Consider the following 144,179-nt stretch of genomic DNA (forward strand, 5'->3'; position numbering starts at 1 on the left):
GTTTAAAGGAAACTGTCTCAAGTGAGACAAAATTTGTTTTTAAGGGAAACGTTCTCAGAGATCGGTGTTTCATGGGAAAGTCTCAAATGAGATAAAATTTATTTCAAGGGAAACGATCTCAATGATGTTTGTTTTATTTTAAGGGAAACAGACTCAAAGATGGTAAATTTTGTTTCCAAAGAAACAAACTCAAAGATTTTTCTCAAAGAAACTATCTCGAGAAAAACAAAATTTTGTTTTTCAGAAAATTGTATCTAAGTGAGACAAAATTTTGTTTCCAAAGAATTAAATTCAAAGATTTTTCTTCAAAAGAAACTGTCTCAAGGGATAAAACCTTGTTTCCAGAGAAACAAACTCAAAGATGATCTTGTTTTAAGAGAAAATGTCTCAAGAGATAAAATTTGTTTTAATAGAAACGATCTCAAAGGTGGGTATTTTCAAAAGATATTATCTCGAGAGACAAAATTTTGTTTCAAAGGAAACAAACTCAAATATTTTTTTTCTCAAAAGAAATTGTCTTTAAGAGATAAAATTTGGTTCAAAAGAAACAGACTCAAAAATGGATTACATATTAAGTGAGACGAAATTTGATTCAAAGGAAACAGTCTCAAAGGTTGGTTTTTCATTAGAAACTGTCTCAAGAGATACAAAATTTGTTTTAATAGACTCAAAAATGATTTTATTAAAAGAAACAAACTCAAAGATTTTTTTTTACGAAAAACTGTCTCAAGAGAGACAAAACTTTGTTTCAAAAGAAAAATAATCAAAGATGGGTTTTGTTTCAAGGATACATGCTCACAGATGGTAAATGTTGTATCCAAAGAAACAGACTCAAAGATTTTTCAAAAGAAACTTTCTCAAAATAAACTTTCTCAAAAGAGACAAAAACAAAGAAACATACTCAAAGATCTTTTTTCATTTTGTTTCAAGTGAAACAGACTCAAAGATTTCTCAAGAAAATCTGTCTCAAGAGAGACAAAGTATTGTTTCAAAAGAAATAGACTCAAAAATCCTTTGTTTCAAAAGAAACAACTCAAAGATGATGGTTTGTTTCCAGTGAAACAAATTCATAATTTGGAAAATTGTCTCAAGTGAGACAACATTTGTAACATTTGTTTTTAGATAAATTGTCTCAAGAGAGACAAAATTCGTTTCAAGAGAAAAAGATTCAAAGATTGTCAATTTTGTTTCTAGGGAAACAATTTCAAAGGTGTTTGTGTTTAAAGGGGAAATTGTCTCACACGAGATGAATCAATTTTGAAAATCTCAAGTGAGATTAATTTTGTTGCAAGTACAACAAATTTTTATTTTTATTTCATAGAAAAAAATGTCTTAAGCGAGACGAAGGTTTTTTTTGAGAAAGCAATCTCAAATGAGATCAACATTGTTTAATGTGAAACAAATTCGAAATTTGTATTTCAAAGGAAAAATGTCTCAAGTGAGACTAAATTTGTTTTGAAAGAAATTGTCTCAAGCGAGACAAAAATTTGTTTTAAAATTCTCAAAATTTGTGGAAAAATATCTCAAGTGAGACAAAATTTTGTTTCAAGAAAAACACCCTCAAAGGTGATAGAAAGTCTGTTTGTTCCTACATGTTGAGGAAATGTCTTGATTGGTGACTTCAGGAAGTCAAATCATTGCTTCTTCAAGTTAGAGACATCTGGTTATTTCCAAGCTTTGATTTCCTGAGAGATCAAAATGATGCATTTTTGTCTGACTATCTTGGATGTTATGATGGATGTCAAGATAAAATTCATTTGTTTTGTCCTCAAGTGAGGCGAAAAATGTCTTTTAATACACATGATGATAAATGTTTGATGCAAATTTTATGTATCATGTATGCACGTGTATGTAAGTATGTATATATGTATGTATGCTTTTCTCGATCTGGAAGGAGAATGGTTGCGAGAGCAGTCTTCACTCTATCATTGATTCAGTTTTTCTGCATTTCCACTATGGTGTACTCTTGCAAACCTAAACCTGAGACAATTTGTTTTCTTTGCCCCATCAAATTTTTGCCCCAAAAATTTAGCTTCTCTTGCCCCAACTTCGATTATGAGCTTCGGAGAAATATTTGTTGAATTCCAAGATATGCCTCCAATATTCGATATTGAATCTCCAAAGATACCCCAACATTAATATTTATTTCTTCAGCATTGATTCTAAGCATGAGCTTTGTGTCTGAGAGCCACATGTCAACTATCAAGATCCACTCCAGAGAGATTGTCTTGTTTGAAAAACGTTTTTCTTCTTCTTTTATTTTCAAAAGTATGAAAATATCAATTAAAAGTGTTTTGAAAAATGTTTAATCAAAAGTTTTGAAAATATTGCTCCTTTCAAGGTTTCACAATTGAAAAATCATAAAACAAGAGTTCATTGGATATCAAAGAATTAATTACTCTGTTAATCCTTTAATAAATTATAGATATTTGACAAGTGTCAAGATCAATGCCTCTTTGGGGTATGGTTAAATAAGGAAATGATAAAAATATCTCAGGTTATTATTTTTTGTCAAAGGTATGGGGTTCTCATTTATTTATTGTTCATTGATCTGATGAAGTAGCTTTTTGTACTCACTTATTGGAATTGTTCTCCGACTCCCAGCTCTCATGATCTTATTCAGGTTGTGCAATGCCTTATTAAGTGATTTATGCGATTGCATTCTATACAATAGTTGCACCATCTTCGTATTCAAGCAGCCGTTTCAGGTTTTTAACTCGAATCTTCCTTTGGTTTCAAGATGTTATTCAAAATTTACGTCTTGAACCCCCTTTATTATTTTTCTCTATCATGCATTAAAGATTTTAGAAAACCCTTTTTTAAATAAAAGATTAATCTTGATGGGCGGGATGAAATCTGAAGATAGTCTTTTCTGTTTAGAAATCTATGTATGATTAGAATTGAATTTTAAGGAACGTAATGTAGGCCATGATTCACGGTTATGAAAGAAATGGATAAATAGGCCCAAACAAGTATTTAAGGGTGATTGAACCAATGATCAATTCGTTTCGATGCCTTTAATCTTGTCTTGCTCAATTTGGATCTGCTCATATGAGTTCTTTATTTTCTCTTGATGTTCCATGATCTTCGAGTGAAGTGATTTAGGAGTGATTGTGCTTGATCAATCTCACGGTTTGAAGCTCGATGCGTCATTTGAGTCGAGGGATTCATTGTCTTTGCTCTTTGTCATCTTTTTGTTCTTTGTTATTTTTCTTTATTTTTGCTTTTATTTTTTCTTTTTTTCTTTTCTCTTTGTTTTTTTCTTTGCTTTTTTTTCCTATTTTTTTTCGCTTTGATATGATCTTTGCACTCTGTATTTGGTTCACCTTTTGGCATCTTATCTGAATCAATGTCTTTACTCATGCGAGTAGATTTCCTCTAACTTGCCCCCAGTGTGGAGGGTGATCCTTGGTTAGGGCTGAATCAGAAGAAAACATGATTTCGACTCAAAAGGGACACAAGGGATATATATTTTCTCCTTTTGTGAAGGGATAAATGAAATAATGTCGTTCATCATTTCATACACAGAAGTCTATACAGAAGAGGTATCCCCAGGGGAATAAATACTCAGGAATAATTTTTATTCACATGAAAAAATGTAATTAATGCATGATAGAATTATTTTGAATTAATTTATTTTTTTCTGCTTGCTCCCATCATGTCTCAATTGCTCAGGCTCCTCTCCAGGAAAATGATGTGAGATGCCCCATGTTGTCCTTTTTAGGAAGGATCATGTTCAAGCGAACATCTTGTACTCAATGTCTGTAAGTCTTAATGGTAGAAAAAGTTAGTTTGACGTCTAAAAAGATGATGATATGAATTTATTGCTCAATGAAAGATAAGGGTATGGATTTTTGTTGTATCGAAAGGATAGATGCAATGTTTCAAGGTTGAAAAGAATATTTCAAGGTCTCAAAGAGAGTGAATGTCAAAAATTGATTCTTTGGTAGTGACCATGAATTATTTTGGGTAAAAAAATCAATAGATTTTATTTTGGGGTTTTAGACAGGATAAGAAAGGTCTAATCTTGCCATATGTCAAAAATCTATAATTCTTGAAGAATTAAGAGAATACATAATTCATTTGATATTCAAAGAACTAAAGATTAAAATTCATTCAATTATTTAACCTTAGAAGGTATCACAAGTTCAACCATTAAGATTTAAAAATATTTAAGCACATATTAAAAATATAACAAAATTAAGTTCAAATAAAATAAACTCTCTAGATGCAAATTATAGATGCAATGCCCCCATCATTATTCGATTGTCCATACCCCTGAATTCATCAGGTTCTGGATCTTGCACTTCAGTGCCTTAAAGTTTTCAGTGGTGTGCCCTGAGCTCCCAATGTGATAGTTTCATATGGTGTTTATATAATGGCCTTTAAGATATGGGGCCTCTCTTGGTTTGGATTGAACTGGAGTCACAAACTTCTTCTCAACTAGCGTTGGGAGTAAATCCTCATATGTCATTGGAATTGGATTTATGCGAGTCTCTTCATAGAATGATTTATGAGGTTTGGTCCACAGATTAACTAGATAAGATCCCTCAATGTTAATCTCAGCTTTTTCCTCATTGTCGGTATGGCTAGTGCCTCATATCTGGCCATTCTTGATTACTCTTTCGATCATTTCTCCACACATGACGATGTTAGAGAAACTCTTAGTGGCAGCTCCTATCATGTAGTTGATATATGGAGACTTCAACATATCAATGAATAGAGTGATGAACTCTCTTTCAGTCGTTGGTGGATGTACTTAAGATGCGACATCCCTCCATCATTGAGCATATTGTTGGAAGCTCTCACCATTCCTTATATCCATATTCTACAGTATTATTCGACCAGGGGCCATATCGATCATGTGCTTGTATTAACTCAGAAAGACACAAGCCAAATCCTTCCAAGAGCGGATTTGAGTACGACTCCGTTGATTGTTCCACCTTGAAGCGGGTCCAATCAAACTGGCTTAGAAGCAGTGAACCAACATCTGGTCATTATTAGTGTACCCAGTCATCCTTCGAACAAACATCATGAGATGGGCATTAGGGCAACTAGTTCCACTGTATTTTTCAAAGTCGAGCATCTTGAATTTCGGAGGAAGCACCAGGTCGAGAACTAACACTTGTTATGTTGCATCCATTTCATTGTGAGAGCTTTGTCCTCTCATTACTTTGAATGTTTCTCTGCACCACTGTTTCAAATTCTCAGGGATCTCATTCTTGGCTTTTCTTGTTACTTTAAGAGCGAATATATTATGATCAGTGACAGAGAAACCTAATGAGTGGCTTGGAAGCTTGTGGGGTGAAATGTGTATCGGTGGATTTGCCTGAACCATCACACATTTGGAGGCTCCTCTGGTCGAGGAAATCCTCTCTTTGCCTCTTTCTTGGTTGAGCCCAATCAATTGTACTACCATTTGGTCAACTAGATCTTTTTGGTTTTGCAAGATACGATCTATGGCAGCTTTTTGCTCTTATTCCATTTTGGCTTCTCTCTCTTCTTGCATCTTTTGCAAACTCTCTTCAAATTCTTTCTTCAGTTGCTGAAAATTTACATCAATTCTCAGTACTGTTTGAATGCAGCATCATAGTTAGAACCATTTCCGCAGAGTTCCCCACAAGATATAATATATGCATGTAAAATGTTTAAATGAATGCTATGTAAAATGAAATGATGCAAATGCAAATGTTGATCCCAACGATGAATATTGTAGAATAATTTCCACCAGAAATAAAAGCTTTCACATTACAAGACAGTCCATTTTACAGACATGCCACGCCAAACACATATAATAGTAATAAAAATATTTTATAATATTTTCATAAAAATTTGAAAGATATTACTAAACTTGTGATAAACCATATTATATATATGTATAACGATTAGCAGTTAAATAAACAAACGAATATTGAACCGCACAAAAACAAAACAAAACCATTATTTACAGATGTAATTAATCATACAATTTGGTATAAAAGAAATTATGAAAACAAAATAATCACACACCATATATAAATATACATATTAAATCAAAATTAATGAGGGACTAAAATGATTCAGAGCGTAAATTACCATTAAAACTCAGAAATTAACCAATAGACAGATCAACAACAAATAGGGACTAAAATACACTAAGCTAAAAGTTAATAATCACAATAAGAATTTATCTGAAAATAAATAACAAACACATAGTGACTAAAATAAATATACATAAATATCATGGCCAAATTAGAAAATTCACGCAATTTTACAAAACACAAAATCAGTGATTAAAATGAACTAAATCATAAATCAGAGTTTTAAACAAAGTATTTACCCAAAACACACTAGTGAACAAATAAGGATCAAAATGAAAAGTAAACAAATATTAAGTCCAAAATGAAATAAACGAAAATCATTAACTGATGACCAAAATTAAAACCACACAAAATTAACAGCTAGATATCTAAAAATTTAAACAGATATAAGACAGGACTAAAATGAAATAAAAATAATAAGGGGCTCGAAATGAAAGAATAAAACTCCATTAAATAACCAGATTACATCAATTACAAAGATAGAGGGGACCTAAAATGCTATTGTACCATATCCAAAAAATGCAGCCCCTCCTATTGGCAAAACGGCGTCGTTCAACGTCTGTGATATAACCAATTTAAGGGTTATTTATAAACCCTAAAAATCATTTCCACAACCCCTTTTCTCAGCCTCTCTTCTCGTTTCCTCTCTACTTTCATTCTCCCTCCTTTCTGCCTCCTCGCCCCCGAGAAGAATAGAGTACCTAGGGGCTCCCTGGCCACCGTAGAACGGTGGCCATAGGGAGAAGACAAACCCCCAAAGACCCCCAGTTCTCCTTACCCTCTGTTACCCATGGTTCAATCGAGCCTCATAAGGCTCGAAGAGCCCTACAACCACCTCCCTGGGCCATAAAACAACCCCAACTTAGACCCACCGGTTAGTGACTTCGATGAAGACCCAGGAAAGGTAAAATCTCAACCTCTCACCTCTATATTTTCTTTGTTTTGTTCAAAAGCTTCCTTTGGTTTTCTTTTGTTTTTTCGAACCCCCCTCTTTTTTCGAAATCTCCGAATGGCCTCCAATCTCTCCTTGCATGTCTTTTTAGGATAGGAAATGAAAGAGTCTTTGATAGGAAATAATTTCTCTATGTTTAGACTTAATAGACAACCCCGATTGCTTCGGGATTTCATTATCCTTGCTTTCCTATTTTATTTTTATTTCTTTGATTGATTGGATTTGGTGATGGATACACGTCAATGTGGACGAAACGGCGGCTCAATGAGAGGCTGTCGGAGAGGGAAGCTCGGCTTAAACGGCTCGACGACTGAGAAGTGTGGCTGACTTCATTTGGCGGCGACGGTTGGATGATAGGGTTGAAGGTGGCGGTAGTTAAATTTTGGTTTAAGGTTTAAAACCCTAATTTGTTTTAGGGTTTAGGTTATCTAATGGATTGGGCCAGTGATTTGGGTTCCAGTGGGCTTTTTGGTTTGGGCCTCGGGATTGGCCTGCAAAATGTTGTAATATGTAATTAATAATAATAATAATAATTAATAAACAAAATAATAATAATAATAATAATATCATTAATATTAATAATAAGATTAAAATTAAATAGAAAAGACCCGGACAAAAACGTGTGTCTACATATATCATCCTTGTTCTTTGCAAATTTAATCTTACAATGACTATACTACATTTTTTTTGGTCCCATTAGGAACCTTAACTACAACTAATTCCTGTCAATTAATTGATGTCTTCTTTTTATTTCTCCTTGTATATATGTTAACATCAATATCATCCAAAGACTTAGGGTCCTTAGGGATTGATTTTTCATGAGTAGTATCTTGAGTATTGAAAATTTTGATGAAGAACTAATACACGAAAAATGACCTTATTTTGAGTTATAAAAGTTACCTAAAAAATAAATCAATATTATTAGGTAACACTACATATAATAAACACGCTCTATAAAAAGCAATAATACATACGACTTAAACAAGATAACAAAGAATAATATACCACAAAGAAAGAGCTGAAAAGTATCTTCCTGAACTCTTTATTGCCTCTTCAAACCCTATTTTTAGAGACATTGTTAAAAAGAGTCGGATCTTATAGAAGGATACATAATATTAACATATGAGGAAAAAAAAGGGAAAAGAGACCTCTTTTACATACCTTTAGAAAATAAAAGTCGATGATTTGTGATGTCTAATGAAGTTGAACAATAAAATATTTTCAAGAGATGCAAGTATGAATGTCAAGAACCTAGAGCACCACATGGTGCAAAAATTCATTTGCAAGTTAAAATTAACATATACAAACAAGAGCAGTTCTAGCTTAACACCACACGTACATTTTAATAAAGAGACAAAATATGTAAATAGTTGAAATTAAAATCTTAAAATCAAATTCAAAAGGTTTTGAATTTTGGTTTATAAAAATAATAGGTGTCGGAGAGGAAGAACAAAGACTCTACATTAGATGCATTCCAAAATAATAACATCCATCTACATCTAACATATAGCTCAAATTGTAATAACTAAGATGTTCCAGGCAAGTAACAGCTAAGATGTTTCCAATACAGTCTCAGGAAAAACAATTTCCTAACCACGATTTCATTATCTAATACATGGAAAAATAAGTGAGGACTACGAATAATTATGACGTTTTCAATACTTTCCGAGGAATAAATATTTCTAAGTGTTATTTCATTATAACCAAAAATTTTGATAATGATGTTAAATGGGGTAAAAAATCTTACAAGCCTGACAGTGAAAACTCTAGTAAATACACCGACCGTGTAAAATTAGAGAGAAAATGGTAAAATTACACAATTGGTACTTAAACTTCTTAGGATTCATAGTTTAAAGACTTAATGGAAAAAGTAAGTGTCCAAATTACATTTAAAATTGACTTTTGGTGCCTACAGAATTTTTCGTTAAAAATATGTTGCTAATGTTTCTCTATTACACTTTTAGGTGTCTTGTCTACTGTTAAAAAACCATTAAATGACATGTGTCATTTTTTTTTCTGTTTTCTTTTATAAAAAAACAAGTCACTTATCGAGTTTTTTAACAGTAGCAACTAAAAGTGTAATGGATAAAACATTACCTATTCTTAATGAAAAAAAATTTAGTCACCAAAAGTCAATTTTGAGTATAGTTAGAGCACTTATTTTTATATTAAGCCTAGTTTAAAATCCAAAACTTTCCATGTATTTAATATAGTATGTACCTTCACTAATATTTAAAATATAAAAAATTTAAACGAGCTTGTTCATGAACATACAAACGAGCTTATAAACTAGCTTGTTCGTGAATATAAACGAACCAAACACATCTTTGTTCGTATTTTTCGTTTATTAAATGAACATAAAAATTTTGAGTAAAACAAACATAAAAGAATGTTAAACGAACGATTTACAAATAGTTCACTCAATGCCTTGTTCATTTACACCTTAATTAATAAGTTAAATATAAAAATATAAAATAATTTTAATTACTAAAATTTATTAATGTTTTACTAAATCAAACTATTTGTATTCTAATTTTGAGTAAAACATAAAGAATAAGAATTGAAAATGATCAATATGAAAATAATTTATTATTTTAGGGTTATTTTTGTCCAAAATTATAAGATTTGAATAATACCTAAAAAATTAGAAATGAGTACATTCCCACTATTTTAACCAAAAAAATAATATTGTTGGTAATAAGTTATTATTTGGTAATGGTATTTTGCAAACCAAACGTTAAAAAAAATCGAAAAAAATAATATTTCTCTAGTAATGAATTTTTCGCTAACAAATCACCCCTACGTCATAAAATGACAATTGAAAGTTTACTTAAATTAGTTGTAGAACTATTTTTTTTATCAAATTGGTCTTTAATCTTGTTCAATTTTGGTCGAATTAGCCATTAATTGTTTATAACGACTTATAAGTTTAGGAGTTATTTAAGTTTTTTGGAAAAAGTTGAAGGCATAATTGGATCAAATTTAAGAAGTATAAGGGTCAGTTTGATCTAAAAAAAGTTCATATATAATTTTAACTAAATTTATCAAATTTAAAAGTTAATTTAATTAAAAAAATATGAATCAATTTAACTAAATTTATAAAATTTAATGATGATTTTATGTTATAAACCAAACTAAAACAACTACTATAAAAGATTTTATTAGTCCATTAATTCATATGAAATTCGTACAAAATATTTAAAAGTTCTGATAAAAATATAAATAAAATATCTTAGGGTTATAACCACCTCAGTTTATGTCAACAGACATTATATTTAATTCTGAATCCAATTTAGTCCTCATTTTTATAACTTTGACACCAACATTTTGATTGTTCAACTTTAAACCCTTATCTTAGTGTGTAATAATTTCTCCTCTAAAAATATTTCGTCCTCAAAATTTATCAGACTATCAATAGATTCTCTGCACTTAATTATTGCAGGCTTATAAATTCATCGTAAAGATCTGACAGTCATGTCATTCTTACTTCCATGAAAGCACTCAAAATTGATTTGCTTCATCTAAAATTGAATTCAAAATAACTTCAAATTATCACACTTCCGGTGTGCACTCTAGCATACACCGTCTAAATCCATAATTCTTCACGTACTCATCCTTATGAAAATGCATGGATTGACGATAAGAACTTTATTGACAATAAAGAATAATTCATTAGCCTTGAACGATTACGGTGTTCAAGGTTTTTTCTATAGGGTTACATAGTTTATAAGGTAGAGTACTAGTATCTTAGTGTATAACGATCCATAACCATAAAGAGAAAAATAAAAAATCAAGTAACTAAATAACAAGGGTACCCTTTGACTCATTCTATGCATCTTCATTGTCACAAACTTTTAAAGGCACTTGAGCTGGAACTTAGTGGGAGCATAAGACTTATTACCAGGACGCAGACACTGTAAAATAATGATCCAAAGAGCCACATTGAAACAACATCCTAATTTCTTCCAACACTCTCCTCTATATTGTCTACCTCAATAAACACACTTAGATTGTAAGCTCCTTTACTCGATCTAGAAGAAATAAGTCGAATCTAGAGAGTCCACGTTGAAACTTGTCCCTCACAAAATCTGTGTTTGATTTAAAACTTAAAAAATTAACATTATAATTATAGAATCAATTCTCAAATTCGAACTTCATAATTTATTAAAATAAATGTGCGGGGAATTTTTTATATATAAATAATAATTATTCAAAAGACATGCATAAACAGTCCAAAAATATTTGTAATGTACAAAATCCCAAATTACATAAATAATAATGATAATCTTGAAATAATAATAAATATAAAAATATGAATAAAAACATGAAATAAAATTCCCTACCAAATATAATAATTTGATCAGAAAATGAAGTGTCTCTCCAAGTACCGGGTCGCCTAACTACGAGTATCCGAAAGAGAAACTATGAGGATGTAAATCTTTAAAGTGCATACAACACACAAGTCTCATACCACAAGTCATATTCACAATTCAAATCAATAATATTTTAAGGCATGAATGATATGAAAATATAAATCCCTTGATCATCGTCCGAAGAGTAGGTTCCCTAGAACTACTCTCTATTACACATCATTTGAAGTGGAATCCATCTCGAAGGGCGGAGTCACTGATAATCTGAAGTGAAATTCATCCTGAAGAGATGAATCTACTGATAATCCGAAGTGAAATCTCCCGTATACCTTTCCGTACACGAGATATAGATGTCACATCACTTTTAAAATATTTCTTCATTTAAAAACCCTTAAAATTTTGTTTCCAAATTCATTAAAACATAACATTTGTTTTATGTACAGCAAAACATTAATTTGAAATATGTTACGAGGTTCTACTTAAATACAATTCAGAATATTTTTTTGTACTTTAATTACATACCAATTAAGTTTTTCAAAATAACCTAGATTGTCCTATTGTTACTGACGAGTCAACCTTAGTTGATGATAGCTGCTGCTATTGCTGCACTACTTACTCGGCTAATCTATGTCTTCACCTACGCGTGAAATCAGCACACGTTAAATATTTACTTAGTGAGACATAATATTGTAAAGAAACATTAATGTATATTCTTAGTATGTCCAACATACCTTTCTTTATGTACATTTTTCCCATTATTCTTTAATAATTATTCATTATTTTCATTTATGGCATCCTTTCATGCCTTTAATGCACAGTTGTGCATTTCATTTATGGCATCCTTTCATTCCTTTCATGCATCGTTATGCATTTCATTTATGGCATCCTTTCATGCCTTTAATGCACAGTTATGCATTTCATATATGGCATCCTTTCATGTAACACCCCCAACCCGTACCCGACCCGAATACGAGTCTGAGGTGTCACATTGACCAGACAAAGCATATACTTTTATAAAAACCATAGAAAATTTAAAACTTCTATTCTATAAAGTAATTCTTTTACATAAACATGTTTAAAACCTTAACAGACTCCATCAGAGCGTACATATATAATGACTTAGTTACATGCAAACATACTAAATTATATGACAAGACATACTTTACAAAATATTTTTGATCTGAACTTTGCGCGGAGATATGCTGCTCTACGGATCCGAAGCTTGATCTTCTGACTTATCCACACCTACGTGTAAGACACTTACACACTAAGTCATAGACTTAGTGAGATATGTAAATACATAAAGTAAACTAACAAATGCATGAACATTTTATGTAATACACATTATAATTATATACCTATTGAACTCATCTCTAACATGTTTATCCTTACTAATTTCCTTGTCATTAATTCAATTCCATCACATGAGCATATATTGAACATAAATGTATAATATAATTTCAAAACACAACAATACATGAATAATTACTATGATCATATCATACATAACCATATAACATCTCATATCACCATTACACATATGCACCTGTTACCATTATTATCATATGATCCTAACTTATCACTTATACATATCCCATATCACATATACCATTTCACGAGAAACACACATATCATTATATCAAATTATGTTTTCTTTTCGAAGCCCATGTACACTATTGAGAACCTACGGTATGTGAGTACATAGAGGTTGTGCACAATGTTGTCACCAAAGCTCGTATAAACCCCACTAGGGGCGCGTAGAATTTGCCCCGTAGGACCACTATGTCCCGAAGGACCACTCCTTAAGAACCATATACATAATACAATGGACCAAATAAGTGTACCGAAGTACCACATATAAGTTCCACAGAATTACATATATGTCCCGAAGGACCACGTAGAACCCTCGACTCTTGGCATGCCAACTATACCTATAGCTCTCATAACACATGACATGGCCATTACTTGTTATATCTTTTCACATATTCACGTAGGCACATAGTTCACTTTCACATAGCATATTTCCATGTAATTCACATTCACTTATCACATAGCTTTTCACTTTTACTTGTATTCCTTTTCACATAGTTCATAGTCAAGATTATTATCTCATAACACATGTTCATATATACATGTTCTCATACAATCCATTCATTCAATTATAACATCTAATATATTTTATTATACTAACATGTATTCATATCATTCATTTCACATACATAACATATCATATAACATTCTAATAGAAACACATATGAGTCATATTACTTTCACATATATTTTATCATATATCTCATGATCACATGACCTATTATCATAAATACATACATTTACATAATTCACACATAAAGATGTACTCAACAATTAGACATATGCATTTACTCATATACCATACATCTAACACCATATCACTACATGTTTATGCTTTAGTACTTATATCATATAATATCAGAATTAGACTCATCGCAAGTCTTAATTCCTTAACATAACGTACACTTACTATCATGTACTCACCTGGTCTCAATGAACACTCTTAAGCTCTTATTTTCTTTGCGTATCTACTCTGCCGACCTATCTGAACTTTACTTTCGATCAATGTCTACACAATCATATATTTATACTATCAGTATCCCATTGATATACTATAATCTATAATTCTTAGACTGAAAGAAAGATTTATTCTATTTCCCATTGAAGTGCATCGGTACATTCTACAGTGTATTGATGAATTCTTTAACATGTGCATCGATGCACTATCCATGCATCGGTACACAAATCACCTTCGATGTTCTAATCTTAAGGGGGTGCATCAATGCACTCCTTATGCATCAATGCACTAATTGCATTCGATGTTCATTTATTTGAGAGTGCATCGATACACATTGAAGATGCATCGATGCACACAACCCAGAAATTACATTTTGAGCCCAAAAATTCTTACTTTGTCCTCAAAATCTACTTATTAACCCTTTCTTATTCCATAAAACTTATCTATACATATGTAAACCTTCTTATAACACTATAACACTTCACTATCCCTCATAATTCACCATAATTCTTGAATCAAAGAATTTTATCAAATTTTCCATGTGTTTTTAGTTTAATTCTATCACCTCTAACTTCTTAATTAACCCTTTGACAAGTCAAATCCATTCTTAGAACTTCAAAAACCTTTCTATAACAAAAGTTCATTTCTGAACTCTTAATAGAAATTCCTTTCTATTTCTCTCTTCTTGGTGTTTTAAGCTTACATAAGCTTTACTTAAGCTTATATAACACCCAAATAATCAAAACCTACTTAATATTCAAGTAAACAACCATAAAAATCCAACTTACCTTTTGTAGCTAAACTCCACGTGAAGAAGATAAAGCAAGAAGAAGAAAGAAAGCTTCCAGATATCTCTCTTCCCACGTGTTATTTCCCTAAATAAAGGAGATAAAAATATCCCCCAAGCCAAATTACCATAATAACCTTATAATCCTTTCATATTTACTCTTTATCCAATATTGAAATATTCTTATAAAAATCCTTAAACTTTTCAATTTCCTAAATTGATCCCCAAATTTAAAAAATTCTCATTTTAGTCAATGACCCGGATTTCAGGATGTTACAAATCTCATCCTTTAAAAAAAATTCATCCTCAATTTTCACTTTACCTTGAGATGAAGCAATCTTTTATAATACTCAACAATTCTTATCTTACCCTTACTATTAACCTTATACTCATATACAGTTAATCTTTGATACTCAATATATATATATATATATCTTTCTTACTCATTCCATAAACAACCTTCATACAACTTATTTACTTGGAAACCATATACTATTAATTCTTAACAATTCATTATTTCTTGCTTCTACTCAAATCTTCCAATTATCTTTCTAATTACCACTTACTAAATACTATGCTGATTCTCAAATCTATTAAAACCAAACTATTTTACCACAATATCAAAATTTACCGACCAAAATCTCTGGGTCATCAAAATCTTCATCAGTCCTTAAATTATAAACTTGGGCAGGTGTTTGCATATCATGTTGAGTGAATGACTCCGACCGATTTCTTCTATGACCTCTACCTTTACTTCTCTGGGATACCAAAACAAACCTCTCTCTGTGTACCATCTCATTGGTCATAAGTGGACAATCTCGAATAAAGTGTCCAACACCACCGCATCTAAAACAGGCTCCTGAAATCACTCTACATACTCCTGTATGATTCTTCCCACAATATGAACATTGCTTGACTTGAATGAAATTTGATATTCTATCAGGAAAAACATATGATTCCAACATCTCCGTAGTTGGAGAACCTCATTCTCTATTTTTCTTTGATAGTGAGGAACTCGACAAAGCACCCATTCTTTTGGACTTCTGAACTTTCTGTTCTTTAAATCTTTCATTCTAAGCTCTCTCTAGAGCTTTAGCTCGATTAATCACTTCTTAAAACAATGAAAAATTTAAGGCTATCAACAACTCTCTTAGCCTAGGGCGCAAACCCTCCACAAACCATTGACACACATCTTTCTCAGTCGGAATAAACTTAACAGCAAAACGACTTAACTTATTAAACTCACACTCGTATTCATACACTATATAATTCCCTTGTTTTAAATTCAAAAATTCTTGTTTCATATGCCTGATATATTGATCACCAATGTACTTACGCTTGAATTCTTCCAAGAGTAATAACCAAGTCACTGATCACTTCTTAATCTCATGGTGACATTGGTCCACCATATTCTATCTTGTCCCCTTAACAAAGAAACTATTCCGTCTAATTTCTCCACATCATAATAGTAGAGCCCATCCAACATAATCTTGACATCGTTCAACCAAAGATCCATAGCAATCGGATTTTCCTCAGCTTCACCTTAAACTCAAGTGCTCCTAAACCTTTCAATTCCTTAGTTATATTCATTCAAGGAGCTGAGGGCAGAGGGTTGAAAACGAGACAAAACAACATTTAACGTCCCGAAAAATAACACTCGATCTCTCAATGGTACTTCTGGAGGTGTTCGCTCTTCACCATGCCTGGCTAGGGTAGGTGAATTGTTACTACCCTCAGGTCTATTACTTCTCCTTTCACCTTGAGGACTCTCACGATCAGACATCTAATACATAACAATACAACTTTATTAGAAAATAGCATACTCATGACTTTATCAGATCAGAAACTTTCACTTTTTGTTGTCATGTACACCTTTTCGAAACACTTTTTACTTCAGTTTAAGCCTATAATCGGCTAAACCTTATCTCTGATACCATTAAATATAACACCCCCAACCCGTACCTGACCCAGATACGAGTCCGAGGTGTCACATTGACCAGTCAAAGCATATACTTTTATAAAAACCATAGAAAATTTAAAACTTCTATTCTATAAAGTAATTCTTTTACATAAACATGTTTAAAACCTTAACATACTCCATCAGAGCGTATATATAATGACTTAGTTACATGAAAATATACTAAATTATATGACAATACATATTTTACAAAAATTTATGATCTGAACTTTGCGCAGAGATATGCTGCTCTACGGATCCGAAGCTTGATCTTCTAACTTATCCACTCCTATGCGTAAGACACTTACACACTAAGTCATAGACTTAGTGAGACATGTAAATACATAAAGTAAACTAACAAATGCATGAACATCTTATGTAATACACATTATACTTATATACCTATTGAACTCATCACTAACATGTTTATCCTTACTTATTTCCTTGTCATTAATTAAATTCCATCATATGAGCATATATTGAACATAAACGTATAATATAATTTCAAAACACAACAATACATGAATAATTACTATGATCATATCATACATAACCATATAACATCCATATCACCATTACACATATGCACTTGTTACCATTATTATCATATGATCCTAACTTATCACTTATACATATCACATATCCCATATCACATATACCATTTCACGAGAAACACACATATCATTATATCAAATTATGTTTTCTTTTCGAAGCCCATGCACACTATTGAGAACTTAAGGTATGTGAGTACATAGCGGTTGTGCACAATGTTGTCACCACAGTTCGTATAAATCCCACTAGGGGCGCGTAGAATTTGTCCCGTAGGACCACTGTGTCCCGAAGGACCACTGTGTCCCGAAGCACCACTATGTCTCGAAGGACCACTCCTTAAGAACCATATACATAATAGAATAGACCAAATAAGTGTACTGAAGTACCACATATACGTTCCACAAATTACATATATGTCCTGAAGGACCACGTAAAACCCTCGACTCTTGGCATGTCAACTATACCTATAGCTCTCATAACACATGACACAGGCATTACTTGTTATATCTTTTCACATATTCACGTAGGCACATAGTTCACTTTCACATAGCATATTTCCATGTAATTCACATTCACTTATCACATAGCTTTTCACTTTTACTTGTATTCCTTTTCACATAGTTCATAGTCATGATTCTTATCTCATAACACATGTTCGCATATACATGTTCTCATATACATGTTCTCATACAATCCCTTCATTCAATTATAACATCTAATCTATCTTATTATACTAACATGTATTCATATCATTCATTTCACATACATAATATATCATATAACATTCTAATAGAAACACATATGAGTCATATTACTTTCACATATATTTTATCATATATCTCATGATCACATGACCTATTATCATAAATGCATGCATTTACATAGTTCACACATAAAGATGCATTCAACAATTAGACATATACATTTACTCATATACCACATCTAACACCATATCACTACATGTTTATGCTCTACTACTTATATCATATAATGTCGAAATTAGACTCATTGCAAGTCTTAATTCCTTAACATAACGTACACTTACTATCATGTACTCACCTGATCTCAATGAACACTCTTAAGCTCTTATTTTCTTTGCGTATCATACTCTGCCGACCTATCCGAACTTTGCTTTTGATCAATGTCTACACAATCATATATTTATACTATCAGTATCCCATTGATATACTATAATCTATAATTTCTTAGACTGAAAGAAAGATTTATTCCATTTCCCATTGAAGTGCATCGGTACATTCTACAGTGTATCGATGCATTCTTTAACATGTACATCGATGCACTATCCATGCATCGGTACACAAATCACCTTCGATGTTCTAATCTTAAGGGAGTGCATCGATGCACTCTTTATGCATCAATGCACTAATTGCATTCGATGTTCATTTATTTGAGAGTGCATCGATACACATTGAAGTATCGATACACATTGAAGATGCATCGATGCACACAACCCAAAAATTATATTTTGAGCCCAAAATTTTTTACTTTGTCCTCAAATTCTACTTATTAACCCCTCCTTATACCATAAAACTTATCTATACATATGTAAACCTTCTTATAACACTATAACACTTCACTATCCCTCATAATTCACCATATTTCTTGAATCAAAGAATTTTATCAAATTTTCCATGTGTTCTTAGTTCAATTCTGTCACCTCTAACTTCTTAATTAACCTTTTGATAAGTCAAATCCATTCTTAGAACTTTAAAAACCTTTCTGTAATAAAAGTTCATTTCTGAACTCTTAATAGAAATTCCTTTCTATTTCTATCTTCTTGGTGTTTTAAGCTTACATAAGCTTTAATTAAGCTTATATAACACCCAAATAATCAAAACCTACTTAATATTCAAGTAAACAACCATAAAAATCCAAATTACCTTTTGTAGCTAAACTCCACGTGAAGAAGAGAAAGCAAGAAGAAGAAAGAAAGCTTCCATATATCTCTCTCTTCCACGTGTTATTTCCCTAAATAAGGTAGATAAAAATATCCTCCAAGCCAAATTACTATAATAACCTTATAATCCTTTCATATTTACCCTTTATCCAATATTGAAATATTCTTATAAAAATCCTTAAACTATTTAATTTCCTAAATTAATCCCCAAATTTTAAAAATTCTAATTTTAGTCACTGACCTGGATTTCAGGATGTTATATTTAATGCCTTTAATGCACCGTTAAGCATTTCAATTATGTCATCCTTTTATGCCTTTAATGCATCGTTATGCATTTCATTTATGGAATCTTTTCATGCCTTTAATGCACCGTTATGCATTTCATTTATGGCATCTTTTCATGCCTTTAATGCACCATTATCCATTTCATTTATGTAATGAAAACATATTGAATACCATAAAACATACAATAATTAAAACATTCTAATTTGAATCATTGTGAATCTTTTTCATCTCAAATAAATACAATAAAAGTACTCACCTGATAATCCTCGCTAATAAGATGTAATGATGTCGGCTACTCAACAACTTTATCTTTGCCCTTTTTCTTGCTAGATTCAGGAGCTTGGTTATGATCTACACAAGCATCCATTAAATACATATACCATACCAATTGTTAGTATATTCCCTAACATTTATACTTTAATAATACTCAAAAGTACTATTATTTCAATTTCTATAACAATTTCAACCTATCTTATAGTTCCATACTTAAGAGTATCGGTACCCCTAACATGGTATCGATACTTCTATAATATGTTATCGATACTATTTCTACATTCTTTAATTCATGGTATTGATACCTTTCTCTTAGTATAGATACTTCTATACTATGGTACCGATACTCCCTTTCAGTATCAATACCATTTTGACATTCTAGAATTCCCTGTTATCGATACTTTTCTCTTGGTATTGATTCCCACATCAATATCGATACTAATTGGATCAGTATCGATACTAATTGCATCAGTATCGATGTTGTTCATCAAAATTCTTCAATTTTAAACATGTAGTATCAATATTGTTCTTCCAGTACCGATATCCCTACATATATTTACCATTTTAAGCCCGATTTTTACTAACTTTTCCTTTAAATCTCTTACTTTTACTTCCAACATTATTATTAAACTTTTCTTTACTTAACCCAACTAATATTCCTTCATTTAGCCTCTTATAACTTCTAAAATCTCCAAGGAACATCTCAACCCAAGAATCGTACCACTTTTCCTAACATGTTTTTATCACATCTCAATCTTATAATCCCTTATTTACTTCTTTGACAAGTAAAAAATACTCATAAACCTCAATAAAAACTCATATATCAATATTTCATTCAAAAACCCATTTCCTTAAATATCCTATAAAATATCCACCTCTTAGTTTTACTCTTCTTAAACCCTTCCTTAAGCTTACACATCACTTAATATTACAAGAGCAAACCAGAATCGGAAGGAAAAAATAGTTAAATGAAGTTTACCTTTTTCTATGGAGGAGAGCACAACCCAGGGAGGAAGAAGAAGAGGAGCAAGTAACTTAATTTTTAACTTTCCCCTTTTCTTACATTCCTAATAAAAGAAATGACTAAAGGACCAAAATGATATTTCAATAATCCATTTCTTACTAATTGGTCTTACTTAATCATTCCTGATACTTTAACATTTATCAAATTAAATCCTCAAATTTTTAAATTCTTTCAAAATAGTCACTAACCTTCCATTTGGGGTATTACAATTCTCCCCTTTAAGAAAAATTCTTCCTCGAATTTAAAGAAATAACTGAACCAAAGAGATGTGGAAACTGCATTCTCATATCCTCATCTCTTTCCCAAGTGGCTTCTTCAACCTTATGATTCTTCCAGACCACTTTAACTAGAGGAATCTTCTTGTTACGCAACTCCTTGTTTTCTCTAACCAAGATCCTCACTGGTTATTCCTCATAAGTTAAATCTGATCGAATCTCTATCTCTTCAGGCGCGATGATATGAGATGGATATGATCTATACCTTCTAAGCATTGATACATAGAAAACATTATGGATCTTGTCCATATCTGGAGGTAACGCTAATTGATAACCTACGGGTCCAACCCTTTTCAAGATCTCATAAGGTCCAATGAATCTCGGACTGAGCTTTCCTTTTTTCCCAAATCGCAATACCTTCTTCTAAGGAGATACCTTCAGAAATACTTTATCTCCCACTTGAAATTCAATTTCTTTTTTTTTCAAATCAGCATAAGATTTCTGTCGATCGGAGGCTATCTTCAAATTATCCTGGATAGTTTTTACTTTATCCTCCATTTCTTTCATCAGATCCAGGCCAATTAGATTTTGATCTTTAAGTTCAAACCAATTTAATGGTGTTCGACATTTTCTTCCATACAAAGTTTCATATGGGGACACATTAATACTTGATTGGTAACTGTTGTTATAAGCAAATTCAGCTAAAGGTAAATATCTTTCACATGATCATGTAATTTCCATTACACAGGCCCTTATCATATCCTCTAGTATTTGAATGGTTCGTTCTGACTGCCCATATGTCTGAGGATGAAAAAATGTACTGAAGTTCAATCGAGTACCTAATGCCTCATGAAATGACTTCCAAAATCTTGAAGTAAACCTTGGGTCTCGATCGGACACTATTGATATAGACACTCCATGCAATCTAACTATCTCTTTTATATACAATTCCGCATACTTATCCATCGAGTAATCTACTCGAACTGGAATAAAATGAGTTGTCTTGGTTAATCGATCTATAATTACCCGTATGGAGTCTTTTTTTTACCTGGTGAAAAAGGTAGTCCTGAAATAAAATCCATTGTAACTCGTTCCCATTTTCACTCAGGAATGGATATCGATTGTAGCAATCTGGAAGGCACCTGATGTTCAGCTTTCACTTGCTGACATGTCAAACATTTTGCAACAAACTTCGATATAGCTCTTTTCATACCAAGCCACCAATAACAACTCTTTAAATTGTAATACATCTTATTCCTGCCTGGATGCATCGTCAATGGATCGTAGTGTGCCTCGTAAAGAATATTTTCTTCAATTCCTCATTATCGGGAATACAAAGTCTTCTCTGATAATATAAACATCTATCAGCCCTCATTTCAAAGTCTTTGAGTTCTTCTTTTTCTACTTGTGCCATCCTTGCCAAACAATTATCGTCTTGACCTTGCAGCTCTTTTACCCAATCCAAAAGCATCGACTTTAATTTAAGTTCAACAATTAAGGCACAATCTTCCTTTAAAGACAGATACGCATCCAAAGCCCGTAAAGCTACAAAAGTCTTTTGACTGAGTGCATCAGCTACCACATTAGCTTTTCTTGGATAGTAATTAATGATCAAATTATAACCTTTTAAAAGCTTAATATACTTCTCTGTCTCAAATTCAGCTCTTTCTGAGTTAGCAAGTACTTTAGACTCTTGTGATCCGTATAAACATGGAAACGCTCACCGTACAGATAATGGTGCCAAATTTTCAAAGCAAACACTACCACTTCCAATTCTAAGTCATGTGTTGGGTAATTTCTCTTGTGATTCTTCAGCTGTCTTGAGGCATAAACCATAACTTTTCCATCTTGCATCAGCGCACACCCCAGTCCATTATGGGATGCATCACTGAAAACTACATAATCTTTACCTAACTCAGGTTGTACAAGCACAGGGGCCTCTGTTACTATTCTCTTGAGCCTTTCAAAACTTTTTTGGCATGTCTCCGTCCAAATAAAAGGTACATCCTTTCGTAACAACTTAGTTAGCGGCAACGCTAACATTGAAAAGTTCTTCATGAACCGTCTATAATAACTAACAAGCCCCAAGAAACTTTAGACTTTAGAAACATTCTTTGGGGTTTTTCAATCCACTATGGCTCGAATCTTTTTAGGATCTACTCTTATGCCTTCTGCGGAGACTATATGACTAAGGAAAGAAATCTCAGATAACCAAAATTTGAACTTAGACAATTTGACATACAACTTATTCTCTCGAAGTATCTGAAGAACCACCCGAAGATGGTCATCATGTTCCTCTGTTCATCAAGTCCATAAATGTTGTAGGAGCATTAGTTAGTCCAAATGACATTACCACGAACTCATAGTGTCCGTACCAAGTCCAAAAAGTTGTCTTTGAAATATCCTCCTTTTTTATCTTTAATTGGTGGTACCCCGACCTCATGTCTATCTTAGAAAACACTGTTGCATCTTTCAGTTGATCAAACAAATCATCAATCCTCGGAAGAGGATACTTGTTTTTTATCATTCCTTTATTCAACTGACGATACTCAATACATAATCGCATCGACCCATCCTTCTTTTTCATAAATAGAATCGATTCTCCCCAAGGAGAAACATTGGGTCTGATAAATCCCTTATCAAGTAACTCTTGTAACTAGGCTTTTAATTCTCTTAACTCTGTTGGATCCAATCGATACGGATCCATATAAATAGGTTTGGTACCATATAAACCTCAATCCTGAATTCTACTTCACGATCTGGAGGTAATTCCGATAACTCCTCAGGGAAAACATTCAAAAATTCCCTAACCATGGAAATATCATTTACTCTAACTTCTGATATTCGAGTGTCTATCACATTGCCTAGAAAATTTATACATTCTTTTGACATCATTTTCCTTGCAGTCATAGCTGATATCACATTTGATGGTGATTTCGCTTTTTTGCCGATCACTACAATTTCTGAGCCTTCTACATCTTTTAGAAACAACTGTTTCTTGCGAAAATTGACCTATCCATAATGTGGAGACAACCAATCCATGTCCAAAATGATTTCAAATTCATCGAAGGTTAACTCCATTAAGTTTTCCTGTAACACAATCCCTTGGATCTTTATAGGGCATTTTCTACATACCCAAGTTACTCTCGCACTATGACCCATAAGGTTTACCACTACCATCTCACTAACAATTGGTTGTAAAGGAATTCATCTAACCAAATTTGTACTAATGTATGAGTTTGTAGAACCAGGGTCAACTAAAACAATTACAAGCTCATAAAAAAGATGGAAAGTACCTGTTATAATTTTGGGGTCATACCGATCCTTATTGGTCTTAATATTCTAAATTCTAGCGACTCCTTGAGTCTCTTGTCTTTGCATTGAATCAGATTGTCCCATGGATCTACCCTTTTCTCTGCTTCTATTAGAAGCTACCACCGATCTTTCAGATTGCACACTAAATTATCCCAATATTTCTTAGGACAGTTTCGGAAAAAGTGACCAGTCTCGCCACATTGGAAACAAGCTCCACTAAGAAGTCTGTATACTCCACGGTGCAATTTACCACCTGTTTGACATGGAGTCCTTTCCCTAGATGCTCTACCCGAGCTAGAAGCAAAAGACTGGATTGTCTATTTTTCTGTGAAGTTGCCGCAGAACTATCTCTATCAGTATATCTAGAACTCGAGCCCTTGCATCTCTTAACATGATGGGGAATTGAAGGCATTCCCACTCTTTTTCCCGTCTGCAAACTCTGCTCCGCAGCTAAAGTCTCCTCTTGAGCTCTTTCAATAGCCTTAGCTCGGTTTATGACTTCTTGCAAACTTGGTAAGTTCAAAGCCAACATCATCTCTTTCAACTTTGGCCTTAAACCCTCTATAAACCAATCACGTCTTGCTTTATCATTTGGAACTACTTCAGTAGAAAAATGAATCAACTTGTTATACTCAGCCTCGAAATCATGTACGACTCGATCACCTTGATTCAAATTAAGGAACTTTAACAGTATTGCATATATCTGAATTGCTCACCCACATACTTGTTCTTGAATTCCTCCAAGAAGATATGCCAGGTCACTTGCTCCGGTGGTGCATACATCGTAGTATTTGACTTCCATACTAGAGTTGATCCTATAAGTAAAGATACAAATCCACCAAATTTTTTGGATCCGAGCAGTGAAGACTTTCGAGCATTATAATAAAATCATTTAGCTATAAGTCAGCCTCCACAGGACCCTCACCCTCTTCTCCTCGGAACTCTAGAGCTCCCAAGCTCTTAAGCTCTTTTGGGATCAACATCCTCGGTGCTGGAGGAGAAGGGGGAGGTTGAAATCAAGTCAGTATGGTGTCAAGAGCTTGCATAAAAGTTTGAAACTCAGGCACCAGAATCCCCTGATGTGCAGGTGCACTAGCATTTTCAAATGGGATCGGCTGTTCACTATTAGCTTCGTAACTTCGCTACAAGTTCCTTCTCCCATCTCTTGTTCCCCCGCTTTTCGAGAGTTTGAAGATTCTGACATCTATTAAGACATACATAATAATAACACTACAATTAGTAAGGAGTGTCGTTAATCATACTCTAATGACACCATATCAGTAACATTGACAACCTTAATGGCATGTAATCCCTTTTCTATTTTCAAATAAAACTGGTTTCGGCCGAGAATCGGCTAAACTTGTAGCTCTGATACCAATAAATGTAATACACATCTTTCGTATCCCTTTCTATACACGAGATACAAATATCACATCACTTTTAAAATATTTCCTCATTTAAAAACCCTTAACATTTTGTTTCCAAATTTCTTAAAAAATAACATTTATTTTATGTACAAAAAAACATATATTTGAAATATGTTACGAGGTTCTACTTAAATACAATTCAGAGCATTTTTTGTACTTTAATTACATGCCAACTAAGTTTTTCAAAATAACCTGGATTGTCTTATTGTTACTGACGAGTCAACCTTAATTGATGATAACTTCTGCTACTGTTGCATTCCTTACTCGGCTAATCTCTGCCTTCACCTACTCGTGAAATCAACACACGTTAAATATTTGCTTAGTGAGATATAATATTGTAAAGAAACATTAATGTATACATAATTATATCATGATTTCTTGGTTTCGAACTAATTCATATCATCCATAAGGATTAGATAAGTCCCTATTATCTAAACCAAATTTCTTTCATACTATCATCATAAATATTCTTAGTATGTCCAGCATACCTTTCTTTATGTACATTTTCCCATTATTCTTTAATAATTATTCATTATTTTCATTTATAGCATCCTTTCATGCCTTTAATACACAATTGTGCATTTCATTTATGGCATTCTTTCATGCCTTTAATGAATCATTATGCATTTCATTATGGCATCCTTTCATTCTTTTAATGCACCATTATACATTTCATTTATGGCATCCTTTCATGCCTTTAATGCACCGTTATGCATTTCATTTATGGCACCTTTTATGCCTTTAATACACCGTTATGCATTTCATTTATGGCATCCTTTCATGCCTTTAATGCACCATTATACATTTCATTTATGGTATTCTTTCATGCCTTTAATGCACTGTTCTGCATTTCATTTATGGCATCCTTTCATGCCTTTAATGCATCGTTATGCATTTCATTTATATAATGAAAAACATATTGAATACCATAAAACATACATTAAATTAAAACATTCTAATTTGAATCATTGCGAATCTTTTTCATCTCAAATAAATACAATAAATGTACTCACCTGATAATCCTCGCTAATAAGATGTAATGATGTCGGCTACTCAGCAACTTTATCTTTGCCATTTTTATTGCTAGATTCAGGAGCTTGGTTATGATCTACACAAGCATCCATTAAATACATATACCATACCAAATGTTAGTATATTCCCTAACATTTATACTTTAATAATACTCAAAAGTACTATTATTTCAATTTCTATAACAATTTCAACCTATCTTATAGTTCCAGACTCAATAGTGTCGGTACCCATACCATGGTATCGATACGCCCTTCTAGTATCGATACCATTTCTACATTCTGTAATTCATGGTATCGATACATTTCTCTTAGTATCGATACTTTTATACTATGGTATCGATACTCCCTTATAGTATCGATACCATTTTGACATTCTGAAATTCCCTGGAATCGATATCTTTCTTTTGGTATTGATACCCAGAGCAATATCGATACTAATTGCATCAATATCGATACTAATTGAATCAATATCGATACTAATTGCATCAGTATCGATATTGTTCATCAAAATTCTTCAAATTTAAACCTGTAGTATCGTTATTGTTCTTCCAGTACCGATACCCCTACCCACATTTACTTTTTTCAGCCTGATTTTTATTAACTTTTCATTTAAATATCTTACTTTTACTTACAACAATACTACTAAACTCTTCTTTACTTAACCCAACTAATATTCCTTTATTTAGCCTCTTATAACTTCTAAAATCTCAAAGGAACATCTCAACCCAAGAATCGTACCACTTTTCCTAACATGTTTTTAATCACATCTCAAGCTTCTAATCTCTTATTTACTTTTTTGACATGTCAAAAGTACTCATAAACCTCAATAAAAACTCATATATCAACATTTCATTCAAAAACTCATTTCCTTAAATCTCATATAAAACATCCACCTCTTAGTTTTACTCTTCTTAAACCATTCCTTAAGCTTACACATCACTTAATGTTACAAGAGAAAACCAGAATCGGAAGGAAAAACTAGTTAAATGAAATTTACCTTTTTCTATGGGGAGAGCACAACCCACTCGAGGAAGAAGAAGAGGAGTAAGTAACTTGACTTAATTTTTAACTTTCCCCTTTTCTTATATCCCTAATAAAAGAAATGACTAAAGGACCAAAATGCCATTTCAATCATCCATTTCTTACTAATTGGTCTTACTCAATCATTCCTGATACTTTAACATTTATCGAATTAAATCCTCAAATTTTTAAATTTCAAAATAGTCACTAAACTACCATTTGGGGTTTTACATAAATTCACTTCGAAAGGGGTGAATCTATTGATATTCCAAAGTGAAATTCATCTTGAATGGTGAATCCACTAATAATCTTAGGTGAAATTCATTTTGAAAGGTGAATTCACTGAACTTTCCCGATCATAAATGCTCAACCCAATGAGATATTTCAACCAATTAAACAATTTTCTGATCTGAATGCTTAAATTTTTCATGTGTATCCGAAAGCATCGCATAAGTATCCGACAAACCACCATGCATCACATACTGAAGAATAACAATTACCATGTATTATCAAGTCACATCCGAAGTGCATACTAATCAATAAACATACATATAATATTTACACAAACAGAATTCAAACAGAGATCATACTAAGCAATCAGAAAAAATACACCAAAAATTTTATTAGCACAACAAGAGACACACCTCAACAATATAACTCTAACGATGAACGTGACGGTTTCCACGATTGGCTTTAATAGTGGGTCGGACTGAATAAACTCGGTCAGTCCTTGTAACAGGAGTCGATTCAAAGTGAGTTGGTATCAACAGATGAGACAATTTTGTTTATGAGTCAAAGCCTCATATAAAAATATGACGTTCGGTCTAATTTTCAATTCAACGATTTCTAAAATTTTGAAACATTATTAAGACGCAAATATTAAATTCGATTTGAATTAGAAATCAAACAACGTGGTTTTAACACAATTAAGGGGGTTGTCAGGAACCAGAGGAGCGACAAGGAGCAACCGTAGGGGTGATAAAGGGCACGCCTCGCTGGTAGAGGGCACACCAGGAGCTGTTCAGCCCGCACTAGAGCACCTAGGTGCGGCCAGAGGGCTGTCAAAGGCCGATAAAGGTGTCAGGGGTCCTAACCAGTCACATGACCACTCCCAAATGAAACTATGACGACAAGAATAGTCGAGATTTAAACAAATTGAAAAATGGAAGAAGTGAGGTAGGCAGCGCAGGATGGGAGCAGGGAAGAAAAGAATGAATGGAACGAACACATGTGAACAAATAGGGTTGGAGTTGTTGAAATAAAAAATGGGTAAAATGCAACATAACTCCATACTTAATCCAGGGTTTTCGAAAAAGGATCCAAAGTTTTATCTTTTACATAATGGTAACCAAACCATCTAAAAATTTCAATTTAGTCTCTAAGTCCTATTTAAGGATTTGAAAGAGAAATTCTCAAATATTAGGGTTTCAAAATTGGGGAAATTTTAGGGTGTTAGATAAATCCTTATCAATAATAGAACCTTTAATAGTATCAGTAACGACAATTGAGTTTGGAAGTTTGATCCTAAAATAATGTAACACCCTCAGACCGATGTGGGTTACCTAATCTGATCTGAGGTGTCACATTAGGGCCACCGGAGAGACCCACAGTAAAAATCCCGAAAAATTTTAAAATTTCTATTAAAGCACATAAAGTCATAAAACAATTTATAATTAAAATATAAGTTCATACTCAATATAAAAATCAAATGTGGCATACATGCCCCCTATTTACACTTGTATCATACTATTCAACCCAAGCCAAAGAAACTCCTATTACAGATGTCGATATCTGCACTGGATCAATTCTTTTAACCTGAAAAAGTGAGTAAAGAGTGAGATTTGGGAAGCTCAGTAATACATAACTACCAAGTGATGTTGAAGGACATGCATATATATGGAAAAACATAAATTTCCCTTATTGATTCAATCGTCTATAGGTTTTCGGGATGAGCTGAGATTATACTGATATTTCTTCGAGAAAAATACATGAATATTTCAGTTAAGAGGAAACATTCCGAGGACCAAGTTCAGGAGATCAGAATAGGATGTCTAGTGTGTTCCAACAAAACCAAGTAATGTATAAAGATCCTTTAAAAATGTTAGTAGTTTAAAACATATTTTAAAACCACATAAATACCCTCCAACCGAACACCTTTATGCAGTTTCCCCATAACTGCATCCATAAGGACTTACCCTATGCTCACAAAAAATGAGTCATCCTACGGGAATACCTTGGGGCCTATGGGCCTACCCAAGGGTCTTTTTAGGTCCGTAAGGAATTACCAGCTTGATCAGAGATGAACCTCCATACTCCATAATCCTAACCATACAATATCCAGTAGAAATCCGATTGAGCAGTAACTTTAATATCAAAATCATGATCCAGTAGAATGTTGTAAAAATGAAATGTGGTTATTTAAATAACATGAATTCCTTCCATCCGTACACCATAATATAGTTCCCCATACTAAAGGAGTGCCTTAGGGCCTTAGAGCCTACCCAAGGAATACCTTAGGTCTGTAAGGAAATACTAGCTTGATCAGAGCTAAACCTCCATACTCCAGCCTACCCAGATTGTGTCGCAATAAAACAGTTCAAGTAGTAACCAGTAGATTCCATGATCCATAAATTAGGAACGATCATATTTTCCAGTGAAAATGGGTAATCAAATAACATATATCATGTAGTCATAGTTCATTAACAGTAAATCAAAACATCAGTAAATCCGAAATTTCAAAAATTCACGTTTAAAATCAGGTAAAACAATTACATGTCACATAGGGAACACACTAGAGGATCTAGTTATTCTTCAGAGGTACTTGATATTTATCAGGTAGGGAACCATGAAACTTTTGTAATTTAATAGGATTTCATAATCAAGATCCCTACAAAAAAAAGGTTTTTATAGCTAACAAATTCATCAGTCATTTGGGAAGTGATTTATCAAGATCATATATTATTCAGATATTTTTCGGAGGCACTAAGTAATCAGGAAGGTATTCAGAATCTTTGCATTAGAGTTACTTGAGATTTCAGGTATGACATGAGTGAATCCATTATTCAGGAAATCAGGGGCATTTTGGACATTTGGTTCTACGAGAATTCTTAGTAAATTAATCTAATAAGAATGAAATGATGATTCATGGTATTTGAGATTCATGTCGATTTATCAATATATCGAGTCAACTCGAACTGAACAAATCCCACACTATGATACCTGTAAATCAGTCAAATCGATGCATTTCAAGGATATTCACACTTTAATACTGAAATCACTAGTCGAACTGATCATCTTTAGAATCATCGTTGAATGGATCTTAGGGAAATGAACATGTATTCCAATGGTATTTATTTCATTTATTTATTGTAACGGTATCAGGAAATGTTGATGTGCTTGCTTCGTGGTTCAAAACCCTTATGAAAGGTATAACATATAAGTTTATCAGTGTTTCTAGACTTATCCAAGTTATTCGCTTAATTCTAGGTCATTGAGGGTACTCAGGTCATTTAGTAGTTAAATTTATCCCTGACAATTTGGAGTTTCTAGAGTAATTCGGTTGTTTCCACAATTCAGATACATACATTACTTTCATTCAGTTCAACTTGGTCATATAATATAGTCATTTCAAGAAATTAAGACGTGTAAAGTACCTTAGGTAATATAATCTCCTGGTGTTCGCTCAAGAAATAGAAATTCTAGGTCATTTTGGTATTCGAGGTTGATTTATTCATTTCAAAGCTTGAGAGTATTTAGACATTCCAGGGCTTTAGTTTCTGAGATCATAGTGGTTGGTGAAAGGATAAACTAGTTATCTAATGTGATTTTATGAAGTTATTGGTACAAGGTTGTCAAGTTTCTTAGTTAATTTGGTGGAAAACTCCAAAGAATAATTATGAGGTTCAAAATTTATTAGCACATGTTGATTATTATTAAAGGTTTGTAAAGAACTTCTCAATGATTGCCTACCCACTGACCAAGCTATTTAGGAAGGATATGTCATTCATTTGGAATGATAAGTGTCAAGAAAGCTTTGAGATGTTAAAGAAGATTTTAACAGAAGCCCTGGTGCTAGTACAACTAGAACCGAGCAAATATTATGTGGTTTATAGAAACATGTCTCATAATGGTTTGGGATACGTACTTATACAAGTAGGAAAAGTTGGGGCCTACTCTTCGAGATAACTTAAGACACATGAGAGGAACTATTTGACTCATCAGCTAAAGATGGCAGCAATTGTATTCACTTTGAAGATAAGGCAAAATTATCTGTATGGTGAGTGATGCTACATTTATGTTGATTATAAAAATTTTGAAGTATTTATTAACTCAAAAGGATTTAAACTTAAAGAAAAGAATATGGATTGAACTTGTTAAAGACTATGATGTGGTTATTGATTATTATCCAGAAAAAGGTTAATGTGGTAGCTGATACATTAAGTTAAAAGACATTTTTTGCCTTAAGAACCTTGGATGTGGGACTGTCGATAAAAAAAGATGGTGCGCTAATTGCATAATTAAATTTAAAGCCTACTCTGCTAGATCGAATAAATAATCTTTAAAAGAATGATGAAATATGTTTGTCAAGGATTAAACAAGTGGAAAAAAGGTGAAACCAAGGACTTTGAAGTTAAGTCTGATGAAATACCATTATTGATAGTATCTGACAGAGATCCAAGGTGTACTCTGAGATTCTGGAAGTCTTTGCATAAAGCCTTGGGTACTCGACTTAACTTCAGCACTTCTTTTCATCCTTAAACAGATGGATAGTTAGAGCAATTACTCAGATTTTGGAAGACATGCTAAGGGTATATGTAATTGAATTCAAAGAATCATGGAAAAAAAATACTTTCCTTTAGGGAGTTTTCTTATAACAATAGTTATTAAATGAGTATTAAGATGGTTCCCTATGAAACTTTATATGAAAGGAAACGTCAAACGACATTGAACTGGTATGAACTCAAAGATTGGGATAGAGTGGGTCATGATCTAATCAAGAAAGTTGAAGAAAAAGTGAATATTATACAATATAATCTTAACACTTATGTCGATCGACAAAAATCTTATTTGGATTTGAATAGAAAAGAAATTGAATATCTAGTGGGCGACAAAGTTTTTCTCAAAGTATTACCATGAAAGAATATACTACACTTTGGGCGTAATGGTAAACTGAGCCCAAGATTTATCGACCTATATGAAATTATGAAAAGAGTTGGTCTAGTGGCCCATTAGTTAGTGCTAACTCCGGAAGTGGATAATATTCATAATGTATTTCATATGTCAATGCTTCAAAGGTATCGATCGAGTTCTTCACATGTTATCACATCGGAGGAGATCGAGATTCAAACAAATCTAAATTACATGGAAGAGCTAGTAAAGATACTAGAACATGAAGTCAAAGAAATAAAGGATAAAACGATATCACTTGTTAAAGTTTTTTGGAGAAATTGTAAGGTCGAGGAAGCCACGTGGAAAAGAACAGAGGATATGAAAAAACAGTTTCCTCACCTTTTTGAATCAGGTACGAGCTGAAAATTCGAGGATGAATTTTCTTAATGGGAGAGAATTCGAATACCCAAAAATTTTGGCTAATGACCAAAATGATATTTTTTGAAAGTTTAGTGGTCAAAGTATAAATTTTTTAAAACTTCATGGGCCAAAGTGTATTTTGTAAAAGTTATATATTTTGGCCCCTTAAATGAATAGTTCACCCTCAATAATGATATTTTTATGGGTTTCATACTTTTAATATGAAATTTGTATTAAAGGTTATAAAATAGTAAATTTTGAGAAAAAATCAGATAATCGGATCGAATCGGATTTATGAGAAATTTTGAAAGGTGAAAAAGAAATATTGATAATGTCATTTTCATGTTCTAAATTAGTAGAATTTAACATGGACCATTGGATTTAAGTCGATTTTCCATGTTAAATCGGGATCGTTGGATTAAAATACTGAGATTGTAATTTTGGGAAAACTTCAAGGGAAACTTTGGAAGTTAGGAATAATTTGGTTCATCTTTGACTATATGATGAATAAAATGGACAAGTGGAATGGTAAATTATATGAGATTACCATGGTAAAATGGTCATTTGACATTAAATGAATTTTTAATTCATTTTAGTCCTTAAAATGACAAATGGCTTAGATTTTTAGTTAGAATTTTCAAGAAGTTTTCTTCATCTTAATCCTCCATTGTCGTGTATCATAATACGGTAAGAGAAAATTTTTCTTCATCAGTTTCAATCAAAATTCTTAGGATTTTGGATGAAATCATGAAATAGAAATTTGTTCTACATGAAATTCTTTATCATTTGGTACCATTTGTTTATTTTTCCATGCCTAAAACCCTAGTATTATGAATTGGGTGGATGAAGGAGAGGTTTGATTTTGATGTTCTAAGGTTATATTTTGATGGAATTGATGTTGTAGAATCATTTCCATGCTTGAAAGTTGATTGGAAACCATTAGAAATGGTTAAAAAAGTTTTGGTCAAAGTAGGGTTTTGTAGGAATTTGGATGTTTGAATTGAAATTGAGATGGAATTGGTTGTAGTTTATTGGAAATGATGTTTAGAAGATGAATTCATGCTTGAATCAAAGTGAAAATCATGCCTAAACCCACATGTTAGGTTTGACCATTGAAGGGAAAATAGGGAAAAATATGGAAAATTTTCCCTAAAGCTAGAAATGAGGTGTGAATGATTCTACAAGCTTTAGAATGTTGTTTGGACCAAATTAGAAGTTTGTAAATTTATAGGGACCTATTCACATATTGTGAGATTTAAGGGATTGAAATAAAAAAAATTTAAAAGTTAATGTGCTGTGTTTGAATGAAATGTTATAATGTTTGATTATGTTATTTGAATCTTGAATTGAAGTTAAATGGCAAGGGACCATTTTGAATGTTTTTAGAAATATTGTGATGAATTAAAAAGAATTCATTTTAATGTTGGAATTATGAAATTGAGAATGTCACGTGAACTAGTGATGAATATGAATAGTAAGAGACTTGCAGAGTTATTTTGAAGCATTAAAGTTGATATTGATCGTACGAAATTGAATTAAAATCAAATAAGTGTCGAAGAGATTTTTAGCAATTTTTATGCTATTGTGCGCCTACTATGTTAGTAAGATACTAACATGTGTTTGAAATGTATGTGTTATGTTAATAATGCATTTGTAGATCGTGATCGAAACCGAGATCGAAACGAACTAAAAGCTAAGAAAAAGTACAAGAGTGAGGCTTATATCGAAAGTAAAGGTTTGATAGTAAGGCATATCAGGTGAGTGCACTTATACTATTGTATATGATATAAGGACGACTTGCGATGAGCCAACCTCGAATGTTTTCTACTGAAAACTATTTGAATCATATTATGATATATTTTTATACTGATATGCTAAATGGATTTTAAATGGTTTCGGGTATGAATTGCCTAATGCACTTTTATATTGATAATTCGATACATGATTGACATGTGATTTTTATAAAGGCCTACTGTATATGCATTGAGAGTCAATGGTACAGTTGGCATGCCATGAGGTGTAGTGATTAAAATAATCCTATCCAATAAGAGAATCTAAAAGAAGAAAACTAAGGGGGTGAGCGATAGAGCTCATTGTGTCCTCTAAGTGTAGGTCAAACAACACAAAATATTATATGAAATCAATTCACAACAAATGATAATTTTGACATGAAATAATCATAAAAAATCAAATATAATATGCATGCAATGCATATAATACCCCAAAATTTTGGGTAGCGATCAAAATAATTTTTTTTGAAAGTTTAGTGGCCAAAGTATAAATTTTGGAAAAGTTTAGGGATGAAAGTGTAATTTTAAAATTCTAGAAAATTCAAGAAAAGGGTTTCAGATTTTTGACTAGCAATTTGTATTAAAGGCTATAAGTAGAGTTCGAGAAAAATTCAGATAATCAGATCATATCATAGTTTTGAGAAATTTTGAGGATGATAAAGAAAGGTTAATAATGTCATTTTGATGTTTTAAATTAGTACAATTTAACATTGACCATTGGATTTAAGTTGATTTTTTGTGTTAAATCGGGATTGTTGGATTAAAATGGCGAGATTATAATTTCGGGAAAACTTCAAGGGAAAAGTTGGAAGTGAGGAATAATTTAGTTCATCTTTAACTATATGATGAATAAAATGGACAAGTGGCATGGTAAATTAAATGAGATTTCAAGGGAAAATTTGTCATTTAACATTAAATGAATTTTTAATTCATTTTAGTCCTTAAAATGACAAATGGCTTAGATTTTTAATTAGAATTTTCAAGAAGTTTTCTTCATCTTAATCATCCATTGTCGTGTATCATACTATGGTAAGAGAAATTTTTCTTTCTCATTTTCAAGCCAAATTCTTAGGATTTTGGATTAAAGCACGAAATAGAAATTTGTTCTACATGAAATTCTTTCTCATTCAGTACCTTTTGTTTATGTTTTCCATGCTTGAAACCTTAGTTTTATGAATTGGGTGGATGAAAGAGAGGTTAGATTTTGATGTAGTTGATGTTGTAGAATCATTTCGATGCTTGAAAGTTGATTGGAAACCATTAGAAATGGTTAAACTAGTTTTGACCAAAGTAGTATTTTGTAAGAATTTGGATGTTTGAATTGAAATTGAGATGGAATTGGTTGTAGTTGATTAGAAATGATATTTAGAAGATGAATTCATGCTTGAATCAAAATGAAAACCATGCCTAAAATCACACGTTAGGTTCGATCATTGAAGGAAAAATAGGGAAATATGAAAAACTTTCCCTAAGCCTAGAAATGATGTGTGAATGATTCTACAAGCTTTAGAATTGTGTTTGGACCAAATTGGATGTTTGCAAAATTATAGGGATCTATTCTCATATTGTGAGAATTTTGGGATTAAAATGGAAATTATTTAAAAGTTGATGTGCTATGATCGAATGAAATGTTAGAATGCTTGATTATGTTATTTGAAGCTTGAATTTAAGTTAAATATCAAGGGACCATTTTGAATATTTTGGAAATATTGAGATAAATTAAAAAAGAATTCATTTTAATGGTGAATTCTGAAATTGGGAATGGTATGCGAACTAGTGATGAATATGAATTGTAAGGGACTTGAAGATTTATTTTGAAGTATTAAAGTTGACATTGATCGTATGAAATAGAACTAATATTGAATAAGTATCAAAGAGATTTTTCGCAATTTTTATGCTATTGTGATCCTACTATGTTAGTAAGATACTAACATGTGACTTGAAATGTATGTGCTATGTTAATGACGCACAAGTAGGCTGTGATCAAAATCGAGATCGAAATGAGCTAAATGCTAAGGAAAAAGTACAATTGTGAGACTTATATTGAAAGTAAAGGTTTCATAGTAAGACATATGAGGTGAGTGAATTACTATACTTATACTATTGTATATGATATGAGGATGGCTTGTGATGAGCCAACCTCGAATGCTTTCAAATAAAAACGATTTGAATCATATTATGATATATTTTTATGTTGATATGTTAAATAGTTTTTAAATGATTTCGGGTATGAACTGTTCAATGCACTGTTATATTGATATTTCGATACATGATTGACATGTGATTTTTATAAAGGCCCAATGTATACGCATACTCGTCTAACTCACTCATTTATTATACATTGGGTTGTGATTTGAATGAATGTAAAAAGTGCAGGTTTGACTGATTCGTTGAAAGTAAAGCTTTCATCAAATTTTGATTTGGCATAAAGTGCCTTATATTTGAAATGTTGGCTTTAAAATTTTGTTATGAATTGGTGATCATGAGCTACTGATTTGATATGTCGATTTTAAAATGTCGATTTTAAACTGTTGATTTTCAGGCTACTTATGAAAATGATTAATAAGTCTGTTTTTACATGTTTTTTTATTATTTTCTACATTATGGTTTATATGATATTTTATATATCTACATGCCTTTAGTTGCAAAATGTCTCACTAAGTGTACAATTAGCATGTGATGGTTTCACACGTAGGTAAAAAAAAGCGAGTGGAGTAAGGAGCATAACTTGACATCACCTACTGAATGTTTTCTCTCAGTATCACTATGACATCTGTTTTGATGTTTTTGATTTTCTAGTGGACATGTAAATTATATGTTATGTCTTCTATGATATAATTATTTTTAAAACGGGTTTGTAGTATTATATAATAGTTGACTTAAAATGGTTACTATTAGGCATAATGATAATTTGTATGATTAGTACTTTATTAAATTATACTTTTCTTTCTATTAGGATAAATTTTTATTTAGGCAGTTTCACTTAAGATATATACAATATTGAACAGTTATATTGATGCCTGAAATCGAACTCGATTTGAGTGTTAAAATATTATATTTTGGTTTTACACGATTAAATATTTTTAAAGAGTGAATTTAAATTTGATGATTTCAAAAGAAACAAAATTTTACTGATTTTTAAATAAGAAATATTTTAAATGTTTGATGTGATATCTCTAACTGGTATTCGGGAACGGATATGGAAAAAGAGTGTTACAATGTAATCCATTATCCCGATCTATATCGCTATACAATTACTTGGTGATTGGACATCACCATCTTATAAGGATGGACCAATCTATAATTCAGTTATTAGACTTTACTATCTATCAAGGATGTATCAATCTGAAATTCAGTTATTGGAATTTACCCTCCTATAAGGAAGAACTAGTTTGTTGTTCGTTTATTGAAATTTACCATCCCATAAGGATGCATCAGTCTATTATTCAGTGATTCATCACTTCACAAACTTGTCCTAATGCAACACAAATAATGAGTATCATTTACAGTAGATAATCCTTTTACTGTTATGATACACAATGCATGCATACATCAGTGAATAAAAATCATAACTATTCGTATATTGCATGTAACTACAATCTCATGCTCAGAAAATCACGCATCAAGAAATACAATAAGTAAGACAACATATCATATAGTCGATACTCAAGTACACAACATACATAAACACACTCAAGCATAAACACGTATAGAACTAGGTGAGGAATACACCTTTATCAAGCTATAAAATCAGGCTAAGCTATACACTTTCCACAATCAGTATCACTAGGTCTTGTAGTGTTAGAACGCACAACACTAATCAAACGGTTGATGTCTAATTGTATAGGGAGAGATAGATTCCAATCCACTAATGATCGCTTAGGCAAAATCGGATCACCTTCATAATCAAATAATTCATAAAAGTCAATTTCAAAATGGGAATTATAATATAAAAAAAGTCTAAATAATTAATAAGAATAAAACGAAGGCTTTTGAGTTAAAATTTAATGAAACAAAATACAAAAATAGATCCAAAATGTCAAAAAAATGTTGGGAATAGATATCTATAGACACTCATTTTCATCCATATTTTTTTATTTTATTTTATACATATATATATATATATATATATATAGTTTGTAAATTGTTTTTGAAAATACGTATATAATATATAGTTTTTAAAAACATTTTGAAAATGTATATAATATATAGTTTTTAAAACACTTTTGAAAACTATATAATATATAGTTTTTAAAACATTTTAGAAAATATATATAATATATAGTTTTGAAAACATTTTTGAAAACATTATAATATTATATAGTTTTTTTAAAAAACATTTTTAAAAACTTATAATAAATATTTTTTAAAAACATTTTGGAAAATATATATAGTTTTAAAATATTTTTTGAAAATATATTATATTATATGGTTTTGAAAAGAATTTTTAAAATCATATATAGAATATAATTTTAAAAATATTTTTATTTATTTATTTTTCATTTTATTATTTATTGTTTTCTCTTTCTTTTTATTTGTCTCGTTTTAGGTCCATTTGGTGTTCAAACAAGTCCAAGGGGCAGCCCAAGTTATGGTTCAGGTCCAGAATAGGGTCTGGCCTAGCCTAGTGTAGTTTAGGGTTTATAAAATCCTAGTCATGAAAGTCAACGGCGTCGCACACGGGGAGCCAACAGAGTCACACGAAACGACCGACCGAGATCCCCGGGATTGACCCATCTCGGGATAGCCGGACAACCACAAACGGTCCACAACAAAATGACCCCAGAATATCTGGGATAACCCTAGAAATAGTCAAAAACAACCCCCAATGGGCTATATAAATACCACGGATGAACAGAACCCAGGGGAACGGAGATCGAGAGCCACAAACCCACAGCAAACAAAAAACACCAAAGAAAACAAACGAAACATCATCACAACCAAAGAACCATCAACACGATACAAAAAATGAAAAAAACAGTAAACACAAGTAGCCAAGCCCCAAGTAAACACAAATAAGGTAGCCACATAAATGCAAAAAGCCACTCTGAGAAGAAGTACTCGGAGAGTTAGAGAGCCACGTCAGAAAAGGTGAGAAAATAGAATGGTTTTCTTCAGATCTGTGTCGTTTGGGGTACTTTTAGGGGAATCGGGCTTCGGATTATTGTTCACGGGGTAGAGACGAGCGGCGGTCTGCAACTTGTTGAGCGGTGGTTGCCACCGGAGGGGTGGCCGGGTTTTCGTCGGTCTAGAGAGAAGGCAGAGAGAGTTGTTCTCTATCCTTAGAGAGAGAGAGATGGTAAATGTGAGAAAATGAAGGATTTAGGGATTTTTTTTGGGTTTTATAGAACCCACTGGCCCGACCCGCGTGCGACCCGATCCGACCCTAGTGTCACGAAATTGGGCCTTTTCCCCACACTTTGGGCTATTTTGGCTATGTTGGGCCACATTTGGTCTTGGAGGTTGATAGAATAGTGTAGATTATTCTAGAACACTCAAGACTTGTACATATTCTAGAAGCATTCTAGAGTCTTCCATGTTAGGTAGGAAATAATGGAGAATTCTAGAGAATCTCTCCCTACCGTAGGATCAAATCAATCTCCACCGTCCATTGAGGAGGTGGGATGCTATAAATAGGTGTAGAATCCTCATTTGTAAATCATCCAAGAGTTGTAAGCATTCAAGCATTCAACAAGCTTTCTCTCTAAGTTCTTTCCTTTCTCCTTTGTTTCCTTGCCAATCCTTTCTCTAGCACGAGTTCGAGTGAGGCTGACTTAGCTATCGCGAGGGGCGAAAAGGAGCTAAGGCCGCACGAGGCTTATTGAGCGATTAAGTCCGTGACAGTTGGTATCAGAGCCAGTAAAGGCGTCAATATCGTGCACGTGTATTGTAGGAATGGCCGGAAATTCGAACGAGTCGACTGTTGCTGAGGAACGTGGAAGAGAAGCTGCACCCAACAATAAGAATAAGAAGAGGGACCAAAGTAAGGCCCGCGAGAGCGCTTCCATAGAACCGATGGTGGCAGAGTTTGGCGAGAAGCTGGAGAGGGTCCAGCACGACTTCAAGACGTTGGAGGACCATGTCTTGGAGCAAGTTGACACACTCAAAGGAAATGCCGAAGAGACAAACCAAAGTCCGTTCGAGATCGTGACTGGGCAACAACCATTGACACCCAACACGGTTGTTACCAAATATGAGGGGCCCAATCCATCAGCACACAACGTTGCCAAGGAGTGGCACGAGCAACACGACTTAGCCCGAGCTTGTTTGAACAAGGCAGGAAAACGAACCAAGAAGTGGGCTGACCGAAAGCGGAGGGACGTGAACTTTGAAGTTGGCGACCTTGTCCTTGCAAAATTGGCCAACGTTTTGCGCCATGCGGACGTGCACAAGGGGCTTGTTCGAAGATACGAGGGTCCCTTTCGAGTCGTGAAGCGAGTAGGCACCATGGCCTACAAATTGGAGTTGCCTCCAACCATTCGAGCGTATCCCGTCATCCATGTTAGCCTGCTCAAACCATACCATCAGGATACCGAGGATCCAGATCGAGGCAAGTCACACCGAGCGCCAGTCGGAGTAGCGATCTCCTATGACAAGGAGATCCAAGATATACAGGCGGAGAGAGTTATTAGACGGCCAGGACACCGCCCAAGGCATGAGTACTTCGTTTTGTGGAAGGGACAACCCGAGTGCGAAGGGAGTTGGGAGCATGCCGAGGGACTCTGGCAATTCAAACCGGAATAGAACAATTTCATGCCAGACGAGTGACGAGGTCGTCACCAGAACGAGTGGGGGAGAATGTCACGGACCACGAGCCCACAACCGAGGTTAGCCCATGAAGAGCAGCCCAAGTGGTGTTTTGGACCTTCTAGAAGCCACAAAGACTTAGGTGGTATTTAAATATGTATAGATAATGCCCACTTGTTTTTGGTAGGTAAAGATTAATCTCGACCGTCGATGTAATTAGATATTAGCCGTTCATTGAGGGGAGCTTTAGCTATAAATAGAGGCCTCCCCTCCTCATTTGTACTCACTCCTTCACTTTGAGAAATCATAAGAGCATTCTTCTCTCAAAGCTTTCTTATCTTTCTTCTTGTGCTAGTTCTCTTGTCTAGCTTCCGTCGAGGTTCTAAGCATCCTTGCTTAGGATATTTTCAGGCTTACTTAGCCGCGATCACTAAGAAAGCGACTAAGGCCGCACGTTCCGAGGCGTCGAAGTTCTAAGGGGTCAACTCCTTGTTGGAGTGTTATTTGCGACACTTTGTGAGTGCTAACCAACGAGATTGGGCTAAATTGCTAGACATCGCCCAATTCTCTTATAACTTGCAGCGAAGTGAAGCCACAGGCCGGAGTCCGTTTGAGCTTGCGACCGGACAACAACCGCTCACGCCGCACACATTGACAATGCCACTTGACGAGGGTAAGAGTCCCGGGGCCGCCAAGATGGCTAAGTCATGGGAGGAGAACGCCGACATCGCCCGCACATGTTTGGAGAAAGCACGAAAGAAGATGAAGAAATGGGCGGACGAGAAGAGGCGACATCGAGAGTTCTCCGTTGGAGACCTAGTCTTTGTGAAGCTTTTGCCACAACAATTCAAAGCCCTCCGAAGCGTTCACAAAGGACTAATACGGAGATACGAGGGACCATTCCAAGTACTTGCCAAGGTGGGAAAAGTGTCTTATCGCTTAGACTTGCCAAGTACACTTAAGATTCATCCGGTCTTCCATGTAAGTATGCTCAAGCCATATCATGCCGACAAGGAAGACCCAAGCCGAGGGTATTCGCATCGAGCACCTCCCGTAGTAACCAAGTCTTATGACAAAGAGGTGGAAACGGTGCGCACAAGCAGGACGGTCCGCAAGAGAGGAGTCCCACCGCGTACCGAGTATTTAATCAAGTGGAAAGGGCTACCAACGTTGTAGCCGATGCCTTAAGTCGAAAGGCGGAGCTCGCCGCGATCTCTCTAGCCAAGGGAACCGTGTTGGAACGCATCAAGGAAGGCCTTGAGCAAGATCCAATGGCAAGAGAATTAGTAAAGCTGGCTAGCGATGGCAAAACCCAACGGTTTTGGGTAGAGGACGGTCTACTCTACACCAAGGGACGACGAATCTATGTTCCAAAGTGGGACAACTTAAGGCGAGATCTTGTCAAAGAGTGTCACGACACCAAGTGGGCTGGTCATCCGGGTCAAAAGCGCACTATGGCATTGCTAGAGACGGCATACTTTTGGCCCCATATGAAGGATAGCGTGGAGCTTTACGTGAAGACTTGTCTTGTGTGCCAACAAGACAAAGTGGAGAACCGACAGCCGACGGGATTACTGGAACCTTTACCAGTTCCCCAAAGACCTTGGGATGCGATCACCTTGGATTTCATTAGTGCATTACCCAAGTCCGAGGGATACGGTTCGATCATGGTCGTCGTGGACCGATTTTCTAAGTATGGGACTTTCATACCATGCCCCAAGGATTGCACTGCGGAGGAGGCCGCGCGAGCATTCTTCAAGAATGTCGTAAAGCATTGGGGCCTACCAAGGAGCATCATCAGTGATCGAGACCCTCGATTTACCGGACGCCTTTGGACGGAATTGTTCAAGCTCCTTGGCACCGAGTTAAATTTCTCCACAAGCTTTCACCCTCAAACTGATGGGCAGACCGAACGGGTCAACTCCTTGTTGGAGTGTTATTTGCGACACTTTGTGAGTGCTAACCAACGAGATTGGGCTAAATTGCTAGACATCGCCCAATTCTCTTATAACTTGCAGCGAAGTGAAGCCACAGGCCGGAGTCCGTTTGAGCTTGCGACCGGACAACAACCGCTCACGCCGCACACATTGACAATGCCACTTGACGAGGGTAAGAGTCCCGGGGCCGCCAAGATGGCTAAGTCATGGGAGGAGAACGCCGACATCGCCCGCACATGTTTGGAGAAAGCACGAAAGAAGATGAAGAAATGGGCGGACGAGAAGAGGCGACATCGAGAGTTCTCCGTTGGAGGACCATGTCTTGGAGCAAGTTGACACACTCAAAGGAAATGCCGAAGAGACCAACAACGAGGTGGAAGCTCGGTTCATACAACTAGAGGATATGATCCAAGCCGTCCGTGAAAGCATCGAGGGGATGCGGGAGGACTTGACGCTCTGCAAAAGAGCCGCCGTTAGCGGGGGTGCTAACCATGTCTCCACCCCGAGGGTCGAGTGCCCCAAGCCGCAAGGGTTTAACGGGACAAGAGACGCCAAGGAAGTCGAAAACTACCTATGGCGGATGGAGCAATACTTCGAGGGAATCGGCCTTAACGACGAGGCCGCCAAGGTAAAGACCGCTGCCTTATATCTTTCCGATACTGCTATGTTATGGTGGCGTAGGAAACATGCCGACATTGAGCGAGGAGCTTGTCGGGTAGATACGTGGGATGAGTTCAAGAAAGAACTCAAGAAGCACTTTTATCCCGAGAATGTGGTCTACGAGGCTCGCAAGAAATTACGGGAGTTGAAGCAACGGGGTATTATGCGGGACTATGTGAAAGAGTTCATAACTCTTATGCTTCAAATTCCCAATATGTCCGAAGAAGATCTCTTGTTCTACTTCATTGACGGACTACAAGGATGGGCCAAGCAAGAGATGCACCGTCGGGACATTAAAACGGTTGATGAGGCCATTGCCATCGCCGAGTCACTCGTCGACTTCCAACCCTACTCCCACACCAATGCAACGAAAAATAAAGATAAGTATCCAGCCAAAGGTGGGGGAGAACGGCGGAGAATTACCAAGGCAACCGAGACCGAGATCACCGAAGGCCACAAGCTAAAGAGGGAGATCGTGATCGACGTCCGGGGCGAAGGGACTATGAAGAGAAGAAAAAGGCCTTCGTTCCCAAGGGAGGATGTTTCTTGTGTAAAGGACCGCATCCGATGAGTAGCTGTCCCAAACTTGGTTCATTGTCTGCCATCGTCGATCGTCAAGACACAGAGTCTCAAGCTGAGATGGGGTCACTCCAAGTTCTAAACGCCTTGAAGGCCAAGCCATTGACACCAACATCGAGTAATGGGCTCATGTATGTAGAAGCGGTGATCAACGAGAAGCCGACAAGAGCCATGGTGGACACGGGAGCTACCCACAATTTCGTGTCTAAAGACGAAGCCAACCGTTTGGCCTAAAGTACACTGGAGCACAGGATGGCTCAAGACGGTAAACACACAAGCTGTACCACTCTATGGCGTGGCACGAGGGGTCGAGCTACGCTTAGGCACTTGGAAGGGCCAAGTGAACTTTTCTGTCATTCCCATGGATGACTTTAAGGTCGTTTTGGGGTTAGACTTTCTCCGACAGGTAACCGCTATCCCTATGCCTTCCTTTAGTTCTGTTTGCATCTTGGAGAAAGGGTCTCCTTGCATGATCCCCACGATCGAGGTACCAAAAGAGCAAGGTCGAGATGCCACACAACTCTCGGCCATACAACTTGGTAAAGGCATCAAGAAAGGGGACATTACTTACTTGGCCATGCTAAAGGAAGATGACGAGATCGAGAAAACGGATGACCTACCATTGATCATCCGTGAAGTCTTAGAGGAGAACAAGGACGTGATGCCGCCCGAGTTACCAATAAACTTCCACCGAGGCGTGAGGTGGATCACAAGATCGAGTTGGAACCCGGTGCCAAGCCGCCTGCCCTGGCACCCTACCGAATGGCCCCACCCGAACTTGAGGAACTTCGAAGGCAACTCAAGGAGCTAGTCGAAATGGGAATGATTCGACCTTCGAAGGCACCGTATGGCGCACCGGTACTCTTCCAAAAGAAGCACGATGGGTCATTACGCATGTGCGTCGATTACCGGGCACTTAACAAGGTAACCATTAAAAATCGCTACCCGATCCCTTTGATTGCCGATTTATTTGACAGACTTGGAGGAGCCAAGGTGTACACAAAGATGGACTTGCAAAAAGGCTACTACCAAGTTCGAATAGCAGAAGGCGACGAGCCAAAGACCGCATGCATCACCCGATACGGATCGTTCGAGTGGTTGGTCATGCCCTTTGGTCTAACCAATGCACCGGCGACGTTTTGCACGCTCATGAACAAGCTCTTCCAACCGTACTTGGACCAGTTCATGGTGGTGTACTTGGACGATATCGTGGTATACAGTAACTCCATCAGAGAACATGTAGACCACTTGAGGATTGTGTTCAAGATACTTCGAGAAAACGAGCTGTACATCAAGAAGGAAAAGTGCACGTTTGCCACCGAGGAGGTACACTTCCTTGGACATGTAATCGGCCACGGGAAGCTATTAATGGATAGGAACAAAATCAAGGCCATAACCGAGTGGGAACCGCCAACCAAGGTAAGTGAGATGAGGTCCTTCCTTGGTCTAGTAAATTATTATCGCCGGTTTATACAGGGCTACTCGGCGCGAGCATCACCATTGACGGACCTACTCAAGAAGGGGAAGGCATGGGAGTGGTCCGAACAATGTCAAAAGGCCTTTGAGAACCTGAAGGCAGCAGTTAGCCAAGAACCTGTCTTGGCCTTACCCACTTTACCATGCCGTTCGAGGTACATACCGATGCATCCGACTTCGCTATCGGGGGAGTATTAATGCAAGAGGGGCACCCGATAGCATTTGAGAGCCGCAAGCTGAATGACACCGAGAGGCGGTACACGGTGCAAGAGAAGGAGATGACAGCCATCATCCATTGCTTGCGGGTATGGAGACATTACTTACTCGGCGCGCACTTCACCATCAAGACCGACAACGTGGCGACGAGTTACTTTCAGACCCAGAAGAAGCTATCACCAAAGCAAGCTAGGTGGCAAGACTTCCTAGCCGAGTTCGACTACACGTTGGAATATAAGCCGGGCAAAGCCAACGTTGTAGCCGATGCCTTAAGTCGAAAGGCGGAGCTCGCCGCGATCTCTCTAGCCAAGGGAACCGTGTTGGAACGCATCAAGGAAGGCCTTGAGCAAGATCCAATGGCAAGAGAATTAGTAAAGCTGGCTAGCGATGGCAAAACCCAACGGTTTTGGGTAGAGGACGGTCGTATGCTCAAGCCATATCATGCCGACAAGGAAGACCCAAGCCGAGGGTATTCGCATCGAGCACCTCCCGTAGTAACCAAGTCTTATGACAAAGAGGTGGAAACGGTGCGCACAAGCAGGACGGTCCGCAAGAGAGGAGTCCCACCGCGTACCGAGTATTTAATCAAGTGGAAAGGGCTACATATTCTAGAAGCATTCTAGAGTCTTCCATGTTAGGTAGGAAATAATGGAGAATTCTAGAGAATCTCTCCCTACCGTAGGATCAAATCAATCTCCACCGTCCATTGAGGAGGTGGGATGCTATAAATAGGTGTAGAATCCTCATTTGTAAATCATCCAAGAGTTGTAAGCATTCAAGCATTCAACAAGCTTTCTCTCTAAGTTCTTTCCTTTCTCCTTTGTTTCCTTGCCAATCCTTTCTCTAGCACGAGTTCGAGTGAGGCTGACTTAGCTATCGCGAGGGGGCGAAAAGGAGCTAAGGCCGCACGAGGCTTATTGAGCGATTAAGTCCGTGACACTAGGGTCCGAACGTTTCAGGTGAAAATGAGGAATTTGTGTTTTTATGCCCTCGTTTCCTTCAGTATTGTATTTTGGTCCCTCTATTCAATTTGGCCCCAAATTCTTTGTAAATTGGCCCTCAATTTCAGTTTTATTTCAAATTTGCCCTTATTACTATTATTATACATATATGCACATTTTTATGTTTTATTTTTATTATTTTTTTTCTTTTTTACCTTTTGTATTTTTTTTATTGTTTATTTTATTTTGGTTTTTCTTAAATGCTTTACTTATACATTTTATTATTAATATTACTATCATTCTCTTTCTTTTATTTATTTATTTTTTCTTTTCTTTTTTATTTCCCTTTATATTTATTTTATTTCTTTATCTATTTTTAATTTATTCTTGTTTTTATTTATTATATATATTATTATCATTTTATTTGTTTTCTTTGTCCTTTTTTTGTTTTCATTTCTTTATTTCATTTTTCCCTCTAATTTTAGTTATTCTCATTACCCTTTTTTTATCTAAAACTTTTCTTGCTTTTTTTAAAAGGGATATTTTCAATCGCTCAAAGGTAAGTAATTCTAATCGGATTTTTAAATTTAAATTTAAATTTTCTATTTTTGCAATTAAAGACAACCGAGAAATTAATTGGTACCGAAAGGGCGATTCAAGGGTGCTAATCCTTCCTTGACCGTAACCGACTCCCGAACCCGACACATTTCTGGTAAAACGCAGATCAGGGAAGATGGTGTCCGATCCACCTAAATGTTTTTTAAAGTAATCGGTGATGACTCTAACCCAATTATTCAAGTCGAAGCCCAATTTTGGGCCCACCCGAAGGACGGCTGCGACAGCTTGGCGACTCCACTTGGGACAGGTAAGTGAGTCACTTCGAATTAATTTTCGGTTTTCTTTTTAAGCAAAAATTGTAAATTTTAATTTTAATTTAATTCTTCGATTCTAATTATTTATTTTTGATTATTTTTTTCTAAATAAATAGTTGTACTGACGTTTTTTCCAATGATTTTATATCTTTAATTTTTTCCATCTAAGGCTCTATACCAGAGCTTCAAACCCTTTAAGTAGGGGTGAAAGCGATGCCTTCGTGAGAATTTATTCTCCGCACAGGCCTAGCAAGTAACCTTTGGGATTCATATACCTTATTTCTTCGTGTGAATTTATTCACCGCACAGACATAAGGGAATGTATCATCTCGAGTTTAACTTAGTCTACACAAGCTTGTAATGGGCTGAGGACTAAGGGTCTGGCAAGCCCAAGGGGGCACCGGCAAGGAGAACTCGGGTACCCTTTTTAGAACCTAAACTGGGAGACTGCAGAGAATTAGAACCCACCCCAAAACCTCATTTCAAACCCTAGGTTGTTTTGATTATTTCCTGCTTTATTTTTTGTTTAAAGCATGTGAACTAGAAATTTATGCGGTAAGGACTTGTTCAAAATCAACTTGTGGGATAGAGATCATGTCCGGGTAGAAATAATAAGCATGTTGGGTAGATATCATGTAGGGTAGGACGTTTCATTTAATTATTGTTTTGATTTACCTCACTAACTCTTTTCATTCTTGTTCTCTTTTATTTTCATCATTTGCATCATTCAAAAGAGATGTTGATCCACCAAAAATGTGTTCGTTAAACATAAATAATTTGCATTAATGGACAAAGGGGTTATAATACAAGAGATGAAAAGCTCAGAAGTCCAGCTATGGTAAAAGAATACTCAGGATGAACCGAGATTTACACTGTGCACACCAAAAGTCAACTTTTCGAGATGAAAAAGGTTACAGGGGCAAGATGAGAAAAATTGACTTGGAAAGTCCCTTCAAAGACAACAGGCCATTTTTGACAAATTCAAGAAGCAAGCTTCGGATAGTTCCTATCGATGGAGGGCTCCAACGACGCTTTAATTAGGAACAGGCTCAACAGAGAGTGAAAGTCGGAGATGCAGTCATTCGAGACTTTTTGGGGCAAGCAGCTCGTCACTTGCACAGTTTAGCCAGATGAGCCAGAACGGTCCGACAGGGTATTCAACCGCTGACAGAAAAAAGGCGGAAGACGAATCAACCAGTCAGGAGCTGTTTGAAGTCTAGAAGAATATACCTTTAAAATGTTTTTTGTCTCTTAAGAAATAATAATTTTGTCCCCAATAAGAATTATGCATAATAACATACACATTTTTGGATCAATACCTCAAAACTTCATGCATCATGCATTCCTGCATATTTCGCATTATTTTTCTCTTTTTCATTACCTTCACATGTCTTATCAAAAATGGGAACATTTTGACCCTATTTCCACGACCTACAAAGAGTTTTACCAACAACTTTTTGACACCCACGTAGTGTCACCATACCCGGTAGAACCCATGAAGCCCCCATACCCCAAGTGGTATGATGAGAATGCTCATTGTGAATATCACGACAGTGTCCCAGGGCACACTTTTGAGAAATGTTACGCATTCAAGAGAATCGTGCAGAAGATGCGTAACTCGAACTTGATCGACTTCAATAACTTGGAGGCATCCAAGTGAAGAAGATTATTTCATCATTTGAGGCATTTTGTTTTATTTTTTTTATTTTTGCTCAAGTCTGTGTAAAGACATTTGAATAAATTTATGTTACTTTAAAGATGACGAGCAATGAATCGAATTTGAAAACTTGCAATTCTTTGAATATCAACTAAATTAAAAAACTCTACAAATGATCCAGAGTTACAGATCTTTGACAAAGTAACAAAACAAGGACTTTATCCCAAAAATCCCGAACGTTATACCTTTCCCTTACAAGAATTGATATAGCCTTCTCCTCTCATAAAAGAATCAAAATAGGCTTGGTATTTAGATGTGTTTAGGTGCGGACAACATGGGGCATCTTTTGAATATGACATTTCTATACTTTTTGTTTAAGACGTTCAGTGATGATAATGATCTTCATAGATGGAATAGTCGAGTAATCAAATCTAGTTTAGGTCAGTTGTTTGGAAATTGAACTCTAAAGATGAGATTCCTTGACTTTCAAAAACACCTAGACTATAACAGGTTCTTCTTGACAAACTTAAGAAATTGGACCTGTATACCCATATTATAATAATATATATGCAATAAAGCTTGAGTTGTCCCTCTAAAGCAATTGGTTAAACGCCCTGGCTTTATGGATAAGATTTAGATAGCCTGATAAAGGTGATTATAATATACAATAAAGCTTGAGTTGTCCCTCTAGAGCAATTGGTTAAACGCCCGGCTTTATGGATAATATTCAGCTAGCCTGATTAAGGTGATTATAATATATAAACAATGATATTAAGTTGTCCCTCTAGAGCAATTGGTTAAACGCCTCGGCTTTATGGATTCAGCTAGCTAGACAATGGCAAATTTAAATAAGGAGTTTCGATAAAAATGGACTAAGGGAGTGAAGGAACACCTTTTATAGTCAAATTCACACGAGCACTCAATAATTTCATTTTTAGACCGATATTTCTACACTACCTTTGTTAGAGGAGCTTACAAAACTTGAACAAATGGAAGATTTCAGATAACCACAATAGAAGGTCTAGTAATTCATAATGCTAGTTGCGCCATTTTGTCCGCATCCAATTAAAATGTCAAACTAAAGAAAAAGCATGTTGCAACCGAAAAAATGACATTTTTATGGCTGAAACCTTAGGTCAACCTAAAGCCAACTCATTCACTTGAATATTTGTCAAAGAGCTATAACTCTGAAAGCATTAAAAGAGCTACTGATTCCTTTGATATTCTTTGAACTCATGTTTATAATTTGATTCGAATTGATTGCGAGCCTGAATTAAGGGGCAATGTTTTACAGAATTCTTCTATTTTCATATCCTTTTTTCTCTCATAAATAAGAGAAATGAAAAAACATTTTCAAACAGGACAGTCTCAAATGTGAAAGGCTGCAACTCGAGAAGAAAATGGGGCATGATCGATTCCAAGGATCAAGATCTGAAGACAAAGCACGAGACTCCGTCCAAGGCTAATTCATATTGCATGCATCTTAGACATACTTAAGAGCATTACATTTATCATTTTTCACATGCATAATTTTTTGCAGCTTTTAGAGTCAAGTTTCGACTTTATGAAGAAAGATACTCGATTTGAAAGCTCTTTTAAAGATCGATGGTGGTTGCTTGACTCAGCAGTGAGAAGCTACACCTCAACCGACATGACATATCTATAGATCTCAGAATCAATTTTAGATGGGTTCGAGAGCCAATTCAGAATGAATCCAGATCAGCTTAACTCAATAATGAGTAGCAGGTTTCCAGTTAACATTTTCAAGCCAGATTTCAATTCTGCGACGGAAGATATCCGATTGACAAAATTTACAAGTGGGCTTTCCCGTGAAGGGGAGTCATCCAAAAAATCATATTACTTGGTTCAGACCCGTTCAAATGAACCACCTGAAGAATTATGACCGGCTTAGACCCGTGAAGGGAAGCCATTTTTTAAAGAAACTATTGGCAACATAACTCAAGTAGAAGGGTTATCTGTCAGCCAAGACCTTCGAGTTCGATTACACTCAGCTCCAAGGCACAACATTTGCAGCATACCTCAAGGCGAGAAGGGTTATCTTCCAACAAAAGACCTTCGAGTTCGACTACGCTCAGCTCCAAGGCACATTATTTGCTACATAACTCAAGGCAAGAAGGGCTATTTGCTAACAAAAGTGTCGAAACGATTTTTTCTCAAAAAGTGAGATTTTAAAAACCACACGTTTTTAATTATCTCTTTCAATTGATTTTTAATTTAAAACAAATGCGATTTTAAAAACCTCTCGTTTTGAAAATTTTGAAATTCTCTTTACGTTAAAACATATTGTTCAAAGAGTCGCCACCAATCTTTGATTAGGGTGTGATTGGGCACCCAAAAATGTTTTGTTATTTTAAATAAAAAATTAATTTTAATTAAAACAACAAATTAAGGTCCGCGTTACCAAAAATGAGTTCGGGAGTCGGTTACGTGTGGGGAAGGATTAGCACCCCCACAACGCCCTAAATCGGTACTTAGTCGATTAATTAACGTCTTTGCAATGAACTTTAGAAATTCGAACTTAATTTAATTTTCGATCTCATAGAACAAAGATGTAAATTTAAAAACATTCAAAAGCACTCAAATAAATTAAATTAAAATTACCGAGTCGTTTTAGAAAGATAAAGAATGTTCGATTATTTACAAATATCGAAACCATATCTTAAAAGCTATAACAACATTTTCTCGATAAATTTAAATTGCCGAACATTTCTTTTTCTTCCATTCCCAAATTTTAAAGTGATGGATTAATTTTTAGGCGTCACTAATATGATACACTTTTATTTTAAAATCATTAAAAGTGAACATCAAATGTATTATGACAACCCACTTAAACAATTTTAAATTAAAAGTGTATTACCCTTAATCTAATTATGTAATATGTCGAGTTATGCACATGAGGATATAATACAAATTGTGCAAAAAAAGATTTTATGCAATTTACTAATGAATTATTCGCATACCCATACATATGTAAACATATCACAATGCAAAATAAATATAATCAATTTATTAGAGAAAATAGACCTAACAATGGACTAAACTAAAATAAAATGAAAATTAAACATATAAATCAAGAGTTAAAACAAGGATTAAAATAAAAAAAATGCATAAATATGAAGGATTTAAACCTAAATAACCCAAAAATTATAATTACAACCTAAATTTGAGAAAATATCAAAATCAAGACAAACAACAAAAAATAAATTCGAAAGCAACCTTGTAGGTGACTAAAGTGAAAAGTAACGCTAAACCTATGAGGACTAAACTATAATTTACCCTATAGTTGTAATATATATACTACTTCAAATATTAAACCTAACTTAAACTGAAACTATCTCAGCCACATCTCATAACCGGAACCACTACTCCGACCACCCAACTATTTCTAGTCACCCATACATTCGAAACTTCATAACACCAATGGATATATTGGTCAAAGCATTCGTATCTGCAATAAAATGCTAAAAGCATCGTGTTGTTTACTCCACATTGTTAATTCTAAGGTGTATTAAACAATTAAAACAATAGCAATATAGAGAGGTCACCATAAAGAGTTAATGAGAATACAGTACAGTGAATTGTTTTTGCGAGCGTTCATGGATCACCAACTGCACCCTTTTTAACCATTCATAACCCAACACACATATATTAGAGGGGCTAATATCACAATTTGACCAATAAAATCAAATAAAGAAAGCTAGTGCGCATAAGTGCAACCCCTCAGAGAATTGTAGTCTCTAAAACACCATGAATTTGAGAAAGCATATGACCGGCAGTGAGATGGAAGAAAATGGAACTAATTGTATGAGAAACCTGGAATTTTGCGACTTTAAAATGCTGCTCCCAACCTTGGATTTGCTTATGTGTTCCTCCTCTTCGAAAAATAGCCTCTCTGTCATATAATGGCTTACTCTGCTCTATGTTTGTTTTCCTTCTAGTTCCCCTCGTGATCTCTGATAGTTTCTTATGGTTAATTCCTAAAAAAAACTGAACCTCTTTTCAGTTTTCTTGTATGTTCCCATATTGTCCTCCTTTCTCTTTACCCATGATAATGGACCCCTCTTTTGTTAACTCCCTTCTCACATTTATTAACTTCCTATAACCATTTTACTTTCCAGGTTTCACGTGGACTAGAGTTCACTCTGCTGAGGACCATTGGACTTGAATTGGACCTCAACCTAGTAGGACTCTTCTTTAAGTCTGTCATTACTTCAGGTCTTCTCCGATCTAGCCCCAGACAAAAACGAGCATCTACAACTGCCCCTCTTTGCTCATTGTCGTGCAACGAGAATAGAGAAAAGATCAATAGATGATCAAATTTTAAAGTGATGGATCAATTTTTAGGCGTCACTAATAGGATACACTTTTTTTAAAATCATTAAAAGCGGACCTCAAATGCATTATGACAACCCACTTAAAATAATTTTAAATTAAAAGTGTATTACCCTTAATCCAATTATGTAATATGCCGAGTTATGCACATGAGGATATAATACAAATTGTGCAAAAAAGATATCATGCAATTTACTAATGAATTATTCGCATGCCCATACATGTAAACATATTACAATGCAAAATAAATATAATCAATTTATTAAAGAAAATAGACCTAACAATGGACTAAACTAAAATAAAATGAAATTTAAACATATAAATCAAGAGTTAAAACAAGGATTAAAATAAAAAAATCCATAAATATGAAGGATTTAAACCTAAATAACCCAAAAATTATAATTACAACCTAAATTTGAGAAAATATCAAAATCAAGACAAACAACAAAATAAATTCGAAAGCAACCTTAGGGTGACTAAAGTGCAAAGTAACGCTAAACCTATGAGGACTAAACTATAATTTACCCTAGAGTTGTAATATATACTACTTCAAATATTAAACCTAACTTAAACTGAAACTATCTCAGCCACATCTCATAACCAGAACCACTACTCCGACCACCCAACTATTTCTAGTCACCCATACATTCGAAACTTCATAACACCAACGGATATATTGGTCAAAGCTTTCGTATCTGCAGTAAAATACTAAAAGCATCGTTTTGCTTACTCCACATTGTTAATTCTAAGGTGTATTAAACAATTAAAACAATAACAATATAGAGTGGTCACCATAAAGAGTTAATGAGAATACAGTACAATGAATTGTTTTTGCGAGCGTTCATGGCTCACCAACTGTACCCTTTTCAACCATTCATAGCCCAACACACATATATTAGAGAGGCTAATATCACAATTTGACCAATAAAATCAAATAAAGAAAGCTAGTGCACATAAGTGCAACCCCTCATAGAATTGTAGTCTCTAAAACACCATGAATTTGAGAAAGCATATGACCGGCAGTGAGATGGAAGAAAATGGAACTAATTGTATGAGAAACCTGGAATTTTGCGGCTTTAAAATGATGCTCCCAACCTTGGATTTGCTGATGTGTTCCTCCTCTTCGAAAAATGTCCTCTCTGTCATATAATGGCTTACTCTCCTCTGTGTTTGTTTTTCCTTCTAGTTCCCCTCGTGATCTCTGATAGTTTTTTATGGTTAATTCCCAATAAAAACTGAACCTCTTTTCAGTTTTCTTATCTGTTCCCATAACTTCCTCATTTCTCTCTACCCATGATAATAGACCCCTCTTTTGTTAACTCCCTTCTCACATTTATTAACTTCCTATAACCATTTTACTTTCCAGGTTTCACGTGGACTAGAGTTCACTCTGCTGAGGACCATTGGACTTGAATTGGGCCTCAACCTAGTTGGGCTCTTCTTTAAGTCTGTCATTACTTCGGGTCTTCTCCGATCTAGCCCCGGACAAAAACGATCATCTACAAAAAGACCTTCGAGTTCGACTACGCTCAGCTCCAAGGCACATCATTTGCAGCATAGCTCAAGGTGAGAAAGGCTATCTACCAACAAAAGACCTTCGAGTTCGACTACGCTCAGCTCCAAGGCACATCATTTGCAACATAGCTCAAGGCAAGAAGGGCTATTTGCCAATAAAAGACCTTCGAGTTCGACTACGCGCAGATCCAAGGTACATCATTTACACCATAGCTCAAGGCGAGAAGGGCTATCTTCCAACAAAAGACCTTCGAGTTCGACTACGCTCAGCTCCAAGGCACATCATTTGCAACATAACTCAAGGATAGAAGGGTTATTTTCCAACAAAAGACCTTCGAGTTCGACTACGCTCAGCTCCAAGGCACATCATTTACAACATAACTCAAGGCTAAAAGGATTATATGTCAACAAAGGCCTTCGAGTTAGATTACACTCAGCTCAAAGACACATCATTTGCAGTATAGATTAAGTCGATAAGGGCTATCTGCCAACCAAAGACCTTCGAGTTATATTACACTCAGCTCAAGGGCACATCATTTACAACATAACTCAAGGCTAGAAGGGTTATCTGTTAACCAAGACCTTCAAGTTCGATTACACTCAGAGGCACATCATTTACAGCATAGCTCAAGGCGAGAAGGGCTATCTGCCAACAAAAGACCTTCGAGTTCGATTATATTCAGCTCAAAGACATCAAATTTACAGTATAGCTCAAGGCATGAAGGGATATCTGTCAACAAAGTTATCGAGTTTGATTCCATTCATCTCGATGACACATCAATCATACTACTTTCCAGTTGCGGTCGAGGTTTTCAAGTTGAGAAGAAGACCTGGGTTATCCGTGTCTTAGTGACAAGAAACCATTTTTCGGCAGCATAACTTAAGTCGAGAAAAGCTATATGTCGACAAGGATTTCTGAGTTCGATTCCAAGGGCCCATCAACCACACGGCGGAGTCAATGAACTATTGTACAGTCGAATTTTTAAAACCAAGGTCTCTAAATCAAGAAGAATACCGAAAGTTGGCTACAATTTGGCAACGGGAAGTCACATTCCGATTCAGATTCCAAACTACAGCTTCAATTTCACATCGTTTCAAAACAGACTCGACTTCGCAACAAATGAGTCATCCGCAACTCAAATTGACAAGGAGTTATTCTTTCAGAGTCAATTTTTCAACTCCACCGAACGGAAATTTGTGTCTTTTTATCTTTGTCCTATTTTTCGTTCCACGAAAAAGAACAAAGAGAGGCAGCTGTAGACACTTATTTTCGTCCATATTTTTTTATTTTATTTTATACATACATATATATATATATATATATATATATATATATATATATATATATAGTTTGCAAACAGTTTTGAAAATAAGTATATATATATTTTTAAAAACATTTTGAAAATGTATATAATATATAATTTTTAAAACACTTTTGAAAACTATATAATATAGTTTTTAAAACATTTTAGAAAATATATATAATATATAGTTTTGAAAACATTTATATATTATATAGTTTTTTAAAAACATTTTTGAAAACTTATATATATTTTTAAAAAACATTTTGGAAAATATATATAGTTTTAAAATAGTTTTTGAAAATATATTATATGGTTTTGAAAAGCATTTTTAAAATCATATATAAAATATAATTTTAAATTTTTTTTTAATTTTTTTATTTTTTATTTATTTTTTATTTATTTGTTATTTGTTATTTATTGTTTTATCTTTCTTTTTATTTATCTCGTTTTAGGTCCATTCGGTGTTCAAACAAGTCCAAGGGGCAACCCAAGTTATAATTCAGGTCCAGAACAGGGGCCTGACCCAGTCCAGTGTAGTTTAGGGTTTACAAAACCCTAGTCATGCAAGTCAAGGGTGTCACATAGGGGGAGCCAACAGAGTCGCACGAAACGATTGGCCAAGATATCCGGGCTGACCCATCCCGGGATGGTCGGTCAACCACAAACAGTTCACAACAAAATAACCTCAGAATATCCGAGATCACCCTAGAAATAGTCAGAAACAGACCCCAATGGGGCTATATAAATACCACGGATGAACAAAACCCAGGGGAATGGAGATCGAGAGCCGCAAACCCACAGCAAACAAAAAAACCAACGACAACACACGAAACATCATCACAACCAAAGAACCATCAACACGATACAAAAAACGAAAAAAAAACAGTAAACACAAGAACCCAAGCCCCAAGTAAACACAAATAAGGTAGCCACGTAAACACAAAAAGCCACTCGGAGAAGAAGTCCTCAGAGAATTGGAGAACCACGTCGGAAAATGTGAAAACCGAACAGTTTTCTTTAGATATGCGTCGTTTGGGGTACTTTTAGGGGAATTGGGCTTCGAATTATTGTTCATGGGGTAGAGACGAGCGTTTGGGGAATGTTTAGATTGTCCGGGCGCTGGAGACGGTGGTTGGAGCAGCGGTCGGCGGCTTGTTGAGCGGTGGTTGGCCACCGGAGGGGTGGCCAGGTTTTCGCCGGTCTATAGATAAGGCAGAGAGAGTTGTTCTCTCTTTCTTAGAGAGAGAGGGTAAATGTGAGAAAATGAAGGATTTATGGAATTTTTTTGGTTTTATAGAACCCACCGACCCGACCTGCACACGACCCGATCCGACCTCAAAATTCGCGTGTTTCAGGTGAAAATGGGGAATTTGTGTTTTGGTCTCCCCATTTCCTTCAGTATCGTGTTTTGGTCCCTCTATTCAAGTTGGCCCCAAATTCTTTGTAAATTGGCCCTCAATTTCAAGTTTTATTTTACATTTTCCCTTATTATTATTATTATACATATATGCACGTTTTTTATGTTTTATTTTTTATTAATTTTTCCTTTTTTACCTTTTGTATTTTTTATTGTTTATTTTATTTTGATTTTTTAAATGCTTTACTTATACATTTTATTATATATATTACTATCATTCTTTTTCTTTTATTTATTTTCCCTTTTCTTTTTTTATTTCCCTTTATATTTATTTTATTTCTTTATCTATTTTTATTTTATTCTTTTTTTTATTTATTGTATATATTATTATCATTTTCTTTGTTTTCTTTGTTGTTTTTTTATTTTATTTTCATTTCTTTTATTTTCTTTCTTTTATTTTCTTTATTTCATTTTTTTCCTTCAATTTTAGTTATTCTCGTTACTCTTTTTTTTATCTAACACTTTTCTTGCTTTTTTAAAGGGATATTTTTTCAATCGCTCAGAAGTAAGTAATTCGAATCGGGTTTTTAAATTTAAATTTAAATTTTCTATTTTCGTAATTAAATATAACCGACAAATTAATTGGTATCGAAAGGGCGGTTCAAGGGTGCTAATCCTTCCTTGACCGTAACCTACTCCCGAACCCGACACATTTCTGGTAAAATGGATATCAGGTAAGATGGTGTCCGATCTACCTAAATATTTTTAAAGTGATCGGTAGCGACTCTAACCCAATTATTCAAGTCAAAGCTCAATTCTAGGCCCACCCGAAGGACGGCCGCGATAATATCTTCAAACAAAGTCAACGGTTAACTATCAACGAGTAAATGATCATTCCGAGTTAAATTAGTTTGGTTCCGGTTTAGATTAGTAGTTTAGGTCAAATCGGTTTAACCCCTTAAACCAATTGGATCAATTTGCTGGAAATTATATGCATAGCGAAGACGTGTGGGGATGCCCTCTGGTGACAACAATTACACCAAAAATTCCAGTTTTGCAAATCATGGAATAAAGTTCTTTTCTTCACAACTCGCAAACTGCAACAAAGTAGAAGGTGGTGTGAGGCTCGACTAGATCGAGACAACGTGAGGAAAACAGCGTGAAAACATAAGAAAAAAATGAACCCAGAGTTGACCTTTTAGAATTTATAGCTTAGTATATGGGTAAATTGCAGGGTGTGTCCTTGCACCAATTAGGGTTTTCAAAAATGGACACTAGCTTTAATTCTGAATCCAATTTAGTCCTCACTTTTATAATTTAGACACCAACATTTTAAATGTTTAACTTTAAACCCCATCTTAGGGTGTGAAATAATCATTTATGTTCAATGATTTGAGTTTAACTTCACATATGAATTATTTTAAATAATAACATTTTAGATTTAAGTTATTTATATTTTCTTTTCATATTTTTTTCCATTTAACTGTTAAATTTGATGAGATTTTTTGTAAGGAAATAAATTTGACAAGGTTGAGTTTCTTAATTTTAAATAAAATTAGATTTATATGTTGTGAGATGCACGAATTTTATTTATATTTTGTTTATACATTTTCAAATTTTTTAATTTTAAATAAAATTAGTTTTATATCTTGTGAGATGCACTAATTTGCTTTATATATTTTCAAAATTAGTTTTATGTGCATGATGATATGAGAGATGAATTATATTGTTTTTTATCGAGTTCAAGGATTAAATTGAATTTTTTTACTGTTCGAGGGTTTATTTGATTTTCTTTTAATATTTTAAATTTAAAATATAAAAATATTCAAAAAATATAAATGTAATAATATCAAAAATCAAAAATCAAATTACTAAAAATATGAATATATATTAAAAATATTAAAAAACTATTACAATTTTTAAAAAATAAAAATATATTCCAAACTATAAAATAATAAATTATTAAAAACTATATATATAATATTTGTTTCAGATCTTTGTGAACATGTCATGTCATATATTGTGTTATACTTGATATTTTATCATTGGGATATCACATTTGATACTTTTCCATTTAATTCCAAGTTTTTATGCTTAGATTGAAGTTGTTAACAATGAGAAGATTCAATTGAAGACATTCTGATTTCTTTCGAGAACAAGCACCGCAGAAAACTATTTTATATCTTTTTCTATTAAAGGTATCTAAAAAATCAAATAAGCCTTAAACTTTCAAAAATATCAATTTAGCCCTCAAACTCGACTAAAAAATTAATTTAGTCTATTTATCACGTCATCAATCACAATGGATCACTACGTCAGCATCGTGTATTGTCGCATCAACTCTATGAACTATCAATTTAGTATTATAATAGTCAACGACAGAAACGTCAAAATGACACATTGAGGTTTTTTTTGCCAAGGTTGATGACTACATTAAGTGCAAAATAATTCGAGGCTCATTTTATTTTTTTTAAAAGAAATTTGAAGGCCTTACATACCATTAAGCCATTAATAAACTAGGTTTAACTTATTGCTTTAGTAAAATTATAGTTTTTAAAAAATTTCACTTAAATTCCCTTCAGATTACCTATTTGAATCACTTTTGATTCAAGTCATTTGGGTCCGTTTAATCTTGAGTTTATTTTAATTTTGGGTTTAAGTTGGATAGACTCAAATTGTTGAGGTATTCAACTAAAAATTGACAAATCTAATGTCACATCACCTGTAAAAAGAGTTGGCTTGCTCCGTAAACAATGCCAACCGACACATCAATCTTGCTTTGCTTTTGATTTTACATTCAATCCATGTCAATTCAAAATGAATATTCGTGGCCACAACTTGTTCAATCAAAGCGTTGTGTTCTACTATTTCAAAAAAAAAGGCGTTGTTTCTTCTCGTCTATGTTTTACTCACTCGGATACAAAGATAAATAAATTTACCATAAAACCACGTATTAAATTTATATATAGTTTTTTAGCTTATACTATTTTCGTTAAAACGAGCGTATGTTTTCGACATTGAGTTGCTTGCTTTACCCATGCAACATAGCTACTGAACGAGAAGATGAGGCAATATGATGGAGTCATACCTATATAATCTCAAAATGCATATTACATAATTAAATAAAACCATTTTCAACTCGTATTATTCAAAGGTTCATAAGAATACAACATTCAAATTCAAAATGCCAACAATCCTTCGTGTCATCCGGGACGAGGTGTGTGCCTATCACAGAGATTATTACCATCTACATCGACCCACATGAACCAAATTCATAAATAGAAAAAAGAAAGGAAAATCGATGATTTCATAACCTTAGAACTTCAAGCTCCACTAGTTTATCGGCTCACCTTTATAGACAAACTTCATGAGACAAGTCTCTATTCTCTCGGTTCACCTTTCAAGAAGCTCCGGCGGTCTTCTTATTTGGCTCGAAAACATACTTGATAAGAGACTCCTTAATCGAGAGGAGCTCGGGGAATTCCATCTTCAACTTGTTGGCATCGAGCTCGTTGTTGCTCCTTGGGGCAATGATAACCTTAGCCTGCTCCTCGAGATTGAAGTTCTTCCAGGTGAAGCTGGGGTCAATGTAGTTCCTGTACATCTCCAAAATCTCATTGTGACTCACCACTCCAGGGTTTGTGAAGTTCCAAATTCCAGTCAGGTTCCTCTTGCCCATCTCGATGGAAATGGGAAGAAGTTCGTCAAGGATAGTCATCGAGTTAGGGATGTTAACCACCTTATCGTATCGGGCAATTTTCGTGATGAAGTTTCGGGGATTGGTTAGATCCGATGAAATAGGCATCCTAACTCGCAATGTACACACATTATCATAATTCTTGAGCAATTCCTCCACCTTTTTCAGTCATCAACAAAGATCCATTATTAGAACAAAAGCACAATTTCAGATCTAGATGGTACTAAACTACAACAAAAGAAAGGCAAACCCAGATTCATGAATCCTTGCCAAAATACTAGAATTTACACCCAAGTCCAGTGTGATCAAATACCAACAGATGTAAGCAATGGATTCAAAAACATGAAAAATAATAACATTTTCAATAAAGATTAGAACTTCATCTCATGTAAAACCTTCAGACAAACAATGAAAATTCATAAATCTATCTAATATAGACAACCCGACAATATTTCCTTGAAATCACAAGATCTGAACAATCCTAGGCATTGACAAATACGATGGAATCTACATGAGAAAAAACAGATCAAACTAACAAATAATTAGATCTAATAACATTGTTGAAGCTTGCTTACCATGGCTTTGGTCTTAGAATAAAAGGAACCGGTGAAATTTGGAGTATCCTCTTCCTTAAACCCGATACCTGATCCGATCGGATGAGCCTCATCGTACTCAAAGATGCAACCCGTAGCATAGTTAATCAAGATGAGGCCTTTTTCTCTGCAAACGTCGGCAAGGGTAAGAGTTCCGACCACATTGGTTCTGATGGTCTCGGCCTTATGGGATTCGCACCAATCGACGTTCGGACGGCCGGTGACACCGGCAGCATTGAAAACATGGGTCGGATTCACGGAGGCTATGTCCGACTCAAGAGAAATCCGGTTCTCCAAACGGCCTGAACCGTACACGTAGTCGATTCCCTTGGATTCGCAGAGTTTACCTAATAAGCCGCCGATCCAACCGGTTCGACCGTAGATCAGAAACTTCAATGGTTTCTCCGAAGAGCCATTAGCCGGAAACCCCATCACTTATTTATTATTAGTATTATTTGTGGGTTTCTAAAAGAGAAATGCAGGGTTTGAATTTCAGGGATTGAGCACCTCACATATATATAGGGGCAAATGGTTGGGATAATGCGTTGTAAAAAAAAATTTCTCCAAATAATCTATTCAAGTAATTATTTCTCAAATTAGGATGCTTTGAACATTAATTTAGAAAAGATCTCAAGATTATCTCGCATCTTCATCCAATTCTTTTCTTTTTTTTTTTTGCCCTACAAAGTTAAAATACATTAATTATAATTCGTCTTCCAAGAAAAAAAAGAAATCGTATAAATTATCATACGTCTTTATCTTGAGATTGTAGAGAACACTGTAATTCAAAAAAATAATTTAGTGAGAACTTTATACAAGAATTTTTTTTTTCCAAATCTATTTGGGCAAGAAAACCCATATATAGAGAGAAATAACAATGCCATTATTATTTTCATATAAAAATAAATATTTGTCTAATTATGTTTTAGTCACTTAACTTTGTTGAAATTTGGGTAAATACCTCTCTACTATTACAAATGTTATGAATAGGTCTAACTTGATAATACATATAAGAGAAGGAACTAGTATAAAACATTTGGAGATGCCAAATTGCATAAATTCAAAAAAGTGTTTATTAAATATTTAAATTTAATTTAAAATTTTATAGATTGACTTATCTAACATTTAAATTTATAAAAATCAAGATTCTAACTGGATTAAAATATCTGGGGAGGCTAAACCTTTCCGATGCTCCATTTTGTTCTGTCACACTAATATTTGGTGCAACTAAAGTGAAAACGTAATTTGTTGGGTCTAATGATATTTTTAATTTTTAATATTTTATAAAAAAAATATTTTAGTCACATGACTCTCGAAAGAAGGATGAACCAAGAAGCAAATTTTGGAGATTTGGATTTTTTTTTTAAAAAAAAAAGAAGACCGATTTGAGACATACGATCTAGAAATAGATCTAGTCTTGACCTTAAACCAACCATTACCATCTATGCAACCCTAGTGATTTTCCAAAAGGAAAACTTTTCCCGGTATGAAGAAGTTAGAGAGAAGTCGGAGAAAATTCTCTCTTTACAACCTTTTTTTTTTGGAATTGTTCTTTGTTGGTTTTAGGTCCGGTTCGGGTGCGGTTTGTACCGATACAATGTTTCGTAAAGATATGAATAAAAATTCGAGCACTTTTCCTCCATTCCGTTGGCTTAATTGATTAAGTTCGATTAAGTTACGATGGGTTTTTTACGAGGCTCTCATTTCATTTCAGAAAAAAAATTATAATCCTATCTAAAAAAAAAGACTCAACCTGAATACAAAAGAAACCAAATAATATTTGAATCCTCAATGAATCTTTATTGATCAATTAGTATGAGAATAACATATTGAATTCATACTTTCATAGGTATGACTCCTTTAGACCACTTTCGTAACTATTTATTGATTTATTTTAACTAAAAAGAAACTAAATAATATTTGAGTTCATAATATAAAATAATAAATCCTCAATGGTTGGCACTCAAATGCCATGTTATTAGAATTTTTTGAGAGAATTTTATTATCTCTTGATAATTTTAGTTCAAACATTATAGTTTAAATGGATAAGTGAGTTTAGATTTAGATTTTTTTTTAAATGTTATATTATTAAAAATTTTAAAAGGAAAAGTTTTTTCTTGACAATTTTATTTATATTTTCTTTACGAAAATTGATTAAATATAAGGGAAAATATATTATATTTTCATGAGTTTAATATAGTGATTATTACATTATTTTTATATTATATTTTGTATTTTATTCTTTTTCTTTATTATTTTTAATTTTAAATAAGAATCGATGTTCTTGTGACACATTTTTTATGCTCTTGTGATACGTGTTTTCTCTGTTCTTATGGCTCGATTCTTATGGTTTTTGGTATGTTTTTCACATACATTTGTGGTAGTTTTGAACTCGAACAAAAACCATCACGCCATTTATTTTTTGATTGGTTTATCTGTGATCAAGTATAATCAAATCCCTTCTTTGGTAAAAGGTTGTTGCCGATATAATCAGAATTGTGTAGCGAAACAACCTGTTAGATTGTTTAGTTCGCTCACCATTCTTTTATCACTTTATAAAGCGTCTCATCTGATAGAGATAAAGAATTTTTATGAAGGTTGTTGGGTTGTTTTGATGTTAGTCATCATTCTCAATTAAAGATTTTAGTTTTTTCTTCATATTTTAGGTTTAATATTTCATGTTTGTATGAAAAAAAAATTGACTATTATCTCCAATTTTTCTCTATATTTTGGTGTGTTGTAATTTTGATTCCTTATTATTAATGAAATTCAATTCTCATTATTTTAAAAAAGATGGTGTTGCACGAACCAATTTATCTCAGTGATTGAAGGAATCATTGTTGTTCCTAGAGATCACAGGTTCAAGTCATTGTGTATGTAGAAAATCCCGCTAGGAGACTTACCTCTTAAATCCAGGTGTGCGACTTGGGTCTGTCCAAATTAGTTAAGGAGAAACCTTGGAAACCGAGAGGGCAACCAAAAAAGAAAATAAAAACTTATTTTTATTAATTTTATAACAAATTTCTAACCTAATTTGATGGTTAAGTATTGGATTTCAACTTGTCATATAAAAAAGAACATGATATAATTTACTCCCAAGTATATGAGGTCAGGGAGGACGTAAGTTGTATAATTCTTAAATGTCATCATTATGATTTTAATAAGAGAGGAATAAAAACTGTTTGGGACCAAATCTAAAAGCTGACCTATTCTCATATGTAATGAGGTAAGGTGGAGGTAGGATAGTAGGCTGCCCCTAACGCCAGGTTGAGAGCAGCTTCCATGGGATACCTCTGCTAGTCAAAATTATAAATTGTCCACCATGGGACTCGATCACACGACCACAAGGTTAAGAGCTTTGCGCTCTATCAACTGAACTAGACGAACAATTCGAGACCAAATCTAAAAATTAATATTAATGTGAATTAAAGTAAACGTTACTTGTTAATGCATCATAAATTTAATTGATAAAATATTATGATTATTTAACTAATAGTAATTTAGTATTTATAGTCGTTTTTTATTGATAAAACTGAAAAATTATGGGTTTTCTTGAGCAGATCTTATCTCTTGGAACACTGAATTGATTTTGGGTGTGTCGGTTTGGTGTCTCCTATTTACTATTCTTTTTCAGTAGTCTACGAAAGTATGAAGACATCACATGGTCAAACTGACACGTGTTTCATGATGATTCGGCCGTTGGGTGTAGTGTAAGTGCATGGCGTTTTATTTATTGATTTTGAATCTTTGGATCTAAAAGGAAATTTGGAGATTATCAGTAGGTTCCGAAACCTTATTCATCATAAGCACCTGCCGACTTCTCTTGCGACCCGCATTTCACAACACCGTCCGTACGGCTTCCTTCCTCGCTTAAAGCATTGGGGTGAAAAAAATTTCGTAAAAGATTCATATGTTTTTAAAAATTCTAAAATTTGTAATTTCATTTTAAAATTATCGCTTAAAAATTTTGAGAAAAATATCAAAATAAAATTTTACTTAAGAATGTCATAATATTGAGAAAATATTTTAAAAATAAGATATTTCTTATTAATTTAACGTATTATATTATTATCTTAACAACATTTAACAATCGGTGTCTATTTTTAATAAAATTCAAAATATTGAGATAATATTTTTTTTATTTTTCCTGAAAATATTAAGGATTCATTTAAAAAAATAAATATAAATATTTTTTATTATATCTTTTTAACTTTTAATTTATAATTATTTATAATCTTTAAGTAGAATAACTAAAAAATTCTATTTAAATCCTTCATGCAAATCGATTATGATTTTATTTAGGCTTAGTATAAAAAAATTATTCAAATTATATCGTTTTTCTCATTTAGGTGTCTATTTTTTTCGGTCAATGTAGATCTTTAATGTTATAAATGTTATCATGTCAATACTTAATATGTTAATTACCGTTAAAAAGTTGTTATCTAATGTGTTGTGTTTATATTTTTATTTTTTTAAAATAAAAAATATTATTTTAAAAAATATATTTTTTAACTCCACCGTCTCTTTCCCTTCCAGGCACAAATTCTCCCACCTCATCCCATTCCTTTCCATTATGAAACACCCACTGTTCACCATTAAATTTAGAAGCTGTCCCCAATTTAAGTTGTTTCTGCCCATTATTCACCAAGCGTAAAAGCAGTCATCCCCCTGAATATATGAATCTTACATTGTTCACACTAAATTTAGGGCTAAGAATTTAGAGGTGTGAATTGTAGATTTACTTGGGCAGATTGTTATTTGTAATTTTTCTTAGTTAGTGTAAGTTGTATTAATTTTAACTCTAATTTAAATTTCAAATGTTTTGTATAGTTGTTAGGTTTCTTAGCATGGTAAAACTCTAGACTGAAGTCTATAAAAGACCAACTCTGTAAACTTTAATGAAAGGAAGAAACACTATAAAACAAACTTGTTTTTTAGTTTCCACATTGTTAGGTATGACTCATAAAACAAACTTTAATTTTGTAATTATGTATCAGGTTTATCTATTATAAATAGAGATGTAACATAAACCTATGAGATATTGAATAAAACTTCTAGCACCGCCTATGCACCGAGGACGTAAGGACATTGTCGAACCTCTTTAAAATTCTTGTGTTCTTTTGTTTTTCTTTACCCGATTCTTCAACACACATGCTATCAACTTAGGTTTCCATTTCCAAAATCTAGCGATGATAAATTTATCTTTAAATGATTCCACTAAATCACAGAATCTACTTTTTGGTTCTGATGATGCTTCTTAATCATTGAATTCAGTTGTTACATGTCTAAAGTTGTTGGACCATAATTACCTTCAATGGCCACATTCTGTAAAAAAAAAATTTATTACTGGAAAAGAGAAGCTAGGTTACTTTTCGAGTGAGATTAAACAACGCTCCACCATTTCACCTAGCTATGAAAAATGGGTACGTAAAAATGGAATGGTCATGTCATGTCTGATCAATTCCATGGCACCTGAGAGAATCTTCTCCTTTATTCTACTGCATATGACATTTGATGTGCAGTACGAGAAAGCTATTCTAGTTCAGATAATGTTTCTGAAATTTTTGGGATTGAAAGCAAGGTTACGAATCTAAAAAAAAAGCAATGAATGTTACTCTTTATTATAATACTCTCACTCACCTCTGGTAGCAGATTGATCTTTATGATGCTCGTGATTGAGAAACTTCGAATGATGCAGCTATTTACAAAACAATCATTTCTCAACAAAGGGTATTTCAATTTTCAATGGATTAAACAATGAAATGGATGTTGTTCGAGGCAGGATTCTTGCAATTAAGCCTCATCCTTCCATTCGTGAAGTGTTCTTTGACGTTTACAGGGAAGAAAATGGGCAGGCACTGATGCTTGATGTTGTCGTCTCTATCGATGGGTTAGCCTTGCTCACCCATTCATCCTCTACAACTAAAAATCGTAAAGGAAAACCATGGTAAATGTAACACCCATAACTCGTATACGCGAATCAATATGAGTTATAGATGCCACATCAAAAATTCATAACATTTCTTTAATTGAACTAAGTAAAATGTTGGTTTCATTCAAACATCACCAGTTTCATAACTTGAACAATGAATATAAAATAATTATTCAGAGAAAAATCGTAATATAATATTTTTGGTTACCAATTCAAAACCATTCTCAACCAGTGATAGACAATTCTGTTATGTTTCATAAAATAAATAAAACTATCTAACACGTTTGATTTAAAACCCAAATTAATTTTTTAAGCACAGTTTAATATGATAATATTTATTCATACTATTAATTATATTTAATACTAACTATAATTTAGAAATTGCAGACATTTCATTCTCATATACATGCCAACTAGAACTTTTAGAACACAGTAGAATGTCATCATTGTTACCTGTAAAATGTTTCCTTGGTGATTGATGCCAAGCTCAGCTCCTTACTCATTTTCTTCCTTTCTCCTACACGCGAAAATCATCACACGCTAAGTACACTTAGTGAGGCAATCAATAGAAATATTTTCAAGGCAATGCAACACATAAATGTAAACAATAATAATATTCAATGCATTATGATCATTTTACATGTATTTCCAGTCATGCTACTAATATGAACATGATACAAATCACATATAAATTTCTTACCAATATACTTGTCATGTATTTCATAAGCTCATAAGCTTATTCACCTGTTTATCATTTATTAACCAATAAACCATAGCCCAATTTAAACCCTGAGGACCCTAGGTATTCGAGTCAAATATCTGCACCGTAGTGCTATGACATATAAAGTGGTGCCCACCACCTGCACTAAGTTTACACTCTAGTGCTAATCCGGATATGACACATAAGGTCGTGCCCACCTCATGCACTAAGTTTACACTCTAGTGTTGATCCGAATAAGGCACATAAGGTCGTGCCCACCACCTGCACTAAGTGTCCTTACACACTATAGTGCTGAACCAAACCTGCAGCTACTGGACTCTATGGCATGCCAGTTATACCCTGTCCCTCGATGACTTACTTGGGTATATAGTCTATTTTATTTGATCCATCCATGACAAAGTATATTGTCATAATTTAACATTGGGTAGTTCATACCCGACATAACATTCATGGTAAATATAGTATATATTCATGTTAAACATCATATGTAACGATCAGTGGTCAATGCATTTTATATTCAATTCTTTGACATATTTAGAATATGTCAAATATATAATGAATGACATAAATATCATGCCAACATAAATAAAGTAGATTCATCACATGTGTACTCGATGATGTATAAAACATCTGTGTATAATGTTATGCATGCATTTCACTCATTTTTTACATTATATACAAGTCAAAATATAAGCCTCACTAAGCTTTAACTTGATCCTTTACGTCTAATTTGGTTAAATCTCAAAATTTGTTGTAATTTCATATTCTGACAGTTTGTACTACCTTTAAAGAAATATTATTATATATTAATATACACACTCAAAAATATTCCATTTATACCACTTGAAATTAGACTTAAATAAAAATCTATCCATGTAAGTAACTCCTTATAGTTCAATTATACAATTTATGGTGATTTTTCAAAGTTGGCCGACAAAATATGTTTTGAGCAGAATCTGCTGCCCCATTTTTTTACCCATCATCGGTTAAAAATTCATATCTTTTTGTACACACCTCGAAATTAATTTCAGTTTGTTCTAAACAAAACTAAAATGATATAAGAATCCAAAGGTATAAAAATCATTCTCTAATCATTTTTTTATAATTTATAGTGATTTTCTAAACTTGCTGTCCAAAACATAAATTGTAAACAGATTTCACCAATTTGCATTTTCAACTTGTTCACTAATTCTATTAACTCACCAAATGCACATATATGAATGCATCACAAATCACATAACATTTTAGGAGTCACACCTTACCAGAGTAGCTTTCATTGGTTTATCGCAAGCCAATGTTTGTTCGATAACATAAATACAAATTAAATTTACACTCACATGGTGTCCTTAGCTTGCAAACTTCCCTTAGGATTTCACATTCCATCCTTAAGATTCTCCTTAGCTTTACTAAAATTTGATCTTAATTTCAAGCACTCAATATAAATTAACATCATTACGAAACATATACAAATTCAAATCAAATGTTAGAATCTTACTGACATAGGCATACTTTGGAAAATAAATTCCTAACAAATTTCCCGATGCTTATTCAGTACTAATTCCATGTCACAACATAATTTTTAACCATAACACTTTAAAATTGACCATTCAAGTCCCTTTTTTATCCAAATTTCACTTAACATTTTCACTTAAGTTCCCAACTTTTCCATACTTGTGATTTAAGCCTCAACTTTTACCAACCTCCTAAAATAATCCAATTTCACATTCTAACATAAATTTCAACTCTCAAACATTAATTTACAGCATAGTACCTCAACTATTGAATAATTACACAACAATCCACAAATTTTCCAAAATTGCCGATTTGATCCCCCCAACTTTTCAAAAATTATAGAATGGTCCTCAAATTTTCCTAAGGCTTGCAGAATACTTCATTATTTCCAATCCCTACATAATTTTTCTCATCCTCTATAGTCAAGGCGATGTTTTGTATGTTTAAGATTTGGGTTTTCATATTTTACTCGATTTTTCAACCTTATAAAATCTCTACAATCAAAACCCTAACTTAAGTTATCAAAATACACCTGTATCCCAATATTAGGGTTAGGCTGCAACTTTATATGTTCATATGATCATATACAAGTGATTTTAATCATCAATCATGCTTGGAAATGATTCTACAACCTCAATAACATCGAAATCCTTTATCTATTCCATAAACCCTAGTGTGAACAAAAACCCTAGAATATGAGATCTTTGAACACAAATCAAATTAGCAAGCAATAATGGTACCAAATGATAGCGTTTTTCGAATAGAACAATTTTCTATTTCACGGGATGATCCAAAATCCAAAGAAAATTGCTAAAAAAATTAAAAATAAAATTTTGCTTACCTAGGTATGAAGGAGAACGAAATGTTGGCTGAAATGGCTTGGTTTCATTAAATTTTGGTTAATTTCATGTTAATTTAGCCTTTATTTAAGCTTAAATTAAAAAATCATTTAATGTGAAATGTCAATTTTACCATTAATTAAACTTGATATTTACCATAATACCAAACCATATAACCTTATCATCTTTCCAAAGTCAGAGATGAACAAAATATTTTACCCTTTTCCAATTTTACCAAGCAACTTTCCAAAAATGCAATATTGCCACTTTGATCCAATGGTCCAAATTAAATATGAAAATAAATCTTCAAATCCAATGATCCATATTATTTTCCATCATTTTAAAACGTGGAAATAATATTTCTAAACTTAATTTATCATCCTTCAAATTTTCTCAAAATTTTTATTCGATCCGATTTACCAAATTTTACTGGACTTTAACACTTTCTAGTTTTTAACACAATTTACAGATCAAGAATATGATTTCAATAAAATCCCACTCTTAAGAGTAAACTATCCATTTATAAAATAAAAATTCCTTTTGGGAAAATTAACACTTAGATCCTTAAACTTTTCCTAATTTTCTACTTTAGTCACCAAACTTTCAAAATGTACATTTTGGTCACTAACCAAAATTTTGGGGCATTACAGTAAGATTAAAGTAGTTGAATTGGACATGTTTGAGATTAATATTAGAAGCTTCATGGCAAACATATGGATTTGAAATCATCATGTAATAAATCATCCAAAGAGTCTCACTCTAATTCGATCAACAATGACTGAATCAATAGCTTTACCAAACAATAGGTTGGTGATCAGCTAAGATTGTTTATCATAAATTAAATAAAATTGAATTCTCAATTTCTAATCATAGAGACAATATATAATCAATTTAGGTTTGACCAGGGTCCTCAGCGGAGTCGTCAAGCTGTCGTAACCGATTTTTGCCCAGGCAGGAATGTTTCTTGGCGGAAAAGCACGTGAATAAATAAATGGTTTTTTAAAGAAATGTTTCGGAGTCGCCATCGACCTTTTGGGTTAGGTAGGTCGAATACCTAAAAATTATCTTTTAAAAGAGGTTTTAAGAAAACATCATTTTAAAAGATAAATCAGTCTGCATATAACCAGAAATTTATTTTTTTTAGTAATAAAAGGGATTCTTGGTCGGTTATGTTTGGGGAAAGATTAACACCCCCACAACGCCCAGAATTGGTACATGTCAATTATAAATTGTATATATTAGTGGAAGTATAAGAATTTGAATATAAATTTAATTTACGATCCTATTATTTCATATTCAATCGCATAATTTAAGGAAAAATATAAAATATTCCAATATTTTCAATTGAAGAGAAACTAATCCCTAAATTGCTTTAGGATGAATATTTCTCTTTCTAAATGAAATAATAAGAATATGATAACTCTTCCCAAGAAATAATTAGATATAACCAAACTAAAGTAAATATATTTTTTTAGGCTTTTATAAGAAGGATATTTATTTATTTTAAAATGCCAGAATATGACATCTAGTTACTTTAAGACAACCCTTTCTTAATATTTAAAAATAAATAAATATTATTATTTAATCAAATTGTGAAATTAATCAAATAACCTATTAATCTTCCATATATATATATATTAATGTGACTAAAATTAAATAAAGATAAAATGAAGAATTAAAGTACTAAATTAAAAATATTGAAACTTAAAGGGCAATAATAAAAATAAAATTTTAATTAAACAATGACCAAAATAAAGAAAATTAAAACTATAATATTAAATTGCAAAATATTTAAATTAATAGCCCTAATTCGAATTATTATTAAATATAAGTACTATTAGTGTAATTTAACCATAATTAATTATACGGGTTAAAATATAGATCATTAAAATTAAAAGGATAAAATTAAATATTTTACCTTAAATATATAAATATATATGCAATTACTAAATTATAATAAAATAAAATGTAAAGACCAAATTGAAATGCGCAGAAATTGATTTCAGTGACTAAAATATAAAAGGGTATAACATATAGGGACCACAGAAATAATTTACCCATACATAAAATCACGCAGAGGTACTTATCCAAAATGACGTAGTTTTGAGTTGGGTATAAATAGGCCAAAATAGGCCTAAAATCCTCATTTCTCTCTTTTGCTTCTCTCTTAGGATAGAGAAGCTCTCACTTCTCTCTAAACTCCCTCATCGAAGGGAGAGCCGATCACCTGCCGGCCACCACCCAACCATAACCAATCACTATTCCGGTCACCGATAGTCACTATTTCGGTCACCGCCAGTCATTATTCACGGTGGCCGAAAAATATAAAAATACCCTAAATCATAAATCGAAACACTTTAAACCCGAAACCACCCTCATTTCTTCCTAAAAAACTTCAAAAACCTTCAGTTAACAACGATTTTCGACGACGTTTGTGCTCCTCGGTAAGCTTCTTCTTTCCCTTCTTTTCTCGAAAAGTGAAAATAATCATGTCAATTGATCATGATCTTTGAGATGGAAAAAGACTTAAATTTTCTAATTCTAAGCGAACACCTGGAGGCTAAATTACCGAAAGTATCTTACATGGCTGAATTGATCGAAATTACAAAGTTGAATTGAATGGAAGTACTATACGTATTCGAATTGCTAAAATGATAGAATTACTCTGTAAACTCTGAAGTGACCAGGATAAACTTGAATATGGATTGATTAAAATGCCCTGAATCTTCGTTTCTCCCTTATTAGTTCAAATCACTAAGAATTCTCTAAGAACCTATTGCCCAAAATGCCTCTGATTTCCTAAATAATGAAATCACTCATGTCATATCTGAAAACACAATAAATCTGAAGCAAAGGATTTTGAATACCTTTCTAATTACATAGTGCCTCTGAAAAATATATGAATACTATATGAATCCTAATAAATCACGTTCGGAATAACTGATGAATCTGTCAGTTATCAAACCCTTTTTATGGGGATCTCATCTATGAATTTAATTAGTTTACAGAAGTTTCATGACTCCCTATCTGATAAATACTAATCACCTCCAAATAATACTGGAGCCTCTAGTGTGTTCCCTGATCACACGAATGTTTTCTCTGATTTTAAAAGTATATCTCTGTTATCTGAAATATAGTACTTGATTTCTACTCTGAACTTTGATATCTATTCTGATCTCTGATTTCTGTTCTGATCTCTATTATGATTTCTGTTATCTCTATTTACTGACTGAAATTATTTTTATATGGGGTACTCTGGGACTCTGGTATGACTGAAGACTCTGGCAGGTTCAGTCGCTACTGGTATTCCTTGTATATGTTCAACACCGACTGGTAATTCCCTATGAACCTAGGCGACTCTTGGGTGGGCTACTGGGCCTAGTGGTAAGACCTTATGGACTCTAAGGCACTCTCTTAGGGTGGCTCCTCTTCTGTGTGAATTGGGTAAGTCCTTATAGGATTGAAGACACTCCTCTCAGGTAGCACCTACGCTTCGGCTAGGGTAAGACCTTATGGACCCAAGGTGATCCCTTAGTGTTGGGATTTTTGGAAGCTGGATTCGACAACCGGAAAGATTTACAAAGAGGGGTCGAATGGTTTTGTGTTTAGGGAGTAAGGATATTGAAAGATAGAAAATTGCACAACGATTTAGAGTGGTTCGACTTTCTCAACCAAAGTCTACATCCACTACCTTAGCTCCTCACCAAGGATTTTCCAACAAATTCACTAATTTGTTGTATCTTTTGAGGACAAAGAGATAACCTTACAACTCCCTATTTTTTCCGGGCTAAACTAGAACCTTTCCCTAGCTTTTACACGGGATAAGCTAGAACATTTCCCCTTTACAAAAGGATAAAATATGTAAACAAGAAAACCTCTCTAAGGTAGGTCTTTACAAGATTGAGCTCACAAGAACAAAATATTTACAAGAGAAAGATAAAATAAGAATGAAAAACTCTTCTCTTGTGTTTGATTTCTTGGATAGTTGTTCTCTTGCTTCTTCAATTGTCCTTAGATTGTATTTATAGCTTGGAATGTGTTTGATGTCGTATATAACTGTTGGGGATGTTTTGAAGCCGTTTGGGGATGATTTTTCTACTCAAAAAGGATGCCCATAACATGGTGCATCGGTGCACTATCATGGTGCATCGACACCCCTTCATTAAATTCAAATAAACTAGTCGTTACTAGCCGTTGCAGCCTTCGTGCATGGATGTACAGTAGGATGCATCGATGCACAGCCTTGATGCATCGATGCACAGAATGATGCATCGATGCACTAATTGCATTCGGTGTTTGAGTGCATGGATGCACTGCATGATGCATCGATGCACTAGTGCAGGTGCATGGATGCACTGCAGGGGTGCATGGATGCACTTTGACACCCTTTGCATTTTGGCTCAAATCCAAATTTAATGGACTTTGAATTATTTTTGAAACCTTTTAAAACTTTGAATAAATTCAATTAAGTCAAAAATATTTTGTAAATTCAATTCAAGTCCAAAAACCATTTTGCCTTAAATTGTTATATCAAAACATAGTTCAACAATCTCCCCATTTTTGATATAACAAAACATTTGAAAAAATGTTTTTGGCAAAACTCCCCCTTAATAAATTGTTTAATGAAAAAGATATCAATTGTTAACAATTGTTGGAAAATATATGAAAATGTTAAGCTCCCTCTTTTTCATTAAGAAATTGAATTTTTCAAGCCAAACTTCTCCCCCTTTTTGTTATATAAAAAATAATTCAATCTTTGAAGTTCAAAATAACTTTTGGAGAGTAAGTAGTAAATTTGACATTAAAAAATCATTTGAAAATTCAAAGCTCCCCCTCAATAAATGCATTCCAAACAAAATTAAGCTTTTAGGATCATGGCACTTAAACAAAATTGAATTTCAACAAAGAATAACAAACATGTTAGTAGTACATGAAATTCAATATATCCAAGTCTAAAATACTTTATGCAATACCAATTGTTGAAAATTAAGTGCATTTGCATAAAGTTTCCAAAAATGTTATGCATTTTAAAAATTTTGATATCAATTGTTAGAGATATATCATTTTCATTTAAACCATATGCATAATCATTTAAATTTAGGTCAAAAATTTAAAATTTTTAAATTCAAAACATTTGAAAAGTTGATATCAATTGTTAGAGAGACATCATTTGCATTTAAAACCAATTTTGACCAAAATTCATTATAATGAACTAAAAATTCTGAAAAATTATTAAGACATTAAAATGTTCATCATAATTTCCTTTGAACATATATGAGATTAAAAATAATACATAATTATTTAAAATCAAAACTCATGCATGCTTAAAATTAAATGAGCAACCAAATAACCAAAATTAAAAGCATTAAGCTTAGAGGTTACCCATTCTTTTTTCATGTGTGGCTAGAGCATCTTGAATATCATCATCTTCATCACCATTGCTCCCACACACCTACAAGAGACATTCATTTCGATTTTGGTATCCAAATTGCTTTGGATCCTTGGACGTTAGTTTCTAGGCCCCTTGTTCCCTTAGGAACCCATACTTGTCTAATTTTAAAATGTTTTCTTTTTTAAAGGACAAGTATGTTCCAAATGACCATAAAAATGACAATGTGAGCATTTTGCCATTTTTAAACATAATAGGTTATTTTTAGAAATTAATTATTTTTCTTTTGTTAAGCCTTCAAGCTTAACTCCTAACTCAAAATTTTCTTTTTCTAAATCATTTATTTTGATTTTTGAAAGCTCTAAATTATTTTTCAAATTTTCATTTTGATTTTCAAAATCAACTTTTGCTTTCAAAAACAAATTATCTTTAATTTTGAGTTTTGAAATTAATTTCGTATATTTGGAATTCATGGTCTCAAATCCCAAATACAACCTATTATAAGCATCTTGTAACTCATCAAAAGTAAATGAATTAAATTCATTTGAGTTAGAAGATACCTCAAATTCTTCTTGAGTGGTCATGAGGCATAGGTTGACTACTTCATCTTCATCATTGGAATCATCTTCATCACTCCAAGATACAACAAATGCCTTCTTCCCCTTTTTCTTTAGAAGAGGACATTCATAATTGACATTCCCCTTTCTTTGACAATTGAAACATATCGGGGAACTCTTTTTCTTGGTTGATTCATGTTTCACTTCCTTCGAAATCATGAATCTCTTGAGTTCCTTCAGGGAGCTTGACCATCTCTTCTTCTTGTTCATCATCGTCTTCATCCACCTCATCACTTGAATCTTGATAGCTTTCATTGGTGGATTTGAAAGCAATGCATACCTCCTTCTTCTTCTTCTTGTTTTTCTTCTCTTCCCTTTCTTCATCTTTCTTCACCATCATCTCATGAGTGAGAAGGAAACCAATTAGCTCGTCGAGAGTGAGAGACTTTAAGTTTCTTTCTTCGATAATGACCGTCTTCTTCGATTGCCACTCCTTTGGAAGAGAGTAGATCATCTTTCTCATAAGCTTCTCATTAGGGATTACTTCTCCATATCCCTTGAGACCGTTGACAATCATAGAAAATCTATCTGTCATAGCTTTGATGTCTTCATCGGGTTTCATCTTGAAGTTCTCGTAGCTATGGTTGAGAAGACTTTTCTTTGATTCCCTCACTTCGTCGGTTCCTTCATGAGTGACTTGGAGTTTATCCCAAATCTCTTTGGCATTGGAACAAGATGAGATTCTTCCATATTCATTTGGGCCTAAAGCACATAATATAATATGTATAGCCTTAGAGTTAAGCTATAAATTTTTCTGCTCTTCTCTACTCCAATCGTTGTACTTGCAGGGTGGAGAGGAGTAACCGTCCATGATTGAGTTCCAAGCTCCTAGATTTTAGGATTGAATAAAGTACATCATCTTATTCTTCCAATGTGCATAATTTACTCCATTGAAGAATGGTGGCTTGTTGACCGGTTTTGAATCCATAATAGGATATTCTTCAAGATAATAAGCACCGGAGGAAAAAGTCAATTCTTTTTCGGTTGCGTCAGAAATTGGTAGAGCTTCTTCGAGGATCGTCTCAAGGTGGTTAAACCTTTTTAACGAGTTAGGCTCTGATGCCAATTATTGGGATTTTTTGGAAGCTCGATTCGACAACCAGAAAGGTTTGTAAAGAGGGGTCGGAACGGTTTTGTGTTTAGGGAGTAAGGAGATTGAAAGAGAGAAAATTGCACAACGATTTAGAGTGGTTTGACTTTCTCAACCAAAGTCTGCATCCACTACCTTAGCTCCTCACCAAGGATTTTCCAACAAATTCACTAATTTGTTCTTTCTTTTGAGGACAAAGAGATAACCTTACAACTCCCTAGTTTTTCCGGGCTAAACTAGAACCTTTCCCTAGCTTTTACATGGGATAAACTAGAACCTTTCCCCTTTACAAAAGGATAAAAGATGTAAACAAGAAAACCTCTCTAAGGTAGGTGTTTACAAGATTGAGCTCACAAGAACAAAATATTTACAAGAGAAAGATGAAATAAGAATGAAAAACTCTTCTCTTGTGTTTGATTTCTTGGATAGTTGTTATCTTGATTCTTCAAGTGTCCTTAGCTTGTATTTATAGCTTGGAATGTGTTTGATGTCGTATATAACCGTTGGGGATGTTTTGGAGCCATTTGGGGATGATTTTTCTACTCAAAAAGGCTACCCATAACATGGTGCATCGGTGCACTATCATGGTGTATCGATACCCCTTCATTAAATTCAAATAAACTAACCGTTACTAGCCGTTGTAGCCTTCGTGCATGGATGCACAGCAGGATGCATCAATGCACAGCCTTGATGCATCGATGCACAGAAGGATGAATCGATGCACTAATTGCATTCGGTGTTTGAGTGCATGGATGCACTGCATGGTGCATCGATGCACTAGTGCAGATGCATGGATGCACTGCAGGGATGCATGGATGCACTACAGGGGTGCATGGATGCACTTTGACACCCTTTAGTATTTTGGCTCAAATCCGAATTTAATGGTTATTTTTTAAACCTTTTAAAACTTTGAATAAATTCGATTAAGTCCAAAAACATTTTGTAAATTCAATTCAAGTCCAAAAACCATTTTGTCTTAAATTGTTATATCAAAACATAGTTCAACACTTAGGTTGGCATCTATGCCATTTGGGCCTAGGGTAAGTCCTTATGGATGCAGTTTGGGGAACTGTATATTGGTGTTTGCTTGGAGGGTTTTACTATGGTTTTTGAAAAAATATGTTTTAAATTGCTACTATTTAAAAAAAGATTTGTATGTTTTCACTGGTTTTATGGGAACTCACTAACACCCTGTTCTAATCTCCTGAACCTAGTCCTCCGAACGTTTACTATAAACTGGAAGTTTCTTATCTTTTACTTATTAAGATATCAGTGAGACCTCAGCTCAGCATAAAAATATGTAGATGTCTGAATCATTAAGGAAAATTTTGCTTATCTGTTATCTACATGTTTTTCAGCATCATATGGTAGTTCTGAATTACAAATGTCGCGGTCGCCTTCAGTTGGGCCCGGAATTGGGCTTCGACTTGAAATGAGTGGGTTAGGAGTCACCACCAATCATTTTAAAACGATATTAGGTAGATCGGACACCATCTTACCTAATATGCGTTGTACCAGAAATGTGTCGGGTTCTGGAGTCGGTTACGATCAAGGAAGGATTAGCACCCTTGAACCGCCTTTTCGGTACCAATTAATTTGCGGTTGTCTTTATATGCTAAAATTAAAAATTAAAATTAAAATTTAAAATACCCGATTTGAATTACTTACCTTTGATCGATTGGAATTTCTATACCAAGGTCAAAAATGTTAGAAGGTCAAAAATGTTAGAAAAAACATAAGAATGAAAAAAAGAGAATAACAATAAATCAAAGAAAAACAATAAATCAATAAAAATAAAAGTAAAAAAAAAAAAAAAAAACAAAATAAATAAAACAAAATAATAAATAACCTAGAAAAATAATACCAGAAAATATAATAAAAGAAATATATAAAAAGAGTAAAATAAAATAAAGGGACAAAAAGGAAACAATAATGAACATAACATACATATATACTAAATAAATAAATAAAAATAAGAACAAAACAAAGAAATTGAAATATGAACGGACCAAATTGTAATAAAAACAAACTTGGGTGATTGAGGCATGAAATCTCCCTTTTGAATCATAAAAACACGTGCAACATTAAAAAACCAAAGTTTTGGTTCTTAAAACCATGCCTCGTCTATCTCAAATTGAAAAGAGGGAGAGGCTCTGGAATTGCAGTGGTCGAGTGTCGGATGACGATGGGTTCTGGTCTTCGTTCGATTCTATTTTTCATGGGGTTTTGTCTCAACGTTGGAAACACGAATCCAGCCTCCATTTTACACGAAATGGTCAATAAATATTTCGGCTTCCCCTCCCTCGATTTTTCCAAATCGTTGCCCCTTCCTCTGATTTTGGTTCCTCGTTTTTCTCTGTGTGTTTTCCTCTTGATGCTGGAGTCTATTTATAGTCTAAATAAACCTATTTTTAGCTCAGATTTAGAGTCCTACTTGGACTCAAAATGCTTCAGTTTTAGTGTTTCAATAGGACTCAAATACGTTGGTTTGTTTTCTAAATCTCACTAAATCGGGGTTATTGAGTATGGGGCCTACAAAAATAATAAAATAAATATTAATAATAATAATAAATAAATAATATATAATATAATAAAATATTTTTGTAGACTCAAACAAAAATTGGTGTCTATAGTTGCCCCTCTTTGCACATTTTTATGTTAATAATAATAAGGCAAAGATGAAAAATATAACCAGTTTTTGTCCGATTATCTTTGATTTGGGACTTGATAGTGTTTGTTATCACACTAAGTCGATCCATTGGGCACAATATCCTTATTCTTGAAGTTGAAATCGTGGGTGAATCGGAAAGTGACTCTTTGTTGTCAATCTTGGTCGACCTTGGTCTTCTTCTCGATTTAAAGACATGGGTGTAAATATTTGACCGGAAAGTAGTTCCTTGTTGATGCAACGCGGTTGATACGCCCTCGAGCTGAATGGAATCGAACTCGAGGGTCTTTGGTAGATATCCCTTCTTGCCTTGAGTTATGCTGCAAATGATAGTACCTTCGAGTTGAGTGGAGTCGAACTCGAAGGTCTTTGTTGAAAAATAACCCTTCTAGCCTTGAGTTATGCTATAAATGATGTGCATTGGAGCTGAGCGTAGTTGAACTCGAAGGTCTTTTGTTAGCAAATAACCCTTCTTGCCTTGAGTTATGTTGCAAATAATGTGCCTTGGAGCTGAGCGTAATCGAACTCGAAGGTCTTCATTGACAGGTAACCCTTCTAGCCTTGAGTTATGCTGCAAATGACATACCTTAGAGCTGAGCGCAGTCGAACTCGAAGGTCTTTTGTGTTTCTGGAGAAACATTTCTAAGTTTTTTTTGTGTTTCAATAGAAACGATTTCAAAGGTTTTTGTGTTTTAAGAGAAACAATTTCAAAGGTTTTTTGTGTTTCAAGAGAAACTGTCTCCAAGGAGGCAAAATTTTGTTTCAAGAGAAACATATTCAAAGATTTTGTTTCAAGGGAAACTGTCTCAAGGAGACAAAACTTTGTTTCAAGGGAAATTGTCTCAAAAGAGACAAAATTTGTTTCAATAGAAACTGTCTCAAGAGAGACAAAACTTAGTTCCAAAAGAAACTGTCTCAAGGGAGACAAAATTTGTTTCAAGAAAAACATATTCAAAGATTTTGTTTCAAGGGAAACTGTCTCAAGGGAGACAAAATTTGTTTCAAGGGAAACTATCTCAAGAGAGACAAAATTTGTTTCAAGGGAAACTATCTCAAGAGAAACAAAATTTATTTCAAGAGAAACTGTCTCAAGAGAGACAAAACTTTGTTTTGAGTAAATTAGTCTCAAGCGAGAAGACACATTGTTTCGAGAGAAATAATCTCAAAGCGATCGATAATATGCTTGTTCCTGCATGTTAAAGAAATCCTTTCAGAAGCTCTAATTATTGACTTAAGGAAGTAAAATCTGTGGATGGCATGTTTGCTGTGACGCTAAATCACTTCATCGGGCACGATATCCTTCTTCGTGAAGTTGAAATCGTGGATGACCCCTTCGTCGTGAAGTTGAGCCTTGAATGAGATATCCTTCATCGTGAAGTTGAAATCCAAGTATTGTTTGGCTTCGAGTTAGATATTCTTCGTCGTGAAGTTGAAATCTAATCTCGAGCAAATTGTGTCGCTTCCAGTCCAATATCCTTCGTTGCGAAGTTGAAAATGACTCTGAATGAAATTGGAAAGTTGTTTGCTGAGTCCAATATCCTTCACTGTGAAGTTGAAATTGACTCTGAATGAAACTGAAAAAACTGTTTGTTGAGTCCAATATCCTTCGTTGTTAAGTTGAAATTGACTCTGAATGAAACTGGAAAGTTGTTTGTTGAGTCCAATATCATTCGTCATGAAGTTGAAATTAACTCTAAAAGCTGCAAAATTATGTATGCAAAAAATGATGAACGTGATGCTCATAAGTATGTCTAAGATGCATGCAATATGAATTGGCTCTTGTTTTATCTCCTGGGTGGAGTCTCGTACTTTGTCTACCGATCTGGTCATCAGAATCGATCGTGCCCCATTTTCTTCTCGGGTTTCAGTTTCAAGGACCTTTCATATTTGAGACTGTCATGTTTAAAAATGTTTTTATCCTTTCTCTTATTTTAGGAGGGAAAATATGAGTATATAAAAATTCTGTAAAATATTGTTCCTTAATTCAGGTTCGCAATCGAATCAAATCTTAAACATGAGTTCAAAGAGTATAAAAGGAATCAATAACTCCTTTAATGCATTCAGAGTATAGCTCGTTGACAAATATCAAAATTGATGAGTTGGTTTCAGGTTTGCCTTATTTTTTCTAAGGTTTCAACCAAAAAAATGTCAATTTTATATGTCATTGCAACATGCCTTTTTCCTTTGGCTTGGCATTTTAATAAGATGCAGACAAAATGACGTAACTAGCATAATCAATTACTAGACCTTCTATTTCGGTTCTCTGAAATCTTTCATTTTTCAAGCTTCGTAGACTCCTCTAACAAAGGTAGTGGAAATATCGGTCTAAAAAAGAAATTCCTAAGTGCTCGTATAAAGTTTATTATAACAGGTGTTCCTTAACTCCCTTAGTTAATCTTTACCGAAACTCCTTATTTAAATTTGTCATTGTCTGGCTAGCTGAATCCATAAAGCCGGGGCGTTTAACCAGTTTCTCTAGAGGGACAACTCAATATATAAACACCTTTATCAGGTTAGCTGAATCTTATCCATAAAGCCGGGGTGTTTAACCAATTGCCTTAGAGAGAAAGTTCAAGCTTTATTGTATAGATATAATCACCTTTATCAGGCTAGCTAAATCTTATCCATAAAGCTGGGGCATTTAACCAAATACTTTAGAGGGACAACTCAAGCTTTATTGTATATATAATAGTATAATCTGGGTATACGGATCCAATTTCTTAAGATTGTCAAGAAGAACCTGTTATAGTCTAGGTTTTTTTGAAAGTCAAGGAATCTCACCTTTAGAGTTCAATTTCCAAGCAACTGACCTAAACTAGATTTACCTACTCGACTATTCCATCTATGAAGATCATGATCATCATTGAACATCTTAACTAAAAAGCATAGTAATGTATTATGCAAAAGGATGCCCTATGTTGTCCGCACCATATGAAAAGAAAATGTTATATTGGTTAATTACAAGAGCAGGGTACGGTGTTTGAGGGTATATTCTGGGTAAGGTCAAAGTCCTTGTTTTAAATCATGTTACTTTATCAAAGATCTGTAACTTTGAATCATTTACAGAGTTTATTAATTCAGTTGATATTCAAAGAATTGCAAGTTTGCAAATGTGATTCATTGCTCGTCATCATTAAAGTAACATAAATTTATTCAAATGTTCTTACAAAAACTTGAGAAAAAATGAAAAAAAAACTCAAACAGAATGCCTCAAATGATGAAATGATCTTCCTCACTTGGATGCCCCCAAGTTGTTGAAGTCGATCCAGTTCTGGTTACGCATCTTCTGTACGACTCTCTTGAATGCGTAACAGTTCTCAATTGTGTGCCCTAGGACATTACCGTGATATTCACAATGAGCATTCTCATCATACCACTTGGGGTATAGGGGCTTCATGGGTTCCATCGGGTATGGTGACACTACATGGGTGTCAAGAAGTTTCTGGTAAAGCTCTTTGTAGGTCATGGGAATAGGGTCGAAATGTTCCCTTTCCCTCTTTGGTTCTCTAGAATCTTGTTTAGAAGTACCTAACGGTTCAGCTGTAGTTGATTTCGGTTTGGAGATTGTAACACCTTTACTAGCATGGTTGAAGTTGTTAATCTCTCCATCCCTCTCTCGCATAGGAGGCTTCCTACTGGCTCCCCATCCTTAATTTTTCCTTGCTTTATGGCGACTCGATCATTTCTCCGGCCATAACCAAGTCTGAAAAGCTTCCTGATGTGATCGCAACCAGGTGTCCGAAGTATGGAGCCTTCAAGGTCTGTACGAAAAGCTTCCGGGTTTTCTTTTCATCTAAAGGTGGATGAACTTGCACAGCCAAGTCCCTCCATTTTTTTGTGTACTGCCTGAAACTCTCGTTATGTTTCTTTTCCATGCTTTGTAGCATAACTCGATCTGGCCCTATGTCATTGACATGCTTGTATTGTTCCAGAAATGACTTGGCCAGTCCTTCAGGTCTTGATATTTGATTGGCTTAGCTGGTTGTACTACCGGATCGCTGAGCCCGACAGACTCTCCTAGAAGCAGTGGATTAGGAGTTGGTCATTTTCTCCATATCCTGTCATCTTTCGGCAGAATATGGTGATGTGAGCGGATGAGAAGCTGTTCCCGTCAAATTTCTCGAATTTGGGGACTTAAATTTCGGAGGAAAAGTCTGGGACTAGATTGAGCTCCACGGCATCGACTCCAGGGTAGTCATGGTCTCCTTTAACTACCTTCATTTGGTCCTCCAATTGCTTGATTTTCTCATCCATCTTTTGATTTGTCATCTTCGTCCGAATCTGATATATGGTAATAACCTGGAATGTTCTCAGGGTTAAATACAAAGGACGAGAGCTTCACTTTTGCAGTAGATGAGTCCCCTCGAAGTTCTGGTAAGATTTTAGGTGAGATAACCACTTGTGGGGTAGGTGGTACAGTTACCCTTTCCGGTGAACATGCCCAGGCACACTGGTCTATTGTAGGCCAACTAACTTGGCAACGATATGATCAACCAAGGACTCTTGGTTTTTCATGATTGTATTCAGAGTACTCAGACTACTCTGGTTTATCTTATCTTCTAGTTCTCTCTTAATTTCAGCATATTCTCCTCGATTTGTGTAATTATGGCTTTCATCTTCTCTTTTTCAAGCGGGTGTTATGCGGATGGGGTGTGTCCAATGCTTGAGGCGGTTTATCCAATATTTTCTCCTTCTGATGAGACATTCTTCCATTAGTTAATGCAAATGCAAAGGAATGAAAATAAGAAAATGCAAAATATGTCTAAATGCATGATGCATGAAATGTCCGAGGCATTGATCCAAAAATGTGTCTGTTATTATGAAAAATCCTTATTGGGGACAAAAGTGTTACGTCTGGAGAGACAAAAAAACATTTTAATGGCATAGATTCGAGCAACCCCTGATAAGCTGATTCATCTTCCGTCTTTTTTGTCACTGGTTGAATATCTTGTCGAACCGTTCTGGCTCCTTTGCTAAACTTGTGTAAGGGACGAGCTCCTTGCCCCAAAAAAAGGTCTCGAAGGACTGCATCTCTGACTTTCACTCTCTGTCGAGCTTGTTTTGAAAGTGCCATTGGAGCCCTCCATCCGAAGTTTATCTTTTTCCTTGAATTTGCAATAATGGTCTCCAGCTTAACTAGGGTTTCGCCATCTTGTTCTCGTAGTTTTGAAAAGACCATCCAGTCAATAACCTTTTCCTCGTCTTGCCCCTACAACCTTTGCCTCTGAGTATTCTTTGACTACGACTGGACTTCTGAGCTTTTCATCTCTTTGTATTATAACCCCTTTGTCCATTAATGCAGATTATTCATGTTTAACAAACACGTTTTTGGTGGATCAACACCTCTTTTAAATGATGCGCATGATGAAAACAAAATAAAAGAGAAAAAAATAAAAAGAGTTAGTGAGGTAAATCAAAACAATAATAAAAATGAAAAATCCTACCCCACATAATATCTACCCCACATGCTTATTATTCTTACTCGGACATGATCTCTATCCCGCATGCTAATTTCAAGCAAATCCTAACCACATATATGTCTAGTTCGCATGCTTTGAACAGAAAGTAAAGCAGGAAACAAAGTAACTTAGGGTTTGAAATAAGGTTTTAGGGTGGGCTCTAATTCCATGTACTCTCCCGGTTTAGGTTCTAAAAAGGTACTCGAGTTCTCCTTGTCGGTGCCCCCTTGGGCTTGCTAAACCCTTACTCCTAAGCCCATTACAAGCTTGCGTGGACTAAGTTAAACTCGAGAGGATACATTCCCTTATGTTGTGCGGTGAATAAATTTATACGAATACATAAGTTATATGAATCCCGAAGGTTACTTGCTAGGCCTGTGCGGAGAATAAATTCTCACGAAGGCGTCACTTTCGCCCCTACTTAAATAAGGTTCGAAGCTCGGGTATAGAGCCTTAGATGAAAAACAAGTTTGGAATGCTGAAATCATTAGAAAACGGTTAGTGCAACTATTTACTCGAAAATATAATCAAAAGTAAGCAATAATGATCGAAATGTTACCTTAAAATTTAAACTTACCCTTTTCGTTAAAAAGACAACTAGAAATTACTTAGCCTGACTCACTTACCTGTCCCCAGCATAGTCGCCAAGTTGTCGTGACCGCCTTTGGATTGGGCTCGGAATTAGGCTTCGACTTGAAATGAGTGGGTTAGGAGTCGCCACCAATCATTTTAAAGCGATATTAGGGAGATCAGACACCATCTTACCTGATCTGCGTTGTACCAGAAACGTGTCGGGTTCGGGAGTCAGTTACGGTCAATGAAGGATTAACACCCTTGAACTGCCCTTTTGGTACCAATTAATTTGTCGGTTGTTTTTATAAGCGAAAATTAAAAATTAAAATTAAAATTTAAAATACTCGATTCGAATTACTTACCTTTGATCGATTGTAATTTCTATACCAAGGTCAAAAATGTTGGAAGAAAACATAAGAATGAAAAAATGATAATAACAATAAATCAATAAAAAACAATAAATCAATAAAATCAATAAAAATTAAAAGTAAAAGTAAAAATAAAAATAAAATAAGTAAAACAAAATAATAAAAAACCTAGAAAAATAATACCAGAAAATATAATAAAAGAAATATATAAAAAGAGTAAAATAAAATAAATGGACAAAAAGGAAATAATAATGAACATAACATACATATATACTAAATAAATAAATAAAAATAAGAACAAAACAGAGAAATTGAATATGAACGGACCAAATTGAAATAAAAATAAACTTGGATGATTGAGGCATGAAATCTCCCTTTTAAATCATAAAAACACGTGCAACATTAAAAAACTAAAGTTTTGGTTCTTAAAACCATGTCTCGTCTATCTCAAATTCAAAAGAGGGAGAGGCTTTGGAATTGCAGTGGTCGAGTGTGTCTACCGATGGGCTTGGTCTTCGTTCGATTCTATTTTTCACGGGGTGTTTTATCTCAACGTTGGAAACACGAATCCAGCCTCCATTTTACACGAAATGGTCGATAAAATTTTCGGCTTCCCCTCTCTCGGTTTTTCCAAATCGTTGCCCCTTCCTCTGATTTTGGTTCCTCGTTTTTCTCTGTGTGTTTTCTTCTTGATGCTGGAGTCTATTTATAGTCTAAAGAAACCTATTTTTAGCTTATATTTAGAGTCCTACTTGGACTCAAAATACTTCGGTTTTAGTGTTTCAATAGGACTCAAATACGTTGTTTTTTTCTGAATCTCACTAAATCGAGATTGTTAAGTATGGGGCCTGTAAAAATAATAAAATAATAAAATAATAATAATAATAATAAAATAAATAAATATATAATATAATATAATAAAATGTTTTTGTAGACCCAGACAAAAACGGGTGTTTACAACTGAGCTTCTCAAAGCTCACTCTTTTCCTCACCATTTAGGTTAAAAGAATCAAACCAGTGCAGCTATCGGCATCAGTATAGGAGTTCCATCGACGTTACTTGCGGAGTACAGTGCATGTGTATTTATAAATTGTTTTATGATTTTAAGCGTTTTAACAAAAAGTTAAATTTTTCTGAGATTTTTACGGTGGGTCGCTCGGTAGCCTTAATGTGACACCTCGGATCGGGTCACCCGCATCGGTCTGTGGGTGTTACAAAAGCATTCACTAAACCAACTTATACTGTCATTTTAACATTTCAATTCACTGGTCTTTTATAGGATATCAATACCATACCTTAGTACCAACCCATAGATATCGATGCCAAACTGAGCACTAAAGTTACCTAAAATACATTGTTTTTGGTATCAAGCCTTCGATATCAATATCAAACGAACAATATTGATACCCCAAAAAACATGGTATCAATACTACCACAATAAAATGTCTAGATTTTACCTTACAAGGAATAGTATCGATACTAACTCATATGATATCGATAATCAAACCTAGAAATATCGTGTTTCACTTGTAAATAACCCTTAAACTCATCCTAAATACTTTTTAAGGCCTGAGTTGATTATTGAATCTTATAGACGTACATAGATGCAATAATAATTATTTTGACAGATTTCTAACATCCAAATCATTTATAATAAATTCACGCACCAAAGCTCTCAACATGCTTAACCACGCCCATACAAGAAAGCAAGCTCAATGTACATGATCTACAAGTTGTATGAAATATTTAAAGTGTGTTGCCTCAGCTCTTAAGTAGCTCAAAACCTTTCCATCTCAACAAAAAACCAACTTCTCCTTACTTTTTTTCTTGGAGATCTCACACCTATTTTTCACTAATCAAAAGCGAAAAAAATGATTCTAACATCAAAATGTTGAATTTAACTTACTAATCAACAAATACACTGTAGCGAATCCAGACAAAAACATTAGAAGCTTTTTAATCTTAACCCCTCCCCCAAAGAATCCCAAATGATCCAAGAACACCATTAAAAAAGATGGTGAGCTTATTTTGGTGCTTGTGCTCTGTAGATGAAGAGAAAAGGTGAATATTTTGTTCTAGTTTCTTGCTTTAGGAGGGAAAAGAGACGAAGAAATAGAAGAATAAAGAGAAGATAAAAAGGAGCTTTCGAGAGAAAAGAGAAAAAATGCTTTGCAAAAAGCCCTCAAAGGCCACGCCACATTAACTCAAGAATTAAGATTATCGTGTTTAGTTAAAGGAATAAAAGATTATTAGAATATATTTGACCAAATTGTCCTTATTATATATATTTGTTTTTTAACAAGTTGAAAATATTTATATATTATATTTAAAAATAAATAAATTCATAAAATTTATATAATTGTTTTTACAAAATTGAAAATATAAAAATTTAATGAAAGGATAAAATTTTATTTTAACCCTGAACTTCATATAAAATTTTAATTATAGTTTTTTTTGTAAATCTAAAATAGTTTAAGAATAAATTTGTAATTTAACATTCGTATAATTTTTATTATTCAATGACAGAATAATGATATTTTTGAAAGAAAAAAAAATTAAGGGTATTTTAGTCTAAAATGTCGGTAATCCAACAATACCTAAGGAAATGAGGTAATGACATTCCCGGTAATATACCCAAAAAACACACTATTGATAATGTAAGATTATCGGGAATGACATTCCTGGCCAACCAAACGGGAAAATGTGGATTTCATCCCTATGGGAATCTCACATCCCCCAACCAAACACACCCTAAAAATACAAAAAGAAAGTGACAGAGAATGAGATCGGAGTATATGGGAAGGGTTGTCTTCAATGTTGGAGCTGGAGATCTGAAGATGATATTAATAGGACTAGTTGCTTTCTTATTTTTCCCCATCTTCTTCTTCAGGTTGTCCACTTTATGATGTTAAGAGATATTTTTGTGGCTCGAATGTGACCCAAGTCAGTATGTAAGAGAAAATAAAACAAAAGCAAGTATATATATATAAAAAACAATTGAATTAACCGTTGAAAGTAGGGGTGAATTTTGATTAAGTCGAGTTGAGTCAAAAGATTTTGAGTTATTCGAATTGACGAGTCCTATTTTACAATTCGAAATTAATATAAATTTTTTTAGTCTAGTTTATAAAACTTGAGTCGAGTCATTCGATTCGAATTTTCGATTTTCTTTTTAAATTTAATTATTAATATTTCTAATATTATAATATTATTTGGTTCCACAATATATATATATATAATCAATTCTTTTTCATATTGATATATATATATCATACAAAGTCGAGGGACTCGACTCAAACTTGAAAATCAATTCACTAATTACCAAAATTTCAAGTCATTCGAGTTACTATTCAAGTTATTACAACTTGATTTGAACTTAAAATTTTTCTAGTCGAGTCTATAAAATTATAACATGAAGTCATTCGATCCAAATTTTTTTAATCAATTTGAATAGAAAATTTTAATTTTTTAAATCGATACTTGAAAGGAAGGCAATGCCTTAGTGCCTCACGCGCTTCATTAAATTTTCCTTGCCAAACTCAATTAACCATTTTTAACTCGCTGTGCCTCAACCTCAATTTTTTAAACACTGTTTATTTTTTTTTATTATCAATTATAGTATGCTAATTTGGTTGTGCTTTTAGTTTGGCATAGGCTATGGGCGAATCTGAGGCAGAGTGTCACTCAGATCCGATCCAAATTATCTGCCCTATTTATTAAAAGGTAAACTACGTGTTTAGTTTTTAATGTATCAGTTTTGATCTGTTTTAGTACCTCAATTTTTATTTTTTTTAAAATTATACCTAACATTTATTTTTGTTTCATATTAGTACCAACCGTTAAACAGTTAACGACAGAGCTGACATGATACTTCTTTATTTGGGTAAATTATATGGTTCATCGCTCAATTATCTTCTCATTTCTATTTTGATCACTTAAATTTAAAATTTTCAGTTTAATCATTATACTTTTAAATTACTCCTATTTTGATCACCAATGTGAATTATTTTATTATTGTTTTTAGTATGACATGGACAATTTATTATTATTTAATGTCAAATAAGATTTATAATAAAAATTCTTAATCTTAACACTAAATCCCTAAACCCAATGCAAATCTAAACTCATCCTTAACTTCTTCATCTTCACGAAACAAAGAATACACCAAAAACTCAGACAATCCCTTATTTTTTTCTTTCATTTCCTTCTCTTCCCTTGCATGAGGCAGTGTACGATTGAGAAAAACTACACACACACAAAAAAAAATATTAAGCTTGTTGTTCATACTTATCTCCATCAAGTTCTTGTTCTTTTTTTTTACTCTTGTCATTTTGATTTTATGATTAGGCACATGAAAGTAAAAATGGGGTAATATTGTTTTTGTTTGATTGGTGATCTAGTGACATGGATTATCTTTATTTTGCCTGAAAAATAAGGGAAAGTACAAGAAGATAAGTATAAGTAGCAACTAATATTTTTTTCATACTTTTCATCTCTTCTTTGTTTTAGTTTTAAGAGGAAATGAGAAAGCATGGATGGCAGCTTCCTTCTCATCCACTTCATGTGTTTTCCCTTTTATTGTTGCTATTTTTGTTTTTATATAACAAAAATTATGAGTTTTTTTTGTTTCAATTATGGGTATTGAGCAATGTTTACATTTTTCTTAACTTGTCTTTGTGAAGGTGGTGGTGGTTGTTGTATTCTTGACACTTAAATTCGTTTCTCTGTGTTCATTTGTTTCTGGTTTGTAAATGATTTGTTTTCTGGGGATTGTTATGTGATTGTTAAATAGTGATGTCAGTGGGGTTGGGGTTTAGTCGTTTAGATAGATGATTGGGGTTTAGAGATGAAGGGTTGAATTAAAATTATAAATTCTATTTACTATTTTATTTTAAATCTTATTTGATATTAAATATTAATTAATTTTCCATATCATGTTAAAAATAATAATAAATAGTTCAGGTCATGAGAGTGTGACTAAAATAGAAATAACTCGAAAGTTTAATGATTAAATTAAATTTTTTTAAAATTTAGTGACCAAAATAAGAGTGAGAACATATTAAGTGATAAATTGTATAATTTACCCAAATAAAAAAGTATGTTGCTTGCGATCAACTTTCTAACTGCCGATTACGAAAATGAAACAAAAAGTAAACGTTAGCTATAATTTTGAAAAAATTGAAAGTTTAGGTACTAAAATTGAACAAAAATAATAGTTTAAGTACTAAACGTATAATTTAGCTTTTATTAAGTTGGATCTTCATGTTCGAGCTGGTCTATTAGAACCTTTGACATCCTCTTGAGTAAATAGGGATGTTAGATTTTATATTAGAGGATAAACTTGAATTTATAAAATTTTAGATAGCGAAAACAAAATTTTAATAAAAAATATATAGAAAAAATCTAAAATATATAATAATTTAAATTTTCAAAGAAAACGGTTGTCACTGCCTATCTCTCTCAATCCATCACTGCTCTTGAACCTGGGGTTAACTCTAGTATTGACCTACTTGCACTTGGTGGTAGTAATCGTGCAATATTGATAGTTTTCAAGAGAGCTTTTGAAGCTCATATTGGACCTGCTAGGTCAAGGGATTTGACCGATAGGCTTTGAGCCAACGAAGTTTATTTTTTTATGTATTTTTTATTGAAAATGTATTTTCTTCCATAAAATTTTAGTTAATCCCCTAAATTTAAATTTGTTTCCTAACATAAAACCTTATATATGTCCCTTCTTTTCTCAATTGTAATTGAATTGTCTTAGCCATTTAATATGATATCGATTATCTTCAGTTAAATAAACTAGTTATTAAGAATAAATATATATCGTCAAGGATAAATGGTTTGTTCGACCAGTTCATGGGGTCATATTATTCTCTAAAATTAATCTAATATTTAGTTAGGTAATACCAATTTAAGGTGAAAGATTTTGATGTATTCAATACAAATTCTTAATTATGCCTTTCGTGATATCTTATTAATGTCATTTGGTGTATTTTAAGTCTAAGACTAGCACGATGAACATCATTGAACAATCTGCAAATACTTTGGGTGAAAAAATTGTACCCAAAATTAAGTAAATCCAAATTCTAGTAAATTATAAATTAGCACATTCAAACGTTTAAATGCGAGGCTTTTGTTCGTCTTGTTAGAATACGCACACGTGAATCCGACATGCAAATCTCTCTCTCCTACAGCCACCTATAAACTTTTAAAAATTGAAATGGAAAATGTGTACATACCTGGTTGTGAAATGAGAATACAAATTATAGGGTAAACTACTTGAATGACCACCCAACTATGGGGTTGGTATCAAAATGATCACCATTTTCAAAATTACATCAATATGACCATTGAACTATTTAATTGGGGTCAATATAACCACTCCAAGTTAGTATTTAACGGATGCTTACGTGGCAGTTAAACATTAGTATAATTATATATTTAATCCTCAATACTTGTACATTTAATCAATTTGGTCCTAATTTTAATTTTATTTAATGAATTAACAATCCAAGCAAGATATGACACGTCGCCATTAAATACCAACCCCATAGTTGGGTTTACCCTATCATATATATATATAGCAACAAGAGCAATACCCATTGTGAAAGTATAGATAAGACGTATCATCTCAAGCTTAACCTGGTTAGGATTATCTCAAACTTGAACTAATTGAGAGTATTTTTTTATCATCTATGTTCGTTTTACTATTTAAAATTTAGGTAAATTACATGTTGAATACTTAAATTGTTACTTTTATTCCGGTTTGCTATTACTTTTATTTCGGTTTAATGTTTAAATTCTATTTTCTTTCAAAATCATATCTAATGTTTAGTTTATAATTTATTTTGACACCCATTGTTAAAAGTTTGATAAAATTGTTGGTGTTGTATGTTTTATATTTTTCATGATGACGTGACATTACCATGTCGTGATACATCAACATCACCGTTAAGTTTTTAATGACGAAAATGAAACCTAAATTAAACATTAGGTATAGTTTGAAAAAAATAAAGTGTAGATTCCAAAAAGAATAGAAGTAATAGTTTATATACTAGACATACAATTTACCCTAAAATTTATGATCATCATTTGTAGCATGCCAGGGTAAAAGAATTGTTATTCCTTGAGGTCCCAGGTTCGAGCACCAAGAATGTCAAAGGTGTGAACGTATAATATCAAATGATTGAGAATTATCTTTGAACATATATTACCTTTATACTTACCCCAAATTAAGAAAAAAATATAGAGGGTAGAGCATGAACCAAACGACGTGTTCAAGTAAACCCCATCAAAATTAATGAACTTATCACCGACAATGCAACTTTGAAAAAAAGTTTCTCCGTTTAAGCAAACATTGAATGCATTGTCTCAGTTTCGAGTAGAGAATCTGCAACATTGTCTCGCATCTAAACGAATATAACGAACATTAGAAATTAGAGATATCTATAAAAGAACATAGATTCTTACAAGAAGCACGTTTTACTTTGTTAGGATTTTGAATCTACATAGAACACACATAAAAAGCTCAATCTATTACAATCTACAAACCTGGTTTTTTTTATTTTTTAAATCACCTAAACTCCCCAAATTCATTTCACAAAATGTTAGCTAGCCCACGATTATTTAACCCCAACAGCTCACATAATAAGCCATTAATGCTTGATGGATGGAGCTTGTTGTCTTACCTTTTCCTCTTGGACTTTAAGGAAGTCACAGATTGAGAATTGCTATGCCAATTGCGCTTCCTCTGGTTAATGAACCAGTTGTTTATCTGCTTCAGTTGCAACCCTGTCTCCTCCACTAGTTTCGCCTTGTCATCTTCCTGTAATTATCGTCCTATGTGAACCTCGAATCCACACCCATAATAAATTGGATAAAGTACACAAACGGTTCCGACTATAGCCTATTTCAGTCCCCACTATTAGAAAGTTATGAAGTGATCCTTCGACTATAGGTTGTTTCTTATTTGAGTCCTCTGATTGTTACAAAGTTACAGAATAGAACCTACTATTGATATATTCTAAAATCATCATTTTCTATTAAAAATTTGACAGCAATCTGAGATGAACGTTAATTTATTGATTGATATATGATAAAATTTAATCTCAAAATCTCAAACGATCATACAACTCAAATGGTTATAGGATCTTATTTTATCATATCTCAGTCAGCAAGTTAAAGTTCAGTTCAGACAATCGTCAATCTTTTAACGAAAAATGTCGAGTTTGAAAAATATGAATAGTCGGGTGATCATTTTATAATTTTTAATAATTGACGGACTCAACAAAGCAATACCTTGTAGTTAAATGACCATTTTTGTAACTTTTGATAGTTAGGGGACTCAATAAAGCAACACCCTATAGTTGGAGACCATGTGTACTTAACCCTAATAAATTATAAGGTAAAATACATAAATAGTCCCTTGACTATAGGATACTAACTTATTAAGTTCTTCGACTATTAAAAATTATAAAATGGTCCTTTGACTATCTTTCGACTATTAAAAGTTACAAAATGATCACCCGACTATTCATTATGTTCCAAACTCATCTTTTTTCATTAAAAAATTGGCGATTGTCTAAGTTGGACGTTTACATGATGACTGAGATATGATAATAGTTTGAGATTCTGGGATCGGATTTTATCATATCACAGTAAGCATGTTAACATTTAGATAATAATACCGCCAATTTTATAACGTAAAAGGACAATTGTAAAACATAATATATAGTCGGGTGATCATTTTGTAACCTTTAATAGTCGAGGGACTCAACAAAGTAACACTCTATTGTCAGAGATCATTTTGTAATAGTCGAGGAACTCAAAAAAGCGGTACCCTATTGTCGAGGGACCATTTATGTATTTTACCCTAAGTTATAACAGTAGAATAGTGGTGATGCTTACAGTTGGGTAAGGCCATTTTGAGTGTTGCTGCCACCAGTTCTTGAGCACTGTGGTTGTGTCACCGGGTAATTTTCCAGCCCTTCTTTTGCGTAGGATTTCCTCCCTCACGTCCTCAATTCTTGATTTGAAACCCTGTAATAGACAAACGGATCATTTTACTTTTATTTGCTGTGATGATCGAATATGAAAGATAGAACACCGTTCACGTTCGGCCAAAGGACCTGTTTGAGTTCGATCTTGAGCTCCTGACGGACCCTCTCCATTAGAGACCTTTCGGATTCAGTGGGAAGAAGGGGACCAAAACCCATTAAATCTTGGCCATCAGAGGCAGATTGGTCCAAGGAGAAGTCCATTTGCAGCTCATCCTCATCATCTGACATTGTTGCACCTGTACCTTCACCCAAGCTCACCCCTGCAAAAGTGGGAAAGGAAATTGTGGTCAAATTCTATTATAAATTGTGGGTTTAGTTATGGTATTTTTATCTTCTCAATTTTAAGTTCTTTACTTCTGTAAATTTCAAATTTTTTATCTGCATAATATGATTACATTACATGGACTTAAAATGATAAAATTGAAAAGAAAAGAAAAAACTAAGTCTGTGACTTATGCATTAAACAAAAAATTAATAACAGAATTTGACTAAACAAATTCCATTACTACTAGTTCATGTTTTCTATTAATCTAGGATAATTACAAATAAAAAATCATAATATATATCATTTATAATATTCTTAATATATTTTACATCAACCTATTCAATTCAAACCTATGTATAATATTTATACCTATACTTTTAAGAATTATATATATTTCATAATAACAAAATGAAAAAAAGAATCGACTACCATTAATTTATGAACATGTTTCATCTTATGAACAGACTTGACAACAACTTAAAAGGGGGAAAATAATTCTAAAAATTTAAAATACCTTTAATCTATTTTATAGAGATCGAGGGGGACAGTTGTCCCACTGCTTAAATGAGGCAATAAAAAGATTAGTCCTTTTTAGATCCACACATTACTACATGATCATGACATGTGATATACAAATACATATCATGTCATCATCCCCAACACTTAGAAATACCATGTTGATAATGTATATATATATATATATATATGCTCCACCAATGTTTTGGATTTTCTTTCTACAAGCATGCCATGACCTAATCAAGGATGGAACAAGGTTATAAGATAATGTTTTTATCTTCTAAAATCTATCTTCATAACATAAAGTTTTATGCTCGTTTATGACCTCAATATAATACATAAGAATCAGTTACATGACTTTTATAGGATAAATTACATATTTAGTATCTAAACTATTAATTTTGGCCCGTTTTAGTACCTAAACTTTCAATTTTTCCAAAATCATACCTAAAGTTAGTTTTTGTTTCATTTTAGTACCCCGCTATTAAAAACTTAACACATCGACTACCTAAATTATCGATTTGAGTTCATTTTAGTACCCAAATTTTCAAAAAAAATTAATGTTAAATTTTGAATGGGGTATTAAAATGAAACAAAAATTAAATTTTGGGTATGATTTTAAAAATTAAAATTTTAGATACTAAAATACACCAAAATTAATAATTTAAATACTAAAAGCATAATTTAATATATTATATATATAACTTACTATCACATACATAATTCAGAATACATGTTGAATGATGGTAATTACCTGCATAACAAAACTAGAATGTTCATGGGTTTTTACACCGTATTTAGGGTCAATAATGCAGAATTAAAAGGGTATTATGAATTGAATTGAAAGTTGATTACATAAACAAAACGTGGTAGGTCTGTAGAGTTGAATAGGCTGGGGTCAACATCTGATACGTACTAATGGCACTCACAAAGGTGTGAGGCATGACTGTCAAACTGATATCCTCAAACCCTATAAGCATGAAAGAACTGCCTACTTTTCTCTGACACAAATTTAGCAGAAAATTGTGAATGACACGAATATTATTGCATTAACTTATGCGAATTTAGCCACTTCTGTTCTGATATAATTTATCATGATTGGTCCACTTCATTCCATCCAAAAGCAACCTTAGAATCAAGTTTTGGATATGGTGGGAGGGGTCATCTTCTTCCTCAAAACTAACTATTCCCTTCCAAAGCCACCCTACCCTAAGCTACCATGTATGACTTTTATTTGTAGGACCTAAGCCACCCACTTGTGGTGGGTACGGACTCTTAAGAAATTACCCAAATATTATGAATCCTTATCCCTTCATGCCTGCTTACCAACCAGAGATGAAGCGCAATACACCATTACTAAATATATATCTTCAAACTAACAGACCAATGATATTATCAAGAGTATATGATTCTGTCCAAAAACCAGATAACGATGGAGATGTGGTTCTTATCTATATAATAATCCCGTACGTTTGTTAGTAGGATATAATGCTACAGTTAGAAAAAATCTTAATTAAGCAGCTAATTATGTTTAATTGTTTGAAGGGGAAAAAAAGAGAGAGAGTAGGAGGGGACAAGACAAACCGGTGAGAGCTTGTAAGTTATTTTCGATTTCACGGCAAGCCATGACAGCTTCAACGGCATGGACTCTGACATGTTGTTGAAGCTGTTCTTTGAAAGTACATAACACTATTAAATATTGTGCCTGCACCCCAAACATGTCCAAAAAATAAAATAAAAACACCATAAACAACAAAAACCACTTCCCCATGTAATAAAAAAAACAGAAGAAGAAAACAACAAGAAAAAATATATAAAATCACAAGACTATGTGACCAAGAAGAGATGAACTGACCAAGAAATTGTCGAGCTCTTGTCTTTCATGGGGTGATAGAGGATAACCGTGTTGTTGTTGCTGTGAAGCATACGATCTCAAAACGTTATGAGACTGCGCTAACTGAGCATCAATCAAAGACAGCTGGTCAATCGGTGTAGCAACACGGAGACAAGACACATGAGCTGCTAAAAGCTGTTCATAAAGCGGGTGTGTAGCTATCTCCGCCTTAAGCACACGGTTCTGGTCGCCGGAAACAGGCACTTCCCCTCCGCCTCCGCCGCCTCCGCTTAACCCTCCAATCCCATCGCTTCCACCACTGCTCACCATGCCTAACCCAGCCGGTTCTTGCATTTTCTCTGAACCCCAAGTACTAACGGGAAAAGTGGGTTTTTTTAGAGTGAACTGAACCCTGGTTTTAACGGAAGAAAGAGAATGGAAAACAAAGAAAAGAAAGGCAGATTGTTTGTGTGGTTAGTGTATAATATCGAGAGCGTCGGTATATTGGGATCTGAGTCACAAGACTTTCTGCACCACCCTCGCTTCTGGTATATGTTGCAGAGTTTTTTTACTTTTACATACACAGGGAAAGTTAAAGCATGAAAACAATCAATCAATACATATAAATGTCAAAAAGAAAAGCATCTATTTTTATATTGAGGGGGAACTATCAAAGTTTTCTTGCTTTGGTTGAGAAAAGAGAGAAAAGGAGGCTATGGAATCATTATTATTTGGAAGAAGAAAGATCAGATAAAACAAAGGGAAAATGAATTACCCAATAGATAAAGCTGTTTCTATCCTCTCACAATTCATTTTTGGGTAAAATATACAAATGGTCCCTAGACTATAAGATGTTATTTCATTGAGTCTTTCGACTATTAAAAGTTACAAAATCATCTCCTGATTATAGGGTGTTGCTTTGTTGAGTTTCATGACTATTAAAAATTACAAAATAGTCACCTGACTATTCGTATGTTTTAAATTCATCTTTTTTGTTAAAAAATTGATGGTCAACTGAGTTTGACGTTATCCTAACGATTGAGATATGATAAAATATGATTTTAGAATATCAAATGACTATATAATTCCCACAATTTCAAAATCAGATTTTATACTATCACAATCAACATATTAACATTTAGCTCAAACGATCATCGTTTTTCTAACAAAAGGATGAACTTGGAACATATGAATAATCAGGTGACCATTTTATAACTTTTAATAGTTATAGGATACTCTATAGTCGATGGACCATTTATGTACTTTACCATTTATTTTTTTATTATAAATTATTAACAATAAACTGATTTTGAATATTTTTATTTGTTATACTTATATTTTAAGCTATTATTGTATTTAAGCAAATGAGAAAAGTGTGTAGTTTGGTGATTTAGGTAACTATTACTCAACCTTTGAGTTTTTTCTTAATAGATTTGGATTAGTTCATGCGATTCAAGCTTGTTAATCATAATTTTGTTCTTCTTTATATTCTATTACCATATATAAATTCCATGTGTATGACTTATCAGGTAAGGATATAAATTGGATTATTATAATTTCTAATTATTGTATATTTTTCCGATAAACAAATTAGAAAAAAATACCATCTGTGACCATTTTTGCAATATTGTGCAATTGCCTATAATAAACACAAAAAATCTAAAATTCCCATAGAAAAAGCAAGAAAGAAATGCACTTATTCTATTAAAAAAAGAATTACACACATTAATTAAGCATTATTTGGAAAGCCAACCGTCCATTATATGAGAAAATTAAATAATAGGAAAAGCAAATACCAATAATAAAGGCAACTTTTAATTTACTTCATTTTTTGTTTTGTTATTTAAGAAAGTCGGCTGAGATTGAGCTGTCAGTTGTCACCGTTCTCCCTACTTTGGTTGGTGCTCCCTTTTTATTTTACTTTTTCTAATATCAATTGCTAATGAATAGTATTATTTATTTGTATTTTGTTTATAAAATTCATTTGCAAATTAAGTAAGGGTGTGTTTGATAGCTGAAATTTTTTTTTCGAAAATATTTTTTTATTTTTTTGTGTTTGATATATGTAATTGGTTTTACGAAAAATATTTTTCAGTGCTTGATATATGTAATTGATTTTCGTTCATTTGTTTAGTTTCTTTGTATTTTCTGTAAATTATTTTACCATCTGATTTTTCCATAAAATATTTTCCTAACTTTTCATTTAGAGTATAAGCACTCAAAAAATATTATTTTATATATTTAATATTAAATTAATATTTTAATAGCATTTTAACAAAAATATTAATTATTAAAATATTTATTATACAAACAATATAATTTTAATAATAATATATTTTAATATTATATTAATATATACTCATATATATCATAATAATATATGATATTATATTTTTAAATAATACTATTTATCTATTTTTAAATAATTTAAGAAGAAGAAAGTCAAACGATCAGTCAAACATGTTGAGTCATCTGTTTTAACGTGCCACATCAGCATTCCATTACTGTAGTAAGATTGTTAACGACTGTTAACATCAAGTGACAATTTTGTAACAAACAATAATGTCAGTGACTGATTTGTGACTTTTAAAACATCAGTGGTGAAAACGAACACTAACTCAAACATTAGTAACCATTGGCGTAGTTTATCCTAAAAATAATTACATTGTTAAGTCTTGAATTTCAAATTTGAAACTTATGTCACCTCATATGAAAAATTATATAAATCATTTGAGTATTTTGGTTTCAAACTTTTTCCTTTATTTATTTTTGACTTATAAAACAAATTAGCTCCTAAAGTTGTCATATTCGGTCAAATTAACCTTTAAATTTGACAATTTTGATTGAACTGATTTCTAATTTTTTTGGGGGATAACTTGGGCCATGAACTTGACAAACTTTGTCAAATTAGTCTTTGAACCTTTTGGGTGTTTGAATTGGCCCCTACACTTATAAGTTACTAGCTAAAGTTCATGAGTTAATTTGACTAGATTTATCAAGTTTAGGGATCACTTTGTCAAAAAAGTTCAAGAGTCAATTTTATTAAATTTGTAAAATTTAGGGGCTAATTTGATCAAAGTTTCAAATATATAAGTGTTATTGTGTTTGAAACCTTCGTTTTGTTTTTAAGTCGTAATTATTCAATAATATTATTTCATTATTGTTGAAAATAACTCAATTAGAAATAGTAATTATTTCATTTTTTTACAAGAAAAGTAAAAAATTATTATTATTCCTTGAGGTTTTAGGCTCGAACACAAAGAATATCAAAATATGAACGTTTAATATCAAATTATTAAAATTATCTTTAAACATATATTATCTTCTACTTATCTTAAATTAATAAAAAATATTTTAAAACTGAAAAATGAAATATATTATTTATTTATACAATGGGGTTAATGGGGTTGTGTCGGGAGAGAAAATCTTTGAGGTTGGTGGTAGGCCCCGCCTTTAGGACAGTTTTAGGCACCGGGTCCTACTCGGTTTGTGGATTTTAGCAACAATAATTAATGAGATTATCTCAAGTAATAAAAAAACATGGAAAATATTGGTAGCTTGTTTTCCTTACTTTGCTTCTTTTGGTGCAGTTGTTTGGATGTATATTTTCTTTAGTTATGATTCTATATACACATTTTCGTTTTATCAAGTAATGTCTCATTTATAGAAAAGTATGCAAATTTTTGTGCATCTAATTTTTTTTATAGCATCCACTTCCTTAAGAATTATTAGAGAAAAATAATGTTATCTATAGAGATTAAATTATAGCACCAAATGCTTCACAATAGTAAGATTCTAAATTTTATATGAAAAATCAAAATAAAAAGCCTTTGAAGTTGTTGATAGGGAAAAATGGATAGTGAATTTGTGATGGTTATTGGTGGTTCACATCTTCTAATTTGAACGGAGAGCCTCGGTTTGTGTCTTGGTGATGGATAATTTATTGTCGGCGTTAAAGTGATGTGTCTTCGTGAAGAGGTAGAGCAGTTAAGATGAGGTGATTTTATTGAGGTCACATCTCGTTTCTTAGTCATGCCTGAGAGGTTATATAAGGACTCGTTAGTGCATCTGTCTGTTGTAGGGTTATAATGGCTACCTGTAGGATGATAGTGTAACTCCATTAACCCGTATACATCCCATAATATGAGTCAAAGATGTCACATGACATTTACAATCATTCTATAGTTAAAAACCAATACAATTTTGTTTCTTTAAAATTTCCAATTTAATCCTTTCAATAAAATAATATAATGAATAAAGTCATAATATAATAATTAAACATCCAAATCAATATCAGTTTCAAACATCAACTTAGCAGTTTGATGTTGGTTCATATCATAAGTTAAATGTCTAAAAACTGCCTAATGTGAAATCCATTTCGATAACATATAAAATAAAATTAGTAAATTACTATTCATTCATAATACTATTTTTTCCTAATAATATTTATACTAAGTCCATATAATTTACTTTATACAAACCAGTCTAAACTACGATAATTAAACGATAAAACCAAAACACATAATATACATGTCACTATTAAGTCAAACTACGATAATTACTTTATACAAAGTAATATTTATACTAAGCCCATATAATTTACTTTATAAAAACCAGTCTTAACTACGATAATTAAACGGTAAAACCAAAACACATAATATACATACTATTATTAAGTCAAAAGAGACATCAGAAGATGTTCATACTGATTCTAGCGGTAGATCTGATTCTGCCCGATGATGCTCATTGTACTCCTCACTTCATATGTTTTTCCTTTTCTTTACTTACGTGTCAAAACAATCACATGCTAAGTATAACTTAGTGAGACATTATAAGTAAAATAAGGAGTATAAAATAAAAATAGCATAATAATTCAAAATAATATAATTTATTTAAATAAAACACATGAATTCCAAACCAGCTTAAATAAGTCATTTCATTATCAGTAAACCTGTAAAACCAATATCTCATGATTTAAAATCATGACAACCAATGTCAAATCACAATAACCGATAAAATATTCATTTCCAATCGATCACATATTCAATACATTAACATTTCATATTCATAGTCCAATGTATATCTAAAGAGAATGCAAGGTACGTGAAGGGCGATCTAAATCTATATTATTTTCTTGTTAAATCTTTGATATTATGGATTTATTACTGCTGATTTGGTTGTGTTATGCTTATTTTTGTGCATGATCTAAATTTCCATAATTAGTGGTAAAATGGGTGCATTCTGTATTTTTTTATTATTTGGTCATGGTTAGAGACATGAGCACGACTCTGGGCATGACACGGTTTGACGTGACAGTTTTAGAAGTTCCAGTTAGCAGCAGTTTTCTAGAAGATCTAGTCAGCACCTTCTGGAATATGGACGGACATAGATATCTTAGGAGACTTATTTTTAAATTTTAAAGTTTGAATTTAGAAAACATTTGGAATTATCTTTAGGATTATTTTTTTATTTTAATTTCTATGTTTATCTCTAGGTTTTTAGAGGCTATAAATACCCTCTTGGGGTATGGCTAATGACACAACTCAGATTTCAATCTTTTTCTTACTTTAGTTTTATAAAGTTCGTTTTTCTCTTCTCTTTTCAAGTTTTCATTTTTATTTTATTTTAAGTTTATTTTTTAAAATTCTAAGTATGATTTCTATCATACTTAGCTAAGTTTTCCATAGCCAAAGGCTAAAAGCGATGACTCGATTCTGAATCGTGAGAATCGAAAAGCACCTTATACCCTCTTGGGTTAAATTCTCAATTTTTTGGAAACTAGATTGGCTGATAGTCTTTCTTAAAATCAAAACGCTTCCACTTCAAAAATAGATTTTGCTTGAATGATGTTATGGTTTACCGTTGGGATTATAGAATCAATTGATTCGAATTTCCTTGAACACACTTAGAGAATAAATTGGAATCAAGTTCAACTTTCATAGAGAGCATAATTTGAGTCGATTTTTTCCAAGCGCTTTTAAACTGTTTTGAGTTAACAACGACAATCAAAGTTAATCCGAACAAGGATTGAGATTCTTAAAATTGATTTAGGAAAGTCAATCATCAAAGAGGAAAATGATCTACAAGGATTGAACCTTGCGGACTCAAACTGACATTTAACTAGAGTAAAAATCCTATTCAATGATCGATTAGAATCTGAGGCACGCAAAAGCCTGAGGCTAATTTCATCGTATTGGTTTTTAATTTTATATTCTTATATTCTTTACCTTCCTTTGAATCTTTTTTACTTGTTCAATTTCTCAACAAACACCCTCTTTACTTTACTTATATTTTTTTTGCCTAGATCAAAGATCAAGAACAATCGTTTCAGTATCTGCCTTATTCCCTGTGGATCGACCCTTACTCTCTCTTTACTATTATATTTATTTTTAATGAGATTAAGGATAAATTTATTTGACAATGAAAATGACGTGTTGTCAAATTGGCGCCGTTGCTGGGGACTTCTACAAAAATTAATGATTTAGTTTGTTTCTGATTTTTGACAGGAAAAATCCTGAAAGCTAATAGATTTTGAACCTCATATCGAAGCACTAGCCCAGAGACTACGTGGACTGAAATTCAGGAAAAGAGGAACAACAAGAAGTACAACACCAAGAATCAGATCCAGATCCCGAAGCATCATCTAACGCCAATACCTACGAAGAAGCAATACCCGCCACCACTACAAACATCGAATCACATTTCATGCTAACATCACCTGAATCGATGGACAATCGCACGATCCGAGAATTAGTCGCAACTCATGCGGTCCAACAACCCCTTTGTATCATCTTTCCTCAATGCAAAACTCCGTTTCAAGTTAAGACGGGGCTCATTCACCTTCTTCCTACCTTTAACGGTCTTCCAAGTGAAAGTCCGCATAATATTTGGCATAATTCCACTTATTCTGTTCAAGCATGAAACCACAGGGAATTTCCAATGACCAAATTAAATTGAGAGCTTTTCCATTTTCTTTATTTGGTTTAGCTAAAGAGTGGTTATTCTACTTACCTCCAAATTCAATAAATACATGGGCTGATTTAAATCGAATATTTATTGACAGGTTTTTCCCTGTAACGAAGGCAAACGAGTTGAGGAGAAGCATTTGAGAATTAAACAAAAAGACGGAGAGTCATTTTTGACTATTGGGAAAGATTTAAGAAACTTTGTGCAAGTTTTCGTAACATGGATTAACCGAGCAAACACTCATTCAATATTTCTATGAAGGGATTTCTCCCTTAGAGATGAAAATGGTTGATACTTCCAGTAGAGGAGCTCTAGTCAACATGATGCCAAATACAACAATAGAGCTAATTTTGACGATGGCGGCGAATTCACAACAATTTTCAAGTGAACCCAGTAGACGAGCTCACGAGATAAGTTCTATTTCACTTGAAACTAAAATTGACAAATTAACTGACATAGTTAATTCTCTTATTGTAGGAAAAATTGGTTCAACGAGGCTATGCGAAATATGCACGATGCTAGATCATTCAACAAACTGTTGCCCCATGATATAAAGAGATGCTGTCACACAAGTAAATACAACGAATAATTTTCTGAGACCACTCCAAAGGCCTTACAACCCATACGATAATGCTTTCAATCCAGGATGGAGAGATCATCTATACTTGAGCTATGGGTTAAATCCCATACCAAACAAAGCTTATCAATCGAGGCCACCCCTACAACAACCTTATCAGTCGCATAAATCATCTCTTGAATCAATTGTCGAGTGACTGGCCATTTTCCACGAGAAATTTTAAGATAGTGCTGAAGCTCGCTTTCAAGAGCTTGAGAAGCAAATGATCCAACTGACTCAAATCGTAGGGAGATTAAAGTCACAAGGGAGGCTATCATCACAAATTAAGCCGAATCCAAGAGAGAATGTTAGTGCTATCACGCTCTGAAGCGGTACAATTGTTGAACAACCAGTCCCAAAGGAAGTAAGCGCAAGATCCTCGAAGAAAGAAGAAAAGCCTAATTCATAGAGGGAAGAAGAAGTAGTTGACGTAGAATCCCAAGAAAAGAAGAAAGATGAATCATAAACTAATTATGCGCTATCTCCCTATGTCGTTCCGCCTCCATTTCCTGAAAGATTCATAAAAAGAGACAAACAATCCGAGGAGAAAGAAATCTTGGATGTATTACGGAGAGTGGAAATAAATATTCCGCTTCTTGAGGTGATTCGGAAAGTACCGAGGTATGCTAGATACATTAAAGATCTCTACACTAATAAAAGACGACTTACCGGAAACGAGAAGGTGAATTTAGGTGAGAATATCTCAGCAGTTTTTCAACGACCTCTTCCACCAAAGTATAAGACCAAGGTATGTTTGCAATACCTTGTAAAATTGGTGAGGTTAAAATCAAGCGAGCTATGTGCGATCTAGGTGCCTCTATCAATGTAATGCCTCTATCCGTCTATAATTTAATTTCACCGAGCCTTTGAAGAAGACGAGAGTTACACGTCATCTCACCAACAAATCAATTTTTATCCTAAAGACTCATAGAAAATGTTCTAGTAAAGGTAAACGACTTAATTTTCCCTGATGATTTTTATGTGATTGACATGGAAAATGATCGTAGCAACATTGGTTATGAAATCCTCCTCGATCGTCTATTTTTTAGCATGAAAAATGCAAAAATTAACGTTCGAAGCAGTATTCTTACTATGGAGCTCGACGGTGAGATCGTAAAATTTAATGTTTATAAAGCAATGAGATATCCGAATAACATGCATAATATTAATTTTGTTGGCATTATTGAACTTGTTGATGATGAATCTAACTTTTTGATGATTTATATAGGAAATTGGATGATAAAAGAGAAGCCATAAGGGAGTTAAAAAATATTTCAGTTATTGATTCAGAGTTTATCTTAACTCCTTTAAAAACTAAAGATTTACTTTCCCTTTTGCAGGCACCAAAAATTAAGTCGAAACCATTGAGGAATCGTTTGAAGAAATCAATTTATGGTAAAAAAGATGTTTTGACGGACATTCTTTTCGACAATATTTTAAAACTGGGAAATATCCGAAGAAATATTTATGACAATTTTGAATTTCTCATAAGGAATTTCTTAGTTGGAAAAATCGAATGAAGTGGAAGTGTTTGCCATGGAACATGTAGTCTGAACCAGGTCGTTGAGCTAACGACATTAAAAAAGTGCTTCGTGGGAGACAACCCATTGTTTTTAATTTAGTTGCATTTTTATTTTATTTTTATTTCGGTTAAGCAAGTTTCATTTAATTTTTTTCTCTCATTTTATTTTGAGGAACCAAAAGTTTTTAATCGAGCTTAAACAAGGAAATTTAACGAGGAAGATTTGCGGAATTTATATTCAAACAATGATGAAATTCGGTCTCCAGAGCAGCAACACTTGTAGCGCAACATAATGAACAATTTGTTCCAGCACCATGCACACCGTTTCATTAAACGACACACGTTAGTATCTCCACTAGTAGGTCGGTGCATTTTAGCAAAACCCAAATCACCTTATGCCCCTATTTTACAACGTGTACCTCCTGCAACCCTTTCACCCTATCCCTTTCTTTCTTCTTTTTCTTTGATCGCGTACCCCACCTATCCTATCTCTCCTTACCTTTTTCAATTTTAAACAATTATTTTAAACCTAATTTCACTCAAATTCAACCCCCTACACGTTTTTTTAAAAACCCAAAACACACCAAAAAAAAATTAAACCAAACCCATTAATCTTCCCCAAACCGTTACCCCCAGAAAACCCATCCATTATCTTTTTACTCTCCATTGTGCTCACCATCGCCGAACATTCCACTCACACCGATGTGTTTTACCCATCCGCTGCTGCTCACGATGGTTCACACAAGGAACCAACAAAGCACCGCACCACCAACTAACCTTAATGGGTGTCACCGGCTCAATGCTTTGGTTTTCATTGAAATGCCCATCAATTCCGAGCCGTAGCCAATGCAACCTGCTCCTCTCTCAGTGCGAACCTAAGGTCATGCACCTAATTCTCCACCCACACCGTATCACTTGGTATTTACACCACCGTCTCTCTCCGCACTGGACTGAGCACTGTTCGTCATCCATCTCCGCTGCACTCTCTATCACTGTCTTTCCAGTCCGTGCCAATTATGGCCACTTCTTCCTCTTGTCCATGACAGTCGTCCTTCCCATTATGTCCATGTATTTGGTAGATCAGACAATACTCCAGAGGTAAATTCTAATCCTATTTTCGTTCACCCGTTACTAATGTATTATCTCGTTTATGGTTTTACAGAAGATCGAGATGTCGGTTTCCACTGACAACACCACCTGACCATGCTTCTAGTTCATGACATAAACCTGGTAGCCCACTTTTCTATCCCAGCGCCTCCGCTACGACCGTGGATGTGGTTGACAATAAATCATGGGAGTTATCTCTTCCTTCTCTCGTACTTTAATTTTACGTTTTAGGACAAAACGCTTTAAGTGAGGGGAGTAGAGTCTAGGTTAAATTTCCTTTTACTTATCTCTATGTTTTGATGCTAGTATGTATTGATTGGATTTGCGGAAAGTTCCATTGAATTTCTTTCTCTTGTTGAATATTTTTGGTATGCCATGCTTGTTTGGGAACACATAATTGTTTAGGTTAAGATATTCTTGATAGCAGAAAACATGAATTGAGATCAAGTTGGATTTATTATGATATTTCATGATTTTTTTGGTTGAAATGTTTTAGCTCAATGCATGAAAACAATTTGGTGAGATTTGAGCCTTTACGAGCATATCATTTTCTCTCATTTTGTTGGATTGAGTATGAGGAATTTTTTACATTGGTATTCTAGAACCTTTATTTTAAATACTGTCGAGATTACACATGAACATGATGCTTAAAAATTATTTGGGCACCTTATGATTAACTACTCCGTTCCCCCACTAAATGGCATACCCATGCATTTTCCCTTAATTAACCACTCTTGAGCCTATTTCTATTCTTTTTTTACCATATTCATAAACCCGAGCCTTTTTATTTTATCCCTCTTTTCTACTATTTTCAGGACGAGTGAACAATTATCAATGTATGATTATGCTCCATAAATAGGAGAATTTTTATATGTTAGAAAGTAATTCACGTGAGAAAAAATCTTCTTTGTTTCAAAAAATACAACATCAACTTGAAAATAAAGAAAAAAAGATGTTTGAAGATAAAAAAACAAAATATGAGAAAAAGTGAAAAAAAAACAAAAGTATGGAATAGTCAAATTCAATTCGAAAGGAAAATGTGTTGTTTGATGGTTATTGTCTTCTTATCTTGTTGTACTTAGTCGATTGATGAACTTATTATTTTTAGTTCCTTGTCTTGAATTTTTTCGCCATATATTTAGCCTTTTCCCACCTTTACCTAAGCCCTATTACAACCAATAAAAGACCCTTTGAATTATGCATCTTGTTCTTATTAGTAGTGGAGATTTGATTTATTTGCAAGCCTATGGTTTATATTGTGTCGGTTTTGACATTGAGCGTTTCTATACCCCAAACTCATTGAGTGATTTGAGTGAATCTCGATAAGCTGTTGAGTTACGGGCATTGAGATTGATGAATGAATAGATGTTACAATTCTATTTAACTTGTTCCAATTGATGACGTTCAATTGATTGGTGTTTTGACTTGGGTAAGTGAAGGGAATTTTTGATAATTTGATTATATTATACTTGAGGACAAACATGAGATAAGTGAGGGGAATTTGATGAGCGTTCTAGATTGATATTATTTGATTGTTAAATCTTCGATCTTATGGATTTATTGTTGCTAATTTGGTTGTTTTATGCTTATTTTCGTGCATGATCTAACTTTCCATAATTAGTGGTATAAAGGGCGCATTCTATGTTTTTTTTATTATTTGGTCTTGGTTAGAGACATGGGGACGACTCTAGGCATGACACGGTCTGACGTGACAATTTTTAGAAGGTCCAGTCAGTAGTGTTTTTTTAAAAGATCTAGTCAGCACCTTCTGGAATGTGGACGGGAAGAGATATCTTAGGAGGCTTATTTTTAAATTTTATAGTTTGAATTTAGAAAACATTTGGAATTATCTTTAGAATTATTTTTTTATTTTAATTTCTATATTTATCTATAGGTTTTTAGAGGCTATAAATACCCTGTTGGGGTAAGCCTATGGACACAACTCAGATTTCAATCTTTTTCTTACATCTAGTTTTATAAAGTTCTTTCTTCTCTTTTCTTTTCGAGTTTTCATTTTTATTTTATTTTAAGTTTTACTTTTTAAAATGCTAAGTATGATATCTATAATACTTTTTAAAGTTCTTTCGATTCTGAATCGTGAGAATCGAAATGCACCTCATACCCTCTCGGGTTAAATTCTCAATTTTCTGGAAACTAGTTTGGCATATAGTCTTTCTTAAAATCAAAACGCTTTCACTTCAAAAATAGATTTTGGCTTGGATGATGTTATGGTTTACCGTTGGGATTATAGAATCAATGGATTCGAATTCCTTGAACACACTTAGCGAATGCTAAGCTAAGGGAAATTGGATCGGTTCGACTTTCATAGAGAAAGCATAATTCGAGTCGGGTTTTCCAAGTGCTTTTAAACTATTTTGTGTTAACAACAATAATCAAAGTTAATCCAAAAAAAGATTGTGATTCCTAAAATAGATTCGGGAAAGTCAATCACCAAAGTGGAAAGTGAGCTACAAGGATTGAACCTTGCGGACTCAAACCGACATTTAACTGGAGGAAAATCCTATTCAATGATCGATTGGAATTTGAGGCACGCGAAAGCCTGAGGCTAATTTCATCATATTGGGTTTTAATTTATTTTTTTGATTCTTTACCTTCCTTTGAATCATTTTTACTTATTCAATTTCTCAAAAAACCCTCTTTTAATTTACTTACATTTTTTCGCCTAGATCAAAGATCAAGAACAATAGTTTCAGCATCTTCCTTTGTCCCTGTGGATCAACCCTTGCTCTCTCTATACTATTATATTTATTTTTAATAAGATTAAGGATAATTTTATTTGACAATGAAAACGACGCGTTGTCAGTACGTGAGTCAGTCGAGTGTGCGCAGTATGCACTCATAAGTGCCCATATATCAGTAACAATAATCCGCACTCAAAAGTGCCCATACAAATTGTACCATAAGTGCCATCGTAAAGTACACGAATGTACTATATTAGTAACAGTAAATAGTGATCACTCCATCTTATAGCATTTCAATTATACCTAGGACTCTCCATGCAACATACAATGAGCTTTACGATAAATCATAACATTTGTATATTCAACATATCTAATAAAAAATAGTATATCCAAATATCATTTATCGAAAATCGGTGTACTGGGCAGTTCGTACCCTAAAATAATTCATAAAACATTTCACTAAATTATGGAAATATTCCATAATTTGATTCAAACCATTCTTTAAAAAATATCCGATGTGGACTCAACGCAATTCTTCCTCAATCAGTATAATTAAATAAATAAAATGCACTCACTTTATTTGCCTCACTATCGAACCTTTTACAACGATATTCTTTTTAATCACATACTTGATCCTTCACTTTTGACATTATTTGATCACAAGATTTATTGCAATCTAGATAAAATAATGGACAAAACACAATATTCAAAGTATATGGTAGTATTATACTAACATAATCCAAATCCAATAATAAAATCCATAAAATATAATCCAATACTTATCCAATATACAAATCACTTCTCTATTCCATAACAAATTCAACATTTTCAAAATGAAACTTCAATTCCTAATATTTTCATATTCATCACCAAGTCACTTAAATTTAATAAACCTTGAATTTTAGTCACAATGTACGAATTCTTTTAGAATTCAGACTAACTTTTCCAATCAATTCATAATGGTCCTTTACCATTTTTCTTAATTGAAAATCATACTCAAAATTTCTAGCATTGTAATAATATACTCAATCTAGTTCATTCACATTTGCAAACTTACAATTCAATCCTCAACTTCCTAGCCTATTCAAATTAACCATCAAACTGTAACATCCCAAACTATGGGTTAATGACCAATTTGTAAAAAGTTCAAAAGTTATGATCAAAGTAGAATTTATTGAAAAGTTCAGAATTTTAAAGTGATAAATTCTGGTATTGGATTAAATTGTGAGGAATGAAAGTATGAAGGGTAAGGTGGTCTTTTCATGAAAAAGATATTTATCTCTTATTTAAGAGATAAGCATAGGGGGTTGAATGAGCATCTGGAAGCTTATTTTCTTCTCATTCTTCTTCTCCCCGTAGGTCTCCATTAAAGGTAAGTTTTTGGTTTAGTTAATTATTTGTTAATTTTAAGATTGGGTTTTGATCATTAGATGATGACTAAGCTTAAGGAAAGCATAAGTTATCTTAAAATCAAAAGATAAAAGAGTTAGGAAAGATTAAAGATTTAGAGTTCTTGAGTGAAATCTTGAATTAGAGGTTATAATAAGAATTGAAAGTTGGATTTGACTTGTCATCTATGAGAATAAGAAGTTATAAGTGTTAAAATTAAGTTTGGATAACATGGAAAATTGGGTATGATTCTTAGCTTTAAGAATTTGGATGAGATATGAGAGATAATAAGGTATTGGAATGATAAAAGTTAGTTAAAACGGTTGTAGTTGAGTTTAGTGGTATAAAAGGAGTTTTATATGAGGAAATTTAATGAAAAGTTGTGGAATTTTAGGATGAAATAGTATATTCTAGGCTGGTGCATCATTGCACTATGAGTGCGTACCGATGCACTAAGATAGATTTTGAAGGTGCATCGATGCATGGGAATTTTGAACCTAATTTGTGTACCGATGCATCCATGTGCATCGGTACACCCCTAAAGGAAAACTAAATTTTTGGGTTAATTAAATTAGCTCAAGTTATTAGTATCGAATTATAAGGTTTAGGCTTCTTATAATTGTCTTGAAAATTATATTTATGTAGATATTGAGCCTAAACAAGTTCTGGAACAAGTGACAAGTAAGATCGATCGAGGAAAAGGAAAAGGGATATAGGTGAGTGCATACTATAAGTATGGTACAATGGAATAAGACTTGTGATAAGTTTAATTCCTATGTTGATTTTCATAGTACAATAGTTATGAACATGTATACATGATAATTACTATGATACATGTATAAAGTATATATATGTTCATATGATTTGATAAATGATATATGTGAATAGATTCAAATGCACATGTGATATGATAAATAATATGAGCTATGTGATCACAAGAGAAATGACATGAATACATGAACATATGAAACATAAGAATAATACCCATGGTATACGATATGAGAGCTATAGGTATAGTTGGCAGGCCAAGAGTCGAGGGTTCTACGTGGTCCTTCGGGACATATATGTATCCTTTGGAACATTTACATGGTCTTTTGAGATATATTTATCCATTGGAATATGTATATGGTTCTTAAGGAGTGGTCCTTCGGGACAAATACAATACATAGGTCCTTCGGGACAAAATTTCATAGCCCCTAGTGGGACCCCATACGAGCTGTGTGGTGACAGCAATAGTGCATAACCTCAATGTACTCGAATACCTTGAGTTCTCAAAAATGTACATGGGCCTATAAAAGGTTATCAAAGTTAAGTGCATTATTATAGTTATATGTTACCATATTATTATTGTTTATATTGAATTGCATATGACATGATTGAATGGATAAATTGCATGTTCATATTCATACGCAATGCATTATTATTTTATTTTTATGTCTCACTAAGTCTATGACTTAGCGTGTAAGCGATTTACACGTAGGTACTGAGAAGTATGAAGATCAAAGCTAAGCTTAGCAAAACAACATAACTCCATTTGAAGGTCAGATCAGAAGTAGATTAAATAGTATGTTTTATTATGAGAAAGTAGGTTGACATGTAAACAAAGTTGGTAAATTAAGTATTTATGATCTGATCAAGTTTTGTAATGTTTTAAACGTATTTATGTAAATGTATAATAATGAACGGTTAAATTTTTACGAATTTTATGAACATTTTACGAAAGTCACTGTAGCAGTGTATCGATGCACTGTAGTAGTGCATCGATGCACAATATTGCTTCGAAAGTTTAGTGCATCGGTGCACTGTAGCAATGCATCGATGCCTTGTTCACGGTATTGTTCATCACTGTTTATAGTATTTTACTGTTCATAAATATGTTTTTGCCTTACATTTTTATAATGAAGCATAATTCAATAATATATCATCATATTTTATTAAAATGAGTTCAAATATTTGGTTATTTTGGAAGAACATTGTTAAAAAAAATCAATGTGACATCTTGGACTCGTATCCGGGTCAGGTACGGGTTGGGGTGTTACATTTAATTGCATTAGAGCTACGGTTTAGCCGATTCTCGGTGTAAAAAGAGTCTAGAGTGCCTTATAATGTATAAATGCCAACAAAATAGTGAAAACTTTGATCTGGTATAGTAATGAGTATGTTGTTTTGCTAATAGAACGATATGTTTATTCTTAATAGATGTCCGGACATGATAGTTCTAAAAGTTAAGCAGGAGATGATCGGCCCGCTAAGAGCAGTAATTCACATGCCCTGGCCAGGCAAGGTGAAGAACAGGCACCTTCTGAAGTGCCTGTAACTGATCAAGATGTGTTCTTTAGAACATTAGATGCGGTATTGACGCGTTTCCAACCTCCTGCTACTTTAACTCTGAGAATGAATGTTGCAAAGGAGTTGAAAGGTTTAGGAGCTCCAGAGTTTAAAGGTGAAGCCGAAAAAGGTCCTGTTGTTGCGGACCTCTGGCTTAATGATGTAAAAATTATGTTAGATGGTCTCCACTGTTCTAATGTAGAGAAGTTAGATGGAGTGGTCTCCTTGCTTCGTGGGCAAGTGAGAATCTGGTGGACAAATGTCACTATGAGAATGACAAGTGACCAAGTGACCTGGTCCTTGTTCTTAGAAGAGTTTAAACACAAGTATATAGGAGACCATTTATTAGGCAAATGAAGCAAGAATTCTTAAACCTGAAGCAATTGGACCGCACTGTATATGAATATGAATGTGAATTCAACAAGTTAAATCGTTTTGCAGCCGATTTAATTCCGACAAAAAGGATTCGTGTGAGTGGTTTGTTAGGGTTTGCACCCAAGGTTAAAGGAGATGCTGATAGTGTTGAAGTTGTTCTCATTTCAAGAGGTAGTAAATCGTGCTAAAGCCTTAGAGAAAGCTCAAAATGAAAGGTTTGGGAATCAAAGAACCCAACCATCTAAAAAAACTGGGGCTTCATCAAGTTTTGCACCACCTAAGAGAAGTCGAGATTTTGGTTTCCAACCTCAAGCACAATCAAAGTCAATGGCATCCGTTGCAAGAGAATCAAATAAGATGAGAGCTAGACAGACTCAATCTGTAGGGTCTGGTGATGGACGAGCACATCAGAGTCAAATTAGACAATGTGAAATTTGTGCAAGAAGCCATAGCGGAACGTGTAGGGTAGTTACTGGAGCTTGTTTCCGATGTGGGGAAGTGGGACATTTCATGAGAGATTGTCCATTGGGGACAAGAGAACCAGTACAGTCGGAGCGATCTACTTCTATGTCTCAAAGAGGAAGAGGTAGAAGTCAACCTGAATCCTCTACTCAATAGGAAATACGCTCCACTGCTCGAGTGTATAATATTAATACTAATGAAGATTTTGATGATCCAGAGATAATAGCAGGTAGCTTTTTATTATGTAATAGATGCTTTATGATATTGATTGATATGGATTTGCATATTCATATATTATTAGTAAATTGAAGTGAGAATTGGGAATTCAATTAGAAGTTATTTATAGTGATGTGGTAGTGACAAATTTATTAGGACACAATGTTTGGAAAAATAAGATATTTTGAGAGTGTTCCATTAGAATTCAGAGAATTGAATTCTCTGTTAATTTGATGAAATTATTATTCAAATGATTTGAAGTAAGATTGAAAACTATAGAGTTAGAGGATCTATATCGTTCTGAAATAAAATAGTTTCTTTGCTTCAGTGACAAGATAAAGTAGAAGTAATGGATGTTATTAGGAGAATATTAAAAGAACAAGTGATGGATACTATTATTTTGGAGGAATTGAAAAATATGTACATCATTAATCCGTTTATAAGACAAAGGTAAATGGAATGTTTGAATGTGAACCAAGAAAGTTGTATTATGGATAAGTGAGGATAAAGATTTAATAAGTTAAGGAAATGGAGGATGAACTATTTTTGATTGGGAATAATATATATGGATGTTTGATGGAAGGTTAAGTTTTGATTGGAAGAAATGAGTTGAACAATAAAATAGTATGATAGTGAGTGTAATAAAGTTAAAGGGTTGGTATGTTTGGTGGAAGTAAAAGTTTAAAATGATAAAGAGGGATAAGTATAAGGAATATGAAAGGAATGTGAGAGCATAAAGGAAAAAGGTAATGAAAGAATTAAAGTAATGAAGTAAAGTTTATGATAGCACGAAAGATTTATTGAAAAGGTGATATGTGAAAATGAATAGTAGACATGTAGACAATATTTTATCTTCTTGTGCAATGAAAATTTGAGGACGAATTTTCTTAAGGGGTGAGATTTGTAACATCCAAACTATGGGTTAGTGACCAAATTGAAAAAGTTCAAAAAGTTAGTGATCAAAGTAGAATTTATTGAAAAGTTCAGAATTTTAAAGTGATAAATTCTGGTATTGGATTAAATTGTGAGGAATGAAAGTATGAAGGAGGTGGTTTTTCATGAAAAAGATATTTATCTCTTATTTAAGAGATAAGCATGGGGGGTTGAATGAGCATCTGGAAGCTTATCTTCTTCTCATTCTTCTTCTCCCCGTAGGTCTCCATTAAAGGTAAATTTTTGGTTTAGTTAATTATTTGTTAATTTTAAGATTGGGTTTTGATCATTAGATGATAACTAAGCTTAAGGAAAGCTTAAGTTATCTTAAAATCAAAAGATAAAGGAGTTAGGAAAGATTAAATATTTGGAGTTCTTGAGTGAAATCTTGAAATAGAGCTTATAATAAGAATTGAAAGTTGGATTTGACTTGTCATCTATGAGAATAAGAAGTTATAAGTGTTAAAGTTAAGTTTGGATAACATGGAAAATTGGGTATGATTCTTAGCTTTAAGAATTTGGATGAGATATGAGAGATAATAAGGTATTGGAATGATAAAAGTTAGTTAAAATGGTTGTAGTTGAGTTTAGTGGTATAAAAGAGTTTTATATGAGGAAATTTAATGAAAAGTTGTGGAATTTGCGGATGAAATAGTCTATTCTGGGCTGGTGCATCGATGCACTATGAGTGTGTATCGATGCACTAAGATAAATATTGAAGTAGCATCGATGCATTAAGGGGTGCATCGATGCATGGGAATTTTGAACCTAATTTGAGTACCGATGCATCCATAGTGCATTGGTACACCCCTAAAGAAAATTAATTTTTGGGTTCATTAAATTAGCTCAAGTTATTAGTATCGAATTATAAGATTTAGGCTTCTTATAATTGTCTTGAAAATTATATTTATGTAGATATTGAACCTAAACAAGTTCCGGAACAAGTGACAAGTAAGATCGATCGAGGAAAAGGCAAAGGGATATAGGTGAGTGCATATTATAAGTATGGTACAATGGAATAAGACTTGTGATAAGTTTAATTCCTATGTTTATTTTCATAGTACAATAGTTATGAACATGCATACATGATAATTACTATGATACATGTATAAATTATATATATGTTCGTATGATTTGATAAATGATATATGTGAATAGATTCAAATGCACATGTGATATGATAAATGATATGAGCTATGTGATCATAAGAGAAATGACATGAATACATGAACATATGAAACATAAGAATAATGCCCATGGTATACGATATGAGAGCTATAGGTATAGTTGGCATGCCAAGAGTCGAGGGTTCTACGTGGTCCTTCGGGACGTATATGTATCCTTTGGAACATTAACATGGTCTTTGAGACATATTTGATCCATTGGAATATGTATATGGTTCTTAAGGAGTGGTCCTTGGGACAAATACAGTACATAGGTCATTCGGGACAAAATTTCATTTGCCCCTAGTGGGACCCCATACGAGCTGTGGTGACTGCAATAGTGCACAACCTCAATGTACTTGAATACCTTGAGTTCTCAAAAATGTACATGGGCCTATAAAAGGTTATCAAAGGTAAGTGCATTATTATAGTTATATGTTACCATATTATTATTGTTTATATTGAATTGCATATGACATGATTGAATGGATAGATTGTATGTTCATATTCATACGGAATGCATTATTATTATACTTTTATGTCTCACTAAGTCTATGACTTAGTGTGTAAGGATTTACACGTAGGTACTGAGAAGCAGGAAGATCAAAGCTAAGCTTAGCAGAACAACATAACTCCATTTGAGGGTCAATCAGAAGTGGATTAAATAGTATGTTTTATTATGAGAAAGTAGGTTGGCATGTAAACAAAGTTGGTAAATTAAGTATTTATGATCTGATCAAGTTTTGTAATGTTTTAAACGTATTTATGTAAAGTAAATGTATAGTAATGAACGGTTAAATTTATACAAATTTTATGAACGTTTTACGAAAGTCACTGTAGCAGTGCATCGATGCACAATATTGCTTCGAAATTTTAGTGCATCGATGCACTGTAGCACTGTTCACGGTATTGTTCATTATTGTTCATCACTGTTCATACCATATTTTCCTGTTCATAAATACATTTTTGCTTTAAAATTTATAATGAAGCATAATTCAATAATATATCATCGTATTTTCTTAAAATGAGTTCAAATATTTAGTTATTTTGGAAGAACATTGTTAAAAAAAATCAATGTGACATCTCGGACTCGTATCCGGGTCAGGTACGGGTTGGGGTGTTACACAAACTTTCCCAAATTTTAATTTGGTCCCAATTCAACATTCTAACTTAAAATTTATCATTCAAATATTAATTTCCTGCATTGAAAACTCATAAATGAACATTTATACATCAATATCCCATAATTCTATAAACTTGCAAAATAGTCCTTTTACTATCACAAAGTTCTAAATTGATCCAATTCAATCTCCAAAGCATGTAGAATCCATATAACATCAATTTTAGACATTATAAAATTTTTGAATAATTTTCTGCTAATTATTCTCCATGGTCGAACCTACCATAAGCAATAGAGCTTGGTTTTCAATCAATTCAAGCATGAATTCAAGCTCCTATGATCAAATTCATGCAATTCCAATCATCCTAACATCAAATTCAATCAAAATTCAATAATTACTCATGAACCCTAGTCATGGTCGAATCATTTATAGGCATTTTTTGATTATTTTGATCATCACACATGCTTGAAAATTAATCTACAACACCAATAACATAAAAATCATCATTTAATTATTCAAAATTCAACATGCCCTTCTTAAAATACTAATCATGAAGTTCAACATCCAAGCATGTTTTTCATGAACCAATTATACCAAATGATAGATAATTTCAAGTAGATTAATTCTGTATCTAATAGCTTGATCCAAAAATCAACCATGGAAGCTCAAAAATCAAATTGAAAATCCTACCTTATAACAATGATGGTTCACGACCAAGCTTTAAGATAGCTGAAAATTCTTGAAAATTTCGTTAATAATATCAATTACACTTGGCTTATATCTGCTATAATTAAATCTAAAATTCAATTAATGTGTAATTATCATTTTGCCCTTAATGAAAGATGATAATTTCAACTTGCCACCATAATATCTTCCATTTTAATATTCCAAAGTCAAATATGAACAAACAAAAATTGAATTTTCACATTTACCCATGTAATTTAAAAAAATGCAATTTAGTCACCAAATTTCACAATTTTGACTTAACATGGAAAATCAATCTTAATTCCACTGATCCATGTTAACTTTCAGCATTCTAAAATATGAAAATAAATATTTCCTACCATTTTCTATCATCCTTAAGATTTTCTCAAAATTCAGGTTCGATCCGATTACCTGAATTCTTATCGGGCTTTACTACTTTATAGCTTTTAATACAAATCCTGAATCAAAATCTAGACCCATGAAAATTGAAATTTTGTAATAATATATTTATTCAATGGCCAAAATATATAACTTTTAAAAATTACTTTTTTGGTCCCTAAATTTTTATAAAGTTTATACTTTGATAACCAGACTTTAAAACTTACATTTTGGTCATTAGCCAAAATTTAGGTTATTATAGATAGGCTAAGAGAATATGGTTAAGTGATGGTTAATTCGGCTCAATTAGGTTGCATAGGTCTGTCAAAGGTTAAATCGACTAGTTGTGGCTTCACGATGGATGTTAGGTGTTTGAGATATTTCTTTTGTAAGCGTTCTCTCTGTCTTCCAAAGTTCCTTTGGTGTGGAGAGTCAACGATATTTAAGATTGTAACACCCTAAACTGATATGATACATAGTCGACCAATCAAATGCCATAAGGAACAACAAGAATGGCTAACCAAATTTTTTTCTTAATTTATTAGTTAAAACGACCATTTAAAATCAATTCAAAAAGAGAAATTCAACCATAAAAGTGTAAATAAGTTTACATCAGGGACTCCCAAGATAAGTATTCAAAATAAACATCCCAACATTCAAAATAAATTTACGACTCAGATATAGAAAGGGTCTAAAATAATACATACCCTCTAAAGAATAACTCGAGATGTACTCTGCTCCACACCCGATCTGAAAAGTTGATGCTTAAAAAGGCTTCTCGAACGCTCCACCTAAATACATGTACACGAAAACAAATTTCGAACACTGAGCTCACTAGCCCTGTAACACCCATTTCCTATATAAGTTTCCGTACACAAGTCATAGGTGTCACATGACTTTTTAAAACATTCACCCATTTGTAAAACCCAGAAAATTTTATTTTAAAATTTAAACAAGACATTTTAGTACAATAATAAAACAGTCGTTGAAATATATTACAAAAAATTATCACTTTGAAAACATTACATAACATTTTCCTTAATTTCGATTACATGCCAAAAATTTTCAAAATAAACGTGATTGTCCTACTGTTACTGATGAGAGCCAACCTTAGATTGGTGATAGCTGCTACTGCACCCCTTAATCGGCTAGTCTTTGCTTTTACCTATGCGTGAAATCAACACACGTTAAGTATTTACTTAGTGAGACATAATATTATAAAGAAACTGCAATTTATACATAAGTATATCATGGCTATTTAGTGACGAATTAAATCGTATTCCCCCTAAGGATCAGAGAAATCCTTCTTAGTTAAACTAGATTTCTTTCATACACTTATCGAAATTATTCTTAGTATGCTTAGCATACCTATCTTTCTGTATATTTTTCCCAATTATTCTTTGTTTGTTCTATGTATGTTAAATGAGAAACTAATGTACATGTATTGCATCAAAGTGCCAAATGGTCATTTATCTTTTATAATCACCATGAGTGTCACCTTATATGCCATTAATATACCATAATGTATTTTCATTGGTGGCATCCTTTTATGCCAATTATGCACCGTTAAGCATTTTCATTTATGGCATCCTTTCATGCCTATAATGTACCATTATGCATTTTCATTCATGGCATCATTTCAAGCTGATAATGCACCGTTATGCATTTTCATTTATGGTATCCTTTCATGCCTATAATGCACCGTTATGTTTTCATTTATTGCATCATTTCATGCCTATAATGCACCATTTGCATTTTCATTTATGGTATCCTTTCATGCCGATAATGAACCGTTATGCATTTTCATTTATTGCATCCTTTCATGCCAAAGGCATTTAACCTTTCATCTAACTTGCATTATTGTCACATTTCTACAAAATGCACAGTTAAGCAATTATTCTTTTACTCAAAGGTATTTAACCTTTCATCTAACTGGCATAATTGACATCTTTCTGTCAAATGCACAGCTAGGCAATTAATCTTTTACTCAAAGATATTTAACCTTTTATCTAACTAGCATGATTGACACCTTTATGTCAAATGCACAACTAGGCAATTAATCTTTTACTCAAAGGTATTTAACCTTTCATCTAACTGGAATGATTGACACCTTTATGTCAAATGCACATCTAGGCAATTAATCTTTTACTCAAAGGTATTTAACCTTTCATCTAACTGGCATGATTGACACATTTCTATCAAATGCACAACTAGACAATTAATTTTTTTCTCAAAGGTATTTAACCTTTCATCTAACTGGCATGATTGACACCTTTCTGTCAAATGCATAGCTAGGAAATTAATCTTTTACTCAAAGGTATTTAACCGTTCATCTAATTGGCATGATTGACATCTTTCTGTCAAAGGAACAACTAGGCAATTAATCTTTTCCTCAAAGGTATCTAACCTTTCATCTAACCAGCATGATTGACACCTTTCTGTCAAATGCACAACAAGGCCATTAGTATTTTACTCAAAGGTATTTATCCTTTCATCTAACTGGAATGATTGACACCTTTCTGTTAAATGCACAGCTAGGCAATTAATCTTTTACTCAAAGGTATTTAACCTTTCATCTAACTGGCATGATTGACACCTTTCTGTCAAGTTCACATCTAGGCAATTAATATTTTACTCGAAGGTATTTAACCTTTCATCTAACATGCATAATTGGCACCTTTCTGTCAAATGCACAACTAGGCAATTAATCTTTTATTTTAAAACAGTTTATACCCTAAAGATTATTCATAATATCAATTCCACACCCATTATAAACATATATCATATAAGGCAAAACATATATTAATTTAAACATTTCAGGTGAATTTATTGTGATTATCCCTCAACTAATATAATTACCATATATGCACTCACCTGGCATGCATCGTTAATATGCTTTAAGGATGCCTAGCTATTCGACAACTTTATCTTTACCCTTTTTCTTGCTTGACTCGGGAGCTTGGTTACAATCTACACAAGCATCAATAAGTACACATACCATACTAAATGTTAGTATACTTCTCTAACATTTATACTTTTAATAATACTTAAAAGTACTACTATATTCAATTTCTATCAACATTCATCCTATATTAAAGTTTCCATATTCAATAGTATTGGTACCCTATCATGGTATCGATACTTATATACTAAGGTACCGATACTCCTTTTGAATATTGATACCATTTCTGCATTCTGTAATCCATGGTATCGATACCTTTCTTTTAGTATCGATACCCACATCAGTATCGATACTAATTGCATCAGTATCAATATTATTCATCATAATTCTTTAAATTTAAACCTATAACATCGATATTGTTCTTCTAGTACCGATACCCTTACCTAGATTTTCCATTTTCCAGCTCGATTTTCCCACAAATTTAGTTAAATTCCCTTACTTTTTACCTCCAACAATACTATTAAACTCTTATTTATTTATCCCAACTCACTTTCCTTCATTTAGCTTCTTATAACATCTAAAATCTCCAAAGAACATTTCAAACCAAGAATCATACCACTTTTCTAACATGTTTTTAATCACATTCAAGGCTTCTAATCTCTTATTTACTTCTTTGACAAGTCAAATATACTAATAAACTTCAATAAAAACTCATATATCAATATATCATTCAAAACCCCATTTTCTTAAATCTCAAATATTTCATCCATCTCCTAGTTTTAATATTTTTTAACCCTTAGTCATCTATAATGCTCAATGTTTCAAGAACAAACCAAAAAACGAAAGGAAAAACTAGCTACATGAAGCCTTACCTTTGGCTATGGAGGAGAAAACTTACACGGGAAGAAGAAAAAGAGATAACTATTTTAGCTTTCACTTTCCTTTTTTTCCCTTATTAAATCCCTAATTTAAAAATTAATTTTAAATTTATTTCCCCTTAAATGACCAAAATGCCCTCTTTATTCTTCCATTATTACTAATTGGTCTTAAACACTATTTCTAAATCATTTCTTACTCTTTATCATTTATTCAATTTAATCTTCCAATTTTAAATCTTTTCAATAAATTCACTGACCTGATATTTAGGTATTACAAGCCCAGTGTCACACTAACAACTAAACCATACTAAAAATGTTCATCAAAGGCTCAATCTATCAAGTACAATGTAATAGTGAGTATACTAGTATACTTCACTCTCTATTATATGGTAAACATCATGGTGTGCCTGAGGGTTCTGCATCTTTGAGATCACAAACAACCTCAACTAACCCACACCTCGTGAGTATCGGGCATCAGTCCTAGTTAGTCAGTTTAAAATGCCTCGCGCACTACTTAAGGATATCCAGACAATACTATATCTCGACGTCAAAATCTTTACTAAAGAAACTACGGTGTATTAAACGTTTCTCGAGCATCAATCAGGGCTAGTATTATGTCATCCTAATTGATCTTTTTTCTAATGTATTCAAGCATTAATTTTGTTATCACTTTTAGTCTTATTTGAGAGTAATTACAGAGTTCTTGATAATCATTGCCTATTAAAAATATCTTAAAATTAGTGCCCCTAAAATGACCGGTGGTACCGATACTAGGCCTCTCGGTATTGATACTGAACCTTGAGTATTGATACTCCTGTAATACCCTAAATTGTGTGCTAGTAATTTTGGGTTTAATTTAAGTTGTTGAGCTTAATTGGGTTGGAGTCGAGCCCAATTAGTCATGAAAAGGAGATTATTAAATTGTAGGAAAATAAGGAAAGACTAATTGTGCAATTTTCCTATTTTATTTTTATTTCTTTTATACTCTTTTCCCCATCATTTCTTCATCTTCATTCTTCATTCTCTTCTTCCTCTCCAAGGGTTAAAGCCAAAGGTAAGATTTTAAGCCTTTTGCATATTTCTAATCCGTTTATAACCCCTTAGTAGCGTATTTTTACAAATTAAATAATTGAGTTTTAATTTTGCAAGATAATTTAGGGGTTTTATCAACCAAGTCTTGGTGGAGGGTGTTTGCTTTCTAAAAGAGTTTTATTTCGGGATTCAAACATCAAGGTAGTGTATTTCAAACCCTTTGGAGTGTTAAGATCTTCATAATTATAAAGATTTGCTAGTATCTGAGTATTTAAGCATTTTAGGGTTTATATTTGATATACAATCAAATGACCTTTTAGAGTTTAAGAAAATGGTTTTATGTTACTTTAAGACCCTAATTAACTCTATAATGATTTAGCACATGATTATGAACTAAACTATGGCCTTTAGAAGGATTTTGGGTGATTTTCCCGAGCCTAAATAACCATTTCAGGATTCGAGTATCGATACTAGGATGAACAATATCGATACTAGGATAAACAATATCGATACTGGATGAATTGGGAAAATTTTAGTGATTTCAAGCAGGGAGTATCGATATTGCTATGATAGTATCGATACTTTTATGATAGTATCGATACTGCCCCTTCAGTATCGAGACTTAGAGTGTTGGACTCGAGACCAAACCAAATTTTTAGAAACATAATACATTTTTGATACCGATACTCATAGGGTATCGATACTTGACCCTAGGGTATCGATACTACTCACTTTGAGAGGTTAGATTTGACCTATTTAAGTCCCATAAGAGCGATGAATGATCCGTAAGGGTAGACCTTAGTATGTAAGGGGCCTAAATAGCCAAAAGGGCTGAAACAAACTCGTAGTAATGGGTTACGACCGAAGTAACCATAGTAGGCGTAAGGCGTTCAAGTTATTCAATCAGCACGTAACGAGTATATAAGCATGATGGGTCATTGTTGAGGATGCATTGGTAAACAATATGTCGAATTCATCAGATTTTGAGCCAGTGGAGTCGTGAATCACATGAATGTTAGTGATTGATACACAAATAGTCGTCTCTCTTATTCGAGGATGAATTAGAGGAAAGCTTAGTAAAAGCAACTAGAGTTTCAATACTCACAGTTGAACTCGGTCAAGTATCGGGCAAGCGAATAGTTTAGCCAGTGATCAACAACCACATCAATCATTGTAAAATATCGAGAACACGTAGAGACTTCGCTAGAGGTAGAGAATGATTAAAATATCCTTATGTAGTGAGCGACCAGAATAAAGTAACATATTAAATAACAATAGTAACAGACCAATAAGCTTCGTATAACGTTCTAGAAGAGAGAATGAGCGAGATAGCAACTTGTGAGAGGATAACATCACCTTAGTGAGTCCAGTTTTCTAAGGTATACCCATGTTACCTTAGTTGCCCTAGTGGGGAATGGTCAGTGCGTAAGGTACTTCAAGAGCTAGTGAGGGCACAAGGCCCGAGCACTCATGAGGAGTCAATTAGTGATGTCAGTGTCATGTTTCCTATGGGTCTTAGGTATGCATGTATAGTCGTATAAGTCCAGTTTAGGTGGTGAGATCTTCTATATTATAGGATATTTGAGAACATTTGAAGCAAGTACGCGTGGCACTTTTGGCTAACTATGGCCAAGGCCTTAACACCCGCGAAGGGTGGGTTGGCAGGTGTGATGTCCTAACCTAGATACAACACATCAAGTGTATGAGGCACTTCGACGAGTAATTTGGGCATAAGGCCTAACACTCGCGAGGGGTGGGTTAGCCGGATGTGATATCCATAGTTGTATTGTGTCTGATGGCTTTGTTAGACTAAATACTAGCCAATATTGCATATATATAATGCAAAAAAGAGTCAGAGTCATATTTGGATGATGTCGAGTTGAATCAGAGTTGCATTTAGAAATATAAAGAAATTGCAATCAGTCATTAAGTGTAGACACCCCTTTAGAGGCATAATCATGTCGAGGCCCTTATTTGAGGATTACGAGAAGTGTGAGACCCATATTTTAATGTCAAATCAATTAAGCCTAAGTAGGTATCACTTTATCAAATCATGTATGTGCATAATTCTTAGCACTATATCTTCAACACGCTTATGTTTATGAAACTCTTAATATTGCTCTAGTTTAGAGACTATACTGTTGGGCTTTGTAAGCTCAGCCTTTAGATGTTTTCCATTGGTAGGATAGTAAATGGAGTATTTCATGGAGCACTGTCGCAGTTGGACTTCCAATATTTCCTTCAGAGTAATGTACTGTAGCTTTAGAGGGCATGTGTATTCATAGAACCTTATGTATTTGAGTTATAAACCTCAAGATGTATTATTTTGTTTTAAATTATGTGTCATGGAGCTCCAGATTATAGAATGTTTTAATAATTATTTTATATTTTGTATAATATAATTGAGTATGTTTTAAAAGAAAATGAATATATTTTTAAATTTTGGGGTTACCTCGGTAGTCCAATATGGCACTTTAGTCATATTCAGGTTTATGGTGTTACAACTACACCTAGGGTATCGATACTTTACTACAAATTTTAACTTAGGAAAAAGGCTGGTATCGATACTCTCAGACCAATATCGATACTCCTAAGCTAAGGTATCAATATTATCTAGGGCATCGATACCAAATTTAGATTTGACATTTTAAAAATAGCCTCGGTACCTGGGGAGTATCGATACTCTACCCATGGTATCGATACTTCCCTCGAGTACCGATACAAAAATAGAAACTGAAAAAATGGTCTCGATACCAACCTCTAGCTTTCGAAACTGAAACCCCAGTATAGATACTCTTATAATGAGTATTAATACTCTCTATATAAAACCTCCTTGATTATGCCTTTCATAAGAACAATATCGAAATTGTTCTTCTAGCACCGATGCTTACGCCCAAAAATACCCTGTTTGGGCACGAATTTAACCACAAACTCTCCTAAATTATTCTAGTGAGGTCCCCCAATCATTATTAATATTTTATGTGATGTACATGGGTCACGATAAAGGCTTTAGAACACACTTTAACATTAAAACATGGAATCTACCATGAAAATGCAATATTATGCTTGTAACTCAACTTTCTAGCTATAAGACATTTAAATGACTCATAAATGGTATGAGGAAGTTGTGAATGTGTTACCTTTGAAATTTAACTGTTGGAAACTCTCCCAAATTAACCAATGGTCAATTTCTATTTTCCCCTAGCTTTTGTGCTCTCCCCCACTTCTTTCACTAAACAAGGTAAGAAAATGAATTATTAACTCAACTAGGTGCTCTTATTGAGGTTATAAACAGTTCTCATAACTCAAATCAACTAAAAATGAGCAATAATTACTTGATTCTCGTAAACCTCCCTAAAACCTATTTTTGGATCCTATGCTTAAAACTTGAGATATGTGTTTTAAATTGAAGCTCTTGGAATGGAGATTAATATTCTTACCTTTTCTAAACTCAATAGGCTTGAATTTATTAGATCTTTTACCATTGCACAAACCTTAAAGATGATGAATAAGAGAAGAAAAAGAGTGTTTGGTGAGTTAAGGTTGAAAACCCACGCAAAACTCATCATTCTTAAAGGTTTTTTAGCTCTAAATTCAAACAATGGTATAATTTCTTTTTTAGTCCTCCTCTTTTTAACTCAATAATAAAACTATCCTTTCTCATCTTGAATTGGGCTTAAAGCAAGGCCCAACTATAAATCTAAATAGGTCAAATTCCCCTACAAGGTGAATGAGCTCATCTAAACATCTTGGGTCAACCCGAATCTACTAGCCCGAGATTTTGGGTGTTACAAGAATTCTTTAGTGGGTTTGATGTACAATGATATACGAAGAACCTTTGACAGAGGTGTAACATTTGACCACTCTTAATCAAGTAAATATCATTAAGTAATTTTACACTGAAATGGATACCTAAGGTGAACATTTTACACATTGTCTTATCCCTTGATTACGTGGTTTAAAATGGTTACCTGGGCTTTTGTGCTTTGTGTAGAGGTACAAAAAAGCAATCAAGATTAGGGAACCAGTTGTTGGTTAGGAAACTTGAAGAGGGCTAAACTTAGATGGCTCAAAGTTTATTATAGAAGCTTAAAAGTTGAATAAAGGGTTTAGCTTTTTCTTTCAATGAGACATACTCGATAAGGAGTGAGTTTATCTTTCCAAATTTAGGAAATGAGGCCAGAAACAATATACTAAGGTAAAAAATAAATAAGTGATTGGATGTTTTGGAGATAACTTGTATATGGAACCTTTTTAAATATTGCATTTAAGATAATACCCTTAATAAGTTTAGAGTTGGTAAATAAATGGTTAACGTAGAGCATTTGAAAAAAATTTAGAGATAATAGAGTGGCATGGCCTTATGTAGACACATATAAGTTGGCATAAATTTTATTAGAGATGAAAATAGAAGTCACAAATATGAAACTATTCTTTTTTACCATTGTCCTTTTAAGCCTTAGTCAAACAAGTGACTTTCAAGGATTAGACAAAGATTTTAGATATGACGATGAGGATGGGTTAGAAGCGGTATTAAATAGGGATCGAAAAAGTCGATTGATGATGATTTAGTAAGGTTAGGTAGAAAAAGAAATTAGAGGCTATTATATATTTAAGGGGTGAAACAAAGCCCTTTGGGGAAGAATTTAAGAGAATGTGCACTTTAGATGAATGGACATAAGCGTTTAGAGAGGTTACTATTTTTTAGTCATAGTCATTGGATTCTTTCATTAGGAAAGAGAAGTTGGATCATAATTTACCGGAAGCTACTTGGGTAGAGAGTTATCCCACAAAAATACTTTCAGTTAAATAAAGTGACTTGCAGTGTGCCACTATTGTGAATATAACATTAGGAAATAAGCTTGGAAATCTAAAATGGTAGTTGGTCATGGTACAAAATTATGTTGTACCAGGTAAAGAGGTCGATGAACAAATTTTTAACACAAGATGACAGAGAGTGAAGGCTCATAAGAAGTGGTTTGAAGCAGTAGAAAAGGATGTTTGTAGCATAAATTCGATGATTATTATCTGTGAGGATTGGTGTAGATCAACATTCACCTTAATCTTATTATAAATAATCCAAGGCTTAATTTTGCTATTGTAACAAAATTCAAAGTTTTTTCTTCTATATTGAACTTGTTATTTATTCTTTTTCTTTATGTGGGTAATTCATAGTTTTGGTCGAGTTATCTCAACGCATGCATGTACTTTGCAAAGGTTTTTAATGCTTAAGTTTATTTTTTAATTCAAGCACATTTACACTTTGAAATTTTTACTTTTATTGTAGATACTCAATTTTTGGAGTTTTTTTATTTTGTTTAGGTGGATCTCATCTCTAGCCTCATATTTTATTCAGTGAAGGGTTCTCAAACAATTCATCAGATGATTAAACAAACTCAGGGAATGTGATGTCCCTATATGTATTCATAATGGAGGGTCTCAAAGCTTCATGGATATTTCAATTAATATTGTCATGCCCTCATAACCTTCAAGCCAAAACTGTCGCAATATTAGAGTTAAGGTCTGACGAGACATGTGACCTTAGACGTTTCTTAATGCTCCTTGGTCTTCTCTACGACTAAGTAAACCTTACCCAAGCCTAGTGAGCATACAAACTCGCTAAGGTTAGAATCAAGCCCTCAAGGCTTCTAAGGATACTGAAGCTTTAACACCAACATGGGAACTCCAAGATACCAAGGTTGAACTATAGTATGGAAGTGAAAAACAAAGTGTGGTAAATCCTGGCCACCAAGATAGGCAATAACTCAAAGAAACTTAAGAACGAAGAACACTGAAACTAGAGTAAATGCCTCAGAAAATTATTTCTCTTTTCCAAGAGAATAGAGGAGAGAATGAAAGAATGGATGATTAGATACAAATAATGAGGAGAGACTCTATATTTATAGTTGAGCTTCCCTCTCAATCAATGGCCTAGATCAATTTACATCAACAGCTAAGATATGCCCAATTAATATAAATCCCCTAAATCAAGGAAACCCAACCCAATTACATAAATTATTTGGATTTTTCCTTGGATAGATGTTCTTATTGGATATGGTAAGATTCCCCCACAATATCTTCCTGATTTATTGTCTCTATCCATATTTACCGAGCTCCTATGATCATCTTCGGATTTAATGCCACTTTCCTTTTCTGCACGACCAATGTGAATGGGCTCCACAATATTCTCCAAGTGATGAGCCAAGTCTGGTGGCCTTGGCAAGCCCGATACTCTATCTTGAACCTCTTTATCAGACACTTGCACCAATGTCCCGGACCCAAATATCACAGCCCGTGACATTTTCCCCCACCGAACCTAGTGATGCCCTCATCGATGCACTCGATGATCCTGGGCAACATCCCCTTCGATAATTCTTAACGCCTTGGCTTGTTGCGGTTCTCCCATACGAACTGCTTACCTTGGCTTTTGTCGCATGTAACTTCACGATCCCTCGTGGCATACATCATGCCAACTTGGTTATCTTTCTTCGCCTCCACTTGCTCATGTCCTCTCCTATAAGGACTCTACCTCCCCATAAAGGTTGTGCTTGCTTCGAATCTGGCCACCAAGTGATGAAATGGGCTAACACATCCACAAGTATATCTTTTTCATAGGAACCCTTTCCTATAAGTCTTAATTTATCTCGTCTTGGATCATCCTGGCCCTGTAGTAAAGTCTTGGATCCCCTCCAAACTTTGTTTCCTCCGCGTAAAAGGTTAGGTCTTACACCACCTACGCTCACTAAAAATAGAAAATCAAACATAAAAGAACACTATAATCGTGTTGAGATGTACATTCCCCTAGGATTTCGTGGCATTTACTCAAAAATGCACCAGTCCTTCTTACTCCATGAAGTTTGACACTCCTTGCATCGAACCCTCTTTATTGGATTTTTTGTGTCACCATGCATCGACACTTTCTCACGACAAAGTTGATGCCCCTTCTTGCCTCCTCCTTTCTAATACGAAGGTTGGAGCTCACTTCCCACTTTGAAAATGGGTAGTTTCTCGATGGTTTCCTTGTCCTTCAACGTCTTACCCCCTTCGACTTTTGTCTATTAGTCTCTGAAGGACTATTCTTCACTTGAGCATCCTCAATAAGTACCTCAGACACGAACAACCCTTCATGCACTTGGCTCCTACTTGTCTTGATAGAAACGAACCTTATTGAGCCAAGTCTCAACGCCTCTTCGATCCTGGTTCGTCCTCTTCTCTAGATAACTCGATCTTGGGCTCATCCATCACCTTGAATAACTCGGCTCCCCTCGGGTAATCTTGTAACACCTTTGGCATCTTAATTTGACCATTTTTTTGCTCAACTCTAACCCTCGACTTAGCATCTTTGAACTTGAACTTGTGCCAAGTCTGCACACATCTTCCCCAGAATCACCATTTGGTTCATCATTGAGTGGACTTTCTTTGCCGCTCGTGGAACAACATTTCTCATCTTTGACTTGCCTTCATCACGGATTCCCTTTCTACTACCCTCGGCTTTTGGCTTTGCATTGTAAGTCTTGTTCTTCTTGACTCCAAATTCTTTGATGGACTTTGCGGTTGTCAAGGTTTTAAATAACTCATTGACTTCCCTTCTCTCCAACACTTTTTTCGCCCATGGCTTCAATTCGAACATGAAGGTGAAGACCCATATTCTTCAGTCAAACTCAGAACTTTGAGCATGAGATTTCTGAATCAGCCTGTATACTCCTTAAGTGTCCCTTTATGTCTGAGACGCCTCAACTTGGACCACGCCTCCATCCTGGCATATTGTGAGCATACTTGCTCACTCTGCACCCTTGCCTTGATGGCTTTATCTTTCGCTATCAGACCTGTTCTTTTCCTATGCTTGACTACTTTGACACTTACACTCTCATCACGTCTCGATCTTGGATTGACTACCTCAAAACTTGTAGTCTCACCACTTTCTTTTGGCTTGTCGTATTGGCACTCACAATCGATCCAAGTCATTTTCTTGGCTGGGCTACTTTCTCACTTGCAATTGTGTCATTTCCCTTCTTGACGGTATTGACAGTCACAATCTCACCAAGGCTTGCTACTCTTATCTCGTCTATTCCCTTGACGATGGCATTAAGGCGATTCTTCTCGGGATATCCTCTAATCAAATGGGGACCATCATAGATGTAGAACTTCAATTTTCCTTGTTTGTCTTCTTCTTCGCACCAGGCTTAGCCTTGATATTCTTTCCAATGGCTTTCCTTAGCTGTAAACAGTCAATGGCTCACATTGGCCATTTGAAGAGCTTTCTCTACCATCTCTCACTTGCACATTTTCCTGGTTTCCCCCGCTATTGCCACTATCCTGGGCATGAGCCTGGATGACACAACGCTAGTTGGCTTGTCTCCCACAAGCTCAGTCAATTTTTTGACTACATCTATGGCCCTGAAAGTCTCTAGGTATCACATTGCTCTATATGAGTATCACCTCTGGTTTGAGTCCCTCCAATAAGGTCTTCAGCGCACCCAATTCACTAAATGCTCCTTTACATATGAGCAGCTCACCCTTGAGCTCATCTACCTCATTTCTCAAAGCCATCACCTCGGCTTCGTGGCATTAGTCCCTCGAACCATCTCAAACTCATCGAGAACTCAATGTGTCTCGTCTTTGAACCTGTCTTCCATTGACTCTAATTTATCAAGGTGGGACTCCATAATACCCTGGGTCTCCTTGGCCTATTCCTCAACTTTTTCAAGTCTTATGACCCTATTTTCCATAAAGTTTAGATATGCTCCAACTTGATGAGCCTCTCTGAGTAGAAAGTAAGGCCTTCCATCAAATAAGTTCATTTCTCATCTATTGTCAGTTCCCCATCAAGACTCTCATCGTCTTCATGAGTGAACACACTGTCTCGCTCAAGTATACCTTGAGCTACACCTTTGAGCCTCTCTACCTCGAAATCCAGCTCCCCTTTATATAGTTTCTTCGTTTCAAGGATTTATTACGAAATCATCATGACGTCCCATGTTTGGACACCGACGATGCTCTCGAGCCTATCAGACTCTCTCCATGTTTCCCACCATGGCACTCTTTGCCTTTGCATGCAAAAACTCAATTTCTCTTGTACCTCATGTCTTACTCTTTGTTATGAACTAGTTAAATTCACCCTCGACTAGCTTGAACACAAATTCTTGCCAACTTAACTTCCAAAGTAAATTGACAGTACAATAAGTCAATCAAACTTACCTAGTTTACCACTTCCACCAAACACGGATGAAACGATCGTTGTCTGACCACAACGACTCGCTCTGATACCCTTGTCATGCCCTTATAACCTTTAAGCCTAAACTGTCGCAATATCAAAGTTAAGGTCTGACGGGATGTGCGACCTTAGATGCTTCTTGACTCTTATTGGTATTCTCTACGACAAAGTATGTCTTTCCCAAGCCTAGTGAGCATACAAATTCACTAAGGTTGGAACCAATCCCTTAAGGATTCTAAGATGTAGAAGCTTTAACACCAACGTGGCTACCAAGCCACCAAGGTTGGATTATAGTGTGGAAGTGCAAACACAAGTGTGGTTACTCATGGCCACCAAGATAGGTAACCACATAAAAAAATTAGGAACAAAGAATACTAAAACTAGAGTAAATGCCTCAGAGCTTTATTACTCTCTCCCAAGAGAATGGAGGAGTGAATGAAAGAATAGATGATTGAATACAAATGAGGAGGATAGACTCTCTATTTATAGTTGAGCCCCTCTCAATCAATGCCCTAGATCGATTTACATCAACATCTAAGATCTGCCCAATTAATACAAAATCCGCTAAATCAAGGAAACCCAACCCAATTACATCAATTATTAGGATTCTTTCCTTGGATAAGTGTTCACATTTGATATGGTAAGATTCCCCCACAATATCTTCCTAATTTATTATCTCCTGCCATATTTACTAAGCTCCTGTGATCATATTAGGATTTGATGCCACTTTTTTTTTGCACGACCAATGTGAATGGGCTCCACAATATTCTCCAAGTGATGGGCCAAGTCTGGTGGCCTTAGCAAGCCTAATACTCCATCTTGAACCTCTTTTTCAAATACTAGCTCCAATGTCCCATACCCAAATATCACGGCCCGTGACAATATAATCAAAGTTTTCTCTAGTTTCATATATGTATATTTCCCTATAGATGTATCTATACTTGATTAAGTCGATGAAAATGTTTTGATATGATGGCAGCATAAGGTATCTAATTATGTTAGGTTGATGAAAAAGATCACTCAATGTCATCGAGAAAGTTTGGTTGACCGACGAAGGTTTCTTTATCGTTGGTAGAAATGATATGGTTGTCTTTATCCCTATTGTGACAAAGGCATCTTTCAATTATAGTGGAAACAATATTTTTTTTATTGGCTAGGAAAAGGTGTCCCATATTTTTCAGAGGTTCGATAAATTATGAGGTAACTCTTTCCTAGTGCAATATCAGTTTAGATGTAACTTGACGGTTTTTGGATGGAGGCATCTCTTCACCCCATGGTTGGTAATAAGTATGATTCTATTTCTTGGGCAGAGGCATCTTGACTATTTCTAATAATATTAAATAAGTAAAGATTTTAATAATTTTGTATGATAGAGAATAAAACTAGATACACTTTGAGGTGTCTCCGTTTAATAGAAAAAGGCTTCTTTGTCGTGTTAAAAGCATATGAAGCGGTGCCCGACTTTTCTTGCTGAGACGAAGGCATCTCAACACTCATAGTATCAATAAAGATATTATAGTTACTAAGATGAGGCATTCAACACTCTTAGGTAAACCCATAAATTTGTTACAATTAGAGTGAAAGATAACTCATTCTTATATAAATTAAGAAAGAGCGTCATGAAACTTTTAAGGGAAGGTTTCTCGATGCCATGTGAGGTGGTAATGGAATAAAATACTATTAGTAGGACGGAGGCATCCCACATTTTTTCTTTATGTTAAGAAGAGTTTATAAAGTAGAGAAGGCTTCTCAATGATCTTGGATAATATAGAAGGATAACTCAATTTGTTACAACACACAACGAGTATTACAGAGGTAATTCCACTCTTTGACATTTTGTAGGTATAATTGAGATATATTTATCTTGCTACAAGTGAAGAGTTAGAATATATATCTTTACGAAAAATAATATATTGACACTCGTTAAAAACATAATGGAATCACTCTTATTACTAGATTGGAGGTTTTTCATCCCCTTGAGTGGTTTCTACAAGTTGTAAGCTTAAGGTGGAAGGGTGAAGGCTTCTTTACCCTCGACGGAGGTAACTCGACAATGTTCAGGGTGGATGCATATATGTTTCCCTTGGATAATGATAATCTGATCTCCTCTGGTTAGTTAATGATGAATCATCTCAGCACATTTGGCTAGGTAGAAGGCATCCCTACTATGACTACAAAGTTAATGCATCTCTACGCCATGACATCATGACGAAGGATATAACACCCAATAATAGTACTAGTAGAGAATATAGAATCGTAGTGCTTGAATTGGAGGAAGAACTTTCATTTTTCTATGTACTAAAAGTGTTAGAGTGCTATATAATACACTATAAGACAATTTTCTCCTACTTTTCTTATAAAATATTTTTGGTCTAAGTCTTGACTAAGTCCAAGGAAGATACACATATTTAGCTAGTAAGTTTTATCTAAACTAGCTCCTAATTTGTAATACTATTCAAAAGGTTATTCTTATTTTTATTAACCACGTAATTATTGTTTACCTATGCAAGTAATATCCCAAAAAATGGGGCCAGTGACTAAGATAGAAATTTTAAAACTTTGAAATATAATTTTGAAAGATTAAAAAGTTCAAGGACTAAATTGGTAATATTTTGTGGATGATTGTTTAGTATATTAAGTGAAGAAAGGGGTAAAATGGTCTTTTATAAGGAAAGATTTTATTTTTCCCTTTATATATGAGATCAACACGTGGAGATGGAGAAAAATGAAAGAAAGCTTTGGAGTCTTGGTTGGTTTTCTTCTTCTCCTCTTCCCGTGGCTCCATTGATAAGGTAAGTTGGTTTTAAGCTGTTTAATTCTTTCGTTTTAAAGTTGGTTTTGATTCTTGGAGTGATACAAAAGCTTAAGGAAGGTTTAAGTTAACTTTAAAACAAAGAATGAAAGAGTTATGAGAGATTAAAGATTTGAAGTTTTTAAATGAAAACTTGGAATATGGTTGATAAGTAAAATTGGAAGTTAAATTTGACTTGTCAATAGTTGAATTAAGGGATATTAAGTGATAGAATTGAATTTAGAACAAATAGAAAATTTGATATGATTCTTGAATTAACTATAGAGGATGAGAGTTTGAGGATAAAGATGTGTTAAATGTTTAAGAAGTGGTTTGAGTATGTATCCTTGAGTTACGAGTATTAAAGGAGCTAAGATATAGAGTATTTAAGTTGATTTGGAGTGACTTTCGGGCTTAAAAAGTAATTTCTGGGCAAGGGGTATCGGTACCCATTCAACATGTACCGATACCTCAAGAGTAAAATTCAAGAAGACATTCAAAGGGTATCGACACCCTAAGGAAGGTATCAATACCATTTTGAATAAAAAATTACAGAATGCTATATGGGTATCGATACCTAGGCATGGTACTGATACCTCAGTTAAGAGATGTATGATACCCTATAGAGGGTAATGATATCTACTTTAAATAAGAAATGAAGTTCACATTTTCTTTAGTTTGAGAAATGAAAGATTATAGTATGTCATTTGGAATATTAATATGTATCAATGTATGATTATGTAGACATTGAGAGCAAACAAGTTTCAGAACAACCACCGAGTCAAGATTCGATCGAAAGAAAGGAAATCATTGAAGTGTAATTAGAATTTAGTGAGGCAAAGATGAGTGTATATTCGTTAGTTTATAATTCTAAATGGAAATAAAACTTGGGACAAGTTTATTTGTTAGTAGAATGTTTGAGTTCATAGATATAAGCATGTGTTTGTTATGATTTATATGTGCATGAGGATATGTGATACATGTTGTTGTATATTACATGATTTATGTAAACACATGTTAGTGGGATAAGTCAGGTGAAATAGTATAAATGATTTATGAGATTATATAAGAATATGAAATAAGAAATAAAATAAGGACAAAAGAATGATATGAACATGTGACATAATCTATAAGAATTATATAATATATAAGTGAATATAAGATAACTCAACGGTAAGCTATATGATACGATATAAGGGATTACTCAAGGAATGTTAGGAGCTCAATGAGATATGACCTATGTGATCTAGGTGAACATAACCGAACAAAATATAAACTATGTGATATATGGGGAACATATGTGATCAAGATAAGACATACATGTTTATATGAACACATGAGAAGGGTTGTAAGCTATGTGACATATGAGTATGAGATCATTTGAAAAGTGACATGAACTACGTGAAAATGAACTACATGATTACATGTATATGTGAATGTGCCTATGTAACTTGAAAAGTGAATATGTGATAAGAATAAAGATAATGCCCATGTTATGTGTCATGAGAGCTAGAGGTATATTTGGCATGCCAAGAGTCGAGGGTTACCTATGTCCTTCGGGACATATGGACAAGATTACCTACGTTTTTCGGGACATATGGATAGGTCCTTCGGGACATATTTCACATGCCACTCAGTGGACCTTTATAAGAGCTGTGGTGACAGCATATGTCTGCACAACCTCAAAGTACTTGCATACGTTAAGTTCTCACATGTGTACATGGGTTACTAAAACAATAAAAATGAATATATGATATATAAAGTATATGCTTTGTAATGTGAACCTTAATTTAGGATACATGTAATATTATGTGTATTACTTGGTTAAATGAATGATATGATTGTTAAGAAGGTTAAGTATAAGAATAGATAACTAAAATATAAATGAATGTAAATTGTTATGAAATGATGTTATTGTTATAAGGATAAGATTTGTATATGTGTGCATGTGATTATATGAAATGTTATATTGTTTGGTATGATAGCATTGTATGATATGTTCATACATTGTTAGGAATTAGAGTTTCCATTATAAGTTTTTATACCTCACTAATTCATAGACTTAGCATGTGAGTGTTTCACTCGTAGGTTTCGAGAAGCAAGAGGAGAAGCTAAGGGGAGCAAGACAGGTCAGTCCTCCTTTACGAAGTTCAGATCAAAAAAGAATTTTGAATCATGTGTACCTTGTTATATTTAGTTGGTATGTACTAAGAGAATTGTATTGGATATGCTCTGATAGGTTTTGTAAAACCAAATGTTTTAATTAATGAAATTATTTGTTTTCCTGAATTATGGATTTTAAATTTTTTACCAATTAGTAAAGAAAACGTTTTGAAAAGTTTATGTGACACCTCGGACTCAAATCCGGGTCGAATGCGGGTTGGGGTGTTACATTTAATGGTATCAGAGCTAAGGTTTAGCCGATTCTAGGCTTAAACCGAAGTTAAATGAGTTTTAAAATGTGTACATGTCAATATAAAGTGAAAATTTTTGATCTGATAGTGTAAGGAGTGTGATGTCTTGCTAATATAATTAGGTTGTTACGTTATAATAGAAGTATGATAACGAGAGTTCCGAAATAAAGTGAGAAGGTAATAGACCTGATTGTGGTAGTAATTCACCTGCCCTAGCCAGGCAAGATGAAGAATGGACACCTAAGGAAATGCCTTTGTAAAAGTTAAGGATTGTTTTCAGAAAATTGAAAATGCATTCGAATAGTGTTAGAGGATCTCCATTGTTCCAAAATGGAGAAGTTAGATGAAGTAGTTAGTTACTATGCGATCGAGTTAAAGTATAGTGAACAGATGTTATCATGAGAATGACAAAAGATTCAGTGATGTGGTTATTAGTTTAGAAAGTTCGATAATAAATATTTTGGAGATAAGGTTATCAGAAATATGAAGACAGAGTTTATGAGTTTGAAATAGGAGAATCGTAATATGTATGGATAAGAGTGCAGTTTGATAAGTTGAGTGAATTGTAATTAAGCTAATTTGAATGAAAATGATATAGATATTGTTCAGAAGAGTTTAAGCATGGGTACATCAGTGATCAGTTTGTATGACAAAGGAAGTTGGAATGTTGAGTTGAATTAAGGAAAATGTACGGTGTATGAGTAAGTGATGGGGTAATTCTGACTGGAAAGAATATATAAATGGTTTGAGGAAGGTTTATGTTTTAGATTGGAATAACTGGTGCTGACTAACAAGGTTATGTATATGGTAAGAAGATTTGAAGAGTGAAGGAAATAAAGATTCGTATCTTTCGAGGAAGTTAAGGGTTGATAGAAAAGTTTAAGATGATAAAAAATGATATGTTTATTATGATCTGAATAAGGATTTTTCAAAGAATAAGGTTTATGCAAGTAATGCTAACTATCAAAGTTATAAAATATGATAAAAATTGGTGATCAGGGATAAGTAGAAGCGATATGAAAAGAGTATATAAATATGAAGGAATAGATATGGCCAATGTTACAAGGAGATTTTGATTTCTGGAAGAATAGTTAGATAGAAAATTAAAGATGAAGTTTAAAGGATCAAGTGTGATAAGGGCTATATTGAAGTGTAGGTTATAAGTTCGATATAGAAATAAGAAAAGTGTGCAAGGTGATGTGAAAAGATTGTTTGATCCGTAAAGTATATGTTTAATCATATATGATGAAGGAAATTAATTGATTTATAATCTTGAGTAATAAGAAGGAATGTTACTTTTTATAGGATAAGTGATATGATATGGATTTCCAGACGTCAAAAGTAAATGTATAATTAAAGGAGATAAAAGATAGAAATGAATTGGGTTCTTTGGAAATTGAAGGTAAATCATTGATTGCAATTGAGAAGGGATAAAGTAGAGAAAGCAACATGAGAACATTAGAAGATATGTTCTTATCGGTATGTGCAATGAAAATTCGAGGACGAATTTTCTTAAAAGGATGGAAGATTTGTAATATCCCAAAAACGGGGCCAAGACTAAAATGGAAATTTTGAAACTTTGAAGTCTGATTTTGAAAGATTGAAAAGTTTAGGGACTAAATTGGTAATATTTTATGGAAGATTATTTAGTAAATATTAAGTGAAGAAAGGGGTAAATGGTCTTTTCTAAGAAAGGATTTTATTTTTCCCTTTATATAGGAGATCAACACGTGGAGATGGAGAAAAATAAAAGAAAGCTCTGGAGTCTAGGTTGGTTTTCTTTTTCTCCTCTTCCCTTGGCCCCATTATTGATAAGGTAAGTTAGTTTCAAGTTGGTTAATTCTTTTATTTTAAAGTTGGTTTTGATTCTTGGAGTGATAGAAAAGCTTAAGGAAAGCTTAAGTTAACTTTAAAACAAAGAATGAAAGAGTTATGAGAGATTAAATATTTGGAGTTTTTGAATGAAAACTTGGAATAGAGTTGATAAGTAGAATTGGAAGTTAAATTTGACTTGTTAATAGTTGAATTAAGGGATATGAAGTGATAGAATTGAATTTAGAACAAATATAAAATTTGGTATGATTCTTAAATTAACTATAAAGGACGAGAGTTTGAGGATAAAGATGTGTTAAATGTTTAAGAAGTGGTTTGGGTATGTATCCTTGAGTTAAGGGTATTAAAGGAGCTAAGATATAAAGGATTTAAGTTGATTTGGAGTGATTTTTGGGCTTAAAAAGTAATTTCTAGGCAAGGGGTATCAGTACCCATTCAACAGGTACCGATACCTCAAGAGTAAAATTCAGGAAGACATTCAAAGGGTACTGATACCCTAAGGAAGGTATCGATACCATCTTGAACGAAAAATTACAGAATGCTATATGGGTATCGATACCTAGGCATGGTACCGATACCTCAGTTAAGGGATGTATCGATACCCATAGAGGGTACGATACCTACTTTAAATAAGAAATGAAATTTTCCTTTTCTTTAGTTTGAGAAATGAAAGATTAGAGTATGCCATTTGGAATACTGATATGTATCAATGTATGATTATGTAGACATTGAGAGCAAACAAATTTCGAAACAACCACCGAGTCAAGATTCGATCGAAAGAAAGGAAATCATTGAAGTGGAATTGGAATTTATTAAGGCCAAGGTGAGTGTATATTTGTTAGTTTATAATGCTTAATGGAAATAAGACTTTGGACAAGTCTATTTCCTATAGTATAATGTCTGTGTTCATAGAAATAAGCATGTGTTTGTTATGATTTATATGTATGCATGAGGATATGTGATGACATGTTGTTGTATATTACATGATTTGTGTAAACACATGTTAGTGGGATAAGTTAGGTGAAATAGTATACATGATTTATGAGATTATATAAGAATATGAAATAAGAGATAAAATAAGGACAAAATGAATGATATGAACACGTGACATAAGCTATAAGAATATATATATATATAGGTGAACATAAGATAACTCCACGGTAAGCTATATGATACGGTATAAGGGATTACTCAAGGAAGGTTAGGAGCTCAATGAGATATGACCTATGTGATCTAGGTGAACATAAGAGAACAAAATATAAACTATGTGATATATGGGGAACATATGTGATCAAGATAAGACATACATG

The 144,179-nt window shown here is 33.6% G+C and overlaps 2 protein-coding genes and 1 long non-coding RNA gene across 3 annotated transcripts; 1 reads left to right on the forward strand and 2 right to left on the reverse strand.

Moving 5' to 3' along the window:
* Nucleotides 1-61,805: 61,805 nt before the first annotated feature.
* On the reverse strand, nt 61,806-63,483 carry LOC120163579 (bifunctional dTDP-4-dehydrorhamnose 3,5-epimerase/dTDP-4-dehydrorhamnose reductase). The gene is made up of 2 exons (XM_039173482.1): nt 62,960-63,483; nt 61,806-62,543 (listed from the first exon to the last, which is right to left on the reverse strand). The coding sequence occupies exons 1-2, from the start codon at nt 63,407-63,409 to the stop codon at nt 62,088-62,090; spliced, it is 906 nt and encodes a 301-aa protein (XP_039029413.1). The 5' UTR covers nt 63,410-63,483; the 3' UTR covers nt 61,806-62,087.
* A 29,385-nt stretch (nt 63,484-92,868) lies between these two features.
* LOC120163534 lies at nt 92,869-99,694 on the forward strand. The gene is made up of 3 exons (XR_005519663.1): nt 92,869-92,881; nt 96,759-96,769; nt 99,510-99,694. It is a non-coding gene; the product is annotated as an uncharacterized LOC120163534 (long non-coding RNA).
* Nucleotides 95,561-100,470, reverse strand: LOC120163533 (homeobox protein HD1-like). Its single transcript, XM_039173452.1, has 5 exons — nt 99,844-100,470; nt 99,573-99,693; nt 97,277-97,467; nt 97,056-97,187; nt 95,561-95,973 (listed from the first exon to the last, which is right to left on the reverse strand). Exons 1-5 carry the CDS (start codon nt 100,174-100,176, stop codon nt 95,833-95,835), a joined length of 918 nt encoding a protein of 305 aa, XP_039029383.1. The 5' UTR covers nt 100,177-100,470; the 3' UTR covers nt 95,561-95,832.
* Nucleotides 100,471-144,179: the final 43,709 nt, after the last annotated feature.

This window comes from Hibiscus syriacus, unplaced genomic scaffold (genome assembly GCF_006381635.1).
Source record: "Hibiscus syriacus cultivar Baekdansim isolate YM2019G1 unplaced genomic scaffold, ASM638163v2 tig00111463_pilon, whole genome shotgun sequence".
Lineage (NCBI taxonomy): Eukaryota > Viridiplantae > Streptophyta > Magnoliopsida > Malvales > Malvaceae > Hibiscus > Hibiscus syriacus.

What these genes read in the sequence shown, in the direction of transcription:
- LOC120163533 (XM_039173452.1), bottom strand. Translation starts at nt 100,176, where the DNA reads ATGCAAGAACCGGCTGGGTTAGGCATGGTGAGCAGTGGTGGAAGCGAT. An exon ending in TCAAGATCGAACTCAAACAG is followed by an intron (nt 97,188 to 97,276) that starts GTCCTTTGGCCG and finishes TGTCTATTACAG; the next exon opens with GGTTTCAAATCAAGAATTGA. An exon ending in CAAAATGGCCTTACCCAACT is followed by an intron (nt 95,974 to 97,055) that starts GTAAGCATCACC and finishes CGATAATTACAG; the next exon opens with GAAGATGACAAGGCGAAACT.
- LOC120163579 (XM_039173482.1), bottom strand. Translation starts at nt 63,409, where the DNA reads ATGGGGTTTCCGGCTAATGGCTCTTCGGAGAAACCATTGAAGTTTCTG. An exon ending in ATTCTAAGACCAAAGCCATG is followed by an intron (nt 62,544 to 62,959) that starts GTAAGCAAGCTT and finishes TGACTGAAAAAG; the next exon opens with GTGGAGGAATTGCTCAAGAA.